The sequence below is a fragment of the Bos mutus genome, chromosome 14 (genome assembly GCF_027580195.1).
Source record: "Bos mutus isolate GX-2022 chromosome 14, NWIPB_WYAK_1.1, whole genome shotgun sequence".
Lineage (NCBI taxonomy): Eukaryota > Metazoa > Chordata > Mammalia > Artiodactyla > Bovidae > Bos > Bos mutus.
In genome coordinates, this window is record NC_091630.1 from 25,740,257 (window position 1) to 25,884,435 (window position 144,179).

General features: G+C 37.7%; 1 protein-coding gene and 1 pseudogene across 1 annotated transcript; one reads left to right on the top strand and one right to left on the bottom strand.

Annotated features, from left to right (window-relative positions):
- Nucleotides 1-19,823: 19,823 nt before the first annotated feature.
- EIF3E (eukaryotic translation initiation factor 3 subunit E) lies at nt 19,824-67,505 on the bottom strand. Its single transcript, XM_070382180.1, has 13 exons — nt 67,350-67,505; nt 61,324-61,438; nt 59,679-59,796; nt 56,111-56,153; nt 54,953-55,057; nt 49,354-49,479; nt 48,550-48,674; nt 37,645-37,771; nt 36,517-36,618; nt 35,202-35,311; nt 21,442-21,544; nt 21,022-21,156; nt 19,824-20,001 (listed from the first exon to the last, which is right to left on the bottom strand). Exons 1-13 carry the CDS (start codon nt 67,437-67,439, stop codon nt 19,963-19,965), a joined length of 1,338 nt encoding a protein of 445 aa, XP_070238281.1. The 5' UTR covers nt 67,440-67,505; the 3' UTR covers nt 19,824-19,962.
- Nucleotides 67,506-99,940: 32,435 nt separating this feature from the next.
- Nucleotides 99,941-102,677, top strand: LOC106700665 (large ribosomal subunit protein uL22-like; annotated as a pseudogene).
- Nucleotides 102,678-144,179: the final 41,502 nt, after the last annotated feature.

Genomic DNA, 144,179 nt, shown 5'->3' on the forward strand with positions numbered 1-144,179 from the left:
TCTGCCGTGATGACCATAATCCAATCTGACTTATGTCTTCAAAAGAGGAAATTTGGACATACAAAAAGACGTCAGGGATGTGCACTCACAGAAGAAAGGCCATGTGAAGACACGGCAAGAAGGAGAACATCTGTAAGTCAAGGATAGAAGCCTCAACAGAAATCAGACACACTAATACCTTGATTTTGGATGTCTGGCTTCCAGAATTGTGAGAAAATTAATTTCTGTTGTTTAAGCAACCTAGTTTGCAGTATTTTGTTACAGCAGCTTTTACAAACTAATACAGTGGTTAAAAGGGGTAGGGCATGTGTTCACTGAAACTACTCACAAGAGAAAAAATATGGGACTAAAAATAATTTTCAAGCCAGAATAGAAATTAGCTTAGTAAAAATTTTGACTAGGATGTTGGAAATGATTTCTATCTGGATTTAGGTGGTGGTTACAGAGGAGTGTAAGTGTGTGTGTGTGTGTTTGTATTTAAAATTTTATTAGGCTTGTGCACATTACTATACATATATTTTACTTTTAAATAAAAAGTTAATTTTTAAAAACTACTACAAAAATGCCAGATACCAGCTTTACTGGCAAGGTCTTTTATATTTTCAAAAACTAGATATTTCTCAAGCTATACAAACTGCCACAGAATCTGGAAATAAAGCTAATGAATTAATTTTATGAAATTAGCATAACTCTGAAACTGAGACCAGATAAATAACTGAACCAATGTCACTTAGAAATACTGATTTTAAAAAGTCAATTATTAACAACACATCTCAAAGGTGAATTAACAGATAAATCTTTCACCAGGATAATGCAGGATTAATTCCAGGAATGCAGACAGTCCACTGCTGAGTTATTAATGTATTCTACCACCTATGCCAGTAGATGTCAAATGGCATTCCACATAGATTCCTGATTTTGGAAATGAACAAACAGGCAAAACCATAAGTAGCTGTTCAAGGTTTTCAAATATCTGGTAAAACCAGGAAGCTGAGTGGACACCCACTATCATCACTATCGGGTAACACTGCACCAACTAGTAATTCCAGAACAACGAGATAAAACAAAAACAGCAAAACCAATACCATATTGTAAAGTTAAAAAATAAAAAACAGGAAAAAAAAAAAACAAACAGAAAGGATTAAAGGCTATTGTTTGTAGATCATATAACTATATGCTTAGAAAACTAGTGAAAATCAAAGCTCTAAAATTAATGGGTTTTCAGCAAAGTAGCAGAATCGAAGATAAATATGCTAAAAAGTAATAGCATTCTTTTCAATAAGCTAAAAGAAATAATTGGAATGATACATGGTTTTCATGCGTTTCAGAGGTCAGTTTGGTCAGACATATCAAAATCATTGGAGGAATTAATAATTTGTCTCCTAGAAATCTAACTTACGAGCACAATTAGCATTTAGATAATTAGTAATAAACCAAGATGTGCACTGCAATGTCACTAAGCTAACAAACTGTGGCATAATGTAATTTTTGTGATAGGAAATTGGTTTAATATATCACAGTACATTCATAAGATAGACACGTAGGTCTCCATTAACAATTACATCCTTGAATTATTAAAATAATGAGGCAATGTCTATAATATAAAGCTATATGAAAAGAATGGCCTGCAAAACTTTGTATTGCTTCATTAAAACATATAAAAATAGTAAAATAAAGGACTAGAAGACAAATATGTCAAAATTAAGTGGTGATGATATAAAGGATTGTGATTACTTTTACTTCTTTTCTCTTTGTTTAGTGTTTATTTTTATGTATTTATTGGCTGCGCTGGGTCTTAGTTGTGGCATACAGGATCTTTTAGTGTGGCTCATGAGGTATTTTTAGTCGCAGAATGTGGGATCCAGCTCCCCAAAAAGGGTGATCGAACCCGAGTCTCCTGCATTGGGAGCATGGAGTCTTAGCCGCTGGACCACTAAAGAAGTCCCCTCTTTTCCTTTCCTTATATTTGTTTTTTATGCTTTTCTGTATTTACATTTTCTATGATATTCATTTTATAATCACACAAATATAGATGCTATTAATAATATTTCAAATTATTGTCCCTAGATGGTGGGATCTGGGGCAGGTTTCTGGTTTGATGAAATTTTAACTTTTTAAATGTATTAAGTTTATAATACACACACCTAAAGCCAGACATCCTGGAATGTGAAGTCAAGTGGGCCTTAGGAAGCATCACTACGAACAAAGCTAGTGGAGGTAATGGAACTCCAGTGGAGCTATTTCAAATCCTAAAAGGTGATGCTGTGAAAGTGCTGCACTCAATATGCCAGCAAATTTGGAAAACTCAGCAGTGGCCACAGGACAGGACTGGAAAAAGTTAGCTATCATTCCAACCCCAAAGAAAGGCAGTGCCAAAGAATGCTCAAACTACCGCACAATTGCACTCATCTCACACGCTAGTAAAGTGATGCTTAAAATTCTCCAAGCCAGGCTTCAGCAATACGTGAACCGTGAACTTCCAGATGTTCAAGCTGGTTTTAGAAAAGGCAGAGGAACCAGAGATCAAATTGCCAACATCCTCTGGATCATGGAAAAAAAAAAAAAAAACAAAAGAGTTCCAGAAAAACATCTATTTCTGCTTTATTGGCTATGCCAAAGCCTTTGACTGTGTGGATCACAATAAACTGTGGAAAATTCTGAAAGAGATGGGAATACCAGACCACCTGACCTGTCTCTTGAGAAACCTGTATGCAGGTCAGGAAGCAACAGTTAGAACTGGACATGGAACAACAGACTGGTTCCAAATAGGAAAAGGAGTACATCAAGGCTGTATATTGTCACCCTACTTATTTAACTTCTATGCAGAGTACATCATGAGAAACGCTGGGCTTGAAGACACACAAGCTGGCATCAAGATTGCCAGGAGAAATATCAATAACCTCAGATATGCAGATGACACCACCCTTATGGCAGAAAGTGAAGAAGAACTAAAGAGCCTCTTGATGAAAGTGAAAGAGGAGAGTGAAAAAGTTGGCTTAAAGCTCAACATTCAGAAAACGAAGATCACGGCATCTGGTCCATCACTTCATGCAAATAGATGGGGAAACAGTGGCTGACTTTATTTTTGGGGGGGCTTCAAAAGCACTGCAGATGGTGATTGCAGCCATGAAATTAAAAGATGCTTACTCCTTGGAAGGAAAGTTATGACCAACCTAGACAGCATATTCAAAAGCAGAGACATTACTTTGCCAACAAAGGTCCTTTTAGTCAAGGCTATGGTTTTTTCAGTGGTCAAGTATGGATGTGAGAGTTGGACTATAAAGAAAGCTGAGTGCCGAAGAATTGATGCTTTTAAACTGTGCTGTTGAAGAAGACTGTTGAGAGTAACTTGGACTACAAGGAGATCTAGCCAGTCCATCCTAAAGATCAGTCCTGGGTGTTCACTGGAAGGACTGATGTTGAAGCCGAAACTCCAATACTTTGACCACCTGATGTGAAGAGCTGACTCACGTGAAAAGACCCTGATGCTGGGAAAGATTGAGGGCAGGAGGAGAAGGGGACGACAGAGGATGAGATGGTTGGATGGCATCACTGACCTGATGGACTTGGGTTTGGGTGGACTCCGGGAGTTGGTGATGGACAGGGAGGCTTGGCATGCTGCGGTTCATGTGGTCGCAAAGAGTCATACATGACTGAGCGACTGAACTGAACTGAAGTTTATAATTTGACTTTTTATGAAAATCATCTTTTTTACATTATAGCCTCATCTCAGAGACCAACTGAGCACACTTTAAGGTGTCTGAGGGTTCTTGCCAAGAATGAGCTGCCTTTCCTTTTCCTGAAAGTGTGAGCTAGAAAGTGAGTAGATATTAACTGTGACTGGTAAAGGTTTTATCACTGTATTTCAGAATGGGATTTTTCAGTGGTGCTATAGCTCTAATTGTTAGACAGCTCTCATCTAATTGCTTCCACCAAGTGGTTCTAATTCTGTTCTCTTGGGTCTCTCACAATATGTCTAATCCTTCCTTCACATGCAAGCCCTTCAAATATTTGAAAACTTTTTATCCCCCCTGGGTTTTCTCAAGTCTGAATGTCTCCAGATTCTTCAACTGTTTCTTCATAGATCATGATTTTGTCTCTACAACACTGATGCCATCCTTCAGACATACTCCCTTATTTCGACACAGCACATGAGAAAACCTTATTGACAGCCATCAAAAAGATGAAAAGTCAATGGTAAGGTTTTAGTTTTATTTTTCAGTGCTATTAGGAAAAAAAAAATGTTTTCCTTTTAAAAGTTAATTTCCAGGAAGTATTCTTAATTGTAACTCAAGTATTCATAAAATACTAGGTTAAGGATGCATTTTATTAAATTATAAAATTACTTCTGGAAGCAGAGGGGCAGTATAGGCTAGTGTTTAGGAGCATAGGATCTGTAATCAGACAGAGCATCTGGGTTGCAATCCTTCTATACCATTTATAGCCATATGACCTTGAGCATGACTGTGTTTATTTCCTTCTCTGTTAAATGGATGGCAATAATATTAAACATCTCATGGGTTGCTGAGAACTAAATAGGATAATGTACGTAAAGCACTTAAGTCACAGTGCCTGGCACATGGTAGTCTTTTCAAGTAAAACTTTATATAAAATATTCTCAAAGTCATTTAAAAATCGCCAGAATAAGTCTATATGAAGACAGCGATTATATGGAGCATCTACACAAAGATAGAAAGCATAAGTTATTAACAGTGGTTTTTGCAATATTTCACTGTCCTCAGTGCGTGACTTTAAACACTGAATTTTAGAAATTTGAATCAGTGGATACAGAACTTTATTGTGAAAAATATTAATAGGGCATGTGGATCAATTAACAAAGTTCAGTGTTCCCAGAGAGAAATGATGAGGGTTTGATTCTTAAGAGAGAACAGTTTCACAACAATGAAAACCACCACTTTACTGAGTAGTTAACCCTGTGCCAACTACTCACTCGGAGTAGAGGAGGAGGAAGGGCAGGGAGAGAAGGGAGGAGGAGAGAGCAGGTAAGGGAGGAAGGGAGGGGGAGGGCAAAAAGGAAAATTGAGTGCTCGCTAACATGGACTGAGTGCAGGCACTGTGCACAAATCGCTTCACTTAACCTCACAACCCTATGAAACAGGTATTGGAAAAAGTCCTTAGAGAAGTTAAGAAACTTATCCAGGACTATGTTGTAACAATTTTTAATTGGCCAAAAAGAAATGAAACCTAGTTCTTAGTCTTTTTGTTTTTTTAAACTTTACAATACTGTATTAGTTTTGCCAAATATCGAAATGAATTCACCACAGGTATACCCGCGTTCCCCATCCTGAACCCTCCACCCTCCTCCCTCCCCTCCCCTCCCTCTGGGTCGTCCCAGTGCACCAGCCCCAAGCATCCAGTACCATGCATCGAACCTGGACTGGCGACTCATTTCATACATGATATTATACATGTTTCAATGCTATTCTCCCAAATCTCCCCACCCTCTCCCTCTCCCACAGAGTCCATAAGACTGATCTATACATCGGTGTCTCTTTTGCTGTCTTGTACACAGGGTTATTGTTACCATCTTTCTTAATAACAACTTAGATTAAGTTATTATTAGGGGGAAAAACTGTTTAGGTAAGGATGAAGGTCTGGAATCTAAATGACAGAGTAGAGATAAGTGTGAATTTGAGTGGAGTGGGCGGGGAATAAAAATAATTCTTTGCTTTTTGCATTTCTGAAGGCATCATCCAAGACACTCTAAGTATATATCTATGTATATATATACACAAAGACCTTTAGATTACACTAAATCCACTTTGCATTACAAAGGAATTGACTGGTAAAGGTCAGGAGCAACACTTCAAAGACTAGGTAACATTCTCAATCCTTTCTTTTACTTAATTCTAACTTCTGGGAATGTAAAATGAAACATGGAAGATAAAAACACTTTTTCTTTGCAGTCAAGGTGATTTTTAAATTTGGTAATTTTAGAAAGATCCATGCTTGCCTCAATTTGATAAAATAAAGCTCACCAATGGGAATTAACTTTACCCAATGTTTTCTTAAATTCATACACCAAAGGAAGCCTTTCAGGACCCAGCAGCCTGTTTTAGTCATGGCATGTTCACTTTCAGGGAGATGCAGAATTTGGAGGGTGATATTGCCAAGCCAGTGCTTTCTTCTTCTCGATACACACCTGATTAAAGGCTACAGGATCAAAGAGCAAACCACTTACAGCAAAGTGCTGCAGACCCAAAAGCTCATCTGTGAATGGAATCACTTAAAACTATTTTAAAGGGTCATCACAAAGAGGGTGCTTATTTTTAGAAATGCATTTTCTTTTGATACAAAGAAAAATGTTGGCCATTTCCCTTATGTTTATAACAACATTCCAATTTAATCTTCAGTTTAAAAATTCTTTAATTATTGCACAACTGTGTTTTGTTGATTGCACAACACCCATGTCTCTGTTCTACAAGTGTGTGTATGTGTGTGTGTGTGTGTGTGCATAGATTCCTTTACTTTATGGTAATAATATATGTTAAAGCTAAGATCTACAATTTTTATTCCACTGAGGAAAGCTTTAAACATGAAGGATGGAGGGGAAAGTCTGATAGAAAATATCCTGTTATAGAAACCATTGTATTTTTACTAATTTATTATTTATTACTTACCCAAATATTTTTCTGATCACAGCAGTGAAGCTGGAAAAGAGGATGGTATTGTATGTATTTGTTCCGAAAGCTTATCCTTAATTCCACATCCGTGTTCTCCACCACTTAATGTCAGTGAGTTTATGTCATGTACATACAGTGAAGGACTTTCAATATCACCCTATACATGTTGGAATTATTCTTAGCGTGATGGTTAGAATCTTGTACAGAAAAAGGCCTTCCGATCCAAATTTCCTTTCTTGGTTACCATGATTATCACTGAAATATCTGGAAGAACACATACCAAAACACAACTGCATGTTTTTTTGTCCACTCATACATAAGAACCTAGCATAATTATTCATGAATTAAAACCAAAAGCAAGTTCATAAGAGTTATGCTTTTTTAAATACTGAAGTTCCATCTAGTATTCAGAAATTCAGTGAGTTGTATTTACTTCATTTTTATTTATAGTGAAATTAAAAGTTGAAAGACAAAAAAACAGTAAATAAGTTATATGAGAGAAAACACTGCATAAAACTTTATACCTTTATGTCTTTGGCATTTTTATTTTGAGCAAATATATTGTTCTAATGTAGTACAACTTTAAAGTTTTTTTCTTTCATTGTTTTATATAATTTAAGAGTGAACTTTTAAAAATAAGCAAACAAACAAAAAACAAAAGAAGTTTGTCTACTCCTAGAAGACAGAATCCAAAAAACACTGGGTAAATTAAAACACACACACACACACACATTAGTTCTGCTTCTCTACAATTTAGTCATTATAGTAGAATATAAGTTTCAAACACACAAAACCTCGAGTCTCCTGGTACATCTTAGGTTACCATCTCTTATTCCACTGGCATTCCTATGTCAGAGCAGAGTGTTCTTAGGATAATTTAGCTTAAAAAAGAGGAAAAAAGCTACAGTTCTTCCTTGTTGTCTATTCAAACATCCAGAGATGCCAAAGGGAATTCTCTCATTTTTTTCTTTAAATGCTCCAAAAGGAAGAAAATCATTTCAGCATTTTTTAAACTTTGATGAATGATGAACTTAAATTTCATTCTGTTAACTTAGTAAAAGAATGTAGCATCTCACAAAAGAAATTCTGTCAGTATGGGACTTACTTAAAAAGAAAACAAATAATAAACTATATAGTCAACTGTTCTTCCCAGGGTTCCTTAAGTCACTATGGTTAGATAAGAAATGGCTGCCAGGTGATCAAATGGTAAACCTGAAAACTAATGGCCAAGTTACAATACAAGGCTGTTTTGAGACTCACTTGAAATGCTATAAATCATTACAAGTGAATGTTAACTAAAAGTGGAAAAAAGCAAATATGAGCCATTATTATTGGCTGTCAATTAAACCTCATTTGAGTCCTACAGATCTTCAGAGAACAAAGCGCAAGTCCCAAGACAAGGGAGTTATGTCTAGACAACCAAGAATGATCTCTAATTATGTCATCTATTCGATGCATGAGACAGGGTGCTCAGGGCTGGTGCACTGGGATGACCCTGAGGGATGGGATGGGGAAGGAGGTGGGAGGGGGGTTCAGGATGGGGAACACATGTACACCCACGGCTGAGTCATGTCAATGCATGGCAAAAACCACTACAATATTGTAAAGTAATTAGCCTCCAATTAAAATAAATAAATTTTTAAAAAATAAAAAAATTATGGGCTTCCCATGTGGCACTAGTGGTAAAGAAGTCACCTGCCAATACAGGAGATGTAAGAGATGTAAGTTTGATCCCTGGGTTGGGAAGATCCCCAGGAGGAGGGTGTGGCAACCCACTCCAGTATTCTTGCCTACAGAATCCCATGGACAGAGGAGCCTGGTGGCCTAGTCCATAGGACTGCAAAAAGTCAGACTCGACTGAAGTGACTTAGCACAGCACATTAAAACATCTATTGAAACATACAGATCACTTAGAATTCTGGAAGGCTATTCACACATTCTGCCCAGTATTTTGTAGGCCTGATTATGCTAACTCACCAGCAGAAAATTTAATTTTTAAGTAAGAATGATAACAAGTTTCAATACTTGTCACAGCTTTTAAAGTTCTGTCCCTATTAATGCAGTATTTACACTTATGGCAGCATATATGGTACCAATGTACTGACCTTTTGATATACAAAGATAAACTTCTGACTTGCCACTAGGAGATTCATGATTTGCTTTGTTTTTAAAAGTTGTGATAATTTTAAGCAGATCTACGTGAACCCTTTTCTGGTCTTCTCGCATCCAATGGCACACACTTAGGAAACACTGGCAAAGGTTCAAGTTGCAAGTCTCTGGCTAGGAGTAGAAAAACACTGATTGACTTCTGCACAGATGACCAACAGCTCCATTCTAATTGGCAAACTGAACAGACATAACTAATCAGTGCATTCTCTCTATGCAGACTATTTGTCTTTAAAATAGAGATACTCCCTAAGTTGAGGAAACCAGAGGAAATCACCTGAATAAACGAATAAGTAGTGGAGGAAATATCTACTAAGTATCTACTATTAAATCTACTGTTTAGGGAGTACAAAATGAACAAATTATGGCTACCAGGCTTAAAAGGGAATGTAGAGGTTAAGAAAAACAACATATCTACACATAAATGCAATAGAATACTGTTTTACTCCCTCAGAAGAGCACATTTCAAGCCCTGATCAAGTAAGACTGTCTTTCTGCAATCCATTTGTTTTTTTCCATGCTATTCTGCACATAAGTCATCCTCTGGTCCTCAAACAGCTGCTATCTGACACTGATGCACATGGAATCTTAGAAGTATACTTTTGTCATCAGACTTACGCATACCCAGACATATACTTCGTTTATTTACCTGGAATTGTGCCTAAGCACCCATGCTGCTTTCCAGTTCAAAATGTCAACTTCTCCATTGTCCTCACAATACTTAAAAACAAAATGAATCAATCTGGCATTGTTCTCCCAGTCTCATTAGGCTAAATGGAAGTCAGCATGAGAGTCACAGTTTTAGAACCAAAATAGGAGATGCTTAATGTTATTTCTTGCAGATTCTAATAGTCAAACAGTTTATTAAATACAGGAGATGAAAAATTAACAAAACTTAACAGTGTTTGTGCTACCTCTCCAGTAAGTTAACACTTTTCCAGAGGATGGTTTGATCTCTGAGAGAATTAAAATGTGTGGGAGTAAATTATTTGCATGGAAAATACATAAAACAATTTAACAGCAGGCTCCTTCTAAGAGTCTAATTAAAGACTCATTGGAAGTTTTAAACATTTCACTCTAGCCCTGACCTTGTTTACTTCTCTTACTGATGGTCTGTACTGCTCAGTATTTTACCACTGGCGTCTAAGGCTGAGGCAAATCTGATTTAGGGCTTCCACTGCTCCTGTTTTAGCAGTGGTACTAAAATCAAGAGTTTACTTTCCAAGTGACCCCTTCAAGATGCATGAGGATCTTTGAGGATAACTGTATCTCTTCCTTTGTCCACACATCCAACTGGAAAACAAAATATTGGTTAGATATGGGGATCAACAGTAGGCTGACAAACAATTCCAAGTTCAGAATATTGTCATTTTAGAAGTCAATACTTTTATACGTTGTTTAGCTGTGAAGTAAAAAGGAAGGAAAATATCTGAGATCATTAGAATATCTGCTTCTATTTTTGCTTCTACCAAGAAAGAGCCAAGACCAAGAGAAAGTTTTGAAACTTCTCATAAATTGCAGTATTGTGTAGATTTTAACAAGTTTTCCAGTCACCTTAACCACTAAAAAAAAAAAAAAAAAGGATACTGTAACACTTCATCAGTCCATTTTCAAATTTTCAAATACAACAGTACCTAACAAACTATATTACATTTGTGTCTGTGTATCAGACATCAACTGTAAACTCATGGAAAGAAGTGCTGGGGAACTCTTTGTAAGCTTTTGAAAAGGTACGTTTATCAAACTCTCTCCCTCCAAGTCCACAATTTTTCCTCTGTACCATTCTGAACAACATTTATTCTTTCATTCAATAGTTTGTATGTGTTAAGTTGCTTCAGTCATGTCTGACTCTTTGCAACCCTATGGACTGTAGCCTGCCAGGCTCCTCTGCCCATGGGATTCTCAAGGCAAGAATACTGGAGTGGGCTGCCATGAGCTCCTCCATGGGCTCTTCCCAACTCAAGAGACTGAACCCACTTCTTTTACATCTCCTGCATTGGCAGGCATGTTCTTTACCACTAGCACCACCTGCAAAGTCTATTCAATAGTTAATTAAGGGCCTAATACAAGCCAAGCATTAGGAATTTGGCAAAGAATAAGACAAATATTATCCATAAACAAATGAAACTGATAGTCTTGGGCAAATATTAACCAATTAATTATAAAATTGTTAATGTAAGTGGGGTTCAGTTCAGTTCAGTCACTCAGTCATGTCTGATTCTGTGACCCCACGGACTACAGCACACCAGGCTTCCCTGTCCATCACCAACTCCGGAGCTTGCTCAAACCCATGTCCATTGAGTTGGTGATGCCATCTAACCATCTTGTCCTCTGTCGTCCCCTTCTCCTCCTGCCTTCAATCTTTCCCAGCATCAGTTCTTTTCTAGTGAGTCAGTTCTTCTCATTGGGTGGCCAAAGTAGTCAAGCTTCCATTTCAGCATCAGTCCTTCCAATGAATATTCAGGACTGATTTCCTTTAGGATGGACTGGTTTGATCTTGCAGTTCAAGGGACTTAAGAATCTTCTCCAGCACCATAGTTCAAAAGCATCAATTCTTCGGCATTCAGCTTTATGATCAAACACTCACATCCATACATGACTACTGGAAAAACCATAGCTTTGACTAGACAGACTTTTGTGGGCAAAGTAATGCCTCTGCTTTTTAATATGCTATCCATGTTGGTCATAACTTTTCTTCCAAGGAGTGTCTTTTAATTTCATGGCTGCAGTCACCATCTGCAGTGATTTTGGAGCCCGAGCCCAAGAAAATAAAGTCTGTCACTGTTTCCATTGTTTCCCCATTTATTTGCCATGAAGTGATGGGACCAGATGTCATAATCTTAATTTTCTGAGAGTTTTAATACTTTTATTAAATACTTAATACTTAATTAAGTACTTAATTAATTAATTAATTACTTAATTAAGTCTTAATACTGAGAGCTTTTTCACTCTCCTCGTTTACTTTCATCAAGAGGCTCTTTAGTTCCCCTTTGCTTTCTGCCACAAGGGTGGTGTCAGCTGCATATCTGAGGTTATTCATATTTCTCTCTGCAATCTTCATTCCAGCTTGTGCTTCATCCAGCCCAGCATTTCACATGATGTCCTCTGCATATGTTAAATCAACAGGGTGACAATATACAGTCACAGCCTTGATGTACTCCTTTTCCAATTTGGAACCAGTCTGTCATTCCATGTCTGGTTCTAACTATTGTTTCTTGACCTGCACACAGATTTCTCAGGAGGCAAGTAAGGTGGTCTGGTATTCCCATGTCTAAGAATTTTCCACAGTTTGTTGTAATTGCAAAGTAGATGTTTTTCTGGAATTTTCTTGCTTTTTCTATGATTCAATGGATGTTGGCAATTTGATCTCTGGTTCCTCTGCCTTTTCTAAATCCAGCTTGAACATCTGGAAGTTCTCGGTTCATGTACGGTTGAAGCCCAACTTGGAGAATTTTGAGCATAATAATACAAATGAGATAAAACTGTAATAGAAGAATCTAGCCTAGTTTAGGGGTAAAAGAAATTTTCCTTTAGTAAGGAAATGTCAAGTTTTCTTTGGTAACTGAGTTGAGTTCTGGAGAAAAAATAAACTAAAAGTACATGTGTGCTTCTGGAAAGAGGGAGACAGGAGAAAAAATTTATTCCCAGGTAGAGGGAACAGCATTACAAATATTAAAGCACAGGGAGGACTCTTGCTCTTTAGAGAAGTATTTTTCAAATGTGAATTGATACCAATTAGATTATGAATACCAACAGAATAGAAAAAGAGATCATCACATATAGAAAGGGTGGGCATTGTTTCATAAACTTTTGCATCAAGTATGTTTTTATAGTATTGGGTTATAATGTAATGTTTCTCTTATTCTTCAGTAGCCAAAATAGCTGGAAGTTACTGCTCTGAAGGGCAGAGAAGGTCAGTGTGGCTTGAGGCTGGTATACAAGGAGGATGCAGCAAGCAGATATTAGATAATGATAGTCAGGGATTCAGTCTTTAGGCTAACAGTTTGGAGCCACTGAAGAATTTTAACCAGGGAAGAAAAACAATCAGATTTAAATTCTAAAAGACTATTCTTATACGGAAAACAGCTGGGAATGGTGGGAGGGGAAATGTCAAGAATACTTATAGGGAGAGTAATTCAGAAGCTACTGTACTCATCAAACAATGGATGCCAGCATGGATAAGAGTAGTGGCAGGGAAGTAGATTCAAAACACAAAATACAAAATAAATGAAAATCATTGAAATAAAAAGCTGAATGGATGTTTAATGGCAAATCAGAAACAGCTGAAGAGATCATTAATGAATCAGAAGACAAATCTGAAGAAATTACCCAAAATCTAATGCAACACAGACACAGAAGTAAAAAATTTGGAAGGTAGGGAGGTTTATCTGGTGTGAGAACTCAAAACCTGAGGAACTGAAAAAAGAGAAATATCCGAAGAGTTACTTTTCTAGGACTAATGCAAGACAAAATCCATTTTCAGAATCAGGAGGCCCAATAAATATTGTCAGTATAAGTAAAATTCACTTAGCCACAGTGTTGTACACCAGTGGAAAAGAAATGCTAAAAGCAATTCGAGGAAAAACGTCTAATCGCAAAAAAGAATGAACGAGGAAATGGATATTATTGTACAAAATAATGTCTTAATTTATGAAGTTACAATGAAAAGGAGAGACTGTGGACACAAATAACAAGTGAAGAGCAAGATGACCAGCAGCAGCTTTCTTCATGACACTAAGGTCAGAACTACCTGTTAAGGACTTCCCAGTGGCCCAGTGGTGAGGAACGCACCTGCAAACGCAGGGGACATGGGTTCTGTCTCTGGTCTGAAAGAGTCCACGTGCCCTGAGGCAACAAAGCCTGTGCACCGAAACTACTGAACCCGCATTCTAGAGCCTGAGCTGCAACTACCAAAGCCGGCATGCCCTAGAGCCCATGCCCCACAGAGAAACCTCCACCCACCGCAACTACAAAAAGCCTGTATGCAGCGCAAGCTAAGACCCCACACGGTCATTAAAATTTCTAGGGTGACTGCTGTAACAATAGAATGCTTAGTCGCCCAACTAATAGAAGATGAAAGAAAAATGGAACCATAAGAGGGCAAGAAATGGAGGTGAAAAAAGCCAAAGTGGAACATATAGAAAGTGTTATAGTAAGATGGTAGAAATAAACTCATAAACATACGAGGAAATGGATTTAACATTTCAGTTAGACACATGACTGTCAGCCTAGTTTCATAAATTTCAGGTAAGAAGGTGGAAACACCCCATGTTCAACAGTTGAATGAATTAGTTATCGTATAATCAGACCAGAGAATACTACAAAGCAGTGAAAAAGAACGGACTATAGATGAATTTATCAAATTAACATGGGTTAGTTGCAGTGTTGACAATGCAAGCCATAGAATACAAAGCATTTCAATTAAATATACATCAAAAATATGAAGAAAAGAAACAGGTCTTTTTGTAGGGATATACAAAGAAATAACACAAAGTCATGGTAATGGTTACTTCTTAGGGACAAAGAGGAAAATACAATTAGTGAGGGGCTCACAAGCTCTTCAAAGTCAAGAGAATCACTCAATTTCTTAAGCCAAGTAGTAGGTAGGAGATACTAGTTAATAGGTATAGGTTTTATTTTTCTTTAAACTGGAGATGTTAAATACAGTCTTTTGTATATTTCATATTTTAAAAAGCATACACATTTATGAACATAAAAAAGTTTTAAAAAAGACACACAAGCAACTATTTAAGTTTCTTTGATGTGTTCCAGTGCCTGTAAAAGCTGCTGACACAAAGAAGTGCCAATTATAGAATGCAAAAAAATAAAGAGCACAAAAATATTAATTAGTACATCATTTGTGGTCAGCATCTTACTAGGACAGTTTACCTGTTATCAAAACCTAATGTTAAATCCAGAACCAAGTAATTTGTTTTTATACATGCTTCAAACATACATTTCATCAATGAATACATTTTGGTAATGTGCAAATATGACCATTAGTTATATAAATTTTTTTTCTGATTGATACTGGTAATCCTTGGTGACATCATGTTTCAAATTCAAAGGGCAGTAGTATTTGAAAAGTAAAGTAGTAAAATATGAATATTAACTTTAGGCAAAGGCAAATTGGAAGTGGTCAAACAGGAGATGACAAGAGTAGATACCATTATATCTACTACTGTGGGCAGGAATCCCTTAGAAGAAATGGAGGAGCCATCATAGTCAACAAGAGTTCGAAATGAAGTATTTGGATGCAATCTCAGAAATGACAGAATGATCTCTGTTCATTTCCAAGGCAAACCATTGAAAATCACGGTAATCCAAGTCTATGCCCTGACCACTAATGCTGAAGAAGCTCAAGTTGAACAGTTCTACGAAGACCTACAAGACCTTTTAGAACTAATACCTAAAAGAGATGTCCTTTTCCTTATAGGGGACTGGAATGCAAAAGTAGGAAGTCAAGAAACACCTGGAGTAACAGGCAAATTTGGCATTGGAGTACAGAATGAAGCAGGGCAAAGGCTAATAGAGTTCTGCCAAGAGAACGCACTGGTCATAGCAAACACCCTCTTCCAACAACACAAGAGAAGACTCTACACATGGACATTACCAGATGGTCGACACTGAAATCAGATTGATTATATTCTTTGCAGACAAAGATGGAAAAGCTCTATACAGTCAGCAAAAACAAGACTGGGAGCTGACTGTGGCTCAGATCATGAACTCCTTATTGCCAAATTGAGACTTAAATCGAATAAAATAGGGAAAACCACTAGACCATTCAGGTGTGACCTAAATCAAATCCCATATGACTATACAGTGGAAGTGAGAAATAGATTTAAGGGACTAGATCTGAAGAAAGAGTGCCTGATGAACTATGGACAGAGGTTCATGACATTGTACAGGAGACAGGAATCAAGACCATCCCCAAGAAAAAGAAATGCAAAAAAGCAAAATGGCTGTCTGGGGAGGCCCTACAAATAGCCATGAAAAGAAGGGAAGCGAAAAGCAAAGGAGAAAAGGAAAGATATACCCATTTGAATGCAGACTTCCAAAGAATAGCAAGGAGAGATAAGAAAGCCTTCCTCAGTGATCAATGCAAAGAAATGAGGAAAACAACAGAATGGGAAAGACTAGAGATACCAAGGAAACATTTCATGCAAAGATGGGCACAATAAAGGATAGAAATGGTATGGACCTAACAGAAGCAGAAGATATTAAGAGGTGGTAAGAATACACAGAACTATACAAAAAAGATCTTCATGACCCAGATAATCACAATGGTGTGATCACTCACCTAAAGCCAGACTTGCTGGAATGTGAAGTCAAGTAGGCCTTAGGAAGCATCACTATGAACAAAGTTAGTGGAGGTGATGGAATTCCAGTGGAGCTATTTCAAATCCTAAAAGGTGATGCTGTGCAAGTGCTGCACTCAATATGCCAGCAAATTTGGAAAACTCAGCAGTGGCCACAGGACTGGAAAAGGTCAGTTTTCAATCCAATCTCAAAGAAAGACAATGCCAAAGAATGCTCAAACTACTGCACAATTGCACTCATCTCGCACGCTAGTAAAGTGATGCTTAAAATTCTCCAAGCCAGGCCTCAGCAATACAGGAACTGTGAACGTCCAGAGGTTCAAGCTGGTTTTAGAAAAGGCAGAGGAACCAGAGATCAAATTGCCAACATCTGCTGGATCATCAAAAAAGCAAGAATTCCAGAAAACACATCTATGTCTGCTTTATTGACTATGCCAAAGCCTTTTTGACTGTGTGGATCACAATACCAGACCACCTGACCTGCCTCTTGAGAACCCTATATGCAGGTCAGGAAGCAACAGTTAGAACTGGACATGGAACAACAGACTGGTTCCAAATAGGAAAAGGAGTACGTCAAGGCTGTATATTATCACCCTGCTTATTTAACTTCTATGCAGAGTACATCATGAGAAACGCTGGTCTGGAAGAAACACAAGCTGGAATCAAGATTGCTGGGAGAAATATCAATAACCTCAGATATGCAGATGACACCACCCTTATGGCAGAAAGTGAAGAGGAACTCAAAAGCCTCTTGATGAAAATTAAAGAGAGTGAAAAAGTTGGCTTAAAGCTCAAAATTCAGAAAACGAAGATCATGGCATCCAGTCCCATCACTTCATGGCAAACAATGGGGAAACAGTGGCTGACTCTATTTTTCTGTGCTCCAAAATCACTGCAGATGGTGATTGCAGCCATGAAATTAAAAGACACTTACTCCTTGGAAGGAAAGTTATGACCATCCTAGACAGCATATAAAAAAGCAGAGCCATTAGTTTGTCCACAATGGTCCTTCTAGTCAAGGCTATCATTCTTCCAGTGGTCATGTATGGATGTGAGATTTGGACTATAAAGAAAGTTGAGCGCCAAAGAATTGATGCTTTTGCACTGTGGTGTTGGAGAAGACTCTTGAGAGTCCCTTAGACTGCAAGGAGATCCAACCAGTCCATCCTAAAGGAGATCAGTCCTGGGTATTCATTGGAAGGACTGATGTTGAAGCTGAAACTCCAATACTCTGGCCACCTGATGCGAAGAGCTGACTCATTTAAAAAGACCCTGATGCTGGGAAAGATTGAGGGCAGGAGGAGAAGGGGACAACAGAGGATGATATGGTTGGATGGCATCACTGACTCGATGGACATGGGTTTGGGTGGACTCCAGGAGTTGGTGATGGACAGGGAGGCCTGGCATGCTGGAGTTCATAGGGTTGCAAAGCCTCGGACAAGACTGAGCGACTAAATTGAATTGAATTGAACTTTATATAGTGTATAATCTTGAAAGAACATTTAAATATAAAAAAAACAGATAGTCATTAAAGTTTTATTATGTTCCAATAGGTCCTTTTGGGAATCAAATAGTATCAAATGATTATATTGGTTAAAAAATACACCCTCTGCTCTCATTTCAAGATAATGAGACGGTTTTGTGAATCAAGATCCTCGTTTACAACGTACTTAACATATATCCTCTAACCCTATGTAAACTTAGTCTGGAAGGATTTATAAAGCAATAATGACGTAAGGAGAGATAGTGTGTGATGTAACTGAAAAAGCCTGTTTTCAATTCCATGCTTTAACATTTACTAGGTATGACCCTGAGTAAATCATCTGTGTATGTTTCCTCATCAACAATATATAAATATTAACATCAAATCTGCAGTGCTTCCAGGCATGAGTGAGGCAGTCAAATGTTTGAATCCTTTTTTTTCCCCTTTGGGTTATTTAGATAAATAAGTGTTAAAAATGCCTGACAAATTCTCTTCCTCCCTACAGTTTTTATGGGTCCACTATGACAAATGAAGTAACTGTCAGACTTGCTTTTAATTGCTAGTGATATAATCACCTAGAAATCTTTGCTATTAACACCTTGGTTGAACAATTGACTTAAAAAGTGAGTGTTAATGATGTTTTCAGAACATTTTGCCCTCGGGTCACTGGTGCAGATGGAAACAAAGGCATCTTAACAGCCTTCCCATTTCAATGTAGCCTGACTAACACATGCAATTTTATTTAACTATTGCTCCATTTATTATAGATCAGTATTTCTGATCCAAGGAATTAGCTCCCACATGAGGTAATGAGGGTGTACTTCTATCTGGTTACTGATATGCCACCTTTTGGTACTTTCTCTATGAACCTCGATCATTTTCTATAAGCGGTCCTCTAAACTTGGCATTCTCACAACACTGGTTATAGATGAGTCAAAAATTAGCATTTGGCTTACCCTCTTTGGGAATCCTCCCCTTTAGTTTCAGCACTTTTGCATTATAGTTTAGAAGAACCAATACCACAAACCAGAGACCGGAACACAACACAAGCACCAGATTTGACCTGTATTCTCCAAACTTAACTGTATGTTAATGGCGGCCTGATCAGGTGTCAAATAAAAGAAAAATATGCATGTATCTTTTATCTTTGTACCATTTGTTGAGAGCAGTTAACAGGTATTTCTGTCATGTGACTGGGTTTTAGTTCAAAAAAGTGGAAAATCAAACCACTTCTAGGTAAAGGAGACTAAGGGGACTGTATATACTTCTTGAATATTTAACTCTGTTTAATATTCTGTGTGTTTAACTCTGTGTGTGTGTATGTGCACATACACACATCATATTCAATAAGGTATTTATAAAATTCAGCTTACACCCCTATTTAAGTCTCTGGAGAAGCCTAGTGAGTGACTAGGGAGCCACTTTAACTAAGGCATTAAGAAGTGGTAGCCTTATTTGTTAATAGCCCCAACTGGAGACAATCAAACTATTCTAAAAGAGGTACAGGTCAAACAATGTGGTACATTAATATCATGGAATACAACTTAGAAATAAAAAGAAACAAACCACAGACATACATAACTTGAACAGATCTCAAGGGGATTATGAGTAGAAAAAGCTAACCTCAAAAAAAGTCATATACTGTTGCTGTAACGTTCTCATAATGACAAGATTATATCTCCACTGTGGCTCAGACTGTAAAGAATCTGCCTTTAATGTGGGAGACCCGGGTTCCAACCCTAGGTCAGGAAAATCTTTCCTGGAGAATTCCATGGACAGAGGAGCCTGGGAGGCTACAGTCCATGGGGTCACAAAGAGTCAGACACGACTGAGTGACTAACACTTTCATATAACAAAATTACAGAGAGAACAGATTAGTGGCTGTCCGGTGTTAGAGCTGTTGGAGTAGGCATGACTCCAAAGGGGTAGCACGAGGAGACCTTCCTGATGATAATGAAATCTCTAATTCTTGACTGCAGAGATGGTAACACCAAAAGTGATAAAATGGCAGAGTTATTCACACCACTGCACCAATGTCAATACCCCAGTTTTGATATTGGATTACAGTAACACAAGGAAAAAACTGGGAAAAACTATATTTAGGTTGCATAAGGCCTCTCTCCGCTGTTTTTGCAACTTACTGGAAAACTATTGATATAATTATTCCAAAACGAAAAGTTAAAAAAAAAATCACACACATACACAAAGAAATAAAATGAAACGGTCAATTTTATTCAAATTCTCCAAAATTTATACTAAATACGTTGTTTCTAAAAGGTTTCACCTTCATATAATGGCTTTATTATTTCGCCTTTCTTTTAAAGGTTTTTCAATTTTTCTGTACAGTTCTTCAGTAGAAGCCAGAGTCCTGAGCTGCCCAGTTAGGAGCCTAAAATACACAAAGAGAAATCAACAGGGTGAAAAGAAATAATTTCTGAAAAGCCAACTTCAAAAAAAAGTGACACTAGCATTTTTTTAGCCACACTTCTGCCAATCTATTCTCTACAACAACTTCTGCAATTACCAAATGTGAGGTGTTTCAGAACAACACAACAAAATATCATCTGATACAGTTTTTGACCAATTATAAAGTATAACAATGACAATATTATACCCAAAACAATAGAACTTAACCCTTAAGCATACAGAAATAACAACTACACGATAGTTATTTTTCAGGCTCAGTTAATTCTACACTTGGATGGAATAGGCAAGGACAATAATGTTTAAAACTGAAGGACTATGCTAAGGACACAAATCTGTTAACTAAAACTTCAATCAGATGAGATCCTTGAATGTAGCTCGACTATTTTCTAAAAACTTTCTACCCTCCAGCTATAAGTAATCATAATGCCTGAAAAGTACTAGGGGTAGTTTGGAATCCCAAAATTTCAAGGCTATACAAATTCCTTTAATATCTAACAGGCAGGATTTCTACCCAAAGTGGAAATCTATTTTTCTGACACTTAAATATGAATATCAGATAAAATAAAATTTTGTAAAATCAACACTAACATAATAAGATCAACAATTTTGCAGAAGTAGTTCTTTAAAGGAACACAAATTTCAAGCACTTGAAAGAGAGATAACACATGTAACTTATCACTGCCAGTATCAAAATGATGTGTTGAAAACACTAAGGAAATGACATAATGAAGGCACACAGGAAGGGTAAGAGAAAAAAACACCCAATTGTAATAAAACTAGGAACACATAATTTAATTTGTTTCCTAACTAACGCATAAAACATATAAGAAAAATCTTTTCAGTTTAAGTGATTCTTAAATAAAATTACCCCCAAATACAAAATCAGACACAACCAAAATTAATTTGTTCTCAAATGATGCCCATGTAACAATTATATTATGTACTGCCAAATTTGAGACAACAGAAGATGTGTGGTTCTTACCTCTGACCTACTATTCTGATTAAGTTTCTTCTCAATATTCATGGCCAACATCTGGCTTCTAAATGAAAGGCTTTTGGTCTTTTCAATCACTTGCTGATAGGGTGAGACTGCATTGTTACCCATAACCACATGACCCTAAAATGAGACAGAAAAATTGGTCCTATAATGTTAACAACCGAGTTTCTTAAGTCATAAGTATAACATCACAACCTACATGTATGTTGCAAATATTTTTATGCACAGTACAGATGACAATATTCATCCAACAACAAAAAAAAAAACAAGAGAATGCTACTGCCTTCAAAAAAACTATTATATATTAAAACAAAAATTCTAGAATGAATGTCCTAACAAAAACTCCCCCAAAAGTATAAAATAATCAGCAACTGACATCTAGTACATAGCACAGACAACACTCACTAATTTAGAATCAATCTTGGCATCCAGCCTTGCATTTCTAATCAAATTTACAATCCACCTTTCAGCTTCTTCTGGAGTCATGTTCAGTTTATCTGCCAACATGCTAATGAAAAAGAAAAAAGAAAGAAAATGACATTAACTGAGTTAAAAACTTAGCTTTATACACAGTCTCTGACCTATACTCTATATGGAAACTTTTAAGTACTTATGGGTCATCTTCTCTTAAAAATTGTGACTCTTAAAATTGCATTGTTCATGTTTGTGCTATTTTCTTGAGCTGTTCACAATCTAGCTCATTTCACCTAACAGATTTAAGGTTCTTGAAGGGGAGGGCCCCATATTCTGTATTTATACAAATCCTTCTAGCTTCCATAAAAGTATCTTACTTAGTAGTACTCCACTACTAATGATCTAAGGGAGAAAAATGTTGTACGATGTGTAATGATTATAGACATTAAACCCATTACAAGGAGCATTAGTAATTAAAAATAATAAAATGCAGCACATAACTAAAATTCAGGGCTGCTGAATTTCATTTTCTTCTGCACTAAGGACATTCCCTTGAACTGTACACTATAGATACCTAAATGGCCACTGAGTTTAAGGAAAAAGAGACATACATACATACAGAGAAAACACAAGCAGAGGAGAGAGGGAAGGAGAAAGATGACAGACACCAAGACCCTGATTTAAAGTCTTTGATGTCATCAACCAATTTGCATTTTCTAATTAATGATCAGAGGCCTCTTGAAAAAGAGGCCACTGCAGGCCTTAATTTTTCAGGATTAACACAAACACAAGCCTTCGTAGCAGGTAAGTCAGTCAGTCAAATGATGAAAGAGTATCTATGTATGAATGTATAATATTTAAAAGGATGGTATACATATATGCGTATACAGGTGAAGTGAACTGAAGTTGCTCAGTCGTGCCTGACTCTTTGCGACCCCGTGGACTGTAACCTACCAGGCTCCTCCCTCCATGGGATTCTCCAGGCAAGAGTACTGGAGTGGGTTGCCATTTCCTTCTCCAGGGGATCTTCCCGACCCAGGGATCGAACCCGACCCGGGTCTCCGGCATTCCACACACCTTAACCTCTGAGCCACCAGGGAAGCCCCAAATATAGGTGTTTATACTCAAATATTAACTCTCCTCTTTCACTTGTTTTCAATGAAGATATTATACACTTGCCAGGTCTTCTAATATTATCACTACTTTGATGAAAAAAAACTAGAATATCAAAATTCCTAATCTAATAGCACTCCCAATTTTAAAGTATAAATTTTTAATACACTGGAAATCATATAGCTATGTAATTGCAGAAGTCTTAATCCAAAAGTAATCAATCAAGTTAACAAAAATACCTTAATGGGAATAATATAATCTGAGCTATCTCTATTTCATGTTTACTGACAAAGAGAAGAATTTCGTTTCAAATGTAAAAAGTTAGGCTATCATTAAAGTTACTGCTAAACCAATGAAGGCAATCATTTAAAATTTATCCCTAAAATAAGCTTGAAGTTAAAAAACATCATGACGATGAGTATGAGCCAACTCGACCATAAAACTCCTTGGATTTACATGTCAAATTCTGTTCTCTTTTTATGATCAATTCTGCCTTAAGTACACATTCTCAGCAAACAAAGAACAATTAGTCCATGACTACTACTTCAATTTCACGATCAGGTTTCATTTTATTCTCTTTATCATTGTTCTCTAAGCAAACCCTATTTATGTTACTAAAAATAGGGAAGTATGTCATTTTACTGAAACAACAAGGCATTTTTTTGACTAGGAAAAATTCCTGCAGCTGGTGTTTCCTATGGCTTCTCAATAAACTCCGTGTTTTTCCTACTGGTACTTGACTTATTTTCCTACTGGTACTTGACTTATTTTAGAAATGTGTACATTTCATTTTCTTCTGCACTGCTAAAGTAAGCAATTGCCTAATACTTTTAGCTGAAGCTGCTACTCTAAAGGTAAAGAACATATTTTCCAAAACATTATTTTATCAACTCCTGTAACAACTTCTCTTTTGTATGTCTCCTCTATTCCCCCAAAATACAACTCTTTAAAGTGAAGCCAAGACCATTTTACTCTGAAAAGCACAAATGAAACAATCTGTACTAAATATATTAAAACTCCAATCTTCAAGATCTCCATATACTGTTTTTAAAAAACAGATATGTTATTCCTAGTAGCTACTAACTGGATATAGTCAGTTTTTAAAAGATTTTTAAAACTATAAATAAAAGCTCTTTATGGAGGCTGTTTACATAATTAAAATTATAATGAAACATTCAGGGTTACTTTACTGGATATTATAAAGTGACTAAGAACTCAAGCAGAGTAACCAAGGCCTTATAGTTGCATAATGTCTGCTGTGCTTAAGTCACTCAGTTATGTCTGATTCTTTTCGACTCCATGGACTATAGCCCGCAAGGAATGGGTAGCCATTCCCTTCTCAAGGAGATCTTCCTGATCCAGGGACCAAACCCAGGTCTCCTGCATTGCAGGCAGATTCTTTACCATCTGAGCCATTGAGAAGTCCTACCAATTATCTCTTTAACCACTGACTCTAATCGAAGTTCCCTAACAAACTACTTTCATCTTGAAAGACTCTCCTCTCCACCAACCAGACTAAACCTCACTGTTCATTAACTATGACATGTTTTAAACCACTTCAGGGTCTTTGCAAATGTTGTGCCTTTTGTTTCAAAGGCTAATACCCCTTTTTCTTCACTTAGCGATGTGTTATATAGGTATCAGAGAAAACAGTACCCTCATTGGCCTTCCAAGACACTTCTCCCAACCATTATGTATCTGTTTGATGTTTTCACCATTCTCTGTTTTTTGCAGAGCATTCATAGTCTCTGGTAACTCATATGGTGAAGAACCCATGTGCAATGTAGGAGACCTGGGTTTGATCCCTGGATGGGGAAGATCCCTTGGAGAAGGGAATGGCTACATACTTCAGTATTCTTGCCTGGAGAATCCCATGGTCAGAGGAGCCTGGCAGGCTACAGTCCATGGGGTCGCAAAGAGTTGTACACAACTGAGCAGCTAACACTTTCACTTTCATAGAGCTGTAAACTGAGTATCTTGTTTAATGATAGACTGTCCATGTAACCCAAGAGCATGCACCACAGCTTCCCCGTTCATGTCTATATATCCAGCAATTAGCACAATGCCCAGTAGAGAGGAGGCAATTAATAAAAACTTACTTACTGTCTGATTCCTACCCTAGTTACTACCCCAGTGCTGGCTTTGTGACTGTTTCATAATATTCTAACTAATCTGCCTCTTGAGTCTCACCTTATAGTTGCCAGCTTAGTCCTAAAGCCCAACTACCAGCTTATTCCTAAATTCCTTTCAAAAATATGAGCCCTTCTACCAAAACAATAAAATTCAAACTTCCAAGTTTCATTGTTCTCTGCAATTTAGCTACAATTGAACTTTTCAGCCTTCTTCCTCATGAATACCACAGCCCATCCAAACCAAACCAATTCTTTTCCTCTCCTGTCACTTATTCAACAAAATATGAATTGTGTTAGATGCTTGTGACAACATACAGTCTGTCTTCCACTTTTATAAAAGTTTAAAGCTAGAGTTGGGGAGTAGGGGACAAGCACCTAATCCTCCAAATATATAAACTATTTTAAGTGTAAGAAGGAAAAAGAGGAAGAAGCTATGTGAGTGTAAAAGGGTTTAACTAGTTCTAGTTTGGAGGTTTGGGGATAGATTGAATTTTTTATTTGGTGAATTTTTTATTTGGTGAAACATTTCCTAACGTAAACCATACTGTTTTCTTAGGTCAGTCTCCCAAGGCAATAAATATTAAAGTAAACAAATGGAATGTAATCAAACACAAGCTTTTGCATAGTAAAAATAACTAAACAAAAAGCCAATCTATTGACTATGAAAAATACTTGCATATGATGTGACTGACAAAGACTTAATTTCCAAAATATACAAACAGCTCATATAACTAAATAAGAACAAAAAACCTAATCCAAAAAATGGGCAGAAAACCTAAACAGACATTTCTCCAAACACATACAGATAGCAAATAATTGCTAATTATTAGAGAAATGCAAGTCAAAATTACAATGACCACCAGTCAGAATGGCCACCATTAAAAGTCTACAAACAAATAATGGAGATGGTGTGGAGAAAAGGAACCCTCCTACACTGTTGATGGGAATGTAAATTGGTGTGACCACTGTAGAAAACAGTATAGAAGTTTCTCAAAAAACTAGAGTTGCCATATGACCCAGCAATCCCACTCCTGGAGATACAGCCAGACAAAACCATAATTCAAAGAGACGCACGCACCCCTATGTTCACAGCAGCACTATTCACAACAGCCAAGACATGGAAACAACCTAAATGTCCAATGACAGATGAATAGATAAAGATGTGGTATATATACACAAGAGAATATGCTCAGGCATAAAGAAGATTGTGAAATAATGCCATCTGCTGCAACATGGATGGACCTAGAGATATACTAAGTGAATTAAGTCAGAGAGAGAAACATAAATACCGTATGATTTAACTTACACATGGAATCTAAAGTATGACAAAAACGAACTTCTCTATGAAACAGACTCAAAGTCACAGAGAACAGACTTGTGGCTGCCAAAAAGGAGGAGGGCTGGGGGAGGGATGGATTGGGAATATGGGATTAGCAGATGCTAACTATTAACTAGAGACTGGATAACCAACAAGGTCCTATGAAAAAAACAGCACAGGGAACTATATTCAATATCCCATAATAACCCATAAAGGAAAGGAATATGAAAAGGAATATATATATATATTTGTTGAATTTGTTATAATTTTATATATATATATAAATGAATCACTTTGCTGTACAGAAATTAACACATTATAAATCAACTATACTTCAATAAAATAATACTGGAGTGGGTTGCCATTCCCTTCTCCAGGGGATCTTACCCACCCAGGAATTGAACCCAGGTCTCCTGCATTGGAGATGGATTCTTTACCAACTGAGCTATCAGGGAAGCCCATATATAAATTAATCACTTTGCTGTACAGCAGAAATTAACACATTATAAAACTTCAATAAAATAAAGATACATTAAATATTTTGTGTAAATCCCTTATTCACACCTTTTAGTTGAAAAGCTCTCCTGCTCAAGTGATACTGAACTTTTTTTTTTTAAATGTGGATCATTTTTTAAAGTTTTGAATTTGTTACAATATTGCTTCCTTTTTTATGTTTTGGTTTTTTGGCCCCAAGGGATGTGGGATTTTAGCTCCCCAACTAGGGATCAAACTTGTACTCCCTGCACTGAAAGGTGAAGTTTTAACCACTGGACTGCCAGGGAAGTCCTTGAATATGTTAAGTAAGTAACACATAAAACCCCAAGTGCATGCTTAGTCATTCAGTCATGTCTGACTCTTTGCAAACACATGGACTGCAGCCCACCAGGCTCCTCTGTCCATGGAATTTTCCAGGCAAGAATACTGGAGTGGGTTGCTATGCCCTCCTCCAGAAGACCTTCCCAACAAAGGGATCAAACCCAGGTCTCCCACACTGCAGGCAGATTCTTTACCATCTAAGCCACCAGGGAAGCCCAAAACCCCAAACATCCTTTCCCAAGTCTTGAGAAAAAAGAACAAAGCTGGAGGCTTCACATTCCTTGATTTCAAACTACATCACAAAGCTATAGTAATCAAAACGTATGCTACTGGCATAAAAATAGACACACAGATTAATGGAACAGAATAGAGAGCTCAAACTGAAGCATATATGGTAAATTAATTTATGACAAAGGAGGCAAGAATATACAATGGAAAAAGAACAGTCACTTTCCAACAAATGGTGCTGGGAAAACTGGAAAATTACATGCAAACAAATGAAACTGGACCAGTCCTCACCCCATATACAAAAATTAACTCAAAATGAATTAAAGACTTGAACTTTAAAACCTGGAAATATAAAACTCCTTTAAAAAATACACACACACACAAGCAGTAAGTTCTTGACATACGTCATTGTGAGGATTTTTTACATCTGATACCAAAATAAATTCAAACACAAAGGTAACAAAAGCAAAAATAAACATCAAACTAAAAAGCCCCTGCACAGTAAAGGAAACTATCAACAAGATGAAAAGTAGCCTACCAAGCGGGAGAAAGTATTGCAAACCACATATATAAGGGGTTAATTTCCAAAATACAGAAAGAACACATATCAACTCAGTATCCAAAAAAAAAAAAAAACCACCACCAAACAATTTGATTTAAAAATGGGCAGAGGACCTGAATAAATGTTTTTCCAAGGAAGACATACATAGGGCTAAGAGGTACATGAAAACATGCTCGACATCACTAATCATCAGAGAAACATACACAAATCAAAACAATGATATCATCTCATACCTGTTAGAATGGTTATCATTAAAAAGGTAAGAAATAAGTATTAGCAAGAATGTGGAGAAAGGGAAACTCTTGACGCATTGCTGGTAGTTAAGTAAATTGGTACAATCACTGTGGAAGACACTAAATGGATTCTTCAAACAATTAAAATAGAACCCAGCTAAAAATAGAACCCAGTATGACCCAGCTATTCCACTTAAATTTATCTGAAGGAAATGAAAATTCTAACTTGAAAAGATATAGGTAAACCCATGTTTACTGCAGCATTACTTATAATACCAAGCAACCTAAACAGCCATCAGTGGATGAATGAATAAAGAAAATGTGATTACACACACACAGAGTTATTTAACCATTAAAAAAATGAAACTGTACTACCTGCATGTTGAGGGCAGTCTGCCAAGTGAATTAAGCCAGACCAAAAAAAAAATACCACATGATCTCACTTACATGTGGACTCTAAAACAAAACAAAAAATGCTCACGGATACAAAGAAGAGATGGGATGGGTGGGACTGGATGAAGGGTCAAAAGGTACAAACTTCCAGTTATAGAATAAATAAGCCATGGAATATAATGTATAGCATGGGGACTACAATTAAGAGTAAATCTCATCACAAGAGAATAAACTGCAACTATGTGTGGCAATGAACATCAAGTACACCTATTAAGGTGATCATTTCACAATATACACAAATATCAAATCATTATGTTGTACACTTAAAACTAATGTTCTGCTATATGTTAATTACATCTCAATTTGGCAACTCACTCCAGTGTTCTTGCCTGGAGAATCCCAGGGACGGGGGGAGCCTGGTGGGCTGCCGTCTATGGGGTCGCACAGAGTCAGACATGACTGAAGTGACTTGGCAGCAGTAGCAGAACAAAAAGTATCATTAATATCCTTAGTAAAATTAAAAACTGTGGAACTGCATTCATAAAATAAGAACAGAATGCTATAAAAAATATTCAGAAAAAGAAGAGTGACAGAGGTCTTTCTTTCGGAAACTGAAAAATAACATCAGAGACTATTTTTAATCCACAGAAGACTTCTCTGGGAGAAAATCTCCCAGAGTGTAGAAAACAAAGATACTATGATGGAAAATAGAGAAATGAAATGAAAATTGGAAGTCTGATCCAGGAGGTCTAATACCTGAATAACAGAAGTTCCAGAAAGAATAAACAGTGAACATAAAGAAGAAACTGTTAAAGAAATAATTGTAATTCAAGAAAAATTCCCAGACCTGGAGGCCATGAACTTCTAAATTTAAAGAGTCCAATATGAAGAACTGATCTCCTTAAAAGGAAATAAAACCAGTCAATCCTAAAGGAAGTCAACCTGAATATTCACTGGAAGGACTGATGCTGAAGCTCCAACACTTTGTCCACCTGATGCCAAGATCCAACTCATTAGAAAAGACCCTGATGTTGGGAAAGATTGAAGGCAAAAAGGTGAAGAGGGTGGCAGAGGATAAGATGGTTAGAAAGCATCACTGACTCAATGGACATGAACTTGAGCAAACTCCAGGAGATAGTGGAAGAGAGGAAGTCTGGCATGCTGCAGTCCACAGGGTTGCAAAGAGTCGGACACAACTTAAGTGACTGACAGCAACAATAAATATGAAAAATTAAAACAGACCTATACAAAGGCATATCACTGTAAAATTTCAGACAACGGGCACCAAAAAAACCTCCCTCCTTCCCACTGCTAGAGAGGAAAACAAAACACCTGTATAAAAGACGTTGCTGCTGCTAAGTCCCTTTAGTCGTGTCCGACTCCGTGCAACCCCATAGACGGCAGCCCACCAGGCTCCTCCATCCATGGGATTTTCCAGCAAAGAGTACTGGAGTAGGTTGCCATTGCCTTCTCTGGTATAAAAGATGAGGAATTCAAAAAAAAAAAAAAAGTCTTCTGACTTCTACAACAAAATTGTGGAGTAGTTTTCAAATGAGAGTACCATGCCTAGCAATACCATTACTCAAGTATGAAAGTAAAATACAGAATTTCGTATGTGAAAAAAATTTACCTTCAAAGTACCCTACCTTATAAAGCCACTGAAGAATATGCTTTACCAAGTAAGATAATAAAGGAAGGCATAATATTATGTCCAAGTCCAGATTTTTTGAGGAAGATAAAACTGATAGAAAAATCAATTTTGAAAAGAGATTTATAAACCAGCAAAAAGTCTGAAGTGGAATTAATGAAAAAGTCATTAAGGAAAACAACAAAGCAAATGGCGGGAAAGTGGCCATTATCAATTCCAGAGAAAACAAATATTGAATACTAAACATACTACAAATCTACCTTATTTGAAACAAGGTGCTAAATTAACTCAGCACTTACTTGATGTTAAGTTCAGACACTAACACACAATTTATAAAAGATTAAAGAGTTGAGAAAAAGTCCCATAAACAAGTAATAATTTCAAATACAATATGGATGACATTTCAAATAAGTGGGAGAAAACAGTTTTTCAATAAATCATGTTGGCTATTTTGGGGACAGGGAGAGGAGCTACTTTCTATTTCCAAATAAATCCTCGATGGATTCAAACAGAAGAAATAAAGTCACAGAGGTCCTTAGAAGAAATTAGGTAAATAGCATATAAACCTACTATGAGAAAGAACTTTTAAATAAAATACAGTCAGTACCATAAAGGAAAAGCTTAGTAATAACTGACTAAATAAATATGTAAATCATTCCTTTGGCATGTGTGTGCATGCTCAGACATTGTGACCCCATGGACTAGCCCAGTAGGCTCCTCTGTCCAAGGAATTTTTCAAGCAAGAATATTGGGAGTGTGTTGCTATTTCCTACTTCAGGGGATCTTCCTGACCCTGTGTCTCCTGCATTGGCAAGCGGATTCTTTAATACTTTGCCACCTGGGAAGCCTTCATTCCTTTGGGGCAAAGGGGAAAAAAAAAAGAATCCTAAGTGCTACTTTAAGGCATAAAAAAAATAATTATTTTATCCTCTATTCAATGTCATTAGTAAAACATATTCATAACTCTTAGCACAAAATCAGATACTCTTCTTCTTTCTGGAAAGGCATTAAGACCAGCTGTCCCACCTAAGAACATAAGGTATATAAACCTAAATCTAGAGAACCAATTAGGCTTTCATCAACTCTAGGCTGATTGTCTATCAGGTTTCCAATGACTTATCTTTTCGACAGTCTCCTTTTTCTGAACCCTTCCATAGCCCTTACCCTGATGTATCTTAACAAATAAAGATTTGGGGTCCAGAATTTCAGAAGCTTATCAATTACCTGTTTAATAACTTGGCTTTCCAAATTTTAGTTGATAACTGCAACTTATTTAAAAAAATACTGACTTAAGCCATTAAGTCATGGAAATCTCTGGCCTGTTTTCCACTGAAGACTGTGGCTAACTATTTTATATATCCAAAGAGCTCCAGTCTTTTATAAGGATATCCTATGACAATTAATTAAAAAGTAAGTGTTAAGTGTAAACTGTATTTAACTGTAAGATTAGGAGGAAATAGGAGAAAGAAAACAGGAGAAAACTGAGACATGAAATGCTCTGTATGACAAATTAAAATTCTCACTGAATTTACCAACATCTCATTAGTCAAAAATGACACTATATTACTTGATAATTAACACAGAAATACAATGATAATGGCTGTTAAAAATAATCTCCATCTGGAAACATACTTTTTATCTCTAATATCAAAGTATAATTAAGTATAAATTGCTATATGGTAATAAGGCCTTTAAGAAAAATATTAAGATCTAAAATGTTATTGAATAAAATAAGCAAAGTGGAATGACTTCATAACTTAAATGCAAGAGCAGTTGGCAAATACATACTTTTGTGAAAAGCCAAAACTAACCCCCATAGGGAAATTATATTAATGTATGCTCCAACATGTTTATCATACACATTCAAAATATTACTTCCATACTTTGTTTTTATCTACAACTGAAAACTGGTCCAAGGATTATTCTAGAACAGCTTTTAAATTTCAGACACACCATATCTGATAAACTATTCGGCTATACTAAATTAAATCCCACCACAGTAATCTTTTTTGACAGATGTTGCATACTTCATGGTAAACAGATTTGTAACTTATCCTATAAATCTAAAGGGCTGTGTATAAACTGATAAAAACATTCTTAACATACATTTTTATAAAGATAAGACTATCACATGTGCCCTTTAGTGAAGAATCCTATCAACAGAGAATGTTCCAAATCACAAATGGAAAGGGTTATTTAATAAACAACCATGGGCTTTAAAATGCTGAATAGCATTTGATATGTGTCCACTAGGGGAAAGAAAGGAAGACAAAGACAAATCCTTCCCCCTAGCCCTAAAAAAGATCAAATATCAAATAACTAAATTAATTAGAAGCAGAGATAGGCCAGCGTAAACTAGTAAATGGAGTGATTTGTCATAATTAGTATACGATGGAAGAGTCTACTTAAAGATACTTTAGAGAGCTATCAGGGTTCAGTGAAACTTCAATCCAAATTACTTCTCTGACTTTTCTGTATACAAATTATGTCCATGTTATTCTAATTACTCTGTATTTTTCTTCAAAATGCCTATTCTAATTATAATCTTATCTTTATTTAATATCTGGTTCCCTCTGGATTTTAAGCTCTGAGGCTGTGTTCTCTACTTTCTATCTAGTGCCTGGCACTCATTCACATCTGTAATATTTTCTTCTTTCAAAAATTGTCATAGTTAAACTATTAACTAATTATATCATATTATATCAAACTCTTAACTAATTATATCATAATCTGTATCATATGCATGGACTACCCCGAACACTACTTTTTAAAAAGTTCTACACATCCTTTAAATGACAGAATTACAGAAATAGCAAACAGATGAATGGTTGCCAAGGGTTCATAAGAGGCGAGAAGGAAGTGGGTACAGGTATAAAAGAGCAATCTGAGGAATTTGTGTGGTGTCAGAAATGTTCTATATCTGAGTGTATCAATATCAATAGGGTGGTTGTGTATTTTACTATGGTTCACCAAATGTTACCATTGAAGGAAATTGTAAAGGGCACAGAGGATTTCTTCATTAATTCTTACATCAGAATTATTGAGAGGAGCTCTGAAAATTATAGGTGCTGAGATCTGCCCCTTCCCATTCTGAGAATGCTTTAATTTTTTAGGGGTTGGACCTGGGAAGTTTTAAACCAGATTCTCAAGTCTTGATCCCAGAGATTCTGATTCAGAAGGTCTGTGGTAAAGCCAGAAAAATCCATTCTTAAGTTTAAGTTATACTGGTGGTTTTTTAAGTTCTCCAGATGATTCTGATGTATAGCTAGGTTTAAAAACCTCTGAACTAGAGAACAGTAATTTTTTCTATGTACTGTTTGAATGTAAACAATAGCTAGTTTGGTCATTATCATGGATTCCAAGTCCCTGGTGTCTGACTGAAGATATTTGCTATATTTATAAAAGCCCAACTCAGATGCTTAACATTATTTCAGTCATATTTCTAACCCATTAAAGCAGTTCTAAAAACATGAAGAAGCCTAGGCCCCTGGACTGAGTCCTACTGGCCCCCATCCTCTCTGGTACCACCCCCCAAACCTTACAATCTGAGATAGCACTGTTGCACTAAGGAGAACTGTTTATTCACATGAAGCTATACTTTATGCTTATCCTCTACCCTCTTAATTCACTGCATACTAAAAATATTCAATCACTCATTTTTCAATCCATTACCCTAGCAGGCTATAACTATGTGCCTAAAAAAATTTTGTGACCTGATGCAATGGTTCTCAATCTTGGATGTGCTTTGGAATAATCACCCTAACTGCAACAGTAAAGTAGCCCTATTTAGTGTAACACAAAAGCCCTACACAGCATAACACAGAAAACTGGATTCAGAAAGTTTGTGGTGGCTTCAGGGAATCTATATTCGTAAGATAAAAAACAAAACTCTACAGATTCTGGACAAAAAATTAAACACTGACTCATGGTTTTTTCCATCTTTATCCTCTGGCTCAAATGATACACTAATGACAAATTACTCTAAATCGGCTATTTCTAAAAATATCAATTGCTCACAATGAAAAAGAAAGAATTTATAACCAGGGTCAAGACAATGAATGTCAGAGAGCTATTAGCTCAGAATCTTGCATTAAATAAGACCTAAGCTGCTTAATGTCTCTGAGCCTTCAGTTTCTCAGCTATAAACGGGGCGCTACAAAACAAAGGAGTTGTACTGAATCAGTGTTTCATAAAACTGGGTTTCCAGAGTCAGTCATATGGTTCCACGGAGTCAGGAGGAAAGCAGAACACAAGTGCAGGCAAAACAAAGTGAAAGAGCTCTTCCTTTATCTGCTTGTGCATATACATAAATATGGATGCTTACATAGATAATACTGCATTTCAGGACTAATGACTGTTAGAACTAGATTGGGAACCAGATTTTTAAAATTGTATCAGTATATCTGCTAGCTATAATAAAGTACTAAATAAGGTCAAAGCTTCAACTCCCAAAGGAAAAGACCCATGTTCACACTAGAATTCTAACTCTAAATAACCACTTCAATGACAACCCACTAAAATAAGGCAAGCAATAATGGATGACTTAGTGAAAACCAAAGGCTCTAAAGAAAAACTTTGGTGTACATACAATTCCTAAGAGGCAAACATTAACGTAGTAAGTTTTTAAACATTTAAGGAGCATTAACTGTTTGCCTTCATCTGTGGTCAAGGGGCACTGCTATTTTTCAATTCCTAATACATAAAATCAGTTTCTACTAAATTACGTAAGTTTCACAATTTTTTCCCCAACAATTTCTTCACACAACAGAGAAAATTTCAACTGAAATTCTCCATAACTTTTCCATGTTTCAACATTTTAGGATGTCACAGGAGTTTACTATGAGAATTCAAATATATAATTAAATAAAATAAATTCAATTCACTGAAATAATTACCAAATGTGGTCTTTTCAACAGCATTTCCAATTTACTAAGGACTAATTCCTTAAGTGAACTCCTGTTGAAAACCATTCTAAAACTGGTCATCACTCTTTTCTCCCTATGTAATGGTATAAAAGTATTCTTTTAAAAAGTAACTCTCTGACAATCATAATACTGCCTTCAAGTAATTTTCAAAAATCATGCTTTCCCACACATATAGAAAATAAGAAGGATCTGAAGCATCCCAGAATTCAAACAAAATTTAGGATTTTTAATAAATCACTATGACATTTCCTTTTTCTACTATAGCACAGAGAAATACAATAGAAATCCAATTAACTGGAATCCTGGTAACTGTAACTTTATAATAAATGAAAAGTTTATAGGAATTTAAAAGTAGAAAGTATAAATTAAATCAGTATTCTTACTTAATGCTGATACACTGATGGATGCGACAAAAAGTCTCAAATATGAACAGACGGGCATTTTCAATGAAATCCTCAAGACAAGCCACCAAGAAGAAATCATTCACTAGTACCTATATGAATAAAATATAAGAGGAAAAAATTATAAGTGCCGATGAGCAATTTTAAAAATTTGTCTCAAATATGTTCTTTGTTCTCTACTCATTATTCCTTTCATTACAACTCTCTCATCTAATATCACAGGTTCTACTTCACAGCACTTTTCAGAACACTATATTCAAGTCTCTAGAAATGCAAATAAGAAGAAAATGAATGCTACAAGAAAAAGAGCTAAAAACTACAACGTTTCCTTGTTCCACTGATGACCTGATCAGCCTTACGACAAAGAAGCTTTGTCCTGTCATTAATCTATAGAAATGCTCTGTAGATAATGTATTTCCAGCTGTTTAAAGTAGATATGAACTAAAGATATGCATACTTCTGTGATAATAAGTAGAGCGGAAAGCCACAGGAGAAAAAAATTCAAAGGGTAACACCTATTTCACAGATGTATCATAATTAAAAGAGAGTATTTTAACTTCAAGAACAGCAACCAAGTGCCCCACTGCCTGGCACGGCCTAGATATTTAGTATTACAATAAACACCAATATCTAATAATGTCACATTTGACTGCATGTACACAAGTTGTTATACTACATATACCCAAGTTGTTACAAATTTTGTTCAATGTTTGAAAATCATCTCTAAAGGTATACTTACTTACAGATTTGGTAAATGCATTTAACAAGTAATCCTTAGTTTTTCAAAACTTGCAAACTAACTTACTAAGAAAAAAGACTGTAAGCCCAACTTTTTCAGATGCTCTGACAGTACCTTAGTTTCTGCCAGCTAACAGAAGACACTAGTTTAAAAATTCACTCTTAGCTTGACTGATTTATAGCAAATGTTAAAATACAGTCGTAAGAAAAATTTCAAATTAGGCCTGCTTATGTAACATGCTGGAATCACAACTGTGATGTAAAACTTGATATAATTTTGCTTATACATATAAAGCATTTCACATATTTTTATTCATTCAGGATAAGACATGAAATTATGTGTGTATTTATAAAGCCCTTAATATTTTAATCAACTGTTAACAAAAGGGGTAGACACATAGTAATAACATTAGAAATGTCTTCGACCCAACACATTTCTAAACAGTCTGCCATTTTAAGGTTAATAAACATTTCTGACATAATTAATAAAACTCTGTTAATTCTTATAATACCCCCAAATTAAAGAATTATTAATTTGTAAGCAAAAATGTATACTTACCGATTCACATTCCCTTAGCTTTTTCTGAGCCCCATCAAAGTCAAAATTAACATATAAGCATTCAACAAATTCTGTAATTGGGTCTTTATATGTGTAAGACTCCTGTAAAATTAAGTCAAAGGTTAAGCTGGATTTGATTCAACACTGTTTAGTAGTAGACAGCCCCCAATCTTCCTATTTTCTCCTCCCTTACCATTAGTTCCTAACAAATTACCAAGTACTATCTTCTCAAAGCAACTGCTCATATCCTAATTCATGGCCACACCTTAACCTTATAATGCCTTCTAAACCAAGTTCTCTAAATGGTCATCCTAGAACCATTCCAGAAGCTTTCAAATTCCTCTACAGCCAAAAGCCTCCCTTAGTCAATAAACAGTGATGAACTTCTCCAAGTGTATTCATATTCTGATGAATAAAACTGCCTTTTTCTATCTAAATTATTCTCAGATAAAATAAATATTGAAGTTCTTTTTGAACCCACAGTTAGTTATTGTTGAGTTATTGTTTAGTTATATTCACTAAAAACCAAGCAGTAGTGCTATAGCTTGTGCACAAGATAGGTATATTAAAATTATGTAAAGATTAACTACTTTGGTATTATTTAGGTAGTGTCCTTCAAAAAAAAATCCAGGCTCCGCATCTCCTTTACTCTTTGCAGTAAGAGCAACACTAATACACAATATATATTAAGTATCCAACTAGCAGAGAGCAGTATTCACTCATGCCACACCTACCATAAATATATCTTGAACTGAAAGGCAGCATATGCCCATTTGGGGCTCTTTTCATGTATATTTTCCTCCTATTTTTAAAAAGATTTTTAGCCTACCAACAGGGGCTTCCCTGATAGCTCAGCTGGTAAAGAATCTGCCTGCAATGCAGGAGACCCTGGTTCGATCCCTGGGTTGGAAAGATCCCCTGAAGAACTGAAAGGCCACCCACTCCAGTATTCTGGCCTGGAGAATCCCACGGACTGTATAGGCCACGGGGTTGAGGAGAGTGGGACACGACTGAGCGACTTTCACTTTCACTCTTTTCACCGTTAAGAACTAAGAGTCCTACTTCTTCAAGAAAAAGAGGTTAAAGTTTAGGCACATTTTAAAAATCAATAAAGATTTTACTTTTTACCTGCTGAATAACTTTGACCAGATCTTTTAGCACCTGCCGGCGTTTCCGAACATCTTTGTTTGTTATGACTGCTGTGGTCAAGTAGCGGAGAATATGTGGACACATCGTTTGAATTGCATTAAGATACCTAAATAAAAACATGCAATTTACTTAATAACTTACCAAGTTTTCTAGATCTATAATCATCTGTGATTTAAAGAAAACACTTAAGCAGCCCATCAGACTGCACTGTTCCAGTAACCAAGGATTGTAAAACAATTACAAATGAGTATTATTAGGGCCATCTTCACCAAGAAAAAGTTTAAATGTAAGAATGCTAGCTGGTATTTCTCAATTTGGAGTGAGATGAGAGACTCACTTAAGAGGTAAATAATTCTATTACCACTGCTGAGTAAAAGGATTTTGAAAGGCTCTTATATAAGCCATCAGTCTGTTTCAAAAGATTTCATTTACCTGTAAGAACAAATGTTATGAAAAGCTATGTGCAAAACACTCCTCATAATTAAGAGAATCAGGCGCTTACACAAATTGAATTAAAAACAATTAATTTCAGGGGATGGAAGACTGGAAACTATTCTGATGATAAGCAGCTGACCACCCTGGTCATTCGGTATTTATACCTGTATTTCTTCTGCTCAATTTCCTTTTACAGCTCTCTCATTTTTATCCAGTAAGAACCTCTGAGAACCATGTTGGAAATATTTGTCAATAAAGTCCATTTCTTTTAGTTGAATCTTCAAGCTCCAAAGTACCCACCCAGCTCTATCTCCCAGCATACCACTGACTGCCTCCTGCTTTCCTCACTTCTCATTAAAGCTCACACCACATGAACTGCTCCCCCAAACACATCCCTCTCAACGTCTAAATGCTAGCCATTCTTCAAGGTCTAGAAGAGAAACCTTATCTCCCAAGATCTCCCAGATTATAATGTTAATAAATCTCTATACTTTGTCATAATGTAGATACGCCATAAAATGTTGTTTGAACTCATCAGAGGACCCTACAATCTGATAATAACCTACCATTTAGATAAAATCTAGTTCCACTTACTCCTCTTTAAATTCCCTCTAAACAAGGCAAGGTATAAAAATAATCAACATTAACTCAAGAACAAAACAATTTCTAAGAAAAGATAACTAACTAAATCAGCTAAAAGCTTCATTATCTGAAAAATTAAGTATGAGTTTCAGGCAGAAAATTTTAAATGCAATTTTTGTTGTTCAGTACAAGTGACTGCCTCAATACTATTACCAGAGACATGGTATATAGGAGAGCATGATTGATTTTCTTAATCAGATTTGAAGTAGGTAGTTTTAGTAGACATTTATGGAACTCATTCATAGATTTATTCATACAAGATTAAAGTTTATTTTATATGATGGTAACCCCCTCCTTTTTACTTATCCTTTCTCTGTATTATTGCATCATGTATAATTTCACTGTTTTTATTGGAAAATGATGTCCTTAAGAAATCATTTCTCTCTATGTGGGTATATAGCTGGGTTAGAAAATTATTGTGAAGGGCCAGATAATGAATATTTTAGGTTTTGCAGGTCAAGAGGCAAGACTCAGAATATTAATCAGGCACCTATATAAAAATAAAACAGCCTATTATACAGAGTGAAGTAAGCCAGAAGGAAAAACATAAATACAGTATACTAACGCACATATATGGAATTTAGAAAGATGGTAACAATAACCCGGTGTACGAGACAGCAAAAGAGACACTGATGTATAGAACAGTCTTATGGACTCTGTGGGAGAGGGAGAGGGTGGGAAGATTTGGGAGAATGGCAATGAAACATGTAAAATATCATGTAGGAAACGAGTTGCCAGTCCAGGTTCGATGCATGATGCTGGATGCTTGGGGCTGGCGCACTGGGACGGCCCAGAGGGATGGTATGGGGAGGGAGGAGGGAGGAGGGTTCGGGATGGGGAACACATGTATACCTGTGGCGGATTCATTTTGATATTTGGCAAAACTAATACAATTATGTAAAGTTTAAAAATAAAATAAAATTGGAAGAATAAAAAAAAAAAAAAATTAACCGTGAAAAAAAAATAATAATAAACTAAGGGAGTTTCTAGGTTAAAAAAATAAAAAATAAAATAAAACAAATTTCTAAAATATTTTATTATAAAAACTCAAAAAATATAATAGCTGACTACAAATATTTATAATTCAAGTCTACTAATAAAAATAGTAAAATTCCAACTTTGCTTAATTGGGTTCAAATTTAGAGATCCCTATTAAAATTTATTGCAAATGTTTATTTGTTAATGCTAATCTGTAATGAGATTTTTCATATTTAACCTGACAATGATTTTTTAATGTATGCAGGTACTACCAAACATTAATATCAATGATAAGACTTTAATTTAGCATATTTATCACTTGGGGAAGGCTTTTTTAGAATTCTGTTAAGATCTTTTGATACTGCCTTTTAGCTATCATTATATTGCAAATAAATCATTTCTATTTCAACTGCACAGTTAGATGGATTTTCATACACAGAAATTTCCTTTGTACTTACAATGAGATCTAAAACTTTTTGGAAATGTAACTTGAGCTTAAAAAAATGTATCTGCTACAAATCTGTGTGGGAATGAAGGTCTCATTTCTTCTTTAGACTTTTGAAAGAACAGGAAAGGTTAAAGCAGCTAGACATTACTTAGGATTCATACTATGTTATTCATCATCAAATGCCTGCTGCAGTACAAGTCTGCATGTAAGTACTGTTCAGATATGTAATTTTAGGTTGAACTAAGAAACGTTAAGTCTATACCAAAATATAACTTCCAGAGCCATCCAGGGCTTGCTCATAGTGGTTGAGGGCAATTTTTTGTTAAGGAAAATTTCCATCTTACTCCAACCTAGAAAAAGTCACAATAAAACTTTGCCACTGCAAAGCCATTCACTGTGGTACTAGGGAAAGTCAAGATATTCTATTGATCAAACAGAAACTCAGGGACTGTGAACAGTTAAGCCCACAAAAGAAAATGAAGCTCACTGTTGACGCTAATGGTTTAATAATACACCATGGATTCAGGAATCTTCCACAAAATACATGGAAATGTATAGTGCAATGGACAACTATAGGCTTTCAACACCTCACATTTTCACAAGCTTTGTAAATTTGTCCAATAATAAGCAATTTTCTCCCCCACATATATTTGCCACCAATATTTTTAACATAGTTTAGCAGATTCCACTCCAGGTTGTACTAAATTAGTGTTTTCTTAACTCTGAAAATATTTTCAACTGTAGTTGTTCCACAGACTATTTATAATAAAGGCATGTTCTTCAGACACTTCAAATTCCAACAGTGATTCCTCAAATCAACAACTAGCCATAATGATAAACATCTATCAACAGAATCTAAGAAATCACTAAAAAATCATATACTTTATTTCTTAATTGACTACTTATGAGCTCCCAATATCTTCAGTTCTGAGGAACAGTTCTCAGTAGAAGGCTATAAGTTTTAAACCAATTCTTTTTTTCTGGACATATTTTTTTGGCTGCTGCAACTGAACGTAACTAGTAAACGGCTTTCCTTACTTGGTTAACAAAAGAGCTGTTCAGAAACTTACTTTGGTTGAAGCCTCATTTTCCTTAATTTTGTGAGGAAATTCTGCTGCAATATTGTTTTAAATTTCCTAAATTTTCTGAGAGCTGCTTTATAATCAGTTGGGAATACTGTAATGAATGCTTATGGCCTGGTTATATGGATGAACACTGTACACTTTTAGCATATCTACAATGTCAGTTCAAAGCTTTGCTTTCTAATTTGAAACAAAATATTTCCAGTGTATTGTGCCTTAAAATTTAAGCACATCTGAAATCCACTTTTCTCCTGTTGTTTTGACATGATGAGTATGCACTGATAAAATGCTGCCATGTAGATACACATGACACTTGAAAAGGGCCAGGCACTAGGGCAGCATCACTGGGATTCAAAGAGCACTGAGCAGCAGTGAAGCAAGGCAAGTGCAACAACGTATGACCATTTCCGTCACAACAATTCTACTCTGCTGTTACTGTCCGAAAGCAGATATAGATCATCTCTGTATCTCTCTATATCCATCTATCTCTATACGTGCACGGATCAGATAGATCAATATAGATCAATGACATTAAAACTGTAATTTCATAATTTTCACATCACAAAATATTATTCTTTTCACTGTTTTTCCTAACCATTTAAAATGCAAAAGTCATTCTCAGATTGCAGGCCATGAGAAAAAAGGTAATGGGCCACAATTTTTAGCTCGCGGTCCATAGCTTTTGGTATACAGCATTACCACAGTAGACTTCCAAACACAGCAGGGAATTCCTACCTGCTAGGAAAGAAGCGATCCTGTCTATGTATGGGTGCAAGTTATCTATATTGATCAGTACAAAAAGGAAGGGAGTGAGGATTAAGGGTGATTCTGGGCAAGTCATCTTAGTGTAAACTAAGGATCAGTAATCATATGATTTAGTTCAAATATAAAAAAACTAGGTATTGCTATTTAACAGCCTGCCAGTAACCACTGTGCTTTTCTGTTATACTTCTCTATCATTCATCTCCTTTCTTCTTTATCAATAAAAATTTTAAAGTCAAATCAATTTTCATCTTCTAACTTCTCCAGGTCTCACTGGTAAGTGTCATAAATTTATACTGTTTAACACGCACAATACATCTGCTGCTGATGCCAAGTCGCTTCAGTCGTGTCCGACTCTGTGCGACCCCACAGACGGAACCCACCAGGCTCCCCCGTCCCTGGGATTCTCCAGGCAAGAACACCGAAGTGGGTTGCCATTTCCTTCTCCAATGCATGAAGGTGAAAAGTGAAAGTGAAGTCGCTCAGTCGTGTCTGACTCTGAGCGACCCCATGGACTGCAGCCTGCCGGGCTACTCCATCCATGGGTTTTCCAGGCAAGAGTACTAGAGTGGGGTGCCATCGCCTTCTCTGGCACAATACATCTATATTTAGTTAAATATGTTCTTAAGCTACTTGTGTTATTTGTTTGGATTATAAACTATGTAAGAAAAGAGCCTATACTTTCTCCATTTTTGAAATCTAACTTAAAACTATTTTTCCTTTAAATCAGAGGTTCAGTATTTATTGTGTTCTGAAGTGCAATTTCAGGAAGGTCAAATAAGAAAGTTTACTCTTTCTCTAGCACAACCCTGCTCTGACTGTTTAATTTTATGGAAGTGTTCTTACAGTATTTTTTAATTATAAGTCAGAATGTTTAGTAATCAAAGGATAAGACAGAATAAACCACCAAATAAAATTCTCCTCTCAAACATGCTTATAATCTAGTTAGGGTGATAAGGCAATTGTAAGTTTTTTTTAGAAAGACATTAATTAAACTTCAAGTATAAGGTAGGCACAATATACAGGACCTTATGTAGGAAGTAAACCTGAGCTGGATCTTGAAAAACAGGCAGGCTTTGAATTGGTACAAAAAGAAGAAAAGGGTATTTCCAGAAAGGCTAAAAAAATTTAAAAAGGCTAGACTTACTATAACTGCAGAGGATGGATTTTTAGAGATCATCCTAAGCTGAAGCAAGTAAAATACTTGCATAAAAAAGTTTTCTTGTCAGGAACAATTAGGAAGTTTTGGAAAAATAACGGCAGATAGTATGTGAGGATAAATTCTGGACACGATCTAGTTGACTGTTAACAGTAAAACTTGAAATTTCTTAGGAAATACACATTTTTTAATTTAGAAAACAAATCAAACATTCTTTTGCTAACTGAACTTTGAATCTTTTTTTACAAATGGAGAGTAACGAGAGCATTGTATTACATATGCATTCTTCTTACTAAATAGCATCTACGTTAGGAAGCCTCATCTCTAATAGCCTACGAACACTGTTCCAGCTTACATTTGATACCTTATCTTATATATTATATTACATTTAAAAGTTCAACATTTTCAAACGTGTAAATCATCTCCATTTTAGATTCAGAATAAATTATGGCAGAAATGATAATGTATATGATATAAGAGACTCAACCGGCTCTGGCATCTAAACTTTCACTTCAAGGACAAAAGTATAAATAATCATCGCAGTACTTTTTGTACTTGAAAAAAGCCTGAAATCACAATCTATATAAACTATCAATTTAACATATACTCAATGAACCACATTAAATTGTATTTCTGTGCTATTAGAAATTAAAACCAGAAAAATATGATACTTTCTCCATTAATACCTACTATATACCAATGACAATTGAAAAAGACATACTGACTGTAGAGACATAAATGCAAGTTACACACTACTTCCTAAAACCTACTCTACTTAAAGAATATGCAATCTAGGAAAACGAATGAAACAATAATCTGTCAAGCCAACTGGGTGTTTTCTCACATGAAAAAGTTATAATCAGGCAAAAATGAGAATATGTCATTAAGACATTACTAATGAGGAAGAAAATATGATGGCAACCTGACCCTATGGCAAGTGAAGATGATAAGCACCATATTTTGGAGAAATTTTAAAGCTGTAATACTAAGTTGGGAGGATGAAAATGTTTGACATTTACTAATACATTGCTAATTTTATTTTCACTGCCTTTGTTCTGTTTTTCTGTACTTTTAATCAAGGTTTTAAAAGTCGAACAAGTATTCTAGGCTATGAACTAATTTCTGAGTGCTGCTTTGGCAGGTATTTCATAATTATAACACTTAATCTCTTTGATTCAGTTATTTATAAAACTTTTAATAATGCCCAGTTTTACTGTATTTTTGTCCAGGAAGCACATGCTATGAAATTTCTAGTTTTTAAAAACGTATTCAGAGATTTTTAATGGCATAAGGTATTCTTTTTTATACATGAACCCATGGAAATACAAATGAAAGCATTAAGCCTACTTACAAAATACAGCTTCATAATTAACTGTCTTAATTCTAAGTTGTTATTTTAATTATATTTCTATAACCATGAACCTTTATGTTACTTTAAAATTTAAAAAATATTTTTTGCATTGTTTTCCTTTATAAGTTTGATTTTTTATCTTCAACAAAACTTTCTGCTATCTCAACTACTACCTTTATATTTCTACTATTTATAATAAATGATTCTACTAAGGAATTAAATATAGTTGTAATTATATAAAAGCCATAAGGTTGTCAAGAACAAATCCATACTATTTCCCCTTGATCTGTATTATAGAATTTTTACAGTGGGTTTGAATATTTTTACTTTTCTTGTTTATTTTATTTAAAGATGTGTTTTTAAAATCAGCTCAATAATATTCCTCTCTGGATACACATGAAACTATAAAAACTATAGGAGAGTGAGTCTATCCATAAGTAGTAGCGTGGAAGGCCAATTCCTAGGGATCCCTATGACTTTATACAAGAAAACCTGTCCTTATAACCCACCTGCTAGGTACCAAGATTAGAGCCAGCTATTACAGTATCTAATGTCTGAATCAAATTTGCTCATTTAGGGAAGGTTCATACTTTGCACTCATGACTTTAGAGATATTAATAAATTCATAAGACAATCTTACAGGTTTATTATTCAGAAGGGAGGCAAAATACTACATGACAATTTTATTTTTAATCTCCTCTCATTTGAATGCATGTCTGATTAACCCCCATAAATACTGAGAACTATATCCTTAATTTTTGAATTTGAAATTCTCACAAAACATCTTTTTTCATAAGATGCATGGATAGTTTAAAATTAAAGATAGGTAGTACTCATCAATTTAGTAAGAGAAAACTATCGTTATTAGGAAGACTTGAGAACTTGATAAAAAATATTTAAATCAATACTGGGGACCAGGAAAGAAAGAAGATGGGGGCAAAGTGAGAGGTAGTTGATCTGAAATAGAATCATAAAAAGAGAAGTATAGAAAAAAGCAAATCTTGGAAAAGTCCACTCAAATATTTAGGGTGACATACACACCACAACATGTTCCTGACCTGGATCCTGGATAGACCTAGTGACAAAAATATTGTGGAAATGGATATGTTAATATGAATGGTGCTATTAAACATTCTAGTCACATAAATTAATATTCTATCCTGATTCCAAGTATTCATAAAGAAATCTTCTGTACTCCACAACTTCCTATATAAATATTAAACCTATAGGGTCAGAACAATCTGGTCAATGTTTCATGTTCTTAGTCCTCTTAGCACTTATAGCAAATGATGGCATGTCAGTTTTTTTGAAGTTGGTTTAGCTTTTTTCTTTGCAAATAAACCCCTAAAATACTACCAAATAAAGCTGTGGGCTTCCTATACCAAAAGTCAGAAAAAAATATAACATCCTTGTAGGATCTTACTTGAGTACACAGTGACTTTCCTTTTTTAACCTTTTCTAAGAGCTTACTTAATGCAACAAATGTACTATAACTTAACTTTCCAGATTACAATCTATTATTGCATCCAGCAAAGAGTATGCAACTATAAAATTTTAGGGGCTTCCCTGGTGCTTCAGCTGGTAAAGAATCCACCTGCAATGCAGAAGACCTGGGTTTGATCCCTGGGTTGGGAAGATCCCTTGGAGAAGGGAAAGGCTACTCACTCCAGTATTCTGGCCTGGAGAACTCCATGGACTGCATAGTTCCTAGGGTTGCAAAAGAACCCTAGGAACTATACAGTCCTAGGCAAGACAAGACTGAGCAACGTTCAATTTCCTACAAAGAGGGTTTCTTTAAGGAGGAACAGCAGCTCAGATAGAAATAAGCTTTTATGCCTTACCGACTATTGTGAACCTAGATGGTATATCTGAATGCTATAATCTCTAATAAAATAAATAACTGTAAACCATGTAAGTTATAAAAAATTTTATCTCTTGTAATTTACATTTAAAATTTAATGCTGGAATCATAAACTGTCTTCTACCTCACTTAATGCCATGTAGTTTTTGCTTTTTCAAGGAAAGATCAAAAAAATTTCCTGTTACAAAAACTTCCTTGCCTGTGTTCAGTTTTAACAAACTGGACTAGTGTATCATGATACAAGGGCTTCCCTTGTGGCTCAGCTGGTAAAGAATCCACCTGAGGGAGACCTGGGTTTGATCCCTGGGTTTGGAAGATCCCCTGGAGAAGGTAAAGTCTACCCACTCCAGTATTATGGCCTGGAAAATTCCATGGACTGTATAGTCTACGGGGTCACAAAGAGTCGGACACAACTGAGCAACTTTCACTATCCTGCAAATACTGACTAAATACACTAATACTGAACTTAAGTTATAATATTAATACAGAAAATAAGCCAAGCAGATTTCTGATAAAAGTGCTTCTATTTGCCAGATTCAGGGGAATATTTAGCATTTAATGGAGAAAACACAATTTATACCATTTAAAAATGGCTCCCTGTTTCTACATTTAAAAATTACTGGCACTTCTTGGTTGGCAAATATTTTTCATCTTTATCACCACCAATAATTTCTCTTAAAGTTCAGATGTTCATGTTAACAACTTAACTGAAGAAGTCAAATATTTCAGTGTTAAAAACCTTAATAAACTGAGCATTTAAAGAACATGGTTACTAATGTGATCAGTTTAGATGATTATATTTCATCAACTTATGTAAAAATATTGCTAGAGTACTACTGCCTTGTTTTTAAAACTTCAGAAAATCACACAAAAAATATAGGTTATTCAATGTTCACTGATTTTATATTAAAAGGGTATTATACCATCAATTCCTAAACTATACTTTTGTAAAGTAAATACACATTTTAGAAAAAAATTAAAATCTTAATTTGACAGACAACAATAAGCAAAAATCAAGTGAAATGTATTAGGATCTCTATCTTAATTTAGGTTAAAAATAACAGAAATACGGCTCAAAGTATTTATGTGTGATTTAGCCAACAATGCAGTTAATAAGTCACACCCAGAAACAAAAGTTAATGAAATCTTGGGTTAAATTAATAAAAGCATATGCACTGGTCACTGAAGCTAATATTGCCACTGTTTTCTATAAAGCTTAGATATTCTAGAATAAGCTTTCAATTTTAAACATCCAGATTTTGAAAACGCTATGGATAAACTGGTGGTTATCTAAGAACGGCAGCCATAATAAAAGAACGTAACAAACTACATTACTTGATAAAATCAGAGATATTTAGCTTGAAGGAAAGAAAAATAAGGAAAATTATCTTCAGGTATCTGAAATATTTTCATAAAGTAAGTCCTGTTTTCTGTTGCTCCAACCAAAATAATAAGAAATAACAGGTAGAAGATTCAGAGGCATAAAGAATAAATTTTAAAAATGACTTCTACCTAATGATAGAATAGTATAGTTCACAAAGCAGTGTATTTCTTGTTACCAAAAGCTGGATGATAGAGCAAAGATGATATAATAGGGATTCCTGGGATGTATTATCTTCCTTCCAAATAATACAGCCTAAAGTCTTCTAATTCTGAAGCTTTCATGCAAGTATGAATTACCTGGATTTTTGTTACACAGAAGATTCTATTCAGTTCTTCTAGGATAAGGCATAACATTCTGCAAAATACTGATGCTGGTGGCCCAGGGACCACACTTAAAGAGCACTTTAGGGCTCAGAATATACTTTTATCAAATAATTTACTTAAGAGTTATATGTAAGCTTTTTCCATGAACAAGCACATCTACCACATGAAGAAGGGAAAAAAAATGTGAAAACAAATTTAAATGTTAGAAGTACATTTTAAATTTTAAAAATCCCGTTTGATTTCATATAATTAAAGTGAAAATTATACAGTGGGGACTTCCCTGGTGGTCCAGTGGCTAAAACTGCAGCTCCGATGCAGGGGGCCCAGTTCAATCCCTGGTTGGGAAGCTAGATCCCACATGCCACAACTAAAAGCTCCCGCAGGCCACAACAAAGACACAGTGCGGCCAGATAAATAAACAAATAAATATTTAAAAAAAAAAACAGTGAAATAACTTACTGTGGCTGGTAAAGGAAGAGATCAATAATGTTATCGCGCCCTTTGGGATGATTGAAGAAAACAAACAGAGACCAATGAATAAGCCATGTCCGCTGCTGAAGAGACTGAAGTGGAGAACTCACAGACTAAAGGATTAAAAAATGTATACAAAGGAAATATTAATATATGAGAAAGAGGAAAGGGAATAAATTATTGCTAATACAGGAATTTTAAAATGAGAACCTTCTAAAGCATGCACACTGTGATTCTTACGATCAAAGTCCAATCTCCTATACTACTCTGCTCTCTACATGACCCTTGACATTCAAAATTTCCCTGTTCTCAGAGACAAATTCAACAATGTCCACTAAGCCATTTTTACAGAGCCTCTAAGTTACACTCATTTCAGAAAACATTTTTAAAAGCAAGCACTAAATTAAATACTCCATTAAAAGAGGTTTTATTAGACACTAATAGGAGATGAAAAATGTCTTCTGCATAGGACTTTCAATAAAGGGTAGCACTAAGAGTATTATGTCTCTTCCACTGAAACAGGTAAAAGAGGCATTACAGCTCTAACAAAAATGAAAGCGGAGTTATTTTCTCTAAGAGCCAAAAGAAGTTTGACAACTTCCTTCAAGGAGATTCAGTAAAATTAATCAACCCACTAACCCACTGTGATTTTTAAGTCAGGTCAACATTTTAGTTTAGTCTTCCTCCCTCCCATTCTTCCTTCCTTTTAAAAGTACACAGTGCTTTTCCTATTAAGAAGTATGAAGGATACATAGAAACTTCAGAGAATCACCTTAAAAAGGTGTAACTCACATTATTATCTATGGTCTCTTTTAGCCGTGTCAGGTCTTCCATGGCTGCATCCCAATTCTGCATTAAGATCTCAGAGGCCAGTTTTCCCCAGAGTGAACTCAAAGCATTTCTATCCGTTGCTGGAACCTGTTGAAGCCATCATAATTAATTATATTCTGAATACTCTGGAGGAATAGATAATGTTAAACCCTACATATCCACCCAGCCTACTAAAAAATCTAAAGCTCTCTTCCCAAAACTGCCCTTTATTTGGATCACACTGGTTAAGCTGACTCAAACAGCTTTCATTTAACTTAATTTACTAAAAATACTCAGGTCTTTGATATTCAGTCTAGATCAGAAAATAAAGAGTAACCTAAAACTAGGATACAGCACCAGTGTTTTAGCATAATCCATTTCAGATAATTTTAATCAGGGTTTCCCTGGTGGTTCAGATGGTAAAGAATCTGCCTGCAATCCAGGAGACCTGGGTTTGATCCCTGGGCTGGGAAGATCCCATGGAGAAGGCATGGCAACCCACTCCAGTATTCTTGCCTAGAGAATCCCAATGGACAGAGGAGTCTGGTGGGCTATAGTCCATGGAGTTGCAAAGAGTTGGACACGACTGAGTGACTAAGTACACAGCACATACACAATTAATCGAATTTTAGAGCCCTAAATCTTTGCCAAGATTTAAGATTCAGAAGCAATTTGTTACTAAAAATTTGGAGTAAAGATGTGGAAATGAAGACTTGTGGATCTCATTTACAATTTAAAAAAAATTTTCAGAACAAAAAACTTTCTGAATTACGATACAAGTGGAAAAAGTCACAAAAAGAAAAGCAAGTGTATTGGCTAATAACATTAATAATTATCAAAGGAATATGCAATGAGCAACAAAAGTTCATTTTCTTATACAATCCTAATACCATGAAAGGTAAATAAAAACTTTTTATCTTCATTAAAAATGAGGGCAGAAATGATGCATGGAGAGCATAACTTGTTGAAAATTATACCTCTATTCATAAAAGCTATAAATTTCACACTGCAATTTTAACCTACAAAAAAAGAGAAATGAGGGCCATGCTATCTCCTCTTGCCATTGGTGGAAGAGTATCATAAACCCAAACACCTATAAGGACTAGGCTACCAACAAAAACAAGTAAAGCCGGACTCTCAAAAAGCAAGGCAAAGAAAAGTGGATTATATAATGACTCTGAACTGTGCTAAAGCAGCAGAAGCAAGTGAGTGTATTGGAGGCAGAATACCTTTTTCACTGAAGCATTTACATGGTGGTATTAATTGTAAAGTACCATTAGTACATATCATAATTACAAGTTAAATAAAATTATATGGGCAGGACTGGAAATCCAAAAACTAAGAATTTTGGCTCTACCACTATAAACAGCTGAGCCATCTGTGCTTTAGCTTCCTCATTTATAGGATAAAGATACTATCAGAACCCACCTCAACTGTTGTATGAGTTAGATGACATAATATATGTAAAGATGATTACATCATCATCTGACACATAATACAAACTCAGAAAATATGAGTCATTACCAAAACAATAATGAGACTAGAAATGACGATACAGAGTACTATAGGCTGCCTTAACTATGAGGATTAAGACCACACCTAATTCAGACTCAGCCTATACTAAGATTCTTCCTTTGACGGCAATAACTAATTCAAATATACTGAAAAATATATAACAAACTCTTAAAACAGGCAAACTCTTAGAACAGGCAAATAGCAGAGACTGAATTTGCAAATTAAAATTGGAAACATAATGAAACCACTGGTTCTTATTATTGTTACAATTTATGTCCACAAAAAACTTGTATATGAATATTCATTATCTTTATTTGAAACAGACAAAACCCAGAACTAATCCAAATGTTTATTAATGAATGAACAGAAAAACTAGTATATTCCTAGAACGTAAAGAATCAAACTTCTGATACATACAACAACACAAACACATCTCAAAAACTTGCTAGCCAAAATATGCCAGGCACAAGCTTAAAAATATCATTCCTCTTAAAATGAAATTCTACAAGGCCACTCTAATAGGGATGGAAACCAATCAGTAGACGAACAAGAGATGAGGTATGACTGCAAATGGAAACAAGGGGTCTTTCTGGGGTAAAATATTCTTTATCTTGATTTGGTGCTGGCTGCACAGGTATGTGCATGTTAAAACTTACTAAAATTAAAAACCTGACACAAATATCATAAAACTATTGTTCAGATTACAAAGGAGAAGATGTTTGATCCTTACAAAGAAATCTAAGTACTAATATTTCACTGAAATTTAAGATGTCATCAATTTTAAGGTGTATTAATTATTTTAGGTCAATTTAGGACACATCCCAATTTTAGATGTTAAAATGGGATGAACGATGTATGAAATACACATCTTTTACAGTGACATTATCAAGCAGAGCACATCTGATCCAAATCTTCAGTCAAGATTCTAAAACTCAAAATAAATAAATACACTAAAAAAAAAAAAGAAAAGATTTTAAAATCCAACAACTCAAGGAAATGGGAACCCACTCCAGTGTTCTTGCCTGGAGAATCCCAGGGACGGGGGAGCCTGGTGAGCTGCCGTCTATGGGGTCGCACAGAGTCGGACACAACTGAAGTGACTTAGCAGCAGCAGCAACTCAACATTACTCACATTTTCTTGAGTCAAGGAAAAGTACCTTTAAATTGAATGACAAGTACTGAAGAGTAGGAAATTTTAAATTCTAAGTGAATCACATACACAAATATGATCACCAACAGTCCCAGCATCTTAAAATTACTTTTATTTCAAATAGCTGTTGGATGAGGGCAGGGGTTATATTTCGAAGCCAGACCAAAGACCACAGTGAGGGCAAATTCTAACAAAATAATTAAAATACAGTGATAATAACTTTCAAAACAAAAAAATTTCCAAAATTTTTACCAAATTTATTGCACCATTTCAATTTAAATTAATGAATTTCTTACAGTATTATTCAAAGAAGTTTCGCAGTCAATGAGGGTGCATTTAAGTACTAGTTGGTATTTTCTAAAAGCCACCAAATCTTTTAAAAATAAAAGTAGATTCTAGGGTCACACAGCTTTAATTTATACAACACTAACCTACAATAGGTCACTCAGAGAGTCAAATTCTAATCTCAGATCATAGTTACAATGGTTCTTTCATAGCTTATGTTTCCCTAACCATAGATTTAAAAGACTAATCAACTACTAGGAAAGAATTGAGAAATGAAAACAGGTCCTTTGCAAAAAAATAAAATTAAATAACCAATAAGCAAAAACACTTGATATTATTTATCCCAAATTTAATATAGGATTTTTATCTTTGCTATTAAGAAGATCTCAAATACACAGATTTTATAATTGTGCCTATCTATATCAAAAGTAAAATAAACCAGCTTAAAACTCAGCTTGGTTAGCCTTTATCAATATGCCAACATGAAATAACCAACTCCATGTGACTCAATTTTTCTGTGGCACAAGATGGGATAAAAAGTTTAAAGTGAATTGCACCTAATTTCTGAGTACTGTCCAATCACTGTATTTTGATTCTTAACATAAAACATTAATTTTGTATCTGGACCATGGTATTCAACCACTGGAATGTCATCTGAGTTCTATCATAAGATTTGCCAGGTGATGCAAAAGCTTAAGATCAATCCAGAATTTTTTAAAGACAGGAAACCAAGTGAGATCTTCATATTTTACAAAAGTAAATATAAAAACTCTGCAAACTTTTAAAGTATACACCATCTATCTGAGCCACCAGGGAGGCCCCATACATGAAGCACATGCAGAAATTTTCAGACTAAACCATACTACATAAACATAATAATACTATTAAAACTAAAATATGTAATACATGTTAGGATAAAAAGCTTTTTGTAGCAGTGCAGCAAGTTTTTTAATTCCCAAAAGGTTCATGCATACTACTCTGGCTCAAGTCCATGTCATTACAGTTGGCTCTTCATACCAACCTGCTTTCAAGGGTGGATATGCTAGAAGAGTTTCAATATCTGGATTTCCAGCAGGTACCTTAAGTTTCCATGTCTTAGCAAAATGGCACATTCACTCACTGAGCAGCAACAATAAATTTACTGTGCTAGAACTCTAACATGACACTAAATCTTCATTCTCAAAATTCACTCCCAGCATTAACAAATGATATGAATAACCAACTCTTTTCATGTACCTGTAATCATAGCAGGCTTCTGATTTTACAATCCTCTTCTAAGCTGTTTACATTTCCAAAGTAATCAACTTTTGCTCTCTTAAATCCTTCATAATATTAAAAGTAAAACTGATGGAATTTTCTGATAAGCCACTACAAATTTAGCATCATCCATTACCTTCAATGCACTTGCAAGCTAACCACAGCTAAACTGCAAATTAAGAATTCATTTACAAATAGGAGTAAAAGAAAAAAAAATTTTTTTTCTCCAAATCAAACTCAGAAATAAAGTGAAATCTATTTCTTTGAAAGGATGGTACTTTTAAAAAACAAAGTTGTCTAAGTATTTTTTTAAAGTATAAAATTTATTTAATAACACCAAACTCTTCCTTCCCTTACAAAAAAAGGAAAATTTAATTTCCTAGAAAACAACCAAAGATAGGAGCCATTGAATGTTTTCTTTGTGACATGTGGGGCTAAAAGAAAAAGGTACCAGAAAACAGAGACAGAAAGAAGGGACTGTTCCAAGGTTAGAACACAAAAAGTCCCTGTCTTAAGAGGTAATTTCCCAACTTCTAGGATTAACTAGAGTTATCAGAGATGTAAGCAATTTCTTACTAAACCAAAGTAACGAATTATAATTTCTCAAATGAGAGGCTAGTTAAAACAAGAATTTTGGAGATTTTAGAAGGCATTTATTAATATAATTACCTAAACAGAAGACAGAATGAGAAAGAAATCTGTCAGTGTGAAGCCTGATTTTTCCTTTAGCTTCACACAACTCTCTTTACCTGACAAAAGCAATGAAACTAGAACTTGTCAGATAAGACAAAATTGCTATTATCTAGCAATACCATTTAAACTCATCTACTCCCTACAAAATGGGGAAAAAAAATTGAAATTTATGGTCTCATACCTGAGGGGGGGAAGTAAGTAGAAAAAGTTACTATTAAGGCATAAAATCTTTTTAAAATGTCATTAGAATTCCACAGCTGTTTAGAACAAGTTCAAGGAATACGTGCAGCATAAAACGTTGAACTAAAATTAGCAATAATAGATTTACTCACTAAAAATTAAGTAATATGCCACCTACAATGTGCCATTCACTGTGCCGGGCAGTATTATTATAACAAATCTATTACATGATAGAACTCTACAAATGCTAAAATCATACATCTATATATAAAATGACAAATTAGTGGTTCCTACTTTTGGATTTCAAGGACAAGCTAAATCTCCCTCCAAACTTTGAGGCCCTGACATAAGGTTTCCTGTTTCTCTCTGGCTTTTGTTGAAAGTTTATTTTTTCTTTTGCCAATGATGGCTGAAAACTTAATGGACAGACCCAAATCTATAGACCTGTTTTGAAGAACCAAGGCAACCTACAAAAGAGAGGGAAAAGAAAAGATTACTTACCAACACTCTAAAGAAGTAAAGATATTCTGCTGCTCCAGAGTAATTTCCACATTCATACTGGAATTTTGCATACCTGTACAGTGTATCTAAATATTCCTGCCTGAACTACAAAAAGAAAAAAGCTTAGGTTATGCTTCTTAATTTTGAGTTTTAAGATTCAAACCATTTACTCTTTCAAATGTCCCCAGATAGCAATTCTTTCAAAAATTGATCCCTCCCCCAGCCCAATATCAGAAAACCACATGACCCTTAAAATATATATTAGGAATTACTGAATTTCACATTCACAGCTCTGGCCTTGAGTTATGAATTGTAACATCTTCACTGTTGTGATACAAACTTGAACTATAGCTGAAGGTCTGACGTGTGAATCCCTTAGCTGGTAAAGGAGCTTAGACAACTATCTAGCACATGCATCCCTGTTAAGATTTTCTGATTCTGTATAAATAATGTGTACAGTAAATTTCAGTTCTCTGCAAAAACTGGCCCCCAAATTACACCCATTTTTAGAGTTTATGATTCAAACCTAGTGAAAGAGAAGAAATCTAAGAGAAAGGCTCCAAACTAGAACATTAACAAATATATCAAAACATTTTACATAGAAACTAGAAAAAGTAATCATGCACAGTAGTCAACATGCCTCCTGTTACAATAATTATGTGTTAAATAAAAGACAAAACTTGAATGCAAGCTAAATAATTAATTATATGCAAATGATTATACACACACTTTGAGTTAATGCAAGGGAAGGAGACTGGAAGATGACTATGTAAGCCTATAACAACATTCCTTTATCTGAGATTTATAAAGGTCTTGGTAACATCAAGGGCTACTACATTCCACAAGGTAGCCAAAGTGTTACTTATTGCTATTCTTCAAGGCATTTTAATTCATATTTAGTTCTGTTTTACCTGCTTGTCAGAAATACAAAAAGCTAACATGTTATCTAAAGGTAATTACAAGCGTATTATTTTCCAATCAAGACTAATTTTTAAAGCTCCAAAAACATACCTGGTCTTATGTCTAACACATTAATTGGGAAATTACATCCTTTTCAAGCCATGAATCTAACTATTAAGCATTGTTCTTTATTATTTATTCAGCATTGTACCTTTATTACAATATGACAACTAAACAGTTTTTTAAAAGACCACTTACACCATGCTTGTCTGCCAGGTAGTCAAACAGCATCCGACCATCCCTTAATAAAAAAATTTAAAAATTACTGTCTTTCACAGACCACAGAAAACAAGCATATTCAACTTCTACCTTATTACTCACATAAAGCCACACAATTACTTTAATATTTAACACTAAAAATAAGACTTCCAGAAATAAACTGGAGAAGGAAATGGCAACCCACTCCAGTGTTCTTGCCTGGAGAATCCCAGGGACGGAGAGCCTGGTGGGCTGCCGTCTCTGGGGTCGCACAGAGTCGGACACAACTGAAGCGACTTAGCAGCAGCAGAAATAAACAGAACATTACATGTTTTGAACATAAGGAATAGGAACTCAAGGAAAACTAAAGTTTAAAATTTCACTTTTGAGATTTCTTAAGCCCTAATTAAAAATCATATGTTCTGATTCACCACATGATCTCAGTTTTTCAGGTAATAAAACCAGAACATTCTGACTATTCTTATAGTGACATCAGTGAGATCTATTTAGGTGGTAACCTACTGAAAATGCTATTTGCTCTCTTGAGGACACATTTCTAATTGATAATATATTAGAATAGAGAAGGAAATAAACAGACGATACAAACAAGCACAAATTAATCCTATAGATTAATTTTGCCCCCCTCCACAATGTTAGTATTTTTCATAAGAACAGTGATTTGGCAAATTTCGAAGACTAACAAAGCATGCTTAACTTACAGGCTATCTGTGCTACACATTCTATCAATATACAGTTCATACCAAAGGGTCAAAAAACCCAATTTAACTTTTCTAGAAGTAGCATAACTTGAGATGCTGGCAGCCTAGTAAAAAACAAATTAGTGACAAAGACACAAGGGACAAATGACAGGTGGCAGAGTTGCCCGCCTTTTGCACATTTTCAAGACTGAAACCATTTCCTTATGTTTACTGCAAGAATGAATACTGTTGCATGTCTTTAGGAGCATAATTTTACTTGAAAGTTTAATGGGGAGGGGATATGAGCATATTATAATAATAAAAACATTTACAAAATTTTAACATAAAAAGATTTTTAAAAAACACCTCACTTAATACTTGCTGTAGACCACAGTGAAGAACTCTGTTACACACTTTATATTATAAAGTATATGGAGAAGGCAATGGCACCCCACTCCAGTACTCTTGCCTGGAAAATCCCATGGACAGAGGAGCCTGGTAGGCTGCAGTCCATGGGGTCGCTAAGAGTTGGGCACCACTGAGCGACTTCACTTTCACTTTTCACTTTCATGCATTTGAGAAGGAAACGGCAACCCACTCCAGTATTCTTGCCTGGAGAATTCCAGGGACAGAGGAGCTTCGTGGGCTGCCGTCGGTGGGGTCGCACAGAGTCGGACACGGCTGAAGCGACTCAGCAGTAGCCGCAGCATAGTATGTACATGTATAGTATGTATGTATAGCAAGTACATTGTAGTACTTGCTGCTTTTATAAAAAGAAATATCTGGTAACACTTTCTCAAATCACAAATAAAAACATAGAGCCAATCACTCTAAAAATTTGGTTCAGTGATGTATCATAAGAACTCAAGGTGCAACATGGTAAAATCCTGAACTCCTCCTCAAGTGAATATATTGATAGAAAAGATTTTCCATGATGGTAATATTCAATTTTACTAGAGGACTTTATTTTTAAACATTTTTAATGACACAAAGGTCTTCACTTAGTAAAGTCAACAATAAGTCTACTTCTAGCTAAGAGGAAGTCACGAATAAAAAATAACCTATCAGCTCTCTACCACCCTCCTCGGGCTGGGCATGGAAGGATAGGAGAGAATGATGCAATGTGATAAGAGAGCTCAGGATTTCCCGAACAGGTCCTCCCTAGGCACAGAGTTTCTCACCCGCAGCACTACTGACATTTTGGGTTGGGTGATTCTTTTAGGGGGAAGGGAGGATAGTATCTGATGCACTGTAGGATGTACAGCTGCATTCCTGGCCTCTCTTTAGATGCCAGCAGCATCTCTCTAATTGTGACAACCGAAAATGTCTCCAGACATTCCCAGAAGTCCCTGGAAAGAGGGGTGGAGGTGCTCAGCATAATGACATTTGGATTAACTGGTCAAGAAGTTCTAAGAACATTTAGTATTATCAGTTATAATTAAGGACTTCTTGGTCCCTACACAATAAAGATAAAGCAAAGTAAACAAAGTCATCATTTAGACCATGAACTTTTAGACTGAGTTACTAGATAAAGCATGAATTAATGTTTGTATTAATCCAGAAAAGAGAATTTTAGAATTCAGATTAAGGAGAGGTTACCTGAAGGCAATAGAAATAAAAACAGAAATAAGCAAAGAGGACCTAGTCAAATTTATAAGCTTTTGTACAGCAAAAGAAACCATAAGCAAAATGAAAAGATAATCCACTGACTGGAAAATATATATACAAATGATACGACCAACAAAGGCTTAATTTCCCAAAATACAAACAGCTCATAAGGGAATTCCCTGGTGGTCCAGTGCTCAGGACTTCTCACTTCTACTGCAGGAGGAACAGGTTTGAACTCTGGTTGGGGAATTAAGATCCTACATGCCACCCAATGTGACAAAACAAAAAAAAAAAATACAACAGCTCATATAACTCAACAACAACAAAGCAAGCAACCCAACTGAAAAAGGACATGAAGGTCTAAATAAACACTTCTCCAAAGAAGTCATACAGATGGCCAACAGGCATATGAAAATGTGCCCAACACTGCTAATTATTAGAGAAATGCAAATCAAAACTGCAATGAGGTACCATCTCACACCAGGGAGAATGGCCATTATTAAAAGTCTAACAATAAATGCTGGTGAGGTTGTGGACAAACGGAAACCCTCCTACACTGTTGGTGGGAATGCAAATTGGTGCAGCCTCTGTGGAAAACGGTATGGAGGCACCTCAAAAAACTAAAAACAGAGCTACCATATGATCCAGCAATCCCACTCCTGAGCACATATATAAACAAAACTGTAGTTCAAAAAGATACACGAACCCCTATGTTCATAAGAGTGCCATTCACAGTAACCGAGTTGTTATGAAAACAACGTAAAATGTCCAGTAACAGGTGAATGGATAAAGATGTACATATAAACAATGGAATACTACTCAGCCATAAAATGAATGAAATAACACCAATTGTAACAACATGATTGTACCTACATCATACTAAGTCAAAAACAGAAAGACAAACACCATATGACATCACTTGGATGTGGAATCTAAGCTATGACACAAATGAACTACAAAACAGAAATAAATTCACAGACGCAGAGGACAGACTTGTAGTTGCCTGGGCCGGGGCGGGGGGCGCGCAGGGGGAGAGGCGAGGATTAGCAGATGGAAGCTTTAAATATATCTAATGGATAACCACAAAGACCTACTGTGCAGTACAGAACTATTTTCAATATCCCGTGAAAAAACCATGCTGGAGAACACAAAACCTATATACACGCAGAACTGAATTACTCTGTTGTACAGCAGAAATTAACACAACATTATATACCAATGCAACTTCAATAAAATACTTTTTTAAAAAAGAAAGAAGCTACCTGGTTGACTGCATTTGCCTTGTAGTTTCTGGATCTTCAAACATCTTCACAATTGGTTCAGTTTCTGCTTGAAGCTGTTTCAGCTGTGCAACAACAGTTGTTCTTTTTTCTCTCAAAGCTATTAAAAATGCAAAGGAGTACTACAATGTTAAATTATACTGCTAACTATGAGGATGTCTTGGACATTTTTCAATCTATCTAAATTGTACGCATATATATTTCTCCCCAACATATTCACATGCCAGGAGCCACCAAGTCAGTAACTCCCCTAGATCCAATTTGTTTCTTTCTAGCATCACAAAGTCTTCTTACTCTCAGAGCAAACTGAGGAATATACAGATACAGTCTGAAAGAAGCTGTTGAGGAACCAATTACCTAACTTTACATTTCAGAGACTTCATTCTCGGTGTTTTCATATTTGCTGTCACTGCATTCTCTCAGCAGACTATCCCAGTTTCTGAACACAGGCCCAAAAGGGTTTCCATACATTATTACTACAGGTTTTCAACTAGATTGAATGGAATTTAAATCCAATCAGTAACTTCTCTTTTCGCTATAAATCCAGTTCGGCAATCTCTCACAGACAATTCTATAGTTCCTTTTTAATGCACTATGAAGTCAGAGAAAACCTGCACGTAACCTACCCTGTTAGCATGTTTTAAAGTTTCAGAGAAACAGTAAGTCTACTTTTTCACCACAAATTAAAATATAAAGAGCTATGGTTCTTGCAGGAAATTTTAGAAGAAGTCAAAACAGTGATTATGTTTAAGATAATTTCTACATTATATATTAGAAAGTATATACTAGAAGAGTGTTTCTCACACACAGAGGGAATCTAGATCAAATGTTGAGAAATGTCTATTTAAATAGAGCAAATTGTTATTTCTCTACTGAAGAGTTCTTAAAATCTTTTAATATTACTTGCAGTGTTTTTTTTTGTTTTTAAAGAATATCTACTGGAGAAGGAAATGGCAACCCACTCCAGTACTCTTGCCTGGAAAATCCCATGGACAGAGGAGCCTGGTAGGCTACCGTCCATTGGGTCGCGGAGAGTTGCACACGACGGAGCAACTTTACTTATTACTACAGAAAACAGGGATTTAGAAAATACTATACCACAGTAGTTCCCTAATTTGAGTGCTGGTCTTTGGCCAACTTTCTCTGGCTAAGTAAATCTGTGCACAAGAATTCGCATTTCTAACAAGCTCTCCCAGGTGAGCTGAAGATGGTACTTCTGGGGACCAAGCTTTTGAGGACCAGGGCTATTCTCAGATGCTTCAAGACAAACAGGAAATCTCTAAGGCACACACGATGCTAACTGAAAAAGTTAGCAAGCCAAAAAACCTGCAACATTCTCAGATAATTCTAAGGAAACAATCTGATTAGTAAGTACAACTCTGATGATGCATACTATGAACTGAAAACATTGATGACCATGTTTTAAAGTAGATTCACACCTTTTATGAAAGAAAATACTTTTTGAAGACCTGTAGCCTTTATATTTATTACCTTTCACTCAAACAACTTTTAAATCATTCAAATAATTATTAAAACTTCAGCTAAAGTTCTTTTATAAATCACAAAATGTTTAATACACATGCCCTCAGCTCACAGGTCAAACTTCAGATGTAATGAAAAAACTTACCATGAGGAATATCATCAGAATAAAGGTTTTTGTACACATCCATAGCAAAGTCTACCATGTTGGTATCACTAAGAAGATCCAATTTCCCTTGTAACAACTCCTTTTCATTATATATCTGCAAAAAAAAACAAAACAACTTTCTAATGAATAAACTGAAGTTCCCTCAAAAAAAGTAGTTAATAGTAAAGATTAGTGTACCTGGGAACATATCCTAAACTACAATATTTTAGTAAAATATCATACACTATTAATTCATGCTCCTACAAGAAAGGCAAGCAATCAACTTACAGAGACAAAAGATTTTGTTTACCTAACAACTTTAAAATAAAGCAAAACCATTCTCACCAACTTCTGATCTTTTATGTGTCCCTACAAGTCACCTTTTAGCCTAGAAAGAACAAGGCTATGGGTAAACAACCAACCATACCAACCCCACTGAGAAGCACATGGTATAGCTGACACCTTTCCACAATCAGGTAATTAGGAATCAACTCTTAAATGTTTTACCTTCTCAGTCACTCACATCCACAAGATGCCTACTCATTTCTCCTTGAGGTGGTCTCTCCTTTATATTCCACATACTTTTTCTCTAAATAGTTAAAATCCTTCATGCTTTCCATCCACACTCCTGAAACAAAACTAGCACCCATTCTGTCAATCTTGTCGTAACAGGTTTCGCTTTGGCAAAAAGTCCAATAAACATGAATTTAGCCCACAGTTCTGGGACCAAATAGATACATAAGCAAACTCACATAAACATGTCGTGTACTGAGCAACATGTAAGGATTTTACACGAGGGCACTCAGGAAGAGAGACGGTAATGTTAATTCAAAAACAATTTTTAATCAAGTACTCAAGATGATACCATTTCAGCACAAGATTTTTGTACTAAATCTAGTTTTGCCATGCAAAGAAAAATGCAGATAATTTCTACAACATTTTACTGTTCATGAAAAGACAAGATAAAGGTGGTCAAATGGTACAGCCACGAGATCAAACCTGAACCTTCCGAACTACATAGAACTCCCACAAAATAGTAAGAAAAAGACAATCGAATTGAAAATGGCTGTAAGATTTTAACAGGCACTCCACAATAGTATACCCAAATGGCCAATAAACACCGAGAAAGGTCCTCAACCTCATTAATTCCTTAATTAAAAGGAAATATAAATTAAAACCACACTAAAATCAAAAAAACTGACAATATCAGTGTTGGTATAGATGTAGAGAAACTGAACAATTTACTCTGCTGCCAGAACTACAACCTCTTTGGAAAACTGTTTTTTTTTATCTTCCAAAACTAAAATATTCTTTAACCTAGCAATTCTACTCCTAGGTACCCAAAATAAATGGGTGTATACATTCAAAGGACATTACCAAGACTGTTCCCAGAAACGTTATTTGTAACAGCCAAGTCTATCAACATGAGAATGAATCAACAGCAGTCTATTCATACAATGGATTAACATCCCAAATTGAAAATGAATGAACTACTACCACCCTAACTTAGATAAATCTCACAATGTGGAAAGAAGTCATACAAAGCAGTAGGTGCTGGTGAATGCTTAATTCCATGTATATAAAAATTTTAACAGCCAAACTAATCAAACTAGTGCTTACCTTTGGGAAGAGTGAGTAATGACTAAGAATGGTCAGAAGAAAGATTTTTAGGATGTTTGCAACATTTTATTTTTTGATCTGGATGGTGGTCACACATAAGTGTGCTTCCTTGGGAGGAAAAAAAGCATTTTATTTGCTCACTTTTCTGTATGTACGTTATACTTGGTAAGAAGTTGACTTATAAAACAAAACAACAACAAAGTTTCCTTTCAGTTTGCCCTATGGAAACTCTAACCTTAGGTGAATAGATCCTTTTCCTGGCATGCCACCTCTCCTCGTCACTTCATCAACAGCCTTTAATTCGTAACGTTTCTCCCAGCTGTAGATCCAAAGCATTGCTGCTCTGCCTCAGACCTCAATGGCCCCTTCTTAAATCTACACCCACTTACATCATTCTCTCTAAATTTTATCTTATAGGCAAACTTTTTCTGTAAAGAAAAGATAGTAAACATTTTAAATTTTGTGAGCCAAAACGCAAAAATCAAGAATACTATATGTAAGTACCATAAGAAAGAAAAGTTACAATTTTCTTTTTGAAATTAAAAAATATAACACAGAATAAAATTTTTTGCAACACAGTTCTAATGAGAAGAACGGAATTCTTTCTAGACAGGAAAAATTTCACTCAACTGGTGTACAGTTAGTGTTCTATAGTTAAGAACAACTGCAAATGCTCATCTGTTAAATTTTTTTTTAAGCTCAGACCATACAAAACAGGCAAAGAGGGCTTTATTTGGTTCACATGCTACAGTCGGCCAATTCAGTCTGTCTACCTCTTGAAAACTACTTATTAATAAACTAAAAATCTTTCAACACCTCTTCCTGCTATCACTCTCTACAAATCCAACATCTACACTGATGATTCTTCAAATACTCAAGCCCTTAAAGCTTCTTTATCTTGCAAATTATAACTTTCATCCAGTACCTCATCTCTACATTTCTAACTTAAATTCATCACCTCTTCTACCACTGTTTCTGAAATGCTTGATCACCCTCAACACATCTTCTGTTCTAATTTTTACAGTTTTTGATGGTCACTTTCCACGTTAGTTTGGATAGTTTTGCTATTTCCAAGCTCTTCTCTTTAACGTGTGCTCAGTCATGTCTGAGTCTTTGTGGCCCCATGAACTGACAGCAGCCCACCAGGTTTTGGCTATTTTAAAGCTCTTCTCTGTACTAGTTATCATTTATTCCATTCATTTTCTCCAACCAAACAGAATTCAATGTCAATCGCTAGCACTGGCAAAATTTATCTCTTTTCTATGTTCTGGCTAAGGTTAATTATAAAATATTTCAGAACTAGGCAATAATGTTATTCAATCAAATCCCTGCTTTTCTCAAATCAACAATTCTTTTCATCAATCTTGAGATGGCATTTATCCACCACATTGTCTACGCTACTCAAATAACCTTCTACTGTTTCTCTCATTCCAAGAATGACCACTTATAAATGTAAGATTTCCAATCAAAATTAGGCTCTTCACACTCACCAATCCTTGCACTTGTCTTTGGTCAGCTTCTTCAGTCACCATTTCCATGCTTGACCTCACTCCTCAAAACCCCAACTGAATGCCTCACTCCCCTCTCATATAGGACAGCCTAGTCACGACTGAAGCGACTTAGCAGCAGCAGCAGCCTCCTTTGGAGGCTTTGGAGTAGCTACTCTGTACCAGAAGACTGAATTCTTTATACGCACTAGTTCATGAATTTTTCTAACTTACCCCATGAGGCTGGTAGTAGTAGGAACACTTGATGCATGAGAAAAGGTTTAGTCAAGATGGGAAAGACAGCTCCCAAGTGCACCAGAGTGCTGACAGAGACAGGATCCTACAGAGACAGGATCCTAGTCCAGGTCTCAATTCATTCCCCAGGCTCTTAAAAATTATCTGGCCTTCTACTTCACTTGAGAATAAAGAACATCAAGCTTCAAATAAGTATTCACACATTTATTAAATAATCATGAAAAGCCTTTATATCAGACTCTCTTTACTGAGAACATAAGGGAGAAAACACAGTTCCTGCTCTCATGGAGCTTATATTCTCCAATATACTATAAATATACTTAATTAATACCCTCATCACCACTGAGTATCTATCCTAACCATCCAGCCTATAAAACTCAGACTCCCCTCCTCAAAATCCTTTTTGCCCACAGAATAGTACCTCTTCAATTTTGATAACACTCTGATAGTACTTCTCTGACATTTATTACTCTTGGACTTATAATTACAGACCTTTCTCTACCAAAGGGTAAGTTTTTTAGTGATGAGATTTTATCTTGGATTTCTCCTAATTCCATGGTAATCCTATACTTTAGTTCAGTTCAGTTGCTCAGTCGTGTCCGACTCTGCAACCCCATGAATCACAGCACGCCAGGCCTCCCTGTCCATCACCAACTCCTGGAGTCCACTCAAACTCATGTCCATCGAGTCAGTGATGCCATCCAGCCATCTCATCCTCTGTCGTCCCCTTCCCCTCCTGCCCCCAATCCCTCCCAGCATCAGAGTCTTTTCCAATGAGTCAACTCTTCGCATGAGGTGGCCAAAGTACCAGAGTTTCAGCTTTAGCATCATTCCTTCCAAAGAACACCCAGGGCTGATCTCCTTCAGAATGGACTGGTTGGATCTCCTTGCAGTCCAAGGGACTCTCAAGAGGCTTCTCCAACACCACAGTTCAAAAGCATTAATTCTTCGGCACTCACCTTTCTTCACAGTCCAACTCTCACATCCATACATGACCACTGGAAAAACCATAGCCTTAACTAGACAGACCTTTGTTGGCAAAGTAATGTCTCTGCTTTTGAATATTCTATCTAGGTTGGTCATAACTTCCCTTCCAAGGAGTAAGTGTCTTTTAATTTCATGGCTGCTGATAAATATTTCAGCATCTTCTGCCTCTCAAAGTATTACAGCCAAACTACCAATATTTTCTCCAAGAAAACATAGTTAGAGCTGTTATTTCCCACTGATTCTCAGCTCTGTTCAGTTTTGGTCCTCAATGAAAAACTAATTAACACTTATGTATTCCTCCCTGTCATCGGTCTGCCTTGAAAAACCGAAGTGTAAAGACCATTAAACAAGAAGTCTGGCTGGTTTAGAAGTAAAGAAGATATTTTTCTATTCCTTGATCTTTGATGAATCTTTCTCAATTATCCAAAAAAGACAACAGAAGGCCAACTAAACTGTTTTATTCAAGCTCTATAATATAGATTAAGTACAACCTATAAAAGAAAAACCAAGACAGAACCAAGTTTTATATGGCAAGACATTTTTGAACAGTATTGAAAATAAACTTGGCTGTTCTCTAATTTCAACAACTACAGAGTTGTCTGTAGGTTTTTAGAAAAGGTTCATACGAATTTGAGGGTTATACTTGTCCAATGCACCATGGGAAAATTTGAAAACTTATCAGAAGAATTTAATGTTTATTTGTAGGGCTTTTTAATTGTTTTGCTGTTCGGACACACAAAATCTACTCCCCAAATCTAGAGTGCCCTAAGTAGACTCGAGTTTTACTCTGCTTCTGCAAACAGAACGCGTCTATTTTTTCTGGTCAATATTCTAATTCTTTCCTCACAGCAATATCGCTTTATTGTAACTACTAAAATACACCAATTTCCCAATAAACTTAAGTGTAACTAAGCCTAAGATTTTCAAACTTTTAGGGCTGAGATATGTTTTTAAATTAGGTCCAGAACCACATATTTTTTCAAGGTATCTTGAATAGCTAAATAAACATTAGCGACCAATTCCAATCACTCGAAGTCCGTACATCTATACGCTGAAAACCAACTTTCAAGATAAAAATTGCTGGTTTGTTATTTTTTGGGTCCCCCTTCCCATCGAATCAAACATGCGACGCTTCTAGAAGTGGCTATCTACAGAAACGCTAAACTCCTCGCAAAGAACTCATAACTTTACGGAAATTAAGGGACTAGATATTTAAGTGTAAGAAAATCATTCCAAACCATCCAGCAAAGAAAAGCACAGAGCCAAACCACCCTTCCTACAGTGCCCGGGAAAAAAATTAAATTTTTTGCTTTTAGAAGCCAGCTAGTCAAGCATTACTACAGCAGAGCCAGCCAATCGCCAACTTCCGAGAGGAATGACGCGGAAGTCCCTACGGCACCGGCACCTCAAGTGAAGTAGAGATCACTCCCTTTCGCCCCTGAGTTCCCTTTCGCCCCTGAGTTTCGTATTGTCACCTTACCCCTGCTCACGGCAGAATTTCGCGTAGCTAATCAACAGGGCTGACGCTAAACTACTAGCAGGTCCTTACAGCCCGTCTCAAGACCAAACTCGGGGCCACCTCCCACGCGTCAGGCCTAAGGCTTCTGCCACTGCTTTTTGGCCTTACCTCGCATCTCAAGCACTCCACGCCTTCCGCGCGCTCAAAAAACCCCTTACCTCTTTTACGGAGAGAAACTCAAGCAACGGAAAGACTAAATGCCGATCTAAAAAGTGCGCGATGCGAGTAGTCAAGTCGTACTCCGCCATCTTGCCAAGGAAAAGGAAAGCGTGCGCTAGCTAAAACTTTATTGATAGCGCCGACAAAGGAACAAACAGTCCTGAACTGCGCAAGTGCAGTGGCTAAACCAGTTAAGGAAAGGGGCGGGGCTCAAACGCGAGCGCTCAGAGAACAATAGCGCATGCGTGAGATCCTCCCGCCCTCCTCCCTCCATCCCTCCTGGCTACTGTGGGCGTGGGTGGAGCGGCAGGCAAAATTTCTTCAAGACAATAGATGTCTTGAAGTTGTTGTTTAGTCCCTCCGTCCTGTCCGACTCTTGCGACCCCATGGACTGCAGCCCACCAGGCTCCTCGGTCCATGGGATTTCCCAGGCAAGAGTACTGGAGTGGGTTGCCATTTCCTACTGCAGGGTATCTTTCCAACCCAGGGATGGAACCCGCGTCTCCTACAAGTCTCGGCATTGGTGGCTGTTCCTTTCTATTCAGGACTGTCATATGAATGTAATAATATAATACACGGCCTTGAGGGTTTGAAAGAGGGTGGGAGAACAAACATATACGCAGAGGGACCAGTTAGGGACTACTGAAATAACTCAAACACCATGACGGTGGCTTAGATCAGAGTGGTAGCACTTGAAAGAGTTGTGGACAGTAGTGAAATTCTGAATATTTACTGAATGCAGAACTAGCAAAATTTGCCAGTAGATTAGATGACAAGGGTCCAAGATAACTCTAAGGTCTTTCTAGACCTAGAGACCATTTGCTGAGGTAAGGAAGGATGTGATAGTTGCATATTTAAAGGAGAGAAATCAAGAGTTGGGCATACTATGCTTTGGATGTCTATTAGACATCTAAGTTGAAATACTGATTAGGCAGTGGTGCATATGAATCTGGAATTCAGGAGAAAGGTAAGAGCTGGAGATAGAAAACTAGATGTTATATAGAAAACTAGATGTTATAGAAAACACAACACCAGGGCCAAATAGTAGAAAGCTTCTGTGAGGAATGTGAAATTTATCTGTGGTCATGAGGAGCCTTAAAGTATTTTTGAGTGTTACAGCAATAATCTTATCTGTGTTTCAGGAAGTTAATTCTGACTTGGGTGGACAGTGGATTGGATAGGTGAAACACAGCCAGGCTGTGGAAAATCTTCAAAACAGACAGGGAAACTTGGATTTAACCAGATAGGCAATGGGAGTCACTCCTGAAGTTCTTCAATAGAAAAAGACATGAAGACAGTGGTATTTTTTCCTTTAAGATTATACTGGAAGTGATTTACAAGAAGGATTAAAGTGGTGACAAATTGGAAACTCTGGTGATTTGCCTGGATTTTCCCTTGGAATTTTCCTTGCTGGTTCGTGAAAATGTCTTGCTACTTTTTATAAGAGAGATTTAGCCCCAAATATGGAAAATCTGACTTTCTTGCTTTAGTCTCTTCCTAGTGTTTTAGTTAAAAAGAGATATTACAGAGGAATGACAGGCAAGGCCTCACCTCTTAGGATATCAGTGGTATCAGAAGACTTTCTCATACACTCATCAGATACCTTCACAATTTCCATTTGCCGATCACCATGTCAGCCTCTGGGGGAACAAAGAAAGAGAACCAATCCCAGCCCAAAAGGAGTTTACAGTTTAGTGGGGGTGGCCAGCTGTAAAATATAAAAGAATCAGAGCACCATGTGAGAGAGTCTATGCACAGAGTGTCTAGAGGAGGAAGTGATTCATTGCCAGAGAAAGTTGGAGTTTCACGGGGAAGATAACACTGGGCTACCTCTGCCTGAATAGATGTTTAGCTGATTAAGAAAAGGGAGAAGAATGTTTTCTGAAGAGGGAAGATCAGGCACACAGACTTGACCTGGAGAAAAAGTGATCGGAGACTTTGAGAAGGTCTTTACGCCTAGAGGGTAGCATGCCTGATGCTGAGTGGCAGAACATTCAGCTGTATTGAGCGCTCAGGGCTGAATTGTCAAAGGCTCTATGGACTATACTGAGGAGTTTGAATTCTATCCTGCAAGCCCTTTTTTCCTAATAAATCTTTTAGCATCTCACTTCAATACACTGTCCTCTTTCTAGCTCAGGCTCTGATCATGACTCACACAGATTATTGTGATTGTCTTCCAAAGGGTCTTCCTGTCCCAAGTCCTGCACAAATCAAGCCTGTCATCCACCCTCCTATTTGAATGACCTAAATGTATATCTAACCTTGTTATGGGCAGAATTGCGCCCCCCTCTCCTGATAATCCCCATTCATGGATCACAGCCTTGTTGTGGTGAAGGGGCTTGTGAAACTTAATGAAAATATGCGTGATCCAAGATGGATAGGTCATAGTGGAGAGTTCTCATAAAACGTGGTCCACTGGAGGAGGGAATGGCAAACCACTGTGGTATTCATGCTGAGAGAACCCCATGAATTATGAAAAGGCAAAAATATATGACACCAGAAGATGAGCCCTTGGGTTAGAAGGTGTGCAATATGCTACTGGGGAAGAGTAGAGGGCAATTATTAATAGCTCCAGAAAGAAGGAAGCCGATGGGCCGAAGTGGAAACAATGCTCAGTTGTGGATGTATCTGCTAGTGATCAGATAATCATTATATCTACTATTGTGGGCAAAAACCCCTTAGAAAAAATGGAGTAGCCCTCATGGTCAACAAAAGAGTCTGAAATGCAGTACTTGGGTGCAACTTCAAAAATGATAGAATGATCTCAGTTCATTTCCAAGGCAAACCATTCAACATCTCAGTAATCCAAATCTATGCACCAACCACTAATGCTGAAGAAGCTGAAATTGACTGGTTCTAGGAAGACCTACAAGACTTTCTAGAACTAACACAAACACACACAAAAATGTGCTTTTCATCTTAGGGGATTGGAATGCAAAAGTAGGAATTCAAGAGATACCTGGAGTAACAGGCAAGTTTGGCCTTGGAGTAAAAAATGAAGCAGGGTGAAGGCTAACAGCGTTTTGTCAAGAGAACACACTGGTCATAGCAAACACCTTTTTCCAACAACACAAGAGACATCTGTACACATAGACATCACCAAATGGTCAATACTGAAATCAGATTGATTATATTCTTTGTAGCAAAAGATGGAGAAGCTTGATACAGTCAGTAAAAACAAGACTGGGAGCTGACTGTGGCTCAGATCATAGGCTCCTAATTGCAAAATTCAGGTTTAAATTGAATAAATTAGGGAAAACTACTAGGTCATTCAGGCATGACCTCAATAAAATCTGGTGTGATTATACAGTGCAGGTGGCAAAAACATGCAAGGGATTAGATCTGGTAGACAGAGTGCCTGAAGAACTATGGACAGAGGTTCAGAACACTGTACAGGAGGCAGTGACCAAAAACATTCCAAAGAAAAAGAAATGCAAGAAGGCAAAGTGATTGGAGAGGCTTTACAAATGGCTGAGGAAAGAAGAGGAGCAAGGAAGAAAGGGAAAAATATACCCAACTGAATGCAGAGTTTCAGAGAATAGCAAGGAGAGATAAGAAGACCTTCTTAAATGAACAATGCAAAGAAGTAGAGGAAAACAATAGAACTGGAAAGACTACAGATCTCTTCAAGAAAATTGGAGATATCAAGGGAACACTTCATGTAAGATGGGCATGATAAATGACAGAAATGAGAAGGATATAACAGAACCAAAAGAGATTAAGAAGAGGTGGCAAGAATACACAGAACTATACAAGAAAGGTCTTAATGACCTGGATAAACACGATGGTGTGATCACTCACCTAGAGTCAGACATTCTGGAGTCTGAAGTCAAATGGGTCTTAGGAAGCATTACTAAGAACAAAGCTAGTGGAGGTGATGGAACTCCAGCTTAGCTGTTTCAAATCCTAAAAGATGATGCTGTTAAAGTGCTGCACTCAATGTGTCAGCAAATTTGGAAAACTCACCAGTGGCCTCAGGACCAGAAAAGAACAGTTTTTATTCTAATCCTAAAGAAAGGCAATGCCAAAGAATGTTTAAACTACCGAACAATTGTACTCATTCTGCATGCTAGTAAGTTCACTTGCTCAGTCGTGTCCAACTCTTTGCGACCCCATGGACTGTAGCACACCAGGCTTCCCTGTCCATCACCAACTCCTGGAGCTTCCTCAAACTCATGTCCATCATGTCGCTGATGTCATACAACCATCTTATCCTCTGTTGTCCCCTTCTCCTCCTGCCTTCAATCTTTCCCAGCATCAGGGTCTTTTCAAATGAGTCAGTTCTTCCCATCAGGTGACCAAAGTATTGGCACTTCAGCTTCAGCAACAGTCCTTCCAATGAATATTCAGGACTGATTTCCTTTATGATTGACTGGTTTGATCTCCTTGAGCCTAAGGGACTCTCAAGAGGCTTCTCAAACACCACAGCTCAAAAGCATCAATTCTTTAGCACTCAGCTTTCTTTATAGTCCAACTCTCACATCCATACATGACTACTGGAAAAACCATAGCTTTGACTAGATGGACTTTGTCGGCAAAGTAAAGTCTCTGCTTTTTAATATGCTGTCTAGGTTGGTCAGAGCTTTTCTTCCAAGGAGCAAGCATCTTTTAATTTCATGGCTGCAATCACCATCTGCAGTGATTTTGAAGCCCCCCTAAAAATAAAGTCTTTCACTGTTTCCATTGTTTTACCATCTGTTTGCCATGAAGTGATGGGACCTGATGCCATGATCTTAGTTTTTTAAATGTTGAGTTTTAAGCCAACTTTCCTCTTTCACTTGCATCAAGAGGTTCTTTAGTTCCTGTTCACTTTCTACCAAAAAGGTTGGTGTCATTGGCATATCTGATGTTATTGATATTTCTCCTGGCAATCTTGATTCCAGTTTGTGCTTCATCCAACCCGGCGTTTCACATGAGGTACTCTGCATGTAAATTAAATAAGCAGGGTAACAATATACAACTTTGACATATTCCTTACCTGTTTTGGAACCAGTCTGTTGTTCCGTATCTGTTTCTAAATCTTGCTTCTTGACCTGCATACAGATTTCTTAGGAGGCAGGTAAGGTGGTCTGGTCTTCCCAACTCTTTCAGAATTTTCCACAGTTTATTGTGATCCACATAGTCAAAGGCTTTGGTGTAATCAATAAAGGAGAAGTAGATGTTTTTCTGGAACTCTTTTGCTTTTTTGATGACATAACGAATGATGGCAATTTGATCTCTGGTTCCTCTGCCTTTTCCAAATGCAGTTTGAACATATGGAAGTTCACGGTTCACGTACTGTTGAAGCCTGGCTTGGAGAATTTTGAGCATTACTTTGCTAATGTGAGATGAGTGTAATTGTGCACTCAATTGAACTTTCTTTGGCATTTGCCTTTGGGATTGGAATAAAAACTGACCTTCTCCAGTCCTGTGGCAACTGCTGAGTCTTCCAGATTTGCTGGCATAATGAGTGCAGCACTTTCACAGCATCATCTTTTAGGATTTGAAATAGCTCAACTGGAATCCCATCACCTCCTCTAGCTTTGTTTGTAGTGATGCCTCCTAAGGCCCACTTGACTTTGCATTCCAGGATGTCTGGCTCTAGGTGAGTGATCACACCATCGTGGTTATCTAGGTCATGAAGATCTTTTTTGTATAGTTCTTCTCTATATATTCTTTTTTGTATAGTTCTTCTGAATTCTTCTGTATATATTCTTGTATAGTATTCTTGCCACCTCTTCTTAATATCTTCTGCTTCTGTTGGATCCATACCATTTCTGTTCTTTGCATGAAATGTTCCTTTGGTATCTCTAGTTTTCTTAAAGAGATCTCTAATCTTTCCCATTCTATTGTTTTCTTCTATTTCTTTGCATTGATTACTGCAGAAGGCTTTCTTATCTCTCCTTGCTATTCCTTGGAACTCTGCATTCAGATGGGTATCTCTTTCCTTTTCTCCTTTGCCTTTTGCGTCTCTTCTTTTCTCAGCTATTTGTAAGGCCTCCTCAGACAACCATTTTGCCTTTTTGCCTTTCTTTTTCTTGGGGATGGCTTGATCACTGCCTCCTGTACAATGTCACAAATCTCCATCCATAGTTCTTCAGGCACTCTTGTCTATCAGCTCTAATCCCTTGAATCTATTTGTCACTTCCACTGTGTAATTGTAAGGGATTTGATGTAGGTCATACCCGAATGGTCTTGTGGCTTACCCTACTTTCTTCAATTTAAGTCTCAATTTGGCAATAAAGAGCTCATGATCTGAACCACAGTCAGCTCCTGGTCTTGTTTTTGCGGATTATATAGAGTTTCTCCATCTTTGGCTGCAAAGAATATAATCAGACTGATTTAGGTATTGACCATTTGGTGATGTCCATGTGTAGAGTCTTCTCTTGTGTTGCTGGAAGAGGATGTTTGCTCTGGCCGGTGTGTTCTCTTGGCTAGTAAGGTTATGCTCAAAATTCTTCAAGCTAGGCTTCAGCAATATGTGAACCAAGAACTTCAAGATGTGTAAGCTGAGTTTAGAAAAGGCAGAGGAACTAGAGATCAAATTACCTACATTTGTTGGATCATAGAGAAAGCAAGGGAGTTACAGAAAAACATTTACGTCTGTCTTCCTTTTATTATGCTAAAGGCTTTGACTGTGTGGATTGCAACAAACTGTGGAAAGTTCTTAAAGAAATGGGAATACCAGACCACCTTACCTATCTCCTGAGAAACCTGTATGCAAGTCAAAAGGCAACAATTAGAACCTTAAATGAAACAACTGACTGGCTCAAAATTGGGAAAGGAGTAACAAAGCTGTATATTGTCACCCTGTTTATTTAACTTATATGCAGAGTACCTCATGTGAAATGCCAGGATGGATGAAGCACAAGCTGGAATCAAGATTGCAGGGAGAAATATCAATGACCTCAGATACACAGATGATACAACTCTAACACCAGAAAGCAAAGAGGAACTAAAGAGCCTCTTGATGAGAGTGAAAGAGGAGAGTGAAAAAGCTGGTTTAAATTTCAACATTCAAAAAACTAAGATCATGGCATCAGGTCCCATCACTTCATGTCAAATAGAAGGGGAAAAAGTGGAAGCAGTGATGGTTTGTTTTATTTTCTTGGGTTCCAAAATCATTGCTAATGATGACTGCTGCCATGAAATTAAAAGAGACTTGCTGCCTAGAAGGAAAGCTATGGCAAACCTAGACAGCATATTAAAAAGCAAAGACATCACTTTGCCAACAAAGGTCCATATAGCCAAAGCTATGGTTTTTCCAGAGTCATGTATGGATGTGAGAATTGGACCATAAAGAAGGCTGAGCACTAAAGAATTAATGCTTTTGAATTGTCATGTTGGAGACTCTTGCAAGTCCCTTGGATAGCAAGGAGATCAAGCCAGTCAATCCTAAAGGAAATTAACCCTGAATATTCATTGGAAGGATGATGCTGAGGCTGAAGCTTCAGTAGTTCAGCCACCTGATGTGAAGAGCCAGCTCATTAGAAAAGACCCTGATGCTGGGAAAGATTGAAGGCAAAAGGAGGAGAGGGCAGCAAAGGATGAGATGGTTGGATAGCATCACTGACTCAATGGACATGAGTCTGAGCAAACTCTGGGAGATAGTGAAGGGCAGAAAAGCCTGGCGTGTTGGAGTCTATAAAGCTGCAAAGAGTGGGACATGACTTAGAGACTGAATAACAACTCCTGAAATTCAGGCTTCCCTGGTGGTCCATTGGTAAAGAATCCGCCTGCCAATGCAGGAAACTCCAGTTTGATCTCCGGGTCAGGAAAATCCCCTTGAGAAGGAAATGGCAACCCACTCCAGTATTCTTGCCTGGGAAATCCCATGGACAGAGGAGCCTGGAAGGCCACCATCCATGGGGTCACAGAAGATTCAGACATGACTTAGTGACTAAACAACAACTGTTGAAATTCATAAGCTGAAGGCCAAGCCTCCAACTATATTTGGACTTAGGATCTTTACAAAGGTAATTAAGTTAAAAAGACATCATTAGGGTGTGCTCTAATCCTAGATGACTGTGTCCTGATAAGCAGAAAAGATTAGGATACAAACATGTACAACAGAAAGACTGTGTGAAGACACAGGGAAAAGATGGCCATCTGTAAGCCAAGGAAAGAGGCCTTTGACGAAACAACCCTTCCAAGATATTGACCTTGAACTTCTAGTCTCCAGATTTGTGACACAAAAAATTTGTGTTGTTCAAGCCACACAATCTGTGGTACTTAATAGACTCTGCACTTCCTATTTCATGGAGTATATTAGAAAAATGTCTTCGCACTCTATAAAGTTCTTTAGAACTTTATCTCTCTGGAGCCATATACTCCTTCCATGCTAAGTTCTGCTCATGTAAGTCACCAAGTTTATTGTTTCTCTACATTAAGAAGCAAGAAAGATTCCCCCAAAGCAACCTAACTCTACACCTTAAAGAACTACAGAAAAGAACTTAGTCCAAAATTAGCAGAAGAAAGGAAATAGTAAAGATTTAGAGCAGAAATAGATGTCTTTGTAGTCCCAATTTCTGTCTTAGTATCTCACATATATCAAGTACTCAACAAATGCTATAGAAATGAATAGATATGCATAGAACCTGGATATCCAGACAACATATGCTTGATAGAAATTCATCCATATTTTGGAATAGTCTAATGAATACCTGTCACTACTATAGTGAACACATATTCAGAATTCTCATGTCTTCTGATTCAATAGCTCTCTTCAATATTTCTAAATAATGCTAAATAACATTATGTTAATCCAGCTACCCTTTTTACATACTGCATGCAGATACCTATTGCATTTTAATGTCTGCCTTTTTTACTTATATTTCCCACTCATTCAATATGCCTGACACAGTACTAGATCCCGAGAATGAGAAAATAACTAAAATGCTGTTTCTACGTGAAGGAGGGCTTCCACGGTGGTTCAGTGGTAAAGAACACACCTGCCAATGCAGGAGACACAGGTTCGATCCCTGGGTTGGGAAGATCCCCTGGAGAAGGAAATGGTAACCCACTCCATGGAAATCCCATGGACAGAGGAGCCTGTCAGGCTACAGTCTTTGGGACTGCAAAGAGTTGGACATGGCTTAGTGAATAAACAACAACAACATGAAGGAACTCATGATTAGGCAGAAGAGACAAATGCCTAAACAATTTATATTTTAGTGTGGTAAGTGCAATCATGAAGGTGTGCATGGAGCATTACTATAGTGGTTTAATTAAATCATAAGCACAGACACATCTTACGTCTATGTGTTTTCTAAGTTTCCCCCTGCCCCCAAATAATTATTGCTTCTTGGAGTGTGTATCTTCAGAAGCTGACTTTTTCCTGACCTTATTCCTTTTCTCTGGGGGGCCTTATTGGAACTGTGTACTGATTCCACCTAATGCCTGTGAGCATTTCCAGAAACCTCAATTCTGCTGTCATCCTCATTAAAGAATCATACAGAGAGAAGGTGCCTTTGGAGGACTTAAATCCCCTTTTTTCTTCACTTACCACCTCATATAAAGCTAGGATTGACAGCTAAATCTACCTTATTTGGAGCCGTTGTAATATGTGAAGTGAAGGATATTGGGCAAAGGGAACCATCACTGCTCTTTTTATCTTTCCCCAGTGCTAGGACCTGGAATGTGGCGACGCCATTCTTGGGGGGAAAGTAGCAATTCCCAGTAGTCAGAAGTATCTCAGAGGAATCTGAAAGAATTGTGATGAATCTAAGAGTTGACAAGCTAATATAAACCACTAGCCACTCCAGGACATAATTCAAATACCTATGTATCTGTTCAAATACTTTTAACTCTGTGTGTCTTTCATAGAGTATTCTGTGCCTGTGTTATCTGTCTTTAAAAATTCCTGCAGTCCAAATAAACGTTCACTGCCTGCTTTCCAGACTAGCATGATTACTGACAGGAAATGGTAATACTGAAATGCAGTACAGGCTTCTAATCATGACAATTATCACTTGAACACATTCTCTTGTGTGATAACAGCCAGCTTCAATTATCTGGCCAGACATCTTATTTGAAAAATCTGACATGAAAAATATGGTCTCTTTAAGAAAGTAAGTTTTAAAAATATTTTCCCCAGTACTTTGTTATGTATATCTCAAGCCAACACTAGAATCTACCACCAGTGAGGGAATTAAGCTAGCAGAGCATGCAAGTCAAGTTACTTTTGATATAGCCAACAATGTCGAAGTAAATATTAAGATTCTATAGGGAGACAGGTAGAATTTTCAGCCTAAAACCCAAACAGGTAAACAGAGTTTTCAGGGACACCAGAAGGCTAAAGCAGAAGAGTTAATGAGGAATGGACCTTGCTCATGCTGGTGGTCTCCTCTTAGCCATGTTGTGTTTTCTTAACTGTTTACATGTTTGTTTCTTCTGCTAAACTATGAGTTCTTAAGATCAGGAATGGTCTTAAGATCATTTATGTCTATGTCTATTTATGTCTAGACCCATGTACCTTTTGAAGAAAATGATGTAATGGAAAGGAGGCCCTTAGAGTAGAAGAGCAACTGGGGTTCATGTGAAAGCACTTAAATATCTTAATATTAACCAACTGGGACTTCCCTGGTGGTCCAGTAGTTATGAATCTGCCTTTCAGTGCAGAAGATGTGGGTCCTTTCCCTGGTCAGGGAAATGAGGTCTCACATGCAGTGCAGCAACAAAGCCCACGTGCCACAACTAGAGATTCCTTGCACTGGAATGAAAGATCCTGCATGATGCAATGAAAGATCCCATGTGCTGCAACTAAGACCCATGCAGCCAAATAAATAGATATTTAAGAAAAATACTATCCAGCTTTCCAGATGATTTGAGACTATGCATGTGGTTTGAGAGGTCTTCCCTGATTTTCCTGTTTGGAATAATTCCCTCCAACCTTACCTCACCTTGTTAACTTCCCTCCCAATGCTCATCACAGCCTATGTTGTTGTTCAGTATTGGTTTACATTATGCTCATGTGTACGTGCTAAGTTGCTTCAGTCGTGTCCAACTCTGTGTGATCCTATGGCCTGTAGTCCATCAGGGTCCTCTGTCCAAGGGAGTCTCCAGGCAAGAATGCTGGAATGGGTTGCCATGCCCTACTCCAGGGGATCTTCCCAACCAAGGGATCAAACCTGTGTCTCTTGCATCTCCTGCATTGGCAGGCAGTTTCTTTACCACTAGTACCAGCTGGGAAGCCACATCCTTCTCAGCTCATGGTAATTCCATGAAAGCAGGAAACTAATCTTCAGTCCTGTTCATTACTGCCCAATAATTATTTGTTGCTTAATAACTATTTGCCGAATGAAGTTTTGAATGAATTAATATGTGTGATTTAGGCCAAATGAATATGTCTCTATCCTTAACATTTCTTACATGATAGAAGAGTCTGCTTACATACCAGGACACAGTGGATACAGGAGAAGCAGAACTACTGAAAAAGGAAAAAACATGAAAAAATGCCCTGAGTCCTGGTATTTCATCTCTGAAAGGGAGATCTCCCCTTTTTTATTCTCCTAGGTGACTTTAGAAAATTAACTCAACACCATGGAGGAAGAGGTATTCTTACCTTTGAAGGCTCCTCTGAGTCCTGGAGATGGGGAATAAGGGAGTTGTCACAGGAGTTAAGCACCATTTATTTAACAAAGGTATTCTATTCTTGGTGCTTCCCAGGTGGCTCAGATGGTAATGAATTTGCCTGCCAAGCAGGAGACAGGGGCTTGATCCCTGGGTCGGGAAGATACCTGGGAGAAGGGCATGGCAACCCACTCCAGTGTTCTTGCCTGGAAAATTCCATGGACAGAGGAGCTTGGCAGGCTATAGTCCATGGGGTTGCAAAAAGAGTCCAACATGACTAATCAACTAAACAACAATAATTCTATACTTGCCATGTAACAAGACCTGAGTGGGGCCACAATATAAAAAGATGGAGCAACAGGTAAAAAGTAGGGCTCCCAGTCTGTAGCTGCCAGAACAGATCTATGTATTAGATTCAGTTTTTTAATCTATTTCTCCATTTTGTTTATATTTTTAAAATAATTTTTCTCTCTTTTCTCTCTCTCTCTCTTTTTTTGGCTTAGCCATACTGCTTTCAGAATCTTGGTTCCCTGATCATGGATTGAACCCGGGCCACAGCCGTGAAAGCACTGGCTCCTAATCACTGGACTGCCAGAGAATTCTCTAATTTCTCTTTTAAAATGAAGAACTTTCCCTTTTCATTTTCTGTTACTTTTAAGGCATTCGTTAACCTAATTCTTCTTAATTAATAAGTTAATTCTTTTCTGAGTTCTGTCACCTCAATGCTGAGCCTTTCTGATTCTGATTTATGATGTTCTTTCACATCTTGAATAATTTGCTTAATGTCGCTTAGGTTTGTTTTGAAATGGTAGGTTATAGTTTGGTCTCTTTTGTGGGTACATCTTCCTGGCCTGCTTTTCCCACCTGTAAAGATGCTAGTTTGCTCCTTATTTTTTCTTATAATAAATGTTGTATGAGATTTTCCCTGGATACTTTCCTCATGCTCATTTCTATGGGAAATCAGGGAGGTTTGTGGCTTGTGTGTGTGTGTGTGTGTGTGTGTGTCCCCACCACTACCCCTCCTCGTCTTTTTACAGTGAGACTGGTGGAGAAAAGCGTTTCCAAGTCCAGCATGCTCCCTCTTCTGCTGCCTTTGTGCAGTGGTCCAAACCTTGGTGTCTGCTGCTACTGCTGCTAAGTCGTTTCAGTCGTGTCTGACTCTGTGTGGCCCCATAGACGGCAGCCCACCAGGCTTCCCGTCCTGGGATTCTCCAGGCAAGAACACTGGAGTGGGTTGCCATTTCCTTCTCCAATGCATGAAAGTGAAAAGTGAAAGTGAAGTCGCTCAGTCGTGTCCGACTCTAGCGACCCCATGGACTGCAGCCTACCAGGCTCCTCCATCCATGGGATTTTCTAGGCAAAAGTACTGGAGTGGGGTGCCATTGCCTTCTCCGACCTTGGTGTCTTGCTTTCTGTAATTCCCGGCCCTATTTCCTACCCCCTGGAACTTCCTTTACTTTGTCCTACTTGTTCAGGTGCTGCAGAGATTTACTCTACTCTCAGAGGCTTCTCCTTCCTTACTGTGTCTCATATCTGAGCACCAGCCAGTCTCAGGTTTTGGAGTCACTAAGTGGCTCAGTTGCTCTGACCCCTGCAGCTCTGCGCAGGCGCACGCCGGCGGGGGCGGAGCCAAAAAGCACAAGCTCCCTTGCCCACTGCCCTGTTGCTGCTGTGCTAGGAGCCACGCACTCCTGATGGCCAGGCACACCTGCCTACAACTGAATTCCACTGCTTTGCAGCCTTAGCCCGCCAGCTTCCTTCCTCCAGCACAGAACTCTGAGAATCTGCGACTGTTGTGGCCAGTTTTGGGGGCTTTCCAGGTGGTTCAGTGGTAAAGAATGTGCTCCCAATGCAGGAGCCGCAGGATTTGCTGGTTTGATCCCTGGGTCGGGAAGATCCCCTGGAGGAGGAAATAGCAAACTACTCTGGTATTCTTTTTGCTTTTTCATACTTTTAATGGGGTTCTCAAGTCAAGAATGCTGAATTGGTTTACCATTCCCTTCTCCAGTGGACCACACTTTGCAGAACTCTCCACCATGACCCGTTTGTCTTGGGTGGCCCTGCATGGCATGGCTCATAGTTTCACTGAGTTAGACAAGGCTGCCATCCATGTGGTCAATTTGGTTAGCTTGGTTTTCATTCTGTCTGCCCTCTGATGGATGAGGATAAGAGGCTTGTGGAAGCTTCCTGATGGAACGGACTGGCTGTGGGGAGAACTGGGTCTTGCTCTTGTGGAAAAGACCATGCTCAGTTCAGTTCAGTCCAATCACTCAGTCCTGTCTGACTCTTTGTGATCCCATGGACTGCAGCATGCCCGGCTTCCCTGTCCATCACCAACTCCCGGAGTTTGCTCAAAGTCATGTCCATCGAGTCGGTGATGCCATCCAACCAGCTCATCCTCTGTCGTCACCTTCTCCTCCTGCCTTCAATCTTTCCCAGCATCAGGGTCTTTTCTAGTAAGTCAGTTCTTCACATCAGGTAGCCAAAGTATTGGAGCTTCAGCTTCAGCATCAGTCCTTCCAATGAATATTCAGGACTGATTTCCTTTAGGGGCCAGGCTCAGTAAATCTTTAACCCAATTGTCTGCTGATGGGTGGGACTGTGTTCCCTCCCTGTAGTTTGGCCTGAGGCTAAACTATGGTAGGGGTAATGGCAGTAATGGAGCCCTCCTTCAAAAGTACTTATGCCAGCATACTGCACCTCCCAGGACTGCTGCTGCCAGAGCCCCTGTTTCTGCAGCAGGCCACTGCTGACTCATACCTCCACAGGAGGCACTCAAATACTCAAAGGAAGATCTGGCTCAGTCTTTTGTGGAGGTCACTGCTCCTTTCCCTGGGCCTTGGTGTGCACAAGGTTTTGTTTGCACCCTTTGTTTGCATCTCTGGCAGGTTTGAGGTTTAATTTTAAATGCAATTGTGCCCCTTCTACCATCTTGTTGTGGCGTCTCCTTTGCCCTTAGACGTGGTGTATCTTTTTTTCATGGGATCCAACATTATCTTGTGGATGGTTGTTCAGCAGCTAGTTGTGATTTTGGTGTTCTCCCAGGAGAAAATGAGCATGCATCCTTCTACTCCGCCATCTTGAAATCGTTTTATTCAAAATTGGGAAGGGAGTACGTCAAGGCTGTATATTGTCACCTTGTTTATTTAACTTAGATGCAGAGTACATCACGCGAAATGCTGGGCTGGATGAAGCACAAGCTAGAAGCAAGATTGCTGGGAGAAATATCAATGACCTAAGATATGCAGATGACACCATCCTTGTGGCAGAAAGTGAAGAGGAACTAAAGAGACTCTTGATGAAAATGAAAGAGGAGAGTGAAAAAGCTGTCTTAAAACTCAACATTCAAAACACTAAGATCACGGCATCCGGTCCCATCAGCTCATGGCAAATAGATAGGGAAACACGGAAACAGTGAGAGACTTTATTTTCTTGGGCTCCAAAATCACTGCAGATGGTGACTGCAGCCATGAAATTAAAAGACATTTGCTCCTTGGAAGAAAAGCTACGACCAACCTAGACAGTGTATTTTTTAATACACTTTTTAGCATAGACATTACTAGGCTGACAAATGTCTGTATAGTCAAAACTATGGTTTTTCCAGTAGTCATGTATGGATGTGAGAGTTGGACCATAAAGGACCACCAAAGAATTAATGGCTTTTGAACTTGGTGTTGGAGAAAACTCTTGAGAGTCCCTTGGACTGCAAGGAGCTCAAACCAGTCAATCGTAAAGGAAATCAACCCTGAATATTCATTGGAAGGACTGATGCTGAAACTCCCATATTCTGGCTACCTAATGCAAAGGGCCAACTCATTGGAAAAGACCCTGATGCTGGGAAAGACAGAAGGCGGGAGGAGAAGGGGATGACAGAGGATGGGATGGCCTCACTGACTCAATGGACATAAGTTTGAGCAAGCTCTGGGAGATGGTGAAGGACAGGGAAGCCTGGTGTGCTGCAGTCCATGGGGTCACAGAGTTGGACATGACTGAGAGACTGAATAACCAGCATTCTTGCCTGGAGAATCCCACAGACAAAGGAGCCTGGTGGGCTACAGTCCGTGGGGTTGGAAAAGAGTGGAACACTTAGTGACTGAAACACTACAGCTTTGTGGTGAATGTTACCCAGGTGCTTTGGCAACAGCAACTCCATGCGGTTGCTGTGCTTACGTAGTGGTTACTTGTTACTGGTTGCTTGTTTTTCCTTTTTGTTTTGTAGAAATTCAAAAATCTAAAACCTGGGCTTCTGCCATCTCTCCCATATACCTGACAACTGTGTTTAAAGCTGGGAGAAACCTGGAACTAAGCAAGTACAACCTCACACAGGCTCCTTGAGTTAAAGAGTAACCTTAAATAGTTATCAAATACATTGCTCACCTCTTTATCCCTATCGCCATTTTCCATACATGTAGCAGCTTATTTGTTTCCTAACCAGCTTTGCTGTATTCAGCTTTGCCCTCACCCTTCATGCTTGGTCTAAGCAATCTCCCAAACACAGGAATATACACTCTCTTTCCTACCCAATAAACCCTAAACTTCTTAGGAGGACATGCAAACCATCCATCATTGAGCTTTTCTCTCTCTTTTGTCTGACCTCCTGTTGCATAAACTTCAAGCCCTCTGCATAAATGCTGCTCAATGCTTTTGTACATCCTATTGCTTCTGCTTGGAGTGCCTTTTCCATCTTTCCCCTTATTGCTGATTCTCATTCAGCTTTCCAGACTTAACTGCCCTGCTCTGGGATCTCAGAGTTATCTTGTAGTTCTTATCATTTACCAGGTAAGATTTGTGTAATCTAAGTGTCTGTTTCCTCCACTTCATGGTAAACTAGGCACCATAGCTTACCTTTGTGATCCTGCAATCATGTGTAGTGTCCTGCACATAGATAATATTATCATTTTCACTGTTTTTTGCTTCCGTCTGTCCTTTCTGAGTCATTTTCTCTGCTCTTGGTACTTCAGGTATGCTCTATATCATTTACTACCATGGTACATTAAAAGAAAAAATATCAAATTTCTCTCTCTAGCTCAGTCTGAGCTCCAGATAATTTATTTACCTGCTTAGGTAACGTCTGCACTTGTGGTTCTCCCAGGAATCCAAATCAGGACCGAACTCCCCATTAATGTCCCCTTTGTTGATCAATGGCACCTTGCTGATCATGCCAGAAAATAGGATGACTCATTCTGTTTTCTGAACTCCCTAATCATCAAGTCTTTTTCTTCTTCTTCTTCTTTTTTTTTTTTTTAACTTCTTTATTGAACTTCTTACAATACTGCTTCTGTTTTATGTTTTTTTTTTTTTGCAAGGCATGTGGGATCCCAGCTCCCTGATGAGGGATGGACCCTGCACCCCCTGCATTGGAAGGTGAAGTCTCAGCCACTGGACTGCCAGGGATGTGCCCCTAATCATCAAGTCTTCTTAATTCCACTCAACAAGCCCATTTTGGATCCATCCTTTTTTTTTCACCCTCACTGCACCACTTTCAGCCCTATTATCTCTCACCTGAAGCCATTTACAATAGATTCCTAATATTATTCCTGTATGCATTTTTTATTTTCTCTAATCTGTTTTATATATGACAGACAAAATAGCTCTTTGAAAATGAAAACCTGATCATATTGCTTACAGCCAATCAGTGGCTTTTCGTTTCTCTTAGCATGAAGTCTGAAAATCCTTACATTGGCCTCTGAGCTCTTGTTCTTCCTGTTACTCATGGGCTTCCTTTAAATTCCTCAAATCCAGTCAACTTCGTCTGTCACCCAGTTATTCTTTTTCCTCTACCTGGATGCTACTCTCCATCCTCCTTCCCCCTTACTAGACCAAACTCATCCTTTGACTTTAATATAGTAAACATTTCTCTGCTCGTTATAGCTTGATTATTTATGTATGCATCCCTAAACAACATAGTGTACTTTTGATTGTTTTTGAACTTTACATAAATGAAATCAAATTACATGAATCACTTTATGACTTGTATTTTATATTCAACATTATGTTTGGAGGATTCATCTATACTGCTGTGAGTATAGTTTGTTCATTTTCATTGTTCTATAATATTCCACATTTTCTTAAAATCTGTTCTAGATTCCGTGAACTTTAAGGTTGTTTTCAGTTTGGGGATGTAATGATCTATGAATGATGATGCTATGAACCTTATTATACATATACCCTGGCCTACCTGTATGCCTATTTCATTAGGGTATATACCTATGACCTTTGGCAATTAAGGCCAAATTGTTTTATAAAGTGAGCATCAAGATTGTCCCCATATCAGGAGTATATGAAAGTTATTATTGCTATACATCCTTGCTGACACTTTTTAATTTTACCAATCTGATGGAAGTATGTTTTACATATAGTTTTTATAATAAATCTGTGCTTTATAAAGTAATAATATGACAATAGGTGGTCATTGTTTCCAAAGATGACCGCAGCAATACCTTCAACCCCACATACCCTTCTGCAACATGATTTTGGAGGTTTTCCATTAAAGAGTAGAGTCTGTTTCTCTTCTCCTTAAATCTGGGTGGGTGCCATGACTTGCTTTGGCTTCTAGGTACAGATCTTGAGAAGCCTGGCAGTTTTCACTTTTACTCTTAGGGGATCCAGCTGTGATATAAATAAGTTCAAGCTAGACTTCTTAATGATGAGAGACTATGCAGAAACAGGTCAAACCAGTCCCCAGGTATTCCAACTACCCCAGCTAAGGTCCCAGATACATAAGTGAAGCCATTTTAGACATTCTAGCCTCAGTCAAGCTTTCAGCTCAATGCAGCTGCATGAGTGAACTCAGCCAATACTATCTATCTAAATAATAAATGACTTTATTTTAAGCCACTAAGCTCTGGAGATTTTGTTATACAGCAGTAGATAACTGGGGAGAAGGCAATGGCACCCTACTCCAGTACTCTTGCCTGGAGAATCGGAGCCTGGTGGGCTGCCATCTATGGGGTCTCACAGAGTTGGAAACTACTGAAGTGACTTAGCAGCAGCAGCAGCAGCAGCAGCAATAGATAACTGAATCACAATATATATTAAAAGCCTTAAAAATGCTTGTGTGCATGTGTGCTGAGTCAGTTCAGTTGTGTCTGACTCTGGGCAACTCTATGGACTGCAGCCTGCCAGCCTCCTCTGTCCACAGGATTTTCCAGGCAAGAATACTGGAGTGGGTTGCCACATCCTCCTCCAAGGAGTCTTCCCGACTCAAGGATTGAACCTGCATCTCCTGTGGCTCCTGCATTGGCAGGCAGGTTCTTTACCACTAGTGCCACCTGGGAAGCCCTAAAAATGCTTATACCCTCCATATCAATTTCTTTCTTTAACAATCTATCTTAAAGAAATATTTTTAAATGAAATTTTAAAATGCGTACAAAAATATTCATCACAGTGTTCTTTACATTTTTAAAAAGTGGAAACAATGTCTATGTTTAAAATTTTAAATTCAGAGTAGTAAATTATGATGCTTTCAAAAGTTAGAACATTCTATTAGATAAAACTACATTGAAATAATTTTTAATAATGTTGCAAAGTGCTGAAGAAAAGTCAGGTGGGAAAGTGAAAGTGAAGTCGCTCAGTCGTGTCCGACTCTTTGCGACCCCATGGATTGCAGCCTAAGAGGCTCCCCTGTCCATGGGATTTTCCAGGCTAGAATACTGGAGTGGGTTGCCATTTCCTTCTCCAGGAGAACTTCCCAACCCAGGGATCAAACCCAGGTCTTCCATATTGGGTGGTAATGGCAGGTTCAATTTATATATATACATATATATATATATATACACACATACACACATATTCTTGTTAAAAAAAAAACTATACATAGAAAAGCACTGAAAAAGATAAATAACTATGTAAACAATGGTTTAGTGGTCTTGATTTAAGTTTTCCCATTTTTTGAAAATTTTCTACAGAGAGGATATGTTACTAGGGTATATTCACTAGGGACTAAAATTATTCATTTTGTCATGGATTGATAGAAACTTCATTTGGGAGACTGCCTCAAAAGAAGAGAAAATAACAGTAAAAATTACACAAGGATACCAAATGTCCTATCTATGTTCTTCCTCAGTAAAAAAAAACCACCTAGATTTCCTAGAAAAATTATCTTTGAAGTTGAGAGTAGTGGAACTTTTAGAGTCATAAGTCAAGTTAGGCTTCCTTCAAGGGCAAAGATTCTCCAAGTAGAGGAGTTTATTTAAGATGTAGTCTTAGGGACCCTATCCCAGATTATTATTATTGAATCTCTGGGAATGTGGCCTATGTATCTACATTTTAGTCTGTATCTTCAGAGAGAGATTTATACACCCCAAATTGAAGGGAAACATAATCTTTTAAGTGTTCTCTATCTTGATCTGGCTGGTGGATCATGGATGTAAAAATTCATTGAGGCATACACTTCTTTACTTCACATTATCTCAGTAAAAAATAAGATGAATAAAAATACTAGGAATTATATATTGCTTTAGCAAAATAAGTAAATCTAATGTTTAGTAAATTGTAGTTAATACTAATAGTCCTAATTTATATATTTCCATTGTTCTGAGGCAGATTATTTTGCATTTTTGTTAGAAAACTAAGCACTGGTCATTTTAGAAACAATGTTTTATATATTACTGATTGAAATAGGTTTATTTTTTAATGGAAAAATAATTCTAGCTTATAACCAAATCTATTTGTTTGAAAAACAAGCCATTGTTTTGTTTTCTTTGATATAGGTAAAAGTCATTATTTTAGATTTTAAACATTTTGTATTTCTTTAGAAAGTTGATGTTTCAAGTAAATGGTACACTAAGAATTAAAAACTTTTGTGTGAAAGAAGGGAGGAAGAAAAGAAGAGAGGGAGGGAGGAAAAGAAAGGAAACGAAAGAAAGAAAATGGAAGAAACCATTAAGACAAATGGTTGAGACAAAACATTCCTGCATATCCTCTCAAAATAAATCACCTCAAGGGGCTTAAGATATTTCACACAGTTTGTTAGTGAACATCTCTATTTATTCTGATTCCCATCTAGAACAGCCTTCTTAACTGCATAGTAGGTGATTGGAACACTTTATAGTTGAACATATTTTACAGTTGTTTCTACTGATGTGTATTTGCAAGCTTTAGTATCATTATTTAAAATATATGACTGTTTCTGTTTTGGAAAGAGAAGGGCAGGGACTCACTGTAAGGGGCAGAGCACATTTAAGAATTTGAGGCCTCTCATTTTGATGCCTGATTTATCACACACCTTCACAATTTTACTGGTGTCAGAAGGAGGCCTGTTTTCTCTTGGAATGCTACATTCTTTGGGGATGAAGTGTTCAGAGTGTTTAATACTGTATTGGAGTGTCTCTTGAGTATTTAGCATCTGGATAGGGCCGTCATCACAGTAATGAGAGATAGAGCAGGCCAGAGCTGACTCTGTCCAGGGGAAAAGCAGGATCAACACCAAATCTACCATGGCTTTTCCCAGTGTTGCAAAAATAATGGGCCAGGAAGGCATCCTTATGGAATACCTCTGCAGTCTTGCATTTAATTTGTTATTGTCACCCAGCCTACAAACAGTGAGGAAATTACACTCATAGTTAATAACTAAAAAAATTTAGGGGATTATAGACCATAATTTTTATAACAACAGTTACAGGCTGTTATTGTAGACTTTGTTATTCTCACTCACATATAATAGTATGTTTCTCTTTTTTTTCTTTCAATAATAGTGCTAAAAATACTAGAAAGATTTTTGAAATATCAGGCTTCCCTGGTGGCTCAGATAGTAAAGAATCTGCCTGCAATGCAGGACACCTGGATTCGCCCCGTGGGTTGGGACGATCCCGTGGAGAAGGGAATGGCAACCCACTCCAGTGTTCTTGGCTGGGGTATCCCATGGACAGAGGAGCCTGGCGGGCTATGTGGTCTCAAAGAGTCAGATGTGACTGAGCAACTCACACTTGTTTTTACTTTTTTGAAATATAATAAATAATCCATGTTGGCTCAGAAATTATTTCCTAAGTATTACCAAGAGAGACAAACTTCCAAACTAGATGGACCATCTGACTTATTTTGTATTCATATACTCTTCTATTGCTTTTATTATGGAACTGATACACATGTAATAAAAAGATTTTAAAATGTATATAAGCTGAGAAAAATAGATTAAAATTTCTAGCAGGCCATCCCCTTAGAAATAAACTCTGTTAATATTTCTATGTAGAAATACATCAGGAGTGAGACTGATAGGTCACTACATTTATTTAACACAGTGTTCTAGACCTTGTTTTATGAATATTAGTTCATCTAATTCAAAAAACAATTCTGTAAGGTGGTACTGGGTCTTTCCTGGTGACTCAGTGGTAAAGAATTTGCCTGCTAATGCAAGAGATGTGGGTTCAACCCCTGGGTCATGAAGATTCCCTGGAGAAGGAAATGGCAACCCACTCCAGTACTCTTGCCAGGATAATCCCATGGACTGAAAAGCCTGGCGGGCTTCAGTCCATGGGGTCATGAAAGAGTCGAACATGGTTAGCAACTAAGCAACAACAATAATAGAGTGGTACTATTGTAATTAAACTCTATTTACAGAGAAATCTGAGGAACAGAGTTATTAAATGACTCGCCCAAGATCACATCACTGCTGCTGCTGCTGCTGCTAAGTCGCTTCAGTCGTGTCCGACTCTGTGCGATCCCAGAGATGGCAGCCCACCAGGCCCCGCCATCCCTGGGGTTCTCCAGGCAAGAACACTGGAGTGGGTTGCCATTTCCTTCTCCAATGCATGAAAGTGAAAAGTGAAAGTGAAGTCACTCAGTCATGTCTGACTCCCCGAGACCCCATGGACTGCAGCCTACCAGGCTCCTCCGTCCAAGAGATTTTCCAGGCAAGAGTACTGGAGTGGGGTGCCATTGCCTTCTCCCAGATCACATCACTAGTAGGTGGCAAAGTTGAGATTTGAGGCCAGGCAGTCTGACTTTGGAGTCTGCATTCTTAGTCACTCGATAAAATTGCTTACCAATAGCTTATTTATATGTACAATAAGCTGAAAATATTTAAAATATATATTTTGATGTTTTGTTAACCATCTTAACTATGTCTAAGTATACAATTCAGATGTGTTCAGTATATTCACATCATTGTATGACAGATCTCCAGAACTCTTTATCTGGCAAAACCAAAACTCTATAACTATTAGACAACATCTCCCATTTCCCCTTTCCCCAGCCTTTGGCACCCACCATCCTACTTTCTGTTTCTATGAATTTGACCACTTTAGGCAACTTACATGAATGGAACCATATAGTATTTGTCTTTTTGTGACTAGTTTATTTCATTTAGCGTAATGTCCTCAAGGTTCATAGATGTTACAGTATATACCAAATACCCCTTCCTTCCCTTCCTTTTTAAGCCTAAATACTATTCCATTGTATGAATGCACCAAATTTTGGTTTTCCACTTATCTGTCAGTGACATATCCCCTGCTTTCATCTCTTGGCTGTGGTGAATAATGCTATGAACATGGCTGTGCAAATATCTCTGAGATCCTGCTTTCAGTTCTTTTAGATATAAACCCAGAAGTGAGATTGCTGGATCATTCTATTTTTAATTTCTTGAGGAACTATCATATTGTTTTCCATGGCAGTTGAACCCTTTTATATTCCCACCAACAGTACACAAAGATTCCAATTTCTTCATGTCCTTGCTAACAATTACTATTTTCTGGTTGGTTGTTTTTTGATAGGAGATATTCTAATTGGAGAAGGCAATGGCAACCCACTCCAGTACTCTTGCCTGGAAAATCCCATGGTTGGGGGAGCCTGGTGGGCTGCCATCTATGGGGTCGCATAGAGTCTGACACGACTGAAGCGACTTAGCAGCATTCTAATGGGTGTGAGGTGATAACCCATTGTGATTTTTATTTGCGTTTCTCTAAGGATGAGTGGTGTTGAGAATCTTTTGGTATTTTTTTTGGTCATTTGTATATCCTCTTTGAGGAAATGTCAAGTTCTTTGTTCTGGATGCCATGATCTTAGTTTTCTGAATGTTGAGTTTTAAGCCAACTTTTTCACTCTGCTCTTTTGCTTTCATCAAGAGGCTCTTTAGCTCTTCTTCGCTTTCTGCCATAAGGGTGGTGTCATCTGCATATCTGAGGTTATTGATATTTCTCCTGACAATGTTGATTCCAGCTTGTGCTTCATCCAGCCTGGCATTTCGCAAGATACTCTGCATATAAGTTAAATAAGCAGGGTGACAATATACAGCCTTGACATACTCCATTCCTGATTTGTGAACAGTCTGCTGTTCCATGTCAAGTTCTAACTGTTGCTTCTTGACCTGCATACAGATTTCTCAGGAGGCAGGTCAGGTGGTCTGGTATTCCCATCTCTTTAGAATTTTCCACAGTTTGCTGTGATCCACACAGTCAAAGGCTTTGGCATAGTCAATAAAACAGAAATAGAGGTTTTTCTGAAACTCTCTTGCTTTTTCGATGATCCAGGGGATGCTGGTAATTTGATCTCTGATTCCTCTGCCTTTTCTAAATCCAGTTTGAGCATCTGGAAGTTCATGATTCATGTACTGTTGAAGCCTGGCTCGGAGAATTTTGGCATTACTTTGCTAGCGTGTGATGTGAGTGCAATTGTGCAGTAGTTTGAACATTCTTTGACATTGCCTTTCTTTGGGATTGGAATGAAAACTGACCTTTTCCAGTCCTGTGGCCACTGCTGAGTTTTCCAGATTTGTTGTTATGTTGAATGCAGCACCTTCACAGTATCATCTTTTAGAATCTGAAAAGGCTCAACTGTAATTCCATCACCTCCACTAGTTTTGTTCGTAGTGATGCTTCCTAAGGCCCACTTGACTTCGCATTCCAGGATGTCTGGCTCTAGGTGAGTGATCACACCATCGTGATTATCTTGGTCATGAAAATCTTTTTTGTATAGTTCTGTGTATTCTTGCCACCTCTTCTTAATATCTTCTGCTTCTGTTAGGTGCCTACCATTTCTGTCCTTTATTGTACCCATCTTTGTATGAAATGTTCCTTTGGTATCTCTAATTTTCTTAAAGAGATCTCTAGTCTTTCCCATTCTATTGTTTCTTTGCATTGATCGCTGAGGAAGGCTTTCTTATCTCTCCTTGCTATTCCTTGGAACTCTGCATTCAAATGGGTATCTCTTTCCTTTTCTCCTTTGCCTTTTGTGTCTCTTCTTTTCTCAGCTATTTGTAAGGCCTCCTCAGACAACCATTTTGCCTTTTTGCATTTCTTTTTCTTGGGGATGCTCTTGATCTCTGCCTCCTGTACAATGTCATGAACCTCCATCCATAGTTCTTCAGGCACTCTTGTTTATCAAATCTAATCCCTTGAATCTATTTGTCACTTCCACTGTATAATCATAAGGGATTTGGTTTAGATCATACCTGTATGGTCTAGTGGTTTTCCCTACTTTCTTCAATTTAAGTCTGAATTCGGCAATAAAGAATTCATGATCTGAGCCACAGTCAGCTCCCGGTCTTGTTTTTGCTGATTGTATAGAACTTCTCAATCTTTGGCTGCAAAGAATAGAATCAGTCTGAATTTGGTATTGACCGTCTTGTGATGTCCATGTGTAGAGTCTCCTCTTGTGTTGTTGGAAGAGGGTGTTTGCTATGACTTTTGCGTTCTCTTGACAAAACTCTGTTAGCCTTTGCTGCTAAGTCACTTTAGTCATGTCCAACTCTGTGCAACCCCATAGACGGCAGCCCACCAGGCTCCCCCATCCCTGGGATTCTTCAGGCAAGAACACTGGAGTGGGTTGCCATTTCCTTCTCCACTGTTAGCCTTTGCCCTGCTTCATTCTGTACTCCAGGCCAAATTTGCCTGTTACTCCAGGTAGCTCTTGATTTCCTACTTTTGCATTCCAGTCCTCTATAATGAAGAGGACATCTTTTTTGGGGTCTTAGATTTAGAAGGTCTTGTAGGTCTTCATAGAACTATTCAACTTCAGCTTCTTCAGTATTACTGGTCGGGGCATAGACTTGGATTACTGTGATACTGAATGGTTTGCGCTGGAAATGAACAAAGATCATTCTGTCATTTTTGAGACTGCATCCAAGTACTGCGTTTTGGACTCTTTTGTTGACTATGATAGCTACTCCATTTCTTCTTAGGGATTCTTGCCCACAGTAGTAGATATAATGGTCTCTCTATTATAGACATGGTATATTATAAGATGTTGTTTTCACCTTGCTACTATATATTAAAGTATGCTTATCATATTTATTGATTTTATGGTAGTTTCTGTATTAGTTGTCAGAGTTTGCTATAACAAATTACTGCAAACTTGGTCAGTGTAAACAACAGAAATTATTCTCTTTTAATTCTAGGGGTTAAAAATCAGATATCTGGCAGAGCCACACTGATCCCAGGCTTCTTTATTTTTTTCCAGCCATGGCTGTGGCTTGTGGGATCCTAGTTTACCAACTGGGAGTCATAGCCTGGCTCTGGGCAGTGAGAGCACAGGGTCCTAACACTGGACCATCATGGAATTCCCACATGCCAGGCTTTTAAGCAAGATAATGTTCGTTGCATTATTGTTGGCGTTGCTTGACTTGTGGCTGGATCCTTTCAATATCTGCCTCTGCATTCACACCGCCTCTTCCTCATCTGTCTCTGTAATCTCCCTCTGCCTTAGTCTTACAAGTACACTTGTCATTGGATTTAGAATGATTTTATCATCACAAGATCATTAACTAAATTGTAACTTCCAGGACTCTTTTCCCTCATATAGTAACATTAACAAATGCTGGGCTAGAACACGCACAGAACTTTGTGGGGGCACCATTCAACCCACTAGAGTTTTATTAAGGTAAATTTCTAAAATTAGAATTATTAGTTCAGGTTATGTAAAAATTTGAATGTTTTTAGATAAATATTTCCAAATCACGCTTGAGCGTGACTCTGAATTGTGTTTTTAATGTTCTTTTACATATGTGTATGTGCTTTTATACACACCATGCAAAAATGTATGTGTAACCCATAAAAATCAAAAAAGGAAAGAAAGGAGAAGAGAAAATTAGAGATGGGGAGAAAATAAAAAAATGTGGAGGCAGAAGGCCTTCAGCTCTACTCCTTTATCTGTCCATGGTTGTATCACTAAAACACATGCTATTGGACTAGGCCTAGAGATACGGCCAAATTTGTGTGATTTTATTTATTTGATTATCCCTGTTTTGTTTCTGTCTAGAAATATGTTTTATTTTCAAATCTTTGCCTTTTATGTAAAATCATCTTCAATGATAACATGTTACATTTTCCTTTTGAAAGAAGCATTTTTTCTGTTTTCTTCCATTGTCATAGAATCTTTACGTGGTAGAATATAGGTCCTGGTACTTTTAAAATCATTTGATGAATAAGCGAAGGGAAGTTTCATGTGTATATATGTATGTATGTATTCTGCTGGGAGGTGGAAAACCATCAGGACTTGGCATTTCTTTTCTTAACATAGTTGAAAAGTTCACCAGAAAGGAACTATGTCTCAGGATAAAAGAGCATTTGGGTAATAAATCATGTGGATTGTATTTTCAATACTTTATCATGAAGAGCCATGAATCACTAGCTTCTTGATAGAGAGTGACTTTTTGTAACCAACTGGCAGAACTTACACATCCCATTGAGTGTGAGCCCCTTAAAGTTGGAGGCCAGGCACTTATTCCACGGATGTAACTGTTGCTCAGTATCAGTTCTCCTAACTGCTTTAAACCTCTGGCTTAAGATGCTCAAAAATAAATCAGTTTCATATATTTGATAAACTCATATCATATTTTGTTTACAATTTCTATGTATTTTTCAGTTTTACCATCCATTGGACTTGGCTTTGAATAATTTTTGGTCTGGTTACAAAAATCAAATCCACTTTCATGGAAAAGTAATTTGCCACCAGAGAGGATACTCAATATGTTGCTATGTTCTCCAAAAATGATTTAAGCAACAGCACTATCATTAAAATAAGAATATGGCCTCCTGAGGAATGAACTTTGAGAGATAACATGTTATTTGTGAGAGAAGTACTATTTGTGATATGTTTTCATTAATACCCTGACACCTTGCTACAGAAGAAACATGATAGAGTTATAGGATTCTAGATTTTAAGAGGAAGAAGGCACTCAAGATTTTCCAGTCAAACCTCTTAATTTTAATAAATAAGGAAAGGTTAGACTCGGGCAACTGGAATTGCAGAAAGTTAGCTACATCCTTAGGTGGTTATGGAGTTTACATAGATCCAGGTTTTAAAATTCAACTCTTCTTTTTATTTTTTTTAATTTTTTTTTTACTTTCTTTTATTTTTTTAAAATTTTATTTTATTTTTAAACTTTACAATATTGTATTAGTTTTGCCAAATATCGAAATGAATCCACCACAGGTATACCCACATTCCCCATCGTGAACCCTCCTCCCACCTCCCTCCCTACCCTCCCTCTGGGTCGTCCCAGTGCACCAGCCCCAAGCATCCAGTACCCTGCATCGAACCTGGGCTGGCGACTCGTTTCATACATGGTATTATACATGTTTCAATGCTATTCTCCCAAATCTCCCCACCCTCTCCCTCTCCCACAGAGTCCATAAGACTGATCTATACATCGGTGTCTCTTTTGCTGTCTCGTCTTCTTTTTAAAACCTTAATATGGTGCAGTTGAAGTTGTGAATAGGCAAATGGCTAAGGGAAGGGCTACCCACTCCAGTATTCTTGCCTGGAGAATTCCATGGACAGAGAAGCCTGGCAGGCTACCGTTCATGGGATCACAAAGAACCAGACACGGCTGAGCAACTAACAAAGTTCAACCTGCAGATGTGTCCTCATTAGCTAAACATTTTTGAATAACTTTAGGTGAAGAAGTACTTCTCTACTTGAAATGAGCACCACGTTTTAGTCATGTGTGAAACCTCCGGCCTTAGGATAAGTTGCCAAATTTAGCAAATTAAAATCAAAATTTCAGATTAGAAAATGGCTATTTTTTTTATTACAAGAATGTCCCAAACATTGCATGCGGTATACTTACACTAAAAATATGAATTTATTTGGAATTCAGAGTTACCTGGGTGTCCTGTACTTTATCTAGCAAACCTAGCTTTGGAGTATATAAGGCATGTGTGTGTGTGTGTGTGCGTGCAAAGTTGCTTCAGTAGTATCTGACTCTTTGCGACCCTATGGACTGTAGCCCGCCAGGTTTCTCTGTCTATGGGGTTCTCCAGGCAAGAACACTGGAGTGGGCTGCCATGTCCTCCTCCAGGAGATCTTTCCGACCCATGTCTCCTGAAGCTCCTGCATTGCAGGCAGATTCTTTACCACTGAGCTACCAGGGAAGCCCCCATATAAGGCAAACATATCACCATTTTGAATCTGGCCTACAAGCCAGGTATAGCAGAAACATTTATTATTCACTAAATAGCCTTATGTTCCCTCATCACATTTTACAGATTCCTTGAAGTCAGGTAAAACTGCGTGAGTAGTTCTGGCCAATGTGCTGTTGTTAGAAGAATGTATGTCAGTTGATTGATGTACTTAAAGGCTTACATGCAGCCACCATCCTCCCACAGGTCAATCTTTTCCTGCTGCAGTGAACTGCAAGCCATATAATCAAGATGGCATAGATGCAAGACACAGTCTTATATCCCTGAAGAAAAGTCAGAATGAAGGTACCCAGGAGAACCACTGGATTCACAGTATACATTGTATGTGTAAGAAGTAAACCTTTATCTGTTCATCTCTTGAAATTTTAAGGTTGATTTGTTACTGCAGCTTGGCATAGCCTATCCTCATGAACACACTGTGCATATTAGATAAACTAAATATAATCTGTGAGTCTAAGTTTGCTGTTCTTTTTTTTTTAATCTTAATGGATTAAGATTTTTAAAAAGTTAATTGCCATTAACTCTGTAGATTTGTTTGGAAGACTGAATGAGAGTTACAGGTGAAATGAATCTGTCATACAGACTGAAGTAAGTCAGAAAGAGAAAAACAGATATCATATATTAACACCTATATGTTGAATTTAGGAAAATGGTATAGATCAACCTATTTGCAGGGCAGGAAGAGATACACAGATGTAGAGAATGTATGTGTGGACAAGGAGTGGGGTTCGCAGGGGGGTGAAATGAATTGGGAGATTGGGATTGACATATGTGTACTGCCACGTGTAAAGTAGATAGCGAGTGGGAAGCTACTGTGTAGTGTAGGCAGATCAGCTCGGTGCTCTGTGATAACCTAGAGGGTGGGGTTGGGGGGGAGGTCCAAGAGGAGGGGATATATGTATACATATAGCGGATCCATTTTGTTGTACACAACAACATTGTACACAACACAACTAACACAACATTGTAAAGCAACTGTACCTCAATTTAAAGAAAACAAAAAGTCTTGGCATTCTGTCTGCAGTATGGTAGGCTGCAACAAATGAGAATGGTATTTGACAATATCATACCCTTTATGATTATTGTTTTAATTCTTATAACAGCCTTATAAAATTGGTGTTATTATAATTTTCATTTTATACCTAAGGGAAATGAGGCTTGGAGTGGTTAAGCAATTTGCCCAAGGTTATTTCAACAGAACTCTAATTAAATATAGAGTTAGGTCTCCATTACAAGACAGGCTGGCTCCAAAATCTATATTTTCAAATCTATATTACATAAACATTTGCCTGTGACATAGAGAAAAGTCTCTATTCCATTCAGTCATTTAAAAAACATTTATTGAATGCCCATCATTATCAGATGCCCTGTATTAGCATTAGAATACAAAAATGAAAGACCAGACAAATGTTGAGTTTAAGGAAGTCTCAGTCTTGTACAGACAAGTAAATCTATAATTCCAGATTGGTACAGTGACATATGTGCTCAAAGGAGGCACAGGCTTCTGGAAGAGCACATGTTGGGAATGGCAGTGGGGTTAGAGGAGGCTTCAAGGAGGTGGTAAAACTGTCTGGAGCTTAGTCTTGGAGCATGAATGTGAGTTGGCCTGACCAAAATGGCCTGGGTACCTGAGGCAGGGAGAACATGTACAGATCCTTTTGGCATGTTGAGGAACTGTAATTAGTTATATGCCTGGTTACAAGCATGTAGTGAGTTCAGGTACTGGAGACAATATTCTATTGTCTCCAATTGGATTTCCTCAGAAGCAGAGCTTGAGAAGGAGATTAGTGTGTGTGAAGCTTACTGAGGAGTGCATTCAGGATCAATACTCATGGAAGAGAAGAGAATGAAGTAGGATCGGGCAGAGGTAGAAGCTGAGCTGTAATGCAGTCCCAGTGAAGCCTCAGCTGACCCCACATGTAGCTGTGCAGGTGGGACAGCCCTTCACAACTGTCCTGAGTTGGAACATGGGGTCAGACCTTTATATTCCCACTCTGATGGATCACAGGATACCAGCTATCCTGGAAAGGAGTCATGACCTTGGGCAAGGCAGTTTTCTTCTGAGGAAATTCCTATAGAAGGCTGACAGCTGAGGATCATCTTCCAGCAGCATTGTCAGAAGCTGGGGAAATAAGTCAGGGTCACCATAATCCATCCCTTGCATCTCTTACTCTTTGCATAGCTTCCAAAGCAGCTCCTCATGAACTTTTCTTCCTGAGGGAAATTTGGAAAGGGAAGGTTAGTGAGACAAGCAACAGTTCTCACTGCTGCAGCTGGTCACAGGGCCACAGCTAACACTGGCTGTATCCCCCCTCTCCTATACATTCCAGATCCCCTCACCCTCAGCTAGCAACTCTGCTGGTCTCGATGGTTTACCCGACATGACTAGACCCTTTCTTTTCAGGTGTCTGCGCATTGCTTACCATATCTTTCTCTGGTCAGAGTTACTACACCTGGGAAAAATTGAGGGCAAGAGGAGAAGGGGGTGACAGATGATGAGACGGTTGGATGGCATCACTGACTCAATGGACATGAGTTTCAGCAAACAGGGAGATAGTGAAGGACAGGGAAGCCTGGCGTGCTGCAATCCATGAGGTCACAGAGTTGGACACGACTTAATGACTCAACAACAATAACAAATTCAATTTACCATCAGAATTCCTCAAGAGAGGGGACTCTTCTGGCTGTCCAGTGGTTAGAACTTTGCCTTTCAATGAAGGGGGTGCAGGTTCTATCCCTGGTTGGGGAGTTAAGATCCCACATGATTTGCAGCCAAAAAACTAAAACAGAAGCAATATTGTAACAAATTCAATACAGACTTTAAAAATGATCCATCAAAAAAAAAAAAAAAAAAAAACCTTAGAAAAAAAATGATTGGTCAAAGGAGTACTGAGGGTCTGCCCAAGTGAATTACCTGAGCTCCTCACATATTCTAACCAGTCCTACCTCCTCCTGATGATCAGGGTCAATTTCCCTTGCAAGAGAATGGTGACTCCTTATCTTGCGGACTGGTCCCTGGACACTAAGAGCTGGAAGTGCCCAAACAGCAGCCATAGTTGTTCAACTGGACTCTTGATATGTCCCCTGGTTTTCCCTCTGAGAATCAGGATCTCTATACCCACAGAGCCCTTAACTCTATGTAAACAATAACAAAGAAACCTTAAAATCTGAGTGAAGATCAACTTTAGGACTCTTAAAAATTTAGAGGCCAGGAAGAATAAGAAAAACTAGGGAAAAAAAAAAACACAATTTCATAGAAGGGAAAACATATGTATGATGTCTCTGAAGCCAAAAGAAGAAAATTTTCAAAAGGTAGGCTTGATCAATTGTCAAATGCTGCTCTAAGACAGGTACAATAATATGAAGACTGAAGATAAACCACTGGATTCAGCAAGAACAGTGACCTTAAAGAGTGTATATTTCAGTGGAGTGGAAGAATGAAAGCCTGACTGTGTGCATGCTAACTTTCTTCAGCCATGTCCCACTCTTTGCGACCCTGTGAACTGCAGCCTGCCAGGCTCCTCTGTCCATAGGATTCTCCAGGCAAGAATACTGGAGTGGGTTGCCATGCCATTCTCGGGAATCTTCCCCACCTGGGGATCAAGGCGGGTTCTTTAACACTCGCACCACCTGGGAAGCCCAAAAGCTGGACTAGAGGGGCTAAACACAGGTTTGAAAATAGGAATATGAGGACAGCAAGTGAAGATGGTGAGTATGCAGATGTTTTTAACGGATAAATTGGGATTGACATATACACACTACTATGTATAAAATAGATAACTAATAACGACTTACTGTACAGCACAAGGAACTCTACTCAATACTCTGTAATGACCTATATGGGAAAAGAATCAGAAAAAGAGTGGATATATGTGTATGTATAGCTGATTCACTTTTCTATGCATCTGAAACTAACACAATATTGTAAGTCAACTATATTCCAATAAAAATTTTTTTAAAAAGGTGTTTATAGGGAAGTAAAGGAAAAGACAGTATTGATATCTTGAGGGAAAAGGCACAAAGGATGTAGACATTATAATATTTAAATATAATTAAATATTTAAAAATATTTAAAATAATTTTTAAATTTAAAAATATTTAAAAATAATTTAAAGGATGTAGACATTATAATATGCTGATGAAAATGACCAATATAGAGGGAATGACTGGAAGAAACACAAGCTGGAATCAAGATTGCCGGGAGAAATATCAATAACCTCAGATATGCAGATGATACCACCCTTATGGCAGAAAGTGAAGAGGAACTCAAAAGCCTCTTGATGAAAGTGAAAGAGGAGAGTGAAAAAGTTGGCTTAAAACTCAACATTCAGAAAACAAAGATCATGGCATCTGGTCCCATCGCTTCATGGGGAAACAGTGGAAACAGTGTCAGACTTTATTTTTTGGGGCTCCAAAATCACTGCAGATGGTGATTGCAGCCATGAAATTAAAAGATGCTTACTCCTTGGAAGGAAAGTCATGTCCAATCTAGATAGCATATTCAAAAGCAGAGACATTACTTTGCCAACAAAAGTCCGTATAGTCAAGGCTATGGTTTTTCCTGTGGTCATGTATGGATGTGAGAGTTGGATGTGAAGAAGGCTGAGTGCCGAAGAATTGATGCTTTTGAACTGTGGTGTTGGAGAAGACTCTTGAGAGTCCCTTGGACTGCAAGGAGATCCAATCAGTCCATTCTGAAGGAGATCAGCCCTGGGATTTCTTTGGAGGGAATGATGCTGAAGCTGAAACTCCAGTACTTTGGCTACCTCATGTGAAGAGTTGACTCATTGGAAAAGACTCTGATGCTGGGAGGAATTGGGGGCAGGAGGAGAAGGGGACGACAGAGGATGAGATGGCTGGATGGCATCACTGACTCGATGGACGTGAGTCTGGGTGAACTTCGGGAGTTGGTGATGGACAGGGAGGCCTGGCGTGCTGCGATTCATGGGATCGCGAAGAGTTGGACACGACTGAGCGACTGAACTGAACTGAATTATTTTTGTCACAGATGCCTAAAAAGAAGTGTAGAGGAAGTGCTAGCTACTCAGATTGTTTTGTACTGTTTTTAAAATCAGCCCTTGATAATTATAAAAATGATTTGTATACCTTCTTGAATTTTTAATTGAATTTTTGATTTCTAGGAAGTTTCTAGGTAATTTAATAAATATAGCCAAAATGTAAGGTCCATGAATGTTGCTGTGAAAAATAATAAACAAGAAATTTACTGTTTCTTATGACCACGTGAAAACAAAATTACATACATTTTTGGGGAGGAAGAGGTTTATGTAAGCAGTCTATGCATCTGAACACAAACCTGTTATTTCCACAAAATAATTTACAATTATGATAATGTTTATTATTTGAGTTCTGTCTATAGTCAATAACAGAGTGCTCTGTGGATGTGCTAGGTCACAAAAACAAAGACAGACAACATCACATAGAACAAGGAATAATGTCAATTGAACTATTGCAAAGCATGAAACACACTCTAGGTATTCAGATCAAACTCTCCCTTTTTAGGAGTTTGGGGTGGACATGTAAATTCTGCTATATTTAAAATGGATAACCAACTAAGACCTACTGTATAGCACAGGGAACCCTGCTCTAGGCTATGTGGAAGCCTTGATGGGAGGGTAATTTGGGGGAGAATGGTACATGCATATGTGTGGCTGAGTCCCTTTGCTGTCCACCTGAAACTATTACAACATTGTTAAACAGCTATACTCCAAAATAAAATTAAAAGTTTTTTTTTAAAAAGTAGCTTTTCCTTTTTTTTCTGATAAGTGGCTTGAGGTGACCGCTATAAACAGTATGCTATTCATTTGAGCCAGGAAACACCACAAAATCATGCAAATCAAGAGGTTCAAACCTTCATGTTCACTTTAAGAACATGTGAAACTGCATGAAACTCGTAAAACTGCCCAGGCCGTTAAGCGTATGCATATCTGAAAAGCCACCAAGTATCTAAAGGATGTCACTTTAAAGAAGCAGCGTGTGACATTCCATCGATACAATGGTGGAGTGGGAAGGTGTGCACAGGCCAAACAGTGGGGCTGGACGCAGGGTCGGCGGCCCAGAAAGAGTGCTGAATTTTTACTGCACACGTTCAAAAATTCAGAAAATAATGCTGAGCTTAAGGGCTTAGGTGTAGATTCTCCGGTTATTGAGAACATCCAGGTGAACAAAGCACCCAAGATGCGGTGCAGCACCTACAGAGCTCATGACTGGATCAACCCTTATGTGAGCTCTCCTTGCCACACTGAGATGATCATTACTGAAAAAGAACAGATTGTTCCTAAACCAGAAGAGGAGGCTGCACAGAAGAAAAAGATATCCCATAAGAAACTGAAGAAACAAAAAGTTATGGCTTGGGAATACATGCTGCAAAAAATAAATGCAAATAAAAGTAAAAAAAGAAAGTAGCTTTCCCCCAGTACCTTTTAAAAAGTAGCTATGGGGAATGCCTGAGTGGTCCAGTGGTCAAGACTCTGCACTTCGACTGCCAGAGCCAGGTTCAGTCCCTGGCTGAGGAATTAAGATCCCACAAAAATTTAAAAAAAGAAAAAACAAAACAAAACAAAACAAAAAAAACGACTAACTATGATGACTAGGTAACTAATTGGAGTGTCTGGTGTTAAATCAAATACTTTAGGGTCTCTAGGACAGACACAAAAGGAGGGTTTGATGCATAGTTTGCTATTTTGAACAAAAAAAAGTGAAGCCTCTTTACTTATGAAATTGTTCAATTTGTGTGTGAGGAAAAGCCATGTCTATAACCAATCAGAGCCTTTGGCCAAGTAAAAGATTACAGAGAATTATTGTCAGATGCTGGGTTTCTCCTTCCAGAAGAAAAACAACCCTATACCTTGAAAATTTCAAGAGCAGTCTTCCAAACTCCCTATAAAATATTAAACTAATATACTTGCAATTTTAGTACAAATCAGGAAATGCAAAAATTACAGTACTCGTAGTTACATTAACTGAGTTCACAGGGCACACATGTAGGTCTTTTTATTCCAAAGCAGCCCAGTTTGATGAGTTAATATTTCTTTGGGGACTGAATACTTGTATTTTCTATCTTCTCTGAATTAAGATTAGAAAATAAAATAAGTGTTTGCATATTTCATTTAAAGTACAATTTCTTAGCATTACCAAGATGTTTGGCTGACTCCTGATTTTATATCAAATTTAAGGGAAGGTATTAAATGGGAAACCATTTTGAGGCAAAAATCAAAGACCATGTCATGTACTAGAGTTTTTATACTTTTTATATTTTACTGCAGTAATTTTACTTTGTTACTATTTTCTATAACATGTTTCCATTATTTAAAGAGAAAAAAATAATACATTTCTAAGGGCAAATCTTCAATTTTCATCTTTTTTTTCTTTTTTTTTTGCCACTTCACTCCACTTGGGGTATCCCCTGACCAAAGCAGAGTCCTAACCACTGGACCATTAGGGACTTCACAATTTTTTGCTTTTTTATGCCAAAACACTGAAAAGAGAGAATCATGCAATTCTACATTTGATTTACTTAACGTTTCTCATTAAAATTTTTCTCATGCTGTGTTTATTTAATAGTCCAAATATTTTGATTGGTTTAAATATTCTGAAAAATATGCATATTGATTTGGGAACTGATAAAATATTTCTTAAAGTCATGATGGCATATCTACTTGCCAATGTATTATAACAATGGGCATAACTAAAATACTCTTAAATCTTACATTTTTCAACTGAGGGGGAAAAAATATTCTTTTTAAGAAACATGGCAAATCAACCAGTGTGATCTTATCATGTGGGAATGGTCTGAAGAACTCAGCCATAACTGTCCACCCAAGGGGAGGAAGAGACTATTACTTCTCTCCCGATTCTTGGCCTGTGTTTTGTTGATCCCTTGCAGTTCCAGATTTGCACATGAGTCAAACTTTAGCTGAACAGTTTCCTACAGGTGCTACAGCAAAAATTTCCTGATGTAGAAAGCAACAAATTGCAGTGGTTGTAAGGTGCTGTCACGGTATGCTTGTGTGTGCCTGGTTGTTACAATAATACTCAGGCTAGAAGTACGTTAAGAGAATCTGAGGTGGGCTGCTAGATGCTGAACACCCTTTCATGATGAATTCTGGAAAAATAACATGGCATGACCATCAATAGATGTGGTTACTTTCAAATAGAAGGTAATATAGAAATACCCAAGATTTATCAAGGTGACTATAAATAAGAATCCAATCCAAGTGTTAGTCGCTCAGCCATATCTGATTCTTTGCGACCCCATTGATTGTACCCCACCAGACCCCTCTGTCCATGGGATTCTCCAGGCAAGAGTACTGGAGTGGGTAGCCATTCCCTTCTCCAGGGGATCTTCCTGATCAAAAAGTTAAACTCAGGTCTCCTGCACTGAAGGCAGATTTTTTTTTTTAACCATCTGAGCCACCAAGGAAGTCATAAGTAAGAATGCCTAAGCCCAAATGACTATATTGTGTTTAAGTAAAGAAAGATAGGCTAAAGAACATATCCCATGTTTTCAAGTCTGCATGGGACCTATTAAGAGGAAGGCAAAAAGTACTATAGAAGCTCTGCATGTCTTCAGTAGAGTTATTGTCTATATTGTCTCCTGTGAACTGGTCAAGTATCTAGTCTTCTTAGCAGCATGGTATCTGGTGAAGAAGGGCATCAAGCAATCATTGCTTAGAGACATGGTATTAGAGACATTAACTAGAAATATCACCTAACTTTATCTACTCTGCTTGCATGTTCACTAAACAGCATCAGGTTCTACCCAGACTGCCTCATAAATTCCTGGTCTATAGGGGTAAGACAGACATTTTCATCATAAATAACTACATTCTCTTCATTGTCATATCTATCATTATACATTTCAAAACTGAGCTGTGGTTTACAGAGTAGTCCTTTGTGAATTTGAATGGTGTGAGATAGTAAAGGCTGAGCGTATCAAGCAAGAATATGACAAGGAAATCAAGATGATACGACAAGGAGAGAGTTGAGTACATTAAGTTCTAGTAAGAAAAGGCAGTTGAGAGAAAGTTTCCAGTGGAAATAAATGGCTTGGAAGGAGTAAAAGGTGCGAAGAGTGTGCTGATTCTTCTTCCTGGCTCTGCGGGCAAAGTGAAGGAAGTTTGGGAGATAATAACTAACTGTTCTCAATTAATAGAAGATAAAGTATTTGAGAAAAGGTTCAAGACTAGAGCTTGGCCCATTTTGACAGTAGAAGGGGCTCTACAAAATACCGTAGACCAGATTATCCTGAATTTTCACTTGGTGTGTGGTGTGATGGTACCTTCCGTCTCAGCAAAGTCTTATCTCCAAAGTGATGGTTTGATTTGATCCACTATCAGCAGTCCTTGGAGATGGGAGATAAAGGTGACTGCAAAGCATTCGGTAAACATAAATTAATGTAAAGGTCAACACTAGCAACTTTCCAGCAAATGTCTCTGAAATAAGTGGTGTATTTTGTATAAAATTCCACAGAGTAGTTTCTTGATACATTAAAATGTGTTTCTCTTATGAGTGATGCTTTCATAGTTGGCTTGATTCACTTGATATCGATGATCTACACTATAATAAAATGTAAGCAGAGAAACTTAATACAGTCTGAACCAGGAACCACAGCTTCGTTGGGACTTAATGTATCATGTTGCAGCATAACATTCTAATATACATAATTTCCTAAATCATGCACTGACTTCAGGGAGTACTTAAATATTCAGCACAATTCTCTCTTAAGTCTCCAGAATACAGTTAAAATCTGATGTCCTGCATGGAGAAGACAGAAAACCTTCCCTCCACACCAGATCCACCAGCACAGACACAAAATCAGACAGCTGTTACATGAAAAAGCACTCTGGTAGAGGTATTTCTAGAACACTTCAATGGGACACAAAGGGAAGACGAATCAGCATTTCCTGAATGTCTACGTGTCAACCCTTTTACTAGTATTTTAACATATTTCGCCCTCAGAACAAATCTACAAGTATACTTATTCATTTTTCCCTTTTCACTTTTAAGGAAACTAAGGTCAGAAATACTGCTGAGGTTAACACAGCTGTGATGGAACTGAGACTGGAGTACAATTCTGTCTTCTTTCTATTCATACACACAACCAGGGATCTATGTCCAAATCCATGAATGCAGATGACTTTTGGTGGAGCAACCATCGTGGGTATTTCAACATTATTTCTTCATCAGACAGTCCTTTCACTGCTGTCCAAGTTGGCATGCATTTAAGAAAGTGAAATCTCTACTGCTTCCTTAGAAGAAGGGGATATCAGACCAGTCTTTGTTTTCTTAGTGACAACAGGTATGGTTTCAGGAACCAAGTTCTAAAGTGTTTACCAGCTGTAAATTCCTGAATGACAGAGGCCATGACCTTGACTTCCAATTTCCAATTTATACCTGGTTTAAAGGAATCTTGCCACACGTCAAACCATGGCAACAGTAGGTTATATCTGAGTTGCTGAATTCTTGCTTCCTCTAAACACTGAAGACTCAAGCCCTAAATTATTTCAATTATTTATGAAATGAACAAATGTTCACATTAATACAGTTCTTTATTTACCTGATATAAGTAAACAAAGAAAACGTTTGGCAAATGCTCGCTTTTACAGTGAATTGGGTTTGGCCTGCTGACTGAGTGGTGAAGGATTTGGATATGAATATTTTCCGTTGGCAGCAAGAAGGAGAAAGAGTTCTCCGTTTGCTTCTTGACATGGTGAATTTAAGGAATGTTTTGTGCTGTTATCCTGACATACTTACAAAATTGTAACCTACAGCTTTCACTGGAAGACAATATTAGGGGGAAAGATACATACGTTTTCACTCTTGAAAAGTAGGAGGAAAAGGGAACTCTTATTTTGAGGCTATTATATAAAATACTGACTTCATATAGTTTCACACGCAAACAGATTAGAATAACTTTAATTTCATCATAAAATTATACATATATGAGAAAACTAAGGTAACTACTTCAAATGAAGAATAGAGGGGTCACTTTATAAAGCGGTGACTTTATAAAACTACCACATATGGTTCATACCTCTTGATATTCACATCTTTGTGTAATCCCTTCCCATTGAGTGTTGGCTAGACTGAGTGACTCACTTTTAATGAACAGAATAAGGTGGAACTAATGGCATATGTCCTAAGAGGCAGTGCTTCCCTCCTTCCCTGCCTCTTTTTCTCTCTCTGTCTGTCTTTCTCTCTCATATCATTAACTTTATAGGAACCCAGCTGCAGTATTAATACCGTGAGCAACTCTATAGTGAAGCCCAGGTGCAAGGACCTGAGGCCTCTTGCCAACAGCCATGTGAGTGAGCTGGAAAGTGCATCCTCCAGCCCCATGCCAGCCACTGGATGACTGCAGCTCCAACTGACACTTTGCAGCCTCATGAGAGACTGAATCAGAACCACCGCGCTAAGCTTCTCCCAGATTCCTGATCCTGAGAAACTATGTACGATAATAAATGTTCATTGCTTTAAGCCACTACGTGTTGGGGTAACTTGTTATGCAACAATAGGTAACTCCTACAAGGGGGCAGGAATAATAACACACAGTCTAGCCTGGAAAAGACAAGCCAGTAACTCATCTCAGCAGAAGGACTAAACAGGAATATATCACGTTTCAGTAGGTCGGTTAAGAGAAGCGAATATATGCCACAGGCCTCGACCATCACCGTGTCAGGGGTAGAGGTTTGGAAGCCAGCAAAACTGGCACACTCTGGAAAAGCTGGCACCAAAGAGTTTTAACCCCAAAGGTTAGTAGAGGATGTAGATGAGTGACCTAAAGGAGGAAGTTATAGAGAAGCTAGAATTACTTCATAGGTCAGGAGACTGTAAGACATTTGATGTGAAAGTTGTCCTGGCTATCAGAGTTTAGTCATTTAAATAGATACAGTTGCTACGAAGCATATAAAAGGTGTGTGTGCTAAGTCGCTTCAGTCATGTCTGACTCTTTGTGACCCTATGGACTGTAGTCCCATCAGGCTCCTCTGTCCATGGTATTCTCCAGTCAGGAATACTGGAGTGCATTGCTGTGCCCTCCTCCAGGGGGATCTTCCTGAGTCAGGAATCAAGCCTGATCTCCTGCATCACAGGTGGATTCTTTACCATCTGGGCCACCAGGGACCCCTGCATATAAAAGGGTGTGGCACTAAATCTGAAATGCATGTTCTCCTTTCTCCTCCTCGTTCTCTCTGCCTCTGTCATAGCTAAGGCTCTCAGCACCTCATGCCTCGCACTTAATTGCTACCAGCTTGTGTCTTGTTCTTGAGCCTTGTCTTCTCAGCTAGACTGGAGGCTGCTTAAGGAAAGGATCATGTCTCAGTCAGTAATCCTCCTCTAGCCACAAGTTCTTCTCATTTGAAATATGAGCATATGTGGACTTATTTCTGTATACCTTCTCTGAAACCACAAGAATTTTGGATCATTATGCATGAATGATTTCAAGTTGCCACCGTTTTATCTCTAGTAAAATTCAACGCCCTTGGGTTATACGTTTCTACCCCTCTTCTGCTTCTCTATACTACTGGTTACATCCTCTCCAATTTTTGCATAAGTGTATTATCATTTTCTTTATACTGTGGGCATTGTGATGTAGTGTAAGAAATGGCAGTAGGTCTTAGGAGGCCATACTGCTATAGATAAGGATACGCGTGGACCCTGCCTTCCTGTTTTTTGCTGCCCAAGTAGTCTGTACAGTATTGGGTAAAACATTAATTAATCAATAATACACAGAAACTGCAGCAGCTTCTGGGGATATGTGAAGGCATTACTCGTGATATGCCATGATATTCCCCAATGGAGGATACATTTTTCAATCTGACACTATGCCATAAGTGATATTTCCCACCAAAGAAACCTTTGTAAGATCTTGCAACACAGAATGCTTTGCAGGACAGCAAGATGCACTCACATAACATGATGCAAAGAACACAAATGTTGGAGAGACAGAATAGTGCTGTATCTTAAAAGTAGGCAGGCTGCAACTGTCAGAGCATAATGAAGGGAGGAGGTAAGTCCTTAGAAAATAAGTTCTTAAAACTTGGTATTTAAAACTTTGTATTTGAGCAAGTAGTAGATATCAGGGCTTCCCTTGTGGCTCAGCTGGTAAAGAATCTGCCTGCAAAGCGGGAGACCTGGGTTGGGAAGAACCCCTGGAGAAGGGAAAGGCTACTCACTCCAGTATTCTGGCCTGGAGAATTCCATGGACTGTATAGTCCATGGGGTCACAAACAGCTGGACACTACTGAGCGACTTTCACTTTCACCTTCCAGTAGATATAAAGTGTATTTTAAAGACACTTTAACATATATATTAAATGATTCACTACAATTTTATAAAATGACTAACCCCTTCTAATCTGTTAGGTGTCCATTTAAAGTTGTTTCTTCCAAAAATCCTTCATATGTAGTCCAGTTGTCCCTGGCCCTATAATTAGCATAATTTAGAGCAATCTAATATTTATTTGTCTGTTTCTATACAGTATATTGTGGGCTTTCAGTGAGAACAGAGGCCTGTCTTTCTTGATGGATTTTGTGCCTCCAGCCCTTAGCACACTGTCTCACACATGGAAACTGCTCTCAAAACATGAGTGTAGTGAAAAAAATAAGTAAATAAGTGGGGGTAAAAGAGGGTTAAAAAAAAAAAGACCAGTTATTATAATCATGCTTTCTTCAAAACAGAATATCAAGAAAACCATCAGAAAGACATGAAATCAACATCTAAGGCTATTCAAGTATGTCTGATGATAAACCTGCCAGGAGCACAAGCACTTGTTAATTATTTTTCATTTCTTCCTTCCTCCTTAATAGTAAACAATGCCAGGTTTTGCCTCTCCTGTTTGTCCCCTGGAGCCTTCTTGGGGGTCTCTTCCTAGGTTTGGCCCTGGCAGAGACCTGATCTTCCCAGTCCATGCTCTCTTTCCTATCTCTTGCTTTCAAAGATCGGATATTGAACAGCCCAATTTGTTCATTCTTCACAGGCTGAGATATTGGAACTTAATTTTCCCAGCAATAGCAACCATCAAAGTTATCCCAGAAAAGAAGCAGCATTGCAAAGCATGGTTCAGGAAGATTCTTCGGTTGATATCAGTTAGAATTGATTCTTCTTTGAAGAGTCTGACATCAAATAGCCACAATTTGTAAGGAGAGGAGGTCCAAGTAATGTTAAAGGATGAGAAAGCAATGAAACGTTTGCACTTAGTTCCAAATGGGTGCACTGGTTTGAGTTCAGGGAAGGAGGAAGTGATGTGCAATGGCAGGGTCTGAGGCCCTGAGTGATGAAGGGAAGTGTGAGTGAGCTTCAAGAGATAGAAAGAATTTAGATAGGTAATAATGCATATAACTTGTTTACAGGAAAACATAAAGAATAGCTTGGTTGTATTAATAGCAATGATTCTCAACTTCTTTTGAATTCAGTTGAGAAGCTCAATAAAATGAGAATTCATGTGATCTATCAATGCCCTCCATTCAAAGACCACCAGGAACACACTTACAGTTGAAGGAGTTTGCGTTTATTAATTTACTGCAAAGAGGGAGACCGCACACCATGGAGAACCAAGGGATGACTCAGTAAAAGGTTTTTAAAAAGGACTTAGGTTTGTGCTAGTGATTTGGGGGAAGGTCCAAAGAAGCAGGGCTTTGCTCTGTATTAGATGCTGTCGAGAAGCAAGGGTAATTCTTGTGTATCTCAAAAATTTTTACCTAGAAGATGAAAAGAACCTAGCAATGTTAGAACTGTAATCAGTAAAGAAGCAACAGTTGGACTTCCCTGGTGGTCCAGTGGTTAAGAGTCCACCTGCCATTGCAGGGGACACGCGTTCAATCCCTAATTCTGGAAGATTCCATATGCCTCAGAGCAACTAAGCCCGTGCGCCACAACTACTGAGCCTGTGCTCTAGAGCCAGCAAACCGCAATTACTGAAGCCCACATGCCGAGAGCCTATACTCTGCAACAAGAGAAGCCACCTCAATGAGAAGCCCTTGCACCGCAACTAGAGGAAGCCTGCGCACAGCAATGAAGACTCAGTGCAGCCAAAAATAAATGAATAAGTAAAAAGAAGCTGTTTAATGTCTTTGAACATAATTCTTCCAGCAATAGCAGGCTTTAAAGGCATATGGGCAAAGAAGCAACATTGCAAAGCAAGGTTCAGGAAGATTCTTCTGCTGGTAGTGAATAGGATGGTTAGATGGGGCACAGTGGATGGGGGTTCAGACTGGCGAAGAGCAGGGAGACTAGAATAGGACAGACCATGAGCTGGAAAACTCTTGCAAAGGTCTGATCCTCACAAGATTATAATTGTATTAAAATATGGTTAGTGGAAATGAAAAAGAAGTATTGGATGTGAGACATTAAATAAGAATTTGAAATCCACTCACTGTGGGCCTAGAGGGAACAGACTTACCTTGATATTTTTAGCTCCCAGACCTGTGCTTAGGGGCACAGGACATATCAAGGACCTATGTAAAGACTGAATCAGTTAACTCATTAATAAAATTACGTGACTGACAGGATGTAGTAGAGGAGGAAGAAGGAAAAATCCACTCCAGACTGATTAGGGGACAGTTTGAAAGAGAAAGTTATTTCAGAAAAAGAAGCATTCAGTTTCATCAAGTTGAGTCTGTGTAATGACAGAACATCTGAGAGACGTGGTAGTGATTTAGTCACTCAGAAGTGTCTGACTCTTTTGAGCTAACTCTGGGAGATGGTGAGGCTTCCCTGGGGCTTAGATGGTAAAGAATCTGCCTGCAATGCAGGATACCAGGGTTCAATCCCTGGGTTGTGAAGATATCCTGGAGTAGGGAATGGCAACCTACTCCAGTAGTCTTGCCTGGAGAATTCCATGGACAGAAGACGCTGGTGGACTACAGTCCATGGGATTGCAAAGAGTCGGACACGATTGAGCGACTAACACTTTCACACACTTCACCAACTTTCTGTAAGGTGGTGAAGGATAGGGAAGCTTGGTGTGCTGCGATCCATGGGGTCTCAAAGAGTCAGACACAACCTAGCTACTGAACAACAACAACAACAACCCTAGAAGATAAGTTGCCATTAGAGGAAAAAATATGTATTAACCATTTCAGGAATATAGTGTTGATCTTATAGCATGGATCTGGAATCATTAGTTAGGGTTTCTAGTTCATCTCTGTTCCAATCAAACTGTGAATTTTTATGTATTAATAAGTTAAATTTATTGAACTGTAAAAAGGAGATAATAGAAGAAGAGCCATATTCTTAAAAGGTATCTATAAAGAAAACTATAATACAGATCTCATGGGAATCAATGAGTGTTGACATGCAGTAAGTATGGTAAAGCTTTAGACTGTTGTTTAGGATACATTCGTTTTATCAAGCATGACCTCTTAAGTAAGAATGATCATCAGTGACTATGCTTTTCATATCATAGGACAAAGACTGAGAATTTAAACTTACCTAGTTGATGCCACAGAGAAAGCAATGGCACGCCACTCCAGTACTCTTGCCTGGAAAATCCCATGGACTGAGGAGCCTGGTAGGCTGCAGTCCATGGGGTCGCTAAGAGTCAGACACGACTGAGCGACTTCCCTTTCACTTTTCATTTTCACGCATTGGAGAAGGAAATGGCAACCCACTCCAGTGTTCTTGCCTGGAGAATCCCAGGGACGGGGGAGCCTGGTGGGCTGCCGTCTCTGGGTTCGCACAGAGTCGGACACAACTGAAGCGACTTAGCAGCAGCAGCAGCAGTTTTATCAAGCATAACCTCTTAAGTGAGAATGATCATCATCAGCGACTATGCTTTTCATATCATAGGACAAAGACTGAGAATTTAAACTTACCTAGTTGATGCCAAAATAGTGGCACTTTTCAGAGCATTCTCCAGAAACTAAGTAAGTAGAAATGAAACAGGAAGGAAGGGGGCAGGGCACAATCTTTGAAAGAATGACATAGCAAACGACATACACTGATGAGATCCAAATAGGTCCAAGATGGTGGATGAGTTGACTTCCACTAGACCTTTAGCCTCAGTAATATGATCATTGTAACACAGCAGTGTTCAATGAACAGAGATGAACTAGAAACCCTAACTAATGACTCCAGATCCATGCTATAATAAGATCAACGCTATATTCCTGAAATGGTTAAAACAAGACCAGGAGCTGACTGTGGCTCAGATCATGAGCTCCTTATTGCCAAATTCAGACTTAAATTGAAGAAAGTAGGGAAAACCACTAGACCATTCAGGTATGACCTAAATCAAATCCCTTATGATTATACATGGGAAGTGAGAAATAGATTTAAGGGCCTAGATCTGATAGATAAGAGTGCCTGATGAACTATGGAATGAGGTTCGTGACATTATACAGGAGACAGGGATCAAGACCACCCCCATGGAAAAGAAATGCAAAAAGCAAAATGGCTGTCTGGGGAGGCCTTACAAATAGCTGTGAAAAGAACAGAAGCAAAAAACAAAGGAGAAAAGGAAAGATATAAGCATCTGAATGCAGAGTTCCAAAGAATAGCAAGGAGAGATAAGAAAGCCTTCCTCAGCGATCAATACAAAGAAATAGAGGAAAACAACAGAATGGGAAAGACTAGAGATCTCTTCAGGAAAATTAGAGATACCAAGGGAACATTTCATGCAAAGATGGGCTCGATAAAGGACGGAAATGGTATGGACCTAACAGAAGCAGAAGATATTAAGAAGTGGCAAGAATACACAGAAGAACTGTACAAAAAACATCTTCACGACCAAGATAATCACGATGGTGTGATCACTCACCTAGAGCCAGATATCCTGGAATGTCAAGTCAAGTGGGCCTTAGAAAGCATCACTATGAACAAAGCTAGTGGAGGTGATGGAATTCCAGTTGAGCTATTTCAAATCCTGAAAGATGATGCTGTGAAAGTGCTGCACTCAATATGCCAGCAAATTTGGAAAACTCAACAGTGGCCACAGGACTGGAAAAGGTCAGTTTTCATTCCAATCCCAAAGAAAGGCAATGCCAAAGAATGCTCAAACTACCACACAATTGCACTCATCTCACATGCTAGTAAAATAATGCTCAAAATTCTCTAAGCCAGGCTTCAGCAATATGTGAACCATGAACTTCCTGATGTTCAAGCTGGTTTTAGAAAAGGCAGAGGAACCAGAGACCAAATTGCCAACATCCCCCGGATCATCAAAAAAGCAAGAGAGTTCCAGAAAAACATCTATTTCTGCTTTATTGACTATGCCAAAGCCTTTGACTGTGTGCATCACAATAAACTGTGGAAAATTCTGAAAGAGATGGGAATACCAGACCACTTGATCTGCCTCTTGAGAAATTTGTATGCAGGTCAGGAAGCAACAGTTAGAACTGGACGTGGAACAACAGACTGGTTCCAAATAGGAAAAGGAGTATGTCAAGGCTGTATATTGTCACCCTGCTTATTTAACTTATATGCAGAGTACATCATGAGAAATGCTGGGCTTGAAGACACACAAGCTGGAATCAAGATTGCCAGGAGAAATATCAATAACCTCAGATATGCAGATGATACCACCCTTATGGCAGAAAGTGAAGAGGCACTAAAAAGCCTCTTGATGAAGGTGAAAGTGGAGAGTGAAAAAGTTGGCTTAAAGCTCAACATTCAGAAAACGAAGATCATGGCATCTGGTCCCATCACTTCATGGGAAATAGATGGGGAAACAGTGGAAACAGTGTCAGACTTTATTTTTTGGGGGGCTCCAAACTCACTGAAGATGGTGACTACAGCCATGAAATTAAAAGACGCTTACTACTTGGAAGGAAAATTATGACCAACCTAGATAGCATATTCAAAAGCAGAGACATTACTTTGCCAACAAAGGTCTGTCTAGTCAAGGCTATGGTTTTTCCAGTGGTCATGTATGGATGTGAGAGTTGGACTGTGAAGAAAGCTGAGCACTGAAGAATTGCTGCTTTTGACCTGGGGTGTTGGAGAAGACTCTTGAGAGTCCCTTGGACTGCAAGGAGATCCAACCAGTCCATTCTGAAGGAGATCAGCCCTGGGATTTCTTTGGAAGGAATGATGCTGAAGCTGAAACTCCAGTACTTTGGCCACCTCATGTGAAAAGTTGACTCATTGGAAAAGACTCTGATGCTGGGAGGGATTGGGGGCAGGAGGAGATGGGGACGACAGAGGATGAGATGGCTGGATGGCATCACTGACTCAATGGACGTGAGTCTGAGTGAACTCCGGGAGTTGGTGATGGACAGGGAGGCCTGGCGTGCTGCGATTCATGGGGTCGCAAAGAGTGGGACACGACTGAGCGACTGAACTGAACTGAACTGAATACATCAGTAAGCTAAATGACACACCAACAGGTGCCATGACAGTTCCAAGGCTGACCATAAAGGTTCAAAAGTGGCTGGTAGCCCAATTCCTAGAAATCCCCACCACTTCCTAAAATAACTAGACTACCCTACCCACTGGTTGCATGCATGCATGCTAAGTGGCTTCAATCATTTCTGACTCTTAGTGATCCTATGGACCATAACCTGCCAGGCTCCTGAATCCACAGGATTCTCCAGGCAAGAATACTGGAGTGGGTAGCTATGCCCTTCTCCAGGGGATCTTCCTGATCCAGGGATCAAACCTGCATCTCTTATTTCTTCTGCATTGGCAGATGGATTCTTTACCGTTAGTGCCAGCTATCCACCCCTATAAAAACTGACAATTGCATACCCTGGGCTGCTCTTGCCTTCTCAGGTAGCTCAACTCTGTCTGTGGAGAGTATTTCTCTCCAAATAAATCTACTTCTTACCTACCACTTTGTCTCTCTCTGAATTCTTTCTGTGTTGAATCATCAAGATCCTGAGTTTCATTAAGTCCTGAGACCAGGTATGCTAGGTCTCAGTTAAAGTGTGTTCAACCCAGTCCAGGTTTTGGCTGAGTTCAAATCCTGACCCAGTCCCAATCTGAGCTGCACAGTTTCAGAGATAGGAGGGGAAACCTTTTTGAGTTGATCAGATCATACTATGTCCAACTATTACCTAAAACTGGGTTCAACTCTAGATGGTGGGCATCTAGCCAAAAAACACAACCAAGCCAAAGACTGGGATAAGGCAGAATTTATTACTTGCAGTAAGTAAGAAGAACACAGGGGTCTTTTCCAAAATAGTGTCTTCCTGAACAGCAATGTTAAGGGTATACACATATTCATGAAGGGGCTTGGGTTGTAGACAGAGTCCAGGCTTTAGCTGACTGAAATCATGAGGGTCAGAAAAGGTCAACATCATCATCCCTTAGGTTTGGTTGTTCTGGTGGTTGAGCCCTGTAGGCTAATCTTTCCACTGAAACAGAACTGGGAGTTTTTACAATCGATATATTACCTTTACTACTGTTCCTTCTCTTGCCTGACAAACAGCTTTTTGTTCCTTTAAGATCATTAATTACTGACACCTATTCAAGGGCAAGCATTGAACAGGGCCAGATTCAGATCACAAAAAGGCTTTGACCAAAAATTGCTTTTCTATTGTCAAGAAAGCCATGCCTGGTTCTCTTTCTTCTGGGACCCCTTACCCTATCAGCTTATACAACTACTAACAGAATTGTTAAATAAAAGTAAATATATTTGTGATAGCTCTTGCCTAGCCCTTTCTGAATTTTGCAAACATATATTTCCAAACAGTTTGCTTAAAACATATATATTTTCATTAAAAAAAAAATCTAAGCAAAAGGTGGCAATGTTCTATACAAATGTTCACCAATCCCTTAACTATTACCTGTATAATTTGTAAAATAAAGTGTCTCAACTGCATATAAGAATCAGAAAAACAAGATACAAGGCTTTATTAAGAAAATTTGAAATTTATAAGAAGTCATCTTATAAATGATTAAAATGCAAGACAACACAACAGTGTGTCAGGGTACTTGTATGTCAATAAAGATTCCTATGCTGCACTAGATGTTGGAGTACAGAAACCTGAAGCATTGTTTCTACATTTGATTTATATGGGGTCTTCTCCTTGCTTATCATATTGTCTATCTGAACACTCTAAACTTGATTAAAATTTCTTTTTTCAGGACTTCCCTGGTGGTACAGAGGATAGGAATGTGCCTGCCAATGCAGAGGATGTGGGTTTGATCCCTGGTCTGGGGAAGATCCCACATGCCTTGGGGCAACTAAGTTGTTGCCCCACAAATACTAAGCCTATGCTCGAGAGCCTGCAAGTGGAAACTACCGAGTCCACGTGCTGCAGCTACTGAAGCCCAGTGCTCCAGAAGAGATGCCCCTGCAATGAGAAGCCTGCGCACTGCAGGAAGAGGAGCCCCTGCTCGCTGCAGTGAGAAGGCCCACACAGCGACAAAGACTCAGCACAGCCAAAAATAAATAAGGAAATAAATGTGTGCCCTAAGTTGTGTTTGACTCTCTTGTGACCCAATGGACCATAGCCTGCCAGGCTCCTCTGCCCATGGGATTTCCCAGGCAAGAATACTGGAGTGTGTTGCCATTCCCTACTCCAAGGGGATCTTATCAACCCAGGGATCGAACCCACATCTCCTGAATTGACAGGTGGATTCTTTACCGCTGAGTCACTTGGGAAGTCTAAATAAATAAATAAACAAATAAATAAATGTTATTTAAAATTTTTTCTTTAGACAAATCTATGTTCTCCAGCCTCCTTCTCAGGATGGCCCTCTAGCTACAGGAAAAGAGCACTGGCCTGCATTTTAAGATATCCAAGTTTTAATTAAAGCTCTATCTTAACAAAAAAATGGAAGAAAGTATTAATTGAGCATCTACCATGCTGTAAGCAAGACATACGTAATCTTGCTTAAATCTTGCTTAAAAACCAATAAAGTGAATATCATTAATCCCACTTTATATATAAAGAGAGGTTCAGAGGAGTTAAATAACCTATCTAAGGTCATTGACTAGAAACTAGAATGTAAACATTTAAACTAAATTTACAGGCCCCAATTATTTCAATTTTTTGTTTTTCCACTAGGGGAGTTTACCAGTTTTTTCCATTATATCAACTCCTATGACTATATCCTATTTATATTTCTTGATTATTACTTAATACTAAAATTAGGGAAAAGGTACTACAAGTTAAGAACTTTTTCTGAGATATCAGGGGAAATTTCTGTAGAGATAATTTGAATAGTACCCAGCATGAGTTAGATGTGAAGTATAGAGATCTGGAAGTATGTTTTTAGTGAGTGCATTTTAATAACACTAGAATAAATTAATTAGCTATGTTGTGACAATGTTTAATTTTATACTTAAAATATGATCAGTATCTATACCTTCTTTTCATGCATTAATCTGCATTAGTTTTCCTAGGAACTGTGTTTTCCAGTGCTGTTTAAAAATCTGAGATTCTCTAGCATGTTTTTCCAGTCCAAGTCTTTGACAGTCTCCATCAAAACGCAATTGATGTTGAGGGCTGACTTTTTTCCCCCTAATTTTTTGTTGAAATAGTCTATTTCTCTGGAATATTTTAAGGCTGTTCTTACCATTTCCTGCTGGGTGGGACTTTTTTTTTTTTTTTTACCATGTTGTTTGCTTAAACTATGAAGCCATTTCAAGTAGACGTGTTTTATCATCCTTTTTTCCCTTTAGGGGAACCTCCCTGTAATTTAAGGTTGTTAATAACCTCACCAAAGTGACATTTCTAATATTTACTTATTTATTTTCTCACTGGAAACACAGAGTGAAGGATAGTGTTTTTTTTTCTTTTTTTTCCAGCCGTGGTTCTAAACCTACTGAAAAACATAGTGAATTGTTGATAACATATCCTTAAAATAAAACTGTGTGTCATAAAAGGGAGTTATTTTAAACATAATAGAAATAAACCTAATAATTTTAAAAATACATGAGAGAAATAGCTAATATTAAATAAAGTTCATAATGTCTTAAAATATAATGTTTCATTCATTAAGGGTTGAAACACATTTCCTGAAGTGGCTTTTGGAGAGCAATAGGCATTGGGTTTAAATCACTTAAATGAGTATTTATGGCATGTGTGTTATTATCTTCCCCACTATTATTGTTATCAAGGCACTTTATTCACAACAAGAATGTGGCATGTGTACCCATTTATGCTTGTCATATAAGTAAAGCAAGTAACATGCTTGTTGGGAACTTAATAATAAAACAGAACAAAAATGGTAGGAACTATTTTATTAAGCCAACAAATACATTGGATTATTGAAGGTGGAGAAAAGAATGATATGCTTTCTCTTTCATAGATAAAAAACTGGAGTACTGTTTTATAAAATTTTTCCAATTTTTTCTTTGTTAGGAGGGGGAGTTTACCCTTTTGAAACTCCCAGGCAATAGCATTTTGACTTATTTTTAATAAGTTACCATTAGCTGCACAGCAAAGGAAGCCGATATGAAAACACAAGTGACCAAATGGGAGAAAAGTTCGCAAATGGTATATCTGTTCAGGGGTTAATACCCAAAATACATAATAAGGGGTTAATATGAAAAATACATAAAATTACTCATACAAAACTCAATTCAATTCAAAAATTAAGCAGAAAATCTGAATAGACATTTTTCCATGTCTACATGGAAAAAAAACACACAATATTGTAAAGTAATTGGCCTCCAATTAAAATAAATAAATTAATTTTAAAATAAATTAATTAAATATGGCATCTATTGTTTTAGCAGATGATACATAAGAATTTTTAATCATTTATCATGTATAAATAAAAGTCAATGAACTTAAAAAAAATCTGAATAGATATTTTTCCAAAGAAGACATAGAGATGGCCAATAGGTACATGAAAAGGTGTTCAATATCACTAATCATCAGGTAAATGCAAATTAAAACTACAATCATGTATCACCTCTTGCCTGTTAGAATGGCTATTATCAAAAAGACAAGAAATAACAAGTATTAGCAAGGATGTGGAGAAAAGGGAACACTTGTGCATTGTTGGTAGGAATGTAAGTTGGTATAGCCAATATGGAAAAAACTATGGCAGTTCCTTAAAAAATTAAAAATAGAACTATGGTATGATTCAGAATTCTACTTCTGGTTATTTATCCAAAGAAAACAAAAATTAATCCCCAAATAAAGATGTATGCACACCCATATTCATCAAAGCATTATTTATAATATCCAAGATATGGAAATAACCTAAATGCTTATTGATGGATGGATGGATAAAGAAACTGTGGTATATAAATACAGTGCAATATTATTCAGCCATGAAAAGAATGAAATCTTGCTATTTGCCACAACAAAGATGGACCTAAGGCCATTATGCTAAGTGAAATAAGTCAGAGAAAGACAGATGCTGTATAATCTCTGTTATGTGTGCATGTTCAGTTGCTTCAGTCATGTCTGACTCTCCTCTGTCCATGGGATTCTCCAGGCAGGAATACTGGAGTGGCTTGCCATGCCCTCCTCCAGGGGATCTTCCTGAGCCAGGGATCAAACCCACGTCTCCCGAGTCTCCTTTACTGATGAGCTACCAGGAAAGCCCCAATCTCTGTTAATGTGTGGAATCAGAAGGGAAAGAAGGAAAGAAAGAAGGAATGAATGAAGGAAGGAAGAGAGAGCAAGAAAGAGAGAAAGGGACAGGAACGAAGGAAGGAAACAGGAATCAGTCAACCCAAGCTCATAGATGTAGAGAATGCATTGGTGGCTATCAGAGGTGCGGGGTAGGGGGAAGGGGGCAGTGGGGAGGTGGGAGGAATGGGTGAACTGTTTTTGTTTAAATAAATTGAATGGTTCTTTGAAAAAAATTCCTTGGAAATCTTCTTCAGTAAATGTTCAATACCTCTTGCTGCTGCTGCTGCTGCTGCTGCTGCTAAGTCGCTTCAGTCGTGTCCGACTCTGTGTGACCCCATAGACGGCAGCCCACCAGGCTCCGCCGTCCCTGGGATTCTCCAGGCAAGAACACTGGAGTGGATTGCCATATCCCTCTTAGAATGGCTAAATATGTATTCTAAAAGAACATACTAAGACAGTTAATACTTTGAAAGAAGAAAACAAATCAGGTGAAAAACCATTTTATTTTCTTTTACAGAAGCCCCAAATGTTTCTTTCATCTATTTTAAAAATAAAGGACAGAAAATATTGCCGTACGACCAATAAATATAATAACCATGAAGGAGAGTCAGAGATTAGAGGAAATGAAAGGTGAACAAGGAGAAAAAGAATATGAGAAAAGATAAAGATATTCACAGAGATAAGAACAAAGAGACAAAATTAGAAAGACTTTCACAGAAGTTAAGTGGAAAAGCAACGAGACAGACACTCAACAGTGAAACATGAGTCATTCCAAGAGAAAGTGTTTTCATGGAGAAAGAGCTAAATCAATAGCACTTAATGAGACATATTTCATAAACATATTAGTATCAAGCAGGATGGGTATATGGGGAATGAAAACCTCTTGGTATTTACTTCTGGGCCAACTGAAGGGAAATTGAGGACTAAATCAGAGATACGCCAATATTATTTCAATTGATGAAAATTAAATTCTCCAATGGGTATTCCCTACACTATTGTAAAATGATAGGAAATAACTACATACTGATACCCCCCTCTAGAAAAAGAAAAGGAAACTTGTAGGACAAAACAAAAAGTGATTTTTAAAATGTATTTTGTTTTCCATGGGTATAATAAATCACATACACTTTTATGGAAATGATTTATTTATAAGCCTTTTAGATAAAGTATAACAATTGTTAACATCAATCACTTTCCATATTATTAAGTTAAAATAGAATATTTCGATATTAATGACTTAACTGTTCATTTTAAGTGTTATAGCTAACAGTGTAATTGTTACATGTCAAAATCCTTATCAATTAAATATGTAGTAGATGTATATGGGGCTTCCCTGGTAGCTCAGCTGGTAAAGAATCCGCCTGCAATGCAGGAGACCCCAGTTTGATTCCTGGGTCAGGAAGATCCCCTGGAGAAGGGCATAGCAACCCACTCCAGTATTCTTGCCTCAAGAATTCCATGGACAAAGAAGCCGGGCAGATGACAGTCCATGGGGTCACAAAGAGTTGGACATGACTGAGTGACTAAGCACAACACAGCACAGATATATATGAGTGAAAGAAATAGTTTAATATAATTTGTTAAAAGAAGAGTGTGAGAGTTTATAGATAAAACATGTCAAGTATTAACGATAGCAACCTGGGAGGTAGGTACATAAAAGTTCATTGTATTCTGCTGCTGCTGCTTCTCCCAAGTCGCTTCAGTCGTGTCTGACTCTGTGCGACCCCATAGACGGCAGCCAGTCCCTGGGATTCTTCAGGCAAGAACACTGGAGTAGGGTGCTATTGCCTTCTCTGAAGTACTAGTCTAATGCCCTGTATTTCACCTGAGAAAAAGGACTCAGCCAGGTGGATTGTGTGGTGTGTTTTAAATTTTCTATAACAAAAAAGTGAAAATATTTTTTCTTTAATTGAGTCAATTATCTATAAGACATTCACTTGCTCAGAAGAAGTAGCTCAAATTAATGCACAATCTCAGTTTCAGAACATCGTGAAAGACTTTTAAGCAATTTCTGTTACAGAGATTTCTTTGGTTCCTATTTTTTTTTTTTGCAGTGACTTCTATTACTTTATTTTCATCATCATCTGAATTTTATTTCAGAACATCTGAACTGCGCTTTTATAAATTTCCACTTCAGAAACGCAGGAAGTCTTAAGAAATGGATGAGAACCAGGTACTTAGTGTACAGTTTTCCATTGTGTCCCAAATTCTAAAAGCAGCAGTGGAAGTATCTTTACGCCTTGAGTAAAGACATCTCAGTTGTTCCATGTGAAACCTGGAGAACGGGTTGTGTTTGGAAGCGTTTTTTGGCTATCGCCTTAGCCTGGTATCCTGAAAGTGTAGTGTACTCAGTCTCCTGGAGGAGAAGAATGCTTGCCTCTTACTCACACACTACTTTATTTGCAAGTGAAAGTCTCAGAGGAGACTGCTTGTCTACCCAGCTGCAGAATGTGTATGCAATGATTGCATCTGTTGCCATAGAAACTGAAATATAACCGATAAACTACACACCCCAAACAGATTAAAATTGACTTAGAAAGACTATAGAGGGTTATTACAAAATGTGTATAAAACAATACTATGCTTCTCTTTTAAAAATGATAGCTTATTAAGTTTAATTTTCATAGAAATTATTCCTCCTAACAGAGTTTGCAGTGGTAGCAAGATTATTGCTGAATAATCGCTAGTGGTAAAGAACCCTCCTGCCAATGCAGGAGATGTAAGAGACATGCGTTCAGTCCCTGGGTTGAGAAGACTCCTTGGAGGAGGAAATGACAATCCACTCTAGTACTCTTGCCTGGAGAATCCCATGGACAGAGGAGCCTGGCAGGCTACAGTCCATAGGCTCGCAGAGTCAGACACGACTGAAGCGACTTAGCACACACAATCTTTAAGGTAGTTAAAGAAAACAAATGACAGCAGGTGACTGAATGGTTTAATTACGTTTGTGCTAAGCATACATGCATGGGGTAATGATTTAGTTATGAAAAACCATTAGAGTCTTAGAAATTCAGGTGCAAACGTGTTTGAACATGATAAGAATACAATTGATTTCTATTTTAACATGAAAAAATGTGTATCTACTGTCATGTTGCACTTATAACAACTTAATAATAGTCACAGGGGCTTCCCTGGTAGCTCAGCTGGTAAAGAATCTGCCTGCAGTGTGGGAGACCTGGGTTCAATCCTTGGATTGGGAAGATTCCCCTGGAAGAGGACTGGGCAACCCACTCCAGTATTCTTGCCTGGAGAATCCCATGGACAAGGAGCCTGGTGGGCTATACAGTCCATGGGGTCTCAGTTGACATGACTGAATGACTAAGCACAAGCATAATAATAGCCACCATTTACTCAGCATTTATTCATAATGATAAAAATCATAGATGTGGAGAATAATCAGCACTCTTGTAGAGTACTGGCTGGTTGAAATAGATATACTGTTTTTTTTTTTTTTCCCTTAAATGTGAATATCATATCTAGAAAGCTAAAATTAGTCATTTGGGGAAACAAACATTTTGATAGGATAATTATTTAGGAGGCATACATTTAGCAAAACCTTATGGGGGGGGGTGAAAGGTCAGAATTAAAGTAATTTGACAGCAACAATAATTTCAAAAAAATTCCTAGCAAAAATAATGGTAGTGTATAGTAAGGGAGAGGAACAAAGATTGGGATTGCACTTAAACACTTTTGGATTTTCACTGTTTAATTAATTTATTTTACATTAGAGACTTTAAAAACAACCTTCTCAGTTACACAAAGCAAGAGGACAACTTATGGAGGACATGTCCCGTGGAAATTTTGGACAGTTTTTATTTTGCCATCTTTTACATCAAAGGAGGACTGAAAGGTCTGTTTTCCTATTTGCTGCTCTGATGATTTATAGGAAGGGGAAGGTTCTTTGGGAGATGGCTAAAACAAAGTTCCAGCAACCTAAATTCTGTCTTTGGAAATGACTCATAGCTTCTAAAGTAGGACCTTCTAATAGTCTCTGTGCAGATGTATGTAATGTTCAATGGCTTAAGAATGGTAATAGCTGGATCTTACTCTAGTCTCTGTTCTGCCATTACCTGGCTATGGATCTCAGACATTTCTGGCCCACAGTTTTCTTGGCTGTCAGATCATGGGAGGGGGTGCCAAACAATCTGCAATAATCATTTCAAGTCTAATTAGAAGAAAACCTTATGGTACAATGTTTCTGGCTGGCTCAACCCCAATGCCTAAGTCCTTTCTCCCTAACCATCTTTCAGTATTAGTCCAAGAGTAACCATGTGTCCAATTCTATCCAACAAACAGTTGCTGGATAAAATTTCAGGAAAGCTTTTAAAAAGGATAGATTGGGGGCTTCGCCTGGAGATCCAGTGATTAAGAGTCAGCCTGCCATGCAGGGGAGACCAGTGCCTATGCAGGGGACACTGGTTCAGTCCCTGGTCTAGGAAGATTCCACAGGCTGTGGGGGCAACTAAGCCCCTGCACCACAATTACCCAGCCTGTGTGCCCTGGAGCCTGTGCTCTGCAATGATAAACCATGGCGGTGAGAAAACCACACACCTCAACTAGAGGGCAGCCCCAGCTCCCACAACTAGAGAAAGCCCCCAACCAAGACTCAGCACAGCCAGAAACAAATACATAAAAAGGATAGATTGCGCTGGAATGTTCCTTTGGACCTTTTGAGCCTGTCCCTTTTTGCTTGTAAAAAAAAAAAAAAAAAAAAAGCAATGCCTACAGGTGTAGCAGCCGTCTTATGACTATGAGGTGACATGCTAAAGAGTAAGGACAAGAGAAGCAGAGAGATGGAAATAATGCGTCCTTAACTGCTTTCTTGAGAATCCGTTTCAACCTTGGACTGCCTATATTTCAATTTCTTGCTACATAAGAAAAATAAACCCATGGTTTAAGCCATCGTAGTATGGTTTACCTTATTTGCAGTAGAATTTATGCCTAATTTATAAAGCCTAACACAACAAATAAAACTAACATGCTCTAGTAGAAGAAGGTTCTGTGGGAGGAATACAAAAATGAATACTATGATCAGCTTCTTTCAAGGGGCTTCTTGTTAAGTAAAAGGCAAAAGACAAGCACTAAAGTAGCCACAATACCAGAGAGAATGTATTAAGAAGTACGGGGACTTCCCTGCTGGTCAAGTGGTTAAGAATCTGCTTTGCAATGCAGGGGCCATTAATCCCTGGCCATTATTAATCCCAGGGGCCTTAGATCCCTGGTCTGGGGAACTAAGATCCCACATGCCTTGGGGCAACTAAGCCTGCATGTTGCTACTCCTTAGCCCGAAACTACCAAGCCTATGGGCACAACTAGAGTCTGAGCACCTCAATGAAAGACCCTCACAATGCAACAAAGATCCTGCATGCCTCAGCTAAGACCTGACACAGCCAAATAAATAAATGTTAAAAAGAGAAAGAAAGAAATACAGTACCAACAATGTCTTAAGCAGAATGAAGTCATACTTGAGTTCAGGGAGCAGTGTGGAGAAACCAGGAGTACAGCCTTTTAAAAGTACATTTTAGTATTCTTAGTTTATGCTGCCTCCTAATACTTACATTAGTAATAACTAAATCATTAATACAGAACTAATAATTAGACATTAAGCTATAATCCCTTGCTTAATTATGCTGATCTAGAGATTATGTTACATTGTTTTAGCTTGATTTTTAAACTAAAATTTCATCAGAACTGTTTTAAAGATATCCTCTAGGAAGAATTCCATATTTTTAGAATGAAAATGACTACTGTTACCCATTTCCTTCTGGCTTGATCAGTTAATGGCTTATATAACTACTCCCAGTGCCCCATTAATTTGCTCTATTTAAAAAAAAAAAATATGAACTAAACTCAATGCCTGTCCTTCATTTTTTTATACATTTTTCTTTACTGCTTCTGATGCTACCCTGACCCTAACCTTGGGTATAAATCTTTTCCCAAACTGTACAATCTGTTAAGTAATTCAACACAGATGAGCTAACAAATAAAAATGGCTTAATGTGCTACCAGCTCTTTCTCAGTATTTGTCTTTATTTTCATAACATCTAATGCAGTGATAATTCCTGATTACATTTTAAAATCATCAGGAAAGGTCTAAATAAAAAAATAGTGCCGTCCCATCCAAGACAGTTTGAATTTAATTAGTCTGCAGTGAGATGTGGGCATTGGTAGGTTTAAAAGCATCTCAGGTGTTTCTAATGTACAGCCAACATTAAGAACCAGAAGTGTTACCCACATTCAACATATATTTACCAGGTGACTGACGAGAATCCCATGGACAGAGGAGCCTGGCACGCTACAGTCCACATGGTCGCAGAATTGGGCATGTTGTATGCAGGTCAGGAAGCAACAGTTAGAACTGGACATGGAACAACAGACTGGTTCCAAATAGGAAAAGGAGTACGTCAAGGCTGTATATTGTCACCCTGTTTATTTAACTTATATGCAGAGTACATCATGAGAAACGTTGGACTGGAAGAAGCACAAGCTGGAATCAAGATTGCTGGGAGAAATATCAATAACCTCAGATATGCAGATGACACCGCCCTTATGGCAGAAAGTGAAGAGGAACTAAAAAGCCTCTTGATGAAAGTGAAAGAGGAGAGTGAAAAAGTTGGCTTAAAGCTCAACATTCAGAAAACGAAGATCATGGCATCCGGTCCCATCACTTCATGGGAGATAGATGGGGAAACAGTAGAAACAGTGTCAGACTTTATTTTTTGGGGCTCCAAAATGACTGCAGATGGTGACTGCAGCCATGAAATTAAAAGACGCTTACTCCTTGGAAGGAAAGTTATGACCGACCTAGATAGCATGTTCAAAAGCAGAGATGTTACTTTGCCAACAAAGGTTCATCTAGTCAAGGCTATGGTTTTTCCTGGGGTCATGTATGGATGTGCAAGTTGGACTGTGAAGAAGGCTGAGTGCCGAAGAATTGATGCTTTTGAACTGTGGTGTTGGAGAAGACTCTTGAGAGTCCCTTGGACTGCAAGGAGATCCAACCAGTCCATTCTGAAGGAGATCAGCCCCGGGATTTCTTTGGAAGGACTGATGCTACAGCTGAAACTCCAGTACTTTGGCCACCTCATGTGAAGAGTTGACTCACTGGAAAAGACTCTGATGCTGGGAGGGATTGGGGGCAGGAGGAGAAGGAGACGACAGAGGATGAGACAGCTGGATGGCATCACTGACTTGATGGACATGAGTCTGAGTGAACTCCGGGAGTTGGTGATGACAGGGAGGCCTGGCATGCTGCGTTTCATGGGGTCGCAAAGAGTCGGACACGACTGAGCAACTGAACTGAACTGAAGCGACTTAGCGTGTGGGCTTCCCAGGTGGTGCTACTGGTAAAGAACCTGCCTGCCAATGCAGGAGACATAAGAGATGTGGGTTCAATCCCTGGGTCAGGAAGATCACCTGGAGGAGGGCATGGCAACCCACTCCAGTATTCTTGCCTGGAGAATCCCATGAACAGAGGAGCCTCTTGGGCTACAATTCAAAGGGTTGCAATGAGTTGGACACTACTGAAGCAACTTAGCATGCATAGCGTGACGCTGTAAGTTACTCTGAAAAGCTACTCTCAGCCTTGTGGGATCAGATGGCTAATGCACAACTCATTTTACCCTTGAGTGAAAAAGGAACTTTTGGAAAGAATACTGGATTTTCTCAGGCATAGGCAATGGTATCTCAATTGGGACTATACCCAGTGTCTGGAAACCTGAGAGCAACCAGGCAGTGGCACTCTCATTTAGGGTTCATTTTCCTCTTTCTGAAACCCAACTCTTTCTGCCTCCCAAACTATGAAGAAAAAGACTATGGCCCCCCAAGGTCATCACATATATTTGTGTCCTGCATCTGAAGCTGCATCTACCTAGAGGGATGCTCATCTCTTATGTGAAAAATGGTCCCCATTGGAGGGACACAGCCTTACAGGTGCACTGGTGATGCTTCACAGTTCTCTAGTTTCCAGCTCCTCCATTTAGGAGACATATCTAGGCTAAAAGGTCTTTTGTTTTATTTATTTATCTGATAAAAGTACATGGTCTCCAAGAGGAGAACCTAGCTGGCCAAGCATGGTTAGGTCCCATCCCTAATCTACTCAGAAGCAGACTAATATGGCAGAAGCGCAGATGTGGGGGACTCACTCTCACATAGGGAAGGGGGCACATTTTAAAAGGGAATTGTCTATGAGGTGAGCAGTTAACTGAAAAAGTTACTTGCCCCCTCTCAAAGAGCTAGCTTTTTTTTTTTTTTTTTTGCCAAACCCTGCAGTATGTGGATCTTAATTCCCTAGTGAAGTGAAGTGAAGTGAAGTCCCTCAGTTGTGTCTGACTCTTTGCAACCCCATGGGCTGTAGCCCACCAGGCTCATCAGTCCATGGGATTTTCCAAGCATGACTCCTAGAATGGGTTGCCATTTCCTGCTCCAGGGGATCTTCCCGACCCAGGGATCAAACCCAAGTCTCCCGCATTGTAGGCAGATGCTTTACCATCTGAGCTACCAGGGAAGCCCCTTAATTCCCTAACCAGGGGTCAAACCCATACCTTCTGCACTGGACGCATGAAATCTTAAACACTGGACTGCCAGGGAAGTTCCAGAGCTAACTTTTTAATACAGGTGAAAAGTCTAAAATGTGAATGCCATTTATAAGCCTATCAGTGGATAAGCATTTAAGAAAAATAAGAGGTCATTTCTGACTGGTGTATTCTAGCATCATGGAGAGAATTAAATTTTCATTGACAATGCAGGGAAAGAAGCCAGCCCAGAGAGTCAGAGGAATTACAGTGAACAAAGGCATGGAAGTGAGAATGACAATTATTTCAGATTGATTGAACCATAGGATTTAAAGTGTAATGAGAAATAGTTGAGACCAGATTGTGGAGGATTTTGAAAGTCAAGCTAGGGAGAGAGGATTCCTTTTTAAAAAATTTAAGGTTTTTGAGCAGGGAAAATTTATAATCAGACTAGTATTTTAAGAAAATTGATCTTTTCCAAGGTGGCTAGTAATAATTAAGGAGGACAAGACCTGAAAGTAGATGAGTAGATCAACTAAGAAGCAAGACAGGGTCTAGTCTGGGCTATTGGCAATAAGAATAAAAAATAAAGGCAGGACATTCTTGAGAACCATGGGGATTTCAGGCATCATGCCAGGAGCAAGAAGCGCGATATTTGGATTAGGAAGCACATTTCCAGTGCTCTGGCCATGTACAATATGGTAAAGCCAGTCCTTTCTAAAAGGATATTTTTAAAAGCACCCTATTGTTAATTTATTTCACTTTGTTCATTCCATTGTCCCCTCACTTGACAAACATTTATCAAACACCAGATGTGATCAGACACCGTAGGAGAAGGTCGTTCAGATAAGATGAACAAGACCAAGCTCTTCTACTGAGGATATGGACATGAAAACAATGAATGAGAAGACAGTGAGAAAAGTGCCACATGACCTCATAGGGCTGCTGGGAAGATTAAATGAGATCATGTCTGTAAAATGCTTAGTTAGGCACAGTGCCTGGTACCTAGTAAGCGCTCAATAAATAGTAACTATTCTTCCATGTAAAATCCCGTGAGAGCAAAAAGGAGGAGTGATGAGCTGTCTCAAGATATTGAGGACAGCTTCAGGGAGAAAGTGAGATCATTAACCAGGCAAAGACTAAGATGGGCACTATAGATTAAAAATTAAAGGACCCATACGAGAAAAAGCATGGTGTGTTCTGAGATGATGAAGTGGCCCATACAGACTGTGGGATGTGTACTTAGGAGTGGCAGGTATTGGGCCTAGATTTTGGGTAGCTTTGAATGGCCAGCAAAATTTAGACTCTATATTTTAGACAATCAGAAGCAATGACTGGATTTCAAATAGAGAGTTGGTGAGCGAGCTTATTAGAAAGGTCACTCTGGGGACAGTTTGGAAGATGGACTTAGGGGTAGGAGTTGAGAAACAGGTCAGAGCAAAGAAATCACTACAGATCTTCCTTGACATTCCAATAAAGCCACTATGAGTTAAAAATACGGTAAGTTGAAAATGCATTTAATACACCTAACCTATCGAACATCATAGTTTATCCTAACTTAACTTATACAAGCTCAGAATACTTACATTAGCCTACAGTTGGGCAAAATTGTCTAACACAAAACCTGTTATGTAATAAAGTGTTGAACAGCTCATGTAATTTGCTGACTACTGTACTGAAAGTGAAAAACAGAATGGCGGTATGGGTCCTGATGGTTTTAAGTGTAGCTGTGGTTTATCCCGTGATGGTCTAGCTGACTGGGAGCATGGCTCACTGCCATTGCCCAGCATCACCAGAGTATTCCACTGCATAGAACTAGCCCAGGAAAAGATCAAAATTCAAAGTATGGCTTCTACTGATTGTGTATCCCTTTCACACCATTGTAAGGTAAAAAAAAAAAAAAAAAAAACATTTAAAGTCTAACCATCATAAGCTGGGGACCATCTGTAGACTACTTAAATTGTTCAGGCAAGTCATGTAAGCATGAAGCAGGTGATTCCAGCAGGATGAAGGGGCAGAAACAAACGATGATGTGTTGGGAAAATTCAGTTTTTTCCTTTCAGCATAGGGAAGAATCCAGTTCTTCTCTAATGTGTGTTTCTTCCCCGTGTATCTCTTCTCATACTCAAAGAGAACACGTCACTTCTGGTCACCATGGCTTTCCTCCATTCCAAGCAATTCTCTATGACAAAAATGTAAGTATTGTAGTATCCTGATGAAGAACATACTTTCCTTATTGCATTACATAAGAAAGTCAGATGACTGAGACATAGGTAATGCATGGAGGCACCAACAGCTATCAAGGTTGACAAATTGCTAAGTCTCACCTTTCTGAACCCTGGAAAGGGTTACTGGGTTATTTCCAGAACTATCTTAGGTCTTGTTACTGCAATTCTTATGTACAGTCCAGGCTTACTCATTGACAATTCACTTAACTAGAAATTTCAAATAACTCATCTTTATAATAAAAGCCACAAAGAACTGTGAAATACTATATTTAATTTAAAAGCAAACCAGAAAAATTTCGATTTCATTTGCTACTATTTTAGTGTATTTTTTAAAGTCCAATTTTATTTGAGATAACTGTAGATTCAGATGCATGTGTAAGAGTTAGTACAGAGAAATCTCTTGTACTCTTTCCCAGTTCCTCTCAGTGGTAACGTCTTGCAAAACCACAGTTAAATTTAACAACCAGGACACTGACACTGATGGAGTGTGGGTCTATTTCTGTGTTCTCTCTTCTGTTCCATTGATTCATCCATCTTTTCCTCCATCAGTATCATATAGTTTTGACCATGGTAGTTATATAGTGGGCCCCAATATGGGGAAAAGTGATTCTTCACACTTTATTCTTCTATTTCAAGATTGTTTTAGGTATTCTAAGGCCTCTTTTTAATGTCCTTAATAATACTTTTCCTTTGAAAAATTAGAAATCTGGGCATACTATCTATGGCATCCCTATTAACAAGAATATGAATTATTAATATCTCATTCATCAAAGTCCTGAATAAGAATTTACTTTTAATCCTTACTTTAAGGTAAATTACCATAAAGTAGATTATAAAAGCAAGATATGGACATTTCTCTGTAGGTATTTAAAACCATCTATTCTTATCTATATGTCATAAACACTTCAAGTCTAATAATTCTGAAGATATTCACTATTTAAAATGATTTTAAAGGCCAGAAGTTTTACCATGTTAAACCAGTGAGGTGTTCTGTAAAAACTGTTCTATTTTATCAACCTTTAGTCATATTTACCTACCTATATAACCTTTAAAAAAGCAATAAATAACTGTAAGCACAGAACATGAACAAATCCTAAAACCAGCTTGTTAAAATGCAACTTTGTCTTTTAAGAATCTGCTGTGCCATTTACCTTTGGAGAAAGGCAAAAAGGACAAACAAAAGCTTCCGCAAATTGATGCTTAGAGAGTAAATGTACTTAAATGTGTGGGTATATTTTTAGCCTTGAGAATGTATATTCTCACCAGCAGTGCTCTCTGGTAATTGCCTGTTTTAACAGATGGGTCAGAATACATGAGATAAATCCGTAGACTGCTGCATAAACTTGCCAATTATTGAATTTCAAAACATACAGCATTATAAAAGTTTATGCAACCTTCTAATCTGTGGGACTCCTAATTTATTTTTGAGGGAGATGGAGTTTTTGTTTTCTCCCAGACAACTGATTAAAATATTGGTGCTGTCTTTAAGTGATAAAACAGGCTTTTAACAAGGTATTCTAAAAATGAAAAGTCTAGCCATATTAGAAATCACTGCAGCTTATAATCAAAGTAAATACAAAATAAAAATGACACCACCATAGATAATGCTAACACAGTCTTTAAATAAAAAAGAAGAGCTTTAAAATTTGTTTTCAACAACTTGTTGAGACGTAGTTGACTTAAACTAAACTGCACATATTTGAATTGTACTAAAAAATATATGTTTTGACACTTGCATACCCTGTGAAGCCACCACCACAAGCAAGATAATAAACATACCTATCACCCTCAAAAGTATTTTTGTGCCTTTTTTATAACCCTTCCTACTTCTATTCCAGCTGAGATGACCACTCGAGATATTAGGTTGCATTTTCTAGAATTTTACATATATGGAATTACACAGCATATATATTGGCTTCTTTCTCAGCATAATTATTCCCAGATTCATCCATGTTTCTGCATGTATAATAGTTCATTATTTTTTATTCTGGTAGTATGGATACAGTAGGGTTCCCAGGTGGCACTTGTGGTAAAAAACCCACCTGCCAATGCAGGTAGATGTAAGAGACACAGGTTCCATCCCTGGGTCAGGAAGATCCCCTGGAGGAGGGCAGGGCAACCCACTCCAGTACTCTTGTCTGGAGAATCTCATGGACAGGAGCCTAGTGGGCTACAGCCCATGGGGTTGCAGAGTCAGACATAGATGAAGCGAGTTAGCACACATGGACACAGTAACCCAATTTGTTTATCCATTTACTGATTGAAGGGCATTTGGATTGTTTCCAGATTTTGGCTAGTAAAACTGCTATAAATATTTGTATGCAAATCTCTGTATGGAACTGTGTTTTCATTTCTCTTGGATAAACATGTAGAAGTGGAATGGCTGGATCACATAGTAGATGTGTGCTAAACTCTTTAAGAAGCTGTCCAACTTTTTTCCAGAATGGTTGAACCACTTAAAATTTCTACTAGCAATGAATGAGAATTTCAGTTGTTTTATATCTTCACCAATACTCGGTATGGTCAGTTATTTTAACCATTGTGTTAGGTGTGTAATGGTATCCCCTGGTGGCTTTAATTTGCATGTACCTAATGATGGAGAAGGCAATGGCACCCCACTCCAGTACTCTTGCCTGGAAAATCCCATGGACAGAGGAGCCTGGTAGGCTGCAGTCCATGGGGTCTCTAAGAGTCAGAAACGACTGAGGGACTTCACTTTCACTTTTACTTTCATGCATTGGAGAAGGAAATGGCAACCCACTCCAGTGTTCTTGCCTTAAGAATCCTGGGGTCGGGGAAGCCAGGTGGGCTGCCGTCTATGGGGTCGCACAGAGTTGGACACGACTGAAGCGACTTAGCAGCAGCAGCAGCAGCAATGACTAATGATAATGAGAATCTTTTTATTTTCTTGTTTGTTATTCCTATAGCTCTTTGATGAAACACTTTGCTCCCTTTATAAAAAATGGTATTGTTTTCCTATTATTGAGTTTAAAGAGTTCACTGAATATTCTGGATATAAGCACCATATTCTATATGTGATTTGCAAGTATTTTTTCCTAGTCCTTGGATTACCTTTCTATTCTTAACAGTATCTTTTGAAGAACAGAACTTTAAAATTTTGATTTTGTCCAATTTATTATTTTTTTCTCTTATGGGTTATCCTTTTGGTGCTGTAGTTAAGAAATATTTGTCTAAACCCAAGGTCTCAAAGATTTCCTCCTGTGTTGTTTGTTAAGAAGTTCTATAGTTATAGATCTTTACATTATATCTAAGATTCATTTTAAGTTAGTTTTTGTGAATTGTAAGGGGTATGGATAGAAGTTCTTGTTTTTGTGTATGTATTTTCAAATGCTTCAGGACCCTTTATTGAAAAGATTTTGTCCACTGAATTGCCTTATACACCTTTGTCAAAAAGCAGTTTCTATTCATGTTTGGTTGTATTTCTGGTCTCTTTATTCTTTTCCATTGATCTATTTGCCTGTCCATGACAATGCTGCGCTGTCTTAATTATTATAGCTTTATGTCAAATTTTGAAGTCAGATAGTATTTGTCTTCTAACTTTGTTCCTCTTCTTCAGCTGCTACTCAGACAAGCAATGTGTTACAACAGAGAGTAGTTGTGTTTCAAGATGCTTTTTAGGGATTTCCCTGGTGGTTCAGGGGTTAAGACTCAATGCTCCCAATACAGGGGGTGTGGGTTCAATTCCTGATTGGAGAATTAAGATCTCACATGCCACGTGGTTTGGCAAAAAATAACAAATTTTTAAAAAGGTGCTTTTAACTAACTCTGGTCTGAGAAGATGGAGCAAAATCTCCAGTTGTAAATTGTTCCATAAAGGATATGTTCCCAGTTAATACATTGGTGTTTTATCACTTCAGTTATATCTCAGCTTTGTTGAACACAGACTGTTTCAATTATTGTGGCTGAAAGCTACATTTGTTTAGTTCTTTACAAATATTAACTATTGTTGTATAGGTAAGTGAAAATTAAGTGCTGAGTATAACTTCCAGAAGACATCTTTGTATTTTGAAATGCTGATGAATTCAGAAGGCACTTGGAGTGACTTTTCATGCAAATTTTTATTAAAAATTCTGCAGAACTAAAAACTATTATCTAACCTGGAAGGATGAGAAACACGTCTAATCTTACACTCCAGTTTTCTGCAACAATTTTCAGTGGTCTTTACCATCCTTTCAGCCTGAACATTTGCTTGAGACCATTGCAAGATATGATAAAACAGTGGTTTCTATGATTTATTTGGAACTTACTAACACAACTCTGAGGGGGATTTTTTTTTTTTTCTTTTCTTCCTCCCTTTCCCCCAAACTGAGATTGTCAATATGCTACACCTCACTTGTGTTGGGAAATTTATGAATAGGAATCTTGCTTGAGGCTAGGCTGTGTTATAACTGACAGCTTAGACGTTGAACTTAGGCAAATGGGGTTGATATATTGATTTTGTTTTGTAGCAATGTGGCCTTATGTTCTCAAACATTACTCCCAGGTGGCTCAGTGGTAAAAGAATCCAGTTGCCAATGCAAGAGATGAAGTTTTGATCCCTGCCTTGGGAAGATTGCCTGGATAAGGAAATGGCAACCCACCCCAGTATTCTTACCTGGAAAATTCCATGGACAGAGGAGCCTGGCAGGCTACAGTCCATGGGGTCATAAGAGTCAGATACGACTTAGCAACTAAACCACCACCACCATATACATCAACCAGCTCGATAAGCAAGCCTCAACCCCTTCTTCTGGGGTCGCAAAGAATCAGACACAACTGAGCACGCATGCATGGAATGTTTATAAAACGCTTAGGCCATCTGCACCTTATGTAGGCATTGTTATGCTCTGAGTCAGTGGTTTCTAACTTGTCTGCATATTAGCATCACCTAGAGACTTTTAAAAAATTTCAAAGTTCAGGCCACACCCCTGACCAATTAAATCTCAATCTCTTGGGATTGGACATAGGGACCATCCAGACAGTAGGATCTTCCTGATCCAGGGATTGAACTCGCATCTCATTTCTCTCCTGCATTGGCAAGCGTGTCCTTTACTACTAGTGTCCCCTGGAAAGCACAAGCAAGGTCCTTAGATAATCCTAAATGTAAGTGTTAGTCCTTCAGTAGTGTCTGACTCTTGGCGACCCCATGGACTTGTAGCCTGCCAGACTCCTCTGTCCATGGAATTCTCCAGGCAAGAATACTGGAGTGGGTTGCCATTTCCTTTTCCAGGGGATCTCCGACCCAGGGACTGAACCTGAGTCTCCTGCATTGCAGGTCAATTCTCTACCTTCTGAAAAAATTGCACACACACAGCAGAAAATTTATTGAAATTATCTGACCCAAAGTTATGAACCAAGCAGTAGGGAAATTGGAACATTTTGTTGTCATTTGTGAAAAAGCCTACTATAACCTATGAAGTGAAGTGTTAGTCACTCAGTTGTGTCCAACTCTTTGTGACCCCATGGACTGTAGCCGACCAGGCTCCTCCATCCATAGAATTCTTCAGGCAAGAATACTGGAGTGGGTTGCCATTCCCTTCTCCAGGGGATCTTTCTGACCAGGGATCAAACCCGGGTCTCCTGCATTGTAGACACATTCCTTACCATATGAACCAGCAGGGAAGCCTATTTAAGTTATTAATATAACCTTAAAAAATCAATAAGGGATTCTTGATTAAGGTTTTACCATTACATATCATGGAATCAACTCTGGTAAATAATACACTGGATCTTGACATGTGCTTTATTTCTTTTCAGTCTTTGCAGTAGTTAGATAAAGTCCAAGCCATTAGAAAGAGAGCTTCTACCCAATGCTTTGCTGAGAATAATTCCCAGATGTGCTTCATGTACAATGGCCAACATAACTTGATGACTAGTTTCTGGAACAATATCCTGTTTGCTATAAAACACATTCCTATGGCATGTAATTTTTTTTTTTTCTCTACACACACTTAATTTAGGACATCGATAAACCAGCATCACAGCTCTAGTGGGAGCACTACAACAGGTTTTAGTATCTTAAGTGACTGATGGTTCTGGACATCACCATTTGCTATTGCTCTTCCAGGCCTGTAAACAAATTACAAAAACTGAGCAAAAATGACACTTCTGCATACATGATGACATAATTGTGGGCGTAGACTTAATCTTATGGAAGAATCTCTAAAGAGCTTATGTCAGTACAAATTGTAAAGACACTGCCATAGGGATATTTTTAGGATTTATTTGCTCCCACAGTAACTGCAAAGAACTCAGTGTCATTTGACAGTAATTCTATTATTTTGAGAACTTTCTGCTTGACTAGTAGGCAACTATTCTTCAGTCTACCTGGCACTTTGAGGCTAAGGACTCTCCAGACTGCATCAACTGAAACAATAATGGATTGTATTCAGTGTAATATCATGATGCCAACCAAGAAGTTAATAACACTTTGACATTCTGAAAAGTGTTTTCCCACTAGATAGTTCCAACACTACCAGTAGTGTTGGAATAAAGTACCTTTATTTTCCAGTAGGCATTAAAGTACCTCAACAAGGTTGATTTCTTTTTTTTTAATTTGAGATTTTCTGTTTTTCAAAGGGCAAATGACTTTATTTTCTTTTTACAGTTATAAAAATATTGTTAGTCATACTGGTTGGTGTAGTGAAGAAAGAAGTCATCTGAAATCTCACTATGCAATGATAACCTCTAGGTATGTAGGTTTCCCTCCTTCCCTTCTTTTCTATCATCTTTTGACTTATTTCTCTCTAAAAATGCAATAAATACATTTGTATGGAAAAATCAAATATTAGAGAACGGACATAAAATGAAAAGCAGAATTCGTTCCTTCATTTTTTCTCATCATTAAATCAGTTTTACAGAGGTTAAATGTTTCTGTTTTACTGCAATTTTGATTTATCAACTTATTTGCTACTTGTCTTTTCTTCCTACCAGTTTTAATAATCATATTATTACTTTGATTTCTATTGTTTACTGACTTTTTAAAAAATTTTTTGTTTTTTTCAGTTTTGAGGTGTAATTGACAAATACATAATTGTAATATATTTAAGGTGTACATCGTGATGATTTGACATACATATATATTGTGAAAAGATTTTCCCCATCTAGTTAATTATGACATTCATCATCTTAAAACTGTTGACAAAGTACTTTGTTCCTGTGTGTGAATGCTAAGCTGCTTCAGTTCAGTTCAGTTCAGTTCAGTCGCTCAGTCGTGTCCTAGTCTTTGTGACCCCATGAATCACAGCACGCCAGGCTTCCCTGTCCATCACCAACTCCCAGAGTTCACTCAAACTCATGTCCATCGAGTCGGTAATGCCATCCAGCCATCTCATCCTCTGTCGTCCCCTTCTCCTTCTGCCCCCAATCCCTCCCAGCATCAGAGTCTTTTCCAATGAGTCAACTCTTCGCATGAGGTGGCCAAAGTATTAGAGTTTCAGCTTTAGCATCATTCCTTCCAAAGAAATCCCAGGGCTGATCTCCTTCAGAATGGACTGGTTGGATCTCCTTGCAGTCCAAGGGACTCTCAAGAGTCTTCTCCAACACCACAGTTCAAAAGCATCAATTCTTCAGCGCTCAGCTTTCTTCACAGTTGCTTCAGTAGTGTCTAACTCTTTGCGATCCTAGGGACTATAGCCCACCAGGCTCCTCTGTCAATGGAATTCTCCACACAAGAATACTGGAGTGGGTTGCCATGTCCTCCTTCAGGGGATCTTCCCAACCCAGGGATTGAACCTGCATCTCCTCCATCTCCAATATTTCACGTGGATTCTTTACCCGCTGAGCCACCTAGGAAGCCACTTTGCTCCTAGTTGAATAAAAATACATAGACATCATATTCATGATAAATATCAACTATTTCAAATTGGTGAAAAAAGTCATAAACTACAAACGGTGTTCTTCTCTATGAAATGTATCTTAATAGAGCTATAATATTGTGGTACTATTGCAGGAGGATGAGGCTGTCAGCCTATTCTGCGGACAATACAAGCAAAAAGAACCATCATTCCCAAGGTGGAAAAAGTATGTGGTATCTTTTTTTGTGGGGGCAGAATTTTATTGGCATATAGTTGATTTACAATGTTGTGTTAGTTTCAGGTATATATCAAAGTGAATCAGTTATATATATATATATATATATGCACTCTTTTTAGATTATTTTTCCATATAAGCCATTACAAAGTTTCTGTAGAGTTCCCTGTGCTATAGAGTAGGTTCTTATTTATATTATAGATGGTATTTTGCATACGTCAATCCCAGTCTCCCAAGTTATCCCTCCCCCTCTTATTAATGATTACCTACTGACCTTAAATGTTATACTGAAATTTCTATTGCCTATTCCATTGACTGCCACTCTCTTTCACTTTTTGTGTTAAAGACACTAACATTATTATTCAAACATCTACCTCTCCTGCCCATTTTTAATGTCTCAACTTCTGTATTTCTGCAATGTCAAGATTTATCATATTTATATTTTGTTCTGCAAGGATTCAAAATCAAGAGATCTGGGTTAAAATCACATTTTCAATGTATATAAGGTATATAATATAATTCTACTAGGCCTCAGCAGCAAGTTTGTGACTTTTTCATTTTGCTTAAATTAGATGTCTTTTGATGAACATGTTTCTAATTTTGATAAATTCCAATATATCATATTTTTCTTTAATGATTACTGCTTTTTATATACCAAAAAAATCTTTGCCTACTGCATGATTGCAAAGACATTCTTTATGCTTCTTTCTAGGGATTTTATAGTTTTGGCTTTAATTTTTAGGTTTTCTTTTTTTTTTTTTGGTTTTTTCTCCAATTTTATTTTATTTTTAAACTTTACATAATTGTATTAGTTTTGCCAAATATCAAAATGAATCCGGGCAACTTAGGTTAGTTTTTAAATGCATTGTGATGTACATGTCAGGATACATAGCTGTCCAGTTATTCTAGCACCATTTGTTGAAAATGTTTTCTTTTTCCCATTGAATTTCTGGCATTTCTGTCAATTAGCTGAGGATATGTGGTGTCTATTTCAGATTTTCTATTTTGTTCAATCTATTTGTCTTTTCTTATGCCAGTAATGCACTGTCTTAATTACTGTAGCTTTATACTAAGGTATTTTAAGGACTTCCCTGGTGGCTCAGATGGTAAAACATCTGCCTACAATGTGGGAGACCTGGGTTCAGTCTCTGGGTCAGGAAGATCTCTTGGAGAAGGAAATGGCAACCCACTCCAGTATTCTTGCCTGAAAAATCCCATGGACAGAGAAGCCTGGTAGGCTACAGCCCATGGGGTCGCAAAGAGTCGGACATGACTGAGCGACTTCACTTTCATTATACTAAGTCTTAAAATCAGTTAATCTAAGTCTTCTGAATCATTTTCTTTTTTGAGATTTTTTGATCATTGTATAGTCCTTTGTATATTCATAAAACACTTCATGTGACACTATCAATTTCCAACAACAAAAATAACAACAAAGCATTCTGAGTTGTGAGCACACTGAATCTATAGATCAATTTGGGCTGAAATGGCATTTTGATAATATTGTCTTGCAATAATGTTTATGATGTATCTTACTCATTAAGCAACTCTAAATGAGCTGCTTAATTTCTTTCTGCAGTTTTGTGATTTTCAAAGTAGAGATATTTTATACCTTTCCTTAAATTCATTCTTAGGATTTAATGTTTTTTTGATACTATTATAAAAATATTTATTTTTAATTGTTATTTTCCAATTTTCTGTTGAAACATTATAGAAATACTGACTTTATATCCTCCAACTTTGCTGAATTCACTTATTGGCCCTAATAGTTTTTTTGGACAATCATCTAGAATCATGTTGTTTGTGAATAAAGACAGTTTCATTTTTGCTTTTTCCATTATTTATTCCCAATTACTCATTTCTTTATATGTTATATCCATCTTTTCTTATAGATTTTTAAATATATGTATCAAAGTTATTTTAAAGTCTTTTTCTGCCAAATCTAACACCTATGTCCTCTGTTGGTCTCTTTCTATTGTATATAAGTCACATTTTCCCATTTCTAATAATTTTTTATTGCTATGCTGTGGATAATACATTGCAAAATCTCTGGATCTTCCTCTGAAAAGTGCTGAGTTTTGTTCCAGCAAGTAGGTAAATTACAGAAAGTTCACCTTCAGTCTGGAGAGGCTGGGTTTTTGTTAGCGCAGCTCTATGCTTTAGTTTTGGTGATGTAGCTTTTATTCCTAAATTTATGGAAAGTCCAAGGTGTTTGCCAAACCCTTCTATTGGGCTGGCAAAAAGTTTGAGTCTTTTCATAACACCTTACAGAAAAACCTGAATCAACTTTTTGGTCAACTCAATAACTTGGTTGGATTTCAACTGCAAAGTGTGTCTTACCTGTGGCAGGTAAAATCTTAGTTCTTGGAGTCTTCCTCAGATGTTACTTTCAGCTAGGCTCCTTAGATTCTCAACGGCACATTCACAGCTGAGGCATAACCCAACATTTTGAGGGGAGCTTACATACAGATTTTGTGTCGTCTTACCCAGAAGCGCCTTCCTTTTGGAGATTTACCCCTAGATTTTCAGTTATTCGGGCAATCCCAAACTTGGGTCTCTAAATTCTTTGACCACTAGGATTGTGGCTTTCTTTTAGAGTTCTGTCCTTCCATGCAACACAGACTGAAGAGTGAGGAGGGCTATTTTTATAGCTCTATTTAGAACTCTAATTACTCTATTTAGAATCAAACATATATGTAAGAAATCTGATCCAAACTTTGCAAAGTTTTACTAAACTTTTCCCATTTCCTCGATGAAGATTTTCTCTCCTAACTCTGACTGAATAATTTGTAAGGCTTATTTTTCCTTTCCACTTTCATCATAACTTGATCATACTCCTTAAAATTTTTCAGTTATATTCATAATTGTCAAAACTGGATTTCCATTACCACTGGTGTCATAGAAGTAGAATGAGATTGAGGATCAGGACACCAGTGCTTTATCACTGCTCTTTTTCACCAATCAGCTGTGTCATATTAGAATTAGGGAACCACTAAACCATTCTGTTCTTCAATTTCCTATTTGGACAAAAGCTAAAAATGAACTAACTAATGTCTAACTAACTAACTAACTAACTAATGTAGAATTAGATAATTCTAATCAGAGTCTATACACACACACACATATATATATATATAGACAAATTACTTTGAAATTCTCTAAATTTCAAATAAACTCTATTTAAATTTTGATTAAAAATTTTAATATCTTATTAATAAATAAATCATGTCACCAAAATAACAGCTACGATAAAAAAAATTGCCAAAATATAAGAATACTTTTTGTATTTTCCTATTGGATATTTTTAGGCTAGAGTATGCAGAATATCAGCTGATGCAAAATAATCATGCTTTTTAAATGGTAAAGATGAATGGTGTTTGATAACTTCTTAAAATAATTATATATATAAAATCATATAGTAAAATGATTATATGCATAAAATCATATATATAGTTTCTAAAAATGAAATATTTTCTACTTTCTTATTGAGAATTGAGTATATCATATATATATTCTTCATTTTAAGATATATGTAATCATTAAAGTTTTGAAAGATATGACATAAAAGCCAAGAACTGTCTTTAGTATGAAGCTCTTATAAATATCTATAAATCATTCTTTACAAATTACGTGATTTTAAAAGAAAATCATAATAATATCACAAAACTTGTAAACAAGGTTTTGCTTCTTAAATATTGTCTTTTATGTGTGACCAAACAAAATAACGGACTCACAAGTTTGTTTGACATTTCACTGGATTCAACACAATTTGATCTAAATATCAAAGAAATATGTGGCAGTGTACATTCGAAAATTAATATTGAACAATGTTTCTAGGAACCCTGCATATGACTAAAAGTTACCTCACTTTTTGTCTACCTTTTAAATCTATTTCATCAGGAACTATTTAGAGGGCTATTATATTTGTAGTTAGACAGGCTGTGTCCCTAAGGTTATTGCCCTCCTTCTCCACACACAGATGCAGACAATTTCAATGCATCTATACTTCCATTCTTCACTTCATTTTAGAGTACCATCGACAACATTTATTCAAAATGATCTCCTATTTGTAAAAGCCAACTGCCTTCCTCTTGGTTTTCATCAGACAAAAGGATAACATCAAAACTATTCCTATGAGGGATCTTAAGCTAGCTAGCTAGATGTTTTCTTTTCCATTCTTAATTTCTTTATACTTAAAGTTTTTATCCAAGATATGCACACAAAATAGTTAAGAGTTAAATAATCTTTAAAGCAACATTTCCCTCTCCCTTACACCTCCTCTGTTTTCTAATTCCCAGAAGCAACCATTTATTTTCATTATTTAAAACTGACCTATGCTGTGTGCTAGATCATGCATGCTAAATTGCTTCAGTCGTGTCTGACTCTTTGTGACCCTATGGATTGTGGCCCTCTAGGCTCCTCTGTCCATGTGATTCTCCAGGCAAGAATATTGGAGTGGGTTGCCATGCTCTCCTCCAGGGGATCTTTCCCAACCAGGGATTGAATCTGAGTCTCTTATGTCTCTTGAATTTGCAAGCGAGTTCTTTACCACTAGCACCAGCTGGGAAGCCCAAAATTTACCTGAACAGTTCTAAATAACAGAGTTTTATTGCTATATCATGTAGATTTTATTTCATGTCATCCCCCTCCAGATGA

What these genes read in the sequence shown, in the direction of transcription:
- EIF3E (XM_070382180.1), bottom strand. Translation starts at nt 67,439, where the DNA reads ATGGCGGAGTACGACTTGACTACTCGCATCGCGCACTTTTTAGATCGG. An exon ending in AAGAGACCATAGATAATAAT is followed by an intron (nt 48,675 to 49,353) that starts GTGAGTTACACC and finishes TTAATCCTTTAG; the next exon opens with TCTGTGAGTTCTCCACTTCA. An exon ending in AGCTAAGGGAATGTGAATCG is followed by an intron (nt 35,312 to 36,516) that starts GTAAGTATACAT and finishes TTATTCATATAG; the next exon opens with GTACTAGTGAATGATTTCTT.